This window comes from Dreissena polymorpha, chromosome 6 (assembly GCF_020536995.1).
Source record: "Dreissena polymorpha isolate Duluth1 chromosome 6, UMN_Dpol_1.0, whole genome shotgun sequence".
In the NCBI taxonomy this organism is placed as follows: domain Eukaryota; kingdom Metazoa; phylum Mollusca; class Bivalvia; order Myida; family Dreissenidae; genus Dreissena; species Dreissena polymorpha.
The window spans coordinates 80,570,491-80,714,669 of NC_068360.1; the positions used below are offsets into that span (position 1 = coordinate 80,570,491).

Consider the following 144,179-nt stretch of genomic DNA (forward strand, 5'->3'; position numbering starts at 1 on the left):
CGTTCAACGAATGCATAAGGAATGGTTTTAATTGTCGAAACAAGTCAATTCACTGCTCACTAAAAGCATTTATTTTCTCTTCGTAGGTAGGTTATTCCATTGATTGCTAAAAGAAGGTGGTAACTTTTGAGTTGAGAGTTGCATTAAATATTCACAGTTGTGTTTTAGTTGCGTCGACATTCAAAACAATGTTTACCAGTAATTATGGACCAAATCGGCAGAGTGACATTGACACATGTTAATCCCTTTGTCAAAACAACACCCCAGCAAACAATCTATATGGGACCCATATGGGTCCCATGTGGGCACCTATATGGGCCCCATGTGGGCTGCCAACATGGGACCCAGATGGGAAGTGCAACCGGGCTCCACATGGGTCCCATCTGGGCTGCCCCATGAAAGTATATGGGGCAGCCCAGATAGGACCCATGTGGAGCCCGGTTGCACTACCCATCTGGGTCCCATGTTGGCAGCCCACATGGGGCCCATATAGGTGCCCACATGGGACCCATATAGGTCCAACATGGGCATCCCTTTTACTCAATATGGGCTACATACAGGCAGCCCTTTTACTCAATATGGGCTACATTAGAGTAGCCCTTTTTCTCAATATGGGCTACATACGGGCAGTATTGTTCTAAATATGGGCTACAAACTGGTAGCATTGTATTCAATATGGGTACACAGAGCCTGTAAAATTTTGGACAACACATTAATGGAAATTCAGGTTATGTTAGAAATAATATGTAGGCTGCAAACATGAAATACTGTGTTCAAATTGAACATCAGACAAAAGATTCTTGTACATGTACTTCCAATTTCATTTTTTTAAATGTTTTATCTATTTCTTCTTGCTGGAACAGAGCGATATCAAAATGTTCAAGAGCTAAATATCATTATCCTGCAAGCAATACAAGGTTTTTGTTAAAAGACTTAAAAATTTATTAAAGTACTCTCAACTTTTATTCACATAAAGTATTACACACATATACATGGATACATACATAGCAGGAGGATCCCACGTTAACTATTCTACCAGAGAATTCTAAAATAATATGGTGATTCCTAACTTTTTGAATGTAACATCAGCAAAAATATTTTACATGAAGTTGCTAACGAAAACATGTTTCTATCTAATGTTCTATCCGCATGGAGTAATGTTACTCATAATCTATAAACCCAAACCAACAGTAAAACTATTTCATGGACACAATAAAGACATAACTTCAAGCAATAAGACGTTTTTCTATAACATTATAATGTTGACCAGTTATACAACTATAGAATTAAGGACTTCTATTATTTTGATATTTAATATATAATACATATACAGAATACCTTCAAGTATTTTCCTGATGTACTACACATTACTCAAAAGCATACCCATGCATATTAAATCTTTAACCAATACAAATAACACACCATGTACTCAAAGAACATTGTAGAAACATCAGAGCTCCAGATAAGGGCCGTACAGACGTAAATACGGCTTTTTCATGAAGGCTTACGCATTTATTTTATGAACTGGACCGTACAATTACGACTTTAATATCCTTTTACGCATTTACGAAAAAAATCTGGCCGTACTGATACGTCGGTGTCAGCGCGGCATATTTGTTGGTCTCTAACCTAACGGCCTCTTTCATTAATTTAAATTACCGAAAAGTTGTAGACTGGGTTCCAGTATTATTATCTATTCTGTGGCGTGATTTCCGGTAACTTGTAAGCCGTCAAAAACAATATGTCTGCGAGCATGGAAGGCCGGCTTAACCGAAAGCGGTTCAAATAAACACTTTGTTGTCATATAATGGCTACATACGGTCGTCTAACCATTCTGACATTCAATGTGTAAGCCCAGTTGAAGTGTTTGCTTGAGCGTTTAACTGTAATAGTTGGCAAAGTCTATGCCAACTTTGACAGTTGACTGCTAAAGCAATGATTCTTTTGAGATGAGACAGTGACATTGGTGTTCATTTACTTAGCTTACAAGTTGGCTTGTGTTTTCTTGTCAAGCAAAATAAAGTTATAGTATTTAGTCATGAGTTTTAATGTGTAGTTGTATTTGCATCATAATTCAGAATGGAAAACCTAATAAAGTAACTGTTTAAGAAGCAAAATATATTTATTATAATTGCTGCAAATGTTTCTGTAAAGTAAGGTATACACCCATCAATATCCAAGAACACGGGTAGTACAGTACTACCTGTATTTTTGGATATGGTAGTACAGGTACTAATTGATTTTCAGCGTTACTCCTTTTCTTTCTGTCAGTGGCAATACCGTTACTAATTTCACAAATCCTTATCTAGAGCTTTGAAACATACTTGCAAGACTAAACAAAATATTTTATAAACTAGAAATTAAAAACCCTGCAAAAAAATCCAAAACTCAAATAAATGGCAAATCCTTTTTCGAGAACAAGTCCATATTATTATCTTTGATATCTTCATACATTCTAGTGTTTTTCGTAATTGCACATGATATATATATATATATGTCTTTTAAAACCTTCAAAACTGGAATGCTGTTTCTTCTTTTGCAAAGGAATATATACCATTTCATTTCCAGATAAAAAAAAATTGTATGCTTCTTAGAAGATGAGCCTTAAAGGAATGGTTTAGGATCAATGAAGAAAGAACTGTCAATTACATTGACAACATTGCTTAATATATTTGATAAAAAAGCTTGAACTATGCAGCAGTCCTAGAAAAGATGGATCGTAGCTTCATCACCAAGATGCTCTTCAAACTCATCCATTTGCTCAAATGTTCCAATTGGAAGACTGATGTTCTCTGGCAGTTGCATTGGCTCGTCATCAGTAGCTGACCTAGCCAAGAGCCGCTGCAGCATCCGCTTCATTTCCCTGTTCTCGTCTCTGATTGTTTCCAACCCGTTAAAATCTGTGTAACTGCATCTGAAGACAGAGTAAAAAAGAACTGTACCTAAAATTATGTTGACAATATATAAATCACAGCTGGGTCTTATATAATTATATCGGATGTGTGCCGATATAACGGCGGTGGGCCCGATTTGTCCCAACAGCTGTTGTACGGCTAGGGCTGATTATAGCAACTTGCACCTATATGCCCGTCAACGTCAATTTGTTTCTTTTATTAGTAGAAGTATGTATTATTATAGATCACTAAATGACTGTGTATTTTATTTATTTTTTCAGTTGGATTATCTGTTTACATCATTTATTTATGTAATTAACTATCATTTAATAAGCAGTAATTCCAAAAATGAAATTATTTTAAGTTAAAGTTTCAAGCACAAAAATTAGTTACTTTGTCCTATAAACTGGAAGGCTCTTCAGCTGGACTTAATGGGAGTGACCGGCCTCTGTCATGCACTGCTGGACATTCCTTGTAAAGACGATGTTGGCAAACCAGGTGGTGGTGAATATTTTATTTTCTGAAATAAATTTGTACAATAAACATTACGAAATTAATTATTTCCTAATACACAGACTTCTTAAATATTCTGCAAATATGTGTTTAAATAATCATTAAAATTTGTCCACAGGCAGACAACCTTGGCTTGCGTGCAAGTAATCAAAGACCTATAAAAGACATTATATTATAATATACGTTTCAATTAATATTATCAATGTATGAGATATGCAAGATTCTCATGCATTAGCATGATTACTAATTTAGTGTTTCATTTTGTCAGACATGCGCCTGTCTGCTATAAATAGTTTGTATTGAATTTTAGGCAGAATCAAGTTGAATTAAGCAGTTTAACTAAGAGATTGATCTATGGCGATAAACGAACGTTACGACTTACGTCGCGAAAATACATGACAAAGGCAAAGCGATGAAGAAATCTAATAATATGCAATTTAAATTATTAAACACACAGGCATTCATTGAAGTAACAGATAAATAAATAATGCGTGATCAGCAATATATATCTGATTTCAAAAGAAATATATAATTACGTGTATAATATCACAATTTAACAACTTACCGTTTCGAGTGTTTTTGTTTTGAATGTTTTCGCGAGGCGGAATTAACATCTGCGCATGCGCATATTATTTAAATACTTTATTTTTCTGCGCGATTATTCAAATTGAAATTATCTCTTGAAAATAACTTCATATTAATCATAGTATATACATTATTTAAAACAAAGCCATATCAAAAACAGAATTTTCAAAAAAATGTGCGCCCGATAGCTGATTTTGTCCTTTGTTGGGCGGCCCAAATGGGACCCGTATGGGACCCATATGGGCTGCATATTATTTGCTTATGCATTCATTTTATATTTTTGGGTAAAATATTAGCAGTTGAGATCAAGTTTGTCATACATATGTTTTAAGAAATTAGTTTTTAATCAAATAAAAGTTTATATCTTTTTCCTGATAGCGCAATAATATGGGACCTATATGGGACCCTTAAGGGCATTCCCATATGGGCTAACCCATATAGGTCCCAAATGACTCCCATTTGGGCTTACCCATATGGGTTTGCCCAGAAACAGCCCGGTAGCTGATTTTGTCCTTTGTTGGGCGGCCCAAATGGGACCCATATGGGACCTATATGGACTGCATATTATTTGCTTATCCATTGATTTTCTATTTTTGGGTAAAATATTAGCAGCTTAGATCAAGTTAGTCCAGCATAAGTTTTAAGAAATGAGTTTTTAATCAAATAAATTCAAGTTTACATCTTTTTCATGATAGCGCAATAATATGGGACCTATATGGGACCCTTATCGCCATTCCCACATGGGCAGGCCTATATAGCTCCCAAATGACTCCCATATGGGACCCGTATGGGACCCATATGGGCCGCATATTATTTGCTTATGCATTGATTTTCTATTTTTGGGTAGAATATTAGCAGTTAGATCAAGTTAGTCCTACATACGTTTTAAGAAATGAGTTTTTAATCAAAGAAATACAAGTTTACATATTTTTCCCGATAGCGCAATAATATGGGACCTATATGGGACCCTTGTGGGCATTCCCATATGGGCTAGCCCATATTGGACCCAAATGACTCCCATATGGGCTTACCCATATGGGTTTGCCCAGAAACAGCCCATATGGGACCCATATGTGCATGTTTGCTGGGACATAACGCCAAACACTTTATCCAGTTCGGTCCAGATGTTCTCTTTAATCAGTATACAGTACAATAACTGTTTTAATAATTACTATACTAAAATACCGTAACGATAAAGATATTTGAAGTGAAATTAATTTGGAGGAAATAAAAAATTATTCGCGATATAATTGTGTTAAAAAATACCAAAGAAACTTTTAAGGTTCATGTAGAAGCTTCATTTTGAAAAATGTGGGACCCCTAGCATTGAACTCAAATTTGACTAAAGGAAGAGTGCCACATTGATAATGTATACATATATGCTTTAATGGATGTTTTTCCTTCAAACTGCTACCAATTTTGTACATCAACGTATCATAACATCCACAAAATCAATCAAAATACAAAGCGATTTTAACACTAAAATATACCTTATTTTCAAAAATCTGAATCATGTTTATTCCACGTATTTCGGCGGCGAAAATTATATAATTAGTGAATAATATCGACATTGACGAGGGCAAGTTACGCTTAAATAGTAAAAAAGTTTGCATATCTAGAACTATCAAAACTCGAACACATGTCATTTCATCACCATGGGGGCAGCCATTTTTAAATTAATAAAATAGAAAGAAACATGCTAAAAACTCACTCATCGCCTAGTTGACATTCCAAACGGTTGACGATGACAAATGCATTGGATTGTAATCTTTCCGTTGATGTTTGCATACTGCACGATCAGACCTCATAAACACTCAAAAGAATAACTATGTAAGAAGCATTTCACCGATGTTTACAATCGTTGTCGAATCACATGTACTTTATTATTGCGCATAAAATAGTACGCTTACAGACTGACAGAAAGATCGATACGTTTCTCCGGTCAATTCATCACGGTATACTATTCTATTGATAATATATAATAATACATCGCTTTAACAATTTAAAGTAGAAATAATTCTTTTAAACGGAGTTTTTAATAACGAAAGTGAAAACAACGGAAGTTGGACGGATATTCTGTGAGATGCACTTCGGCTCCAGAAAAACAATACAAATTAACTAAAAAAGGCGTGTGGGGGACAATTTTCAGCTGGAAAATATTTGAAATAGGGTAAGTGATGATATCTCTACGTGGTCATTTCTGTTATTTAGTGCGATCTCTTGCTGATTAATGTTTATAGTTGTTTTACTAGTTGCCACCCAACTGTCCAAATAAGTATGTGTTATCTCAGGTATGTGTATACACATACCCGGTTTTCTCACCACTGCACGTGGTTTCGACCGATTTGTTTTGCACGTTTTTCTACGGATCACAGCGATTGCCACGCTTTCAAATGGGTAGAAGGAATCGAAATATAAAATCAACCGTTTTGCCAATTTCTTTATATTCCTTAACAATTTTATATGTCGTCTGCAATCTATTTCAATTTGAGATGGTTTAAAATTTGCAATTTGGTTGAGAGGTAAATAACAAAATTGTAAAGCCTTTGAAATAGAATTGTGACTTATTATCCACCATACCTGGATTTTTAAAAAGTAGTTACGTTTTAGTTATTTTTAGAACTATGTTTAGGATATTTATCAAAAAAGGCAGTTGAATAAAAACTCATTTGTTGCTTTATGACAATAATTTTCTGTGAAATGTTGCTAAATTGACCTTGTATATGTATATAGCTTTGTATTTATTCAACTTAAGGAAGTGCATATCCTTCCTAACTTAAGATTGAGATTTTGTAAATTAGTGTAAAAAAGTATTGGTTTTAAACAAACATATGAATAAAGCACACAAATATTGAATGTCAAAAATGTGTTTATGTTATTCTATTCGTCTTTAGCTTTAAAATGATATATAGTTTGACCATATTGTACCACATTCAATGAAGAAAAACCAAAGCGAAGTTTTAATGAATTTTATCCCCTCCCCCTATGAACCTTAACCGAAATCAACAGAATGCAGTGTTCTCTGCACTAGAAAGTTTGTATCAAAAAATTAATACACGCACACTTTCCACGCTTTTCACGGATATAATAAACCTTAAACTTGTTCCTTGTAGCATATTTTTCGCGCGCTTTTGTCGGGAAATATAAATGATGACTGTATATTGGAAGCATTTGTAAACGTCATGTTAACATTAAAATCGGAAGCGTGTTTCGGATAACAAAACATTTGGAAATTAAACGGAACATTTATTCTGGTATTATGAATTAATTATTAATTGGTCAAAATGCTTTACGTGTCGTATATTCATTCATATTGTCGACGTACCTGTGAATTAAAACATATATGAATTGTTTATACAATTATCTATTTTTATATGCCACAGTATTTAAACAATTTTTAATGACAATATTTTATTTTTTGGCATGTCCAGTAGCACACTGCTAACGCGGTGTTGCGCGGCGGTCGCTGATAAGAACGGAAATTGTCTGCATTTACCGACTAGGCTAAAGTAATACACGCCGCGGGAATAGCGAACTCGGCGGAACGCCGCGTTTTACCTCACTTTCAATTCCGCGTAAACACTCGCTAGCAGGAATAAAAACGCGGAGTGAGCGCGTTTTTGGGGGAAAATGCGTGGAGTGTACTGTAGTGGAGCTATCGTACAGTAGGATTCCTACTCATCCCGGCGTGCACATGAGCGTTGGAATGTTAAAGTTTGCGTACCACCTCAAATATTGTCTATGTCCCTTGACATATTGCTTTCATATTTTGCATACTTCTTTACCAACATGATACCTATCTTTTAACAAGAGCAGACAACTGTATCAAGCATTTTGTAAGAATTATGACCCTTTTTCCACTTAGAATATGCATATTATTGATAAATCATGTTAAAGTTTGCGTACCAGCTCAAATATTTTAAATAATATGTCCCTTGCCATATCGCTTTCATATGTTGCATACTTCTTTACCAATATGACCCCAATCTATTAACAAGAGCAGACAACTGTAACAGGCATTTTGTAAGAATTATGGCCCTTTTTACACTTAGAATATGCATTTTATTGATAAATCTATGTTAAAATGTGCGTACCAGCTCAAATATTGTCTATGTCCGTTGACATATTGCTTTCAGATGTTGCATACTTCTTTACCAACATGACCCCAATATCTAAACAAGAGCAGGTAACTGTATCAAGCATTTTGTAAGAATTAACGCCCTTTTTCCACTTAGAATATGCATATTATTGATAAATCAATTTTAAAGTTTGAGTACCACCTCAAATAATTTCTATATCCCTGGACATATTGCTTTCATATTTTGCATACTTTAGTTTCAACTTGACCCCAATCTATAAACAAGAGCAGACATGTATCAAGCATTTTGTGAGAATTATGTTCCCTTTTTTATACTTAGAAAATTAAAAATTTGGTTACATTTTGTGTTTAGGTTCACTTAAGTATCAAAGCTATTGCTTTATTACAAACATGTACTTGCAACACTCACTAACTATCATAAGGGGACTCTTCCTTCCGGCCAAGTTATGTAACTCTGACTGGCATTTTGACAGAAATATGTCCCCATTTATGCTTAGATTATTGAACATTTGGTTAAGTTTTGTGTCCATTTTACTCCTAAAGTATCATAGCTATTGCTTTTAGACTTGGAAAACTCACTAACTATCATTAGGGCACTGTACATGGCAAGTTGCATAACAATTAATAAGTTCCCACTTAGAATATGTGTGTATGTGGAAAATCTTAAATCACTTAGTCAATGTGTCTGTCCGTTGGTCTGCATTACTTAACATTTCCTGAAAACATTTCTTTAGACTCATACTATTTCAAATACATGGGTGTCTGTTATATATCATACAACAGTCACAACACTTAATAACAAAGGGTCATTTAGTGTTGACCCCATGCACATGTCTATGCAAGCTTGATAGCAAACATAGTGGGTTTGTACACTTCTTTCAACACGACGTTACTAAAATTTATTAGAATTGTTCCTATTGGCATAGCTTTTGACAACTTTTTTTCTGATCCAAGCATCTTGAATCTGACAAAGTTAATACTCATGTTGTTAAATGTATCACTCCTGGCTATGGACTTGGTGTTTCTGAGGTAGACTTTGTGGAGGTGGTGTTTCTCTTCCAATAACTGCTCGCGATGCTATTTATGACCTTGAACTAATCTAAAACACTTTGACATATGCTAAATCACATGTAAATACATTATCGCGATCGTGTGGGATAATAAAGGTACAAAGCGTTGTGTGTTCAGGTTCGTCCTTTTACTTCAGATTCAAATATAAACAATGACGTATATAAACAACAACAAATATGGCGTGACGTCAGGGACGTAATACACTTAAGCGCGGCGCGGCAAATAACGTTACGTTACATTCACAACATTCTGGGGGCCGCGAAAAGTGACAATTATTAACAATCAGAGGAGAATATGTATAATTACTTATGATATCCTGAATCATTCGTTAAAATCTTAAGATTGCAGTAACACTAATTTGACCACAAGTATACACGTTGATTTGAAATGAATATCAAATGTTTATCACTTAATTTCTGAATAACAATTTCTTAACAATAATTTAATAAGTGTCTCTCGTATTTCAATTACATGTACACTCAACTGTCTATTTCGGTATTTCAAACACAATTGCGCGTTAACCTTTAATACTTAATTGTTCTCTATTCAACATCACTGACTGTTTCTAATGGATAGAGTTTCACTATTGGTCTATTTGTTATTCCACGTTTCGTCTTTATCTTCGCGGCACGGACTGAACCATCATTTCCGGTCATCAGCTCTAGGACTACAGCAAGTTTCCAACGGATACGTGGTCCCTCATCGTATATCTGCACGACATCTCCGACCCGAATGCGTTTCTCGTTAGAGCCCGTTGTTGTGTGGAACTCTCTTAAGGCAGTTAAGTACTCCGACTTCCAACGTCTCCAGAACTGTTCGATGATTTCTGACTGCTGCTTCGCCCGATTGGTTAGTGTCGTCTGGTCACTTTGAATTTGCGTCATTTCATCGTCGGGTAAATGTGTGTGATGCGGAAGTGACGTCATCTTGCGGCCATAAAGAAGATGTGACGGCGTTAACGGCTCCAAGTCGTCGATGCTTGATGATACGTGCGTTAGCGGTCTATCGTTGATAACAGCTTCAATCTCTGTCACTATCGTCTGCAACGTTTCCATGCAAACGTCTCGTCTTCCGAGGATCTTCTTTAGAGACGTCTTAGTGAGTCCAATGAGACGTTCCCAAAAACCACCGTACCATGGTGCACGTTTGGGAATAAATCGCCACTCTGTTCCCTTTCTGCTGAGCTCCTCTTGTACGACTTGGGAGTTGAATAGCTTCTTAAGGTGATTAGCAGCAGCAATATAAGTCGTAGCATTGTCTGATATCATCACCATGGGCAACGACTTCCGGCTGGCAAATCTTGAAACGCTTGAAGGAACGAGTCGGTTGATAGGTCTTGTACAACTTCCAAATGGACGGCTCTTGTTGATGCGCATGTAAAAAGGCAGATGTAGCATTTCGTTTCACTTCCGGTAGCGTTCTTTACAAATAATGCGCCAGTGAAATCTACACCTGTGACGCTGAAGGGTGGGGCTTCGCTTACTCTGACTTTGGGGAGGGGAGGTGGGTCTGGTGCTGCATAGGGTCTTCCGGTTACTCTGGTACACTGTATACATGTCCTTAGTAACGATCTTACACACTGGCGGATGGATGGTATCCAGTACTTCTGTCTGATCTGTGTAATGGTGCTGTTAACTCCGGAATGAAGTTGGTTCTTGTGGACATCGAACACAATCAATTTGGTCAGGACATGTTTCTTTGGTAAGAGGTAGGGAAATTTTACATCATACTGCAAGGGGGCGTTATGAATTCTACCACCACAACGAAGTAATCCTTGCTGGTCCAGGTACAATCTAAGTTGCTTAACAAGCGGTAAACGGGTACTGTTTGATTGAAGATTTTCTACTTCATCTTGAAAGTTGGTTGTTTGACACGATCTCAGCCATTTAACTTCTGCCTCTTTTAGTTCTGTTGCTGACAAGCTGTTGGTTAGTCTTTCATCTCTTGGTCTTCTGCAGTTGCGGATGAATCTGTGTACATAAGCGGTGACGCGAAGTAATTTCAGGTAATACTGTACTTCTCTATGTTGATGGCTCTATGAACGCCCGTGATCTCCGTGCAATTTAATGTTACCAAATTTGTCGCCTCCTGAGAACTCGTGTCTTCACTTTCGGATGTCTTCTGCAGAATTGACTGGTCGTATTTCCAAGTAGGCCATTCTTCTGAGTGAGGTAACCATGTCGGACCGGCGTTCCATAACTGGTTGTCAAGGTAGGTATCTGCTGATACACCACGTTTCAGTAAATCTGCTGGGTTTTCATGGGTGTGGCAATACCTCCATGGTGATTGATCTGTTAGCTGGTGGATTTCGTCTACTCGGTTTTGGACAAAGCGTTTCAATGATTTGGATGTAGTTAGCCAGTGGAGTACAATCTGGCTGTCTGACCAAAATGTCACTTTCTGTGGGGGTATGGACTTATGTAGGTGGGATGAAAGTCTTGCTCCAATCAATGCTGCCATCAGTTCAAGTTGGGGTAGGGTTAATGTCTTTAGTGGCGCTACTCTGTTCTTTGCCATTTCGAGTCTAGATTGTGATTGGTCGCAAATGTAGGCTGCTGCTCCGTAGGATTTGACGCTTGCATCTACAAATATATGAAGGCTGGTTTCACTGTTCACTGAGGGTAAGAATTGTCGGGAAAAGTTCACACCTGTAGCTCTGTTGAGGGATTTAGCTAGCTGGTTCCAGGTCTCGCATATATGATCGGGTAAAGCGGTATCCCAGTCATATTTGGCTTTCCATAGTTCTTGAAGTAAGATCTTTGCACTGACGGACACGGGGCTAAGTAGACCAAGGGGGTCATAGATCTGGGATGAGTATTTTAGAATGGTTCTCTTCGTAACGACATCTAGGATTGGGATGTTTCTTTCAGCAAATGACATTTCATCCTTGACCGGGTTCCATCTCATTCCAAGTATCTTAACAACTTCGTCCGTATCTAGCACATTCTCTTTTTTTGCACGGGATCTAAGTGTTTCACTGTTGGAGGTCCATGAACGGAGGTTCATACATGCGCTGGACATCAAACGTCGGGACTCTGTGAAGTAGGTTAGTAGATCTGACTCTTTCTCGAAGCTTGAAAGTATATTGTCCACGTATATATCTTTCTCGATGATCTTGGCTGCGGGCACGTGCTTGTTTATTTCAAGATGTTTCAAAATGGTCGCACTAAGCATGAATGGCGAGCAGGTGGCACCAAATAACACGGACTTGAAACGGTAAGTTTGTAATGGGCTGTTGGGATTAGAAGTATCGCTTGTCCATAGAAATCTGGTAGCGTCTCGGTCTCCTTCATTTAATCCGACATGAAGGAAGGCTTTCTCAATGTCTGTTGTGATGGCGTAACCATGGAGACGGAATTTCACTAGTATGGTGGTAAGGTCATTCAACATGGGTGGGGTCGACTCTTAACAATCATTCAAGCATGGGAACTGGGTAGATGTGCGGCAGCTGCAATCATATACTATCCGAATGGGCGTGGTCGCTGAATCCTTTTTCACTGGGTGGTGGGGAATGTAGTGGAGTTGTCCTGTGGGTGGGGTATCGTTATCAATTCTCTCAATAAAACCACGTCGTTCCTGTTCAGCAATTATTTCGTCATATTTCTGGAGTAGATGGGGCTCTCTACGTAGTCTTCTCAGAGTACTCTCGGTTCTTGCTTTCACTATGTCGTAGTTACTAGGGAGGGGCGAGTGGTCTAGTTTCCAAGGTAATTTGGCAGTGTACCGTCCGTTCTCGTATTCTATGGATGAAGTCTGGTAATCCTTGAAATAGCGTGTCTTGTCTATATTCTCGTCGCTCTGAGTAACTCCCATACTCTCCAGATTCCAAAAACGTTCTAATACGTCCGTTGTCATAGGCGACGCCATTACATTGAACACGTGATCTGTAGCTCGGTTGTTTTGTGCTTGGAAAGGTCCCGATAACAGGTAGCCGATCTTTGATCTCACAGCGGTGGGTCCATTTCCACGTACTATGTGATCTTCAACGATATCCCAGTAAAAGTCTGCACCTATCAGCATCGAAATTGTAAATATGGAGTTTCCTGTAACTGGATGGGCGAGTTTAAGACCTTGTAGATACGGTAAATCGGACACTGATTGCTGGTATCTCTGGTTGAGGGGCGTTGAAATGGTAGGTACTATTAATACTCGTATCGGGATCTTCTGGCCTCTATCTGTAACAACGTTCACTATAGCCACATCTGTTTGCTGTGCTTTGTTGCTAGTGCTCCCGAACGACGATAAGTATATAGTTTCTGTGCCTTGTATAGGGAGTTCAAGTTCCTGTGCCAATTGTTCCGTAATGAACGACTTCTGGGCACCCTCATCGAATAAGATGTTTGCTTCAGTCTGTACTTTCACAGACGATACGGTTGCTATGGCAGTTTTTAACAATACATCCTTGTCTGGAAGGCTCGTGCATGAATGAAGTACGGCTGTCTCCGGCGATGCAGTCTCGGCGTTTTTCGTCTGGTTGTCCTATTCTCCTGATTTGCAAATTGCCGTATGGTGTTTTCGCTGGCAGAATTGGCATCGTCTCCTTGAACCGCATTTAGCTACTTGGTGAGTGCCTAAACAGTTAAAACACAAGTGTTTCTCTTTTACTATTTTCAGACGGGATTCTGCATCTGGGTGGGTTTTACATTCATGGGATTTGTGGTCACTATCACAAAAGGCGCACTTTATCTCGGGTCTGTGTGATGAACTTCCGGTTGAAGGTCTTGGGTAATTGGGGGTGGCGGGATTTGTGGGCGTGGGGGGTTTCCTATATTTCGCTCCTGTATGAAATGACGCTGTTACGCTGAACTCCTCTACTTCCGGTTCGCTACGGATGTTACCTGTTTCTAGGATTCCAATCTCCCTATTGATTGCACGACGCAGATCTTCTAGTAACCAACTGTTATCTCCCTTTTCACGAGCTAACTGCTTCTTAATTTCAACTGGCATCTTATCTATAACAACTGGGACTAGCAAACAACCGTAAGTGTCTTGACTCTGACCCATAGCTTCTAAACTCCGAATGTAGGTCTCCATTTTATCATGAAAAGTTCTCAAACTGGACACTTTACTGGACGGGGCGGGTAGTTGTAATAGAGCCTGCATGGAAGCGTGTATGATTTTATGTTGCTGGCCATACCTTTCCTTCAGTAGATCTATAGCACGTGCATAATTTGCGTTAGTCATGGCAAAACCTTCAATAACTCGTGCGGCATTTCCTTCAAGTTGGGATTTGAGATACGTGAATTTCTGGACATCGGTCAGATTAGCGTTCATGTGAATGGTAGACTCATATGAATCCCAAAAGGATTGCCATCGCAATATATCTCCACTAAAACTTGGTAATGCAATTTTAGGTAGCCTGTAAAATTGCGTCGAATTGCTACTGACTGAATGATTAGAATTGTAACTTACAGTTCTGTTGGGAAAGAAAGAAGAAGCGTCCGGGTTCAAACCATTGTTGTTGCTCTGCTGATTACATGAATTTCTCTGGTCATCTCGTGGTAGGTCGGTAGTATGCGGGGCTGCTCTCTTTTCCTGTTGATCTCGGAAAGCTCGTAAGCGACACAGCTGGATATCCAGTTCCGCTGAATACGTGTCTGTTTGAAAAATTTCTTCCTCCAATCTATCTATCTCCGTCTGTGATAGTATTTTCTCATTCAGTGTCTCTAGAATCGTGACTTTCGCTTCGATAGCTTTGAGAATAGCGTGAAAATCGGTCAATGAATCGTTCTCCTTAGATTGTTCGATTTTCTCCAAATATTTCTCAATGAAACGGCGGTGACCCTCTCTCTGTATCTGTATTTTCTGTAGATTCATTTTTTGTAGCGGCACCAATATCGCGATCGTGTGGGATAATAAAGGTACAAAGCGTTGTGTGTTCAGGTTCTTCCTTTTACTTCAGATTCAAATATAAACAATGACGTATATAAACAACAACAAATATGGCGTGACGTCAGTGACGTAATACACTTAAGCGCGGCGCGGCAAATAACGTTACGTTACATTCACAACATACATACATCAGGAAAAAGTATATCAATGACATCATAATTGTGTAGCGAATCGCACTAAATATTCTCGCATTATTTGTTTTTGTTCGCAACCGTTCAAGAATTAAGTCAATACTCAATTATCTCCCCTGAATACTCTTCAGTGGGTATATAGAGAATACTAGGTTAGCGTTAAATACAGAGAAGTTTATGTTGCGAGGCTTAGAACGCCGGGAGTGCGAGCCTTGGCGAGCGCTTTCGGTGTGCGAGCCGAGCAACATAAACTTCTCTGTATTCAACGCTAAACTAGTATTCTATTTATCCCATTTTTTTCAACGTGACATTTAAAATAATAAAATCTAATAACCTTAACAATAATTTTAATTTATTCTTAAAAGTGCTTTAAAAAATCTAACGAATGAAACCATGCGTAATGATATACAATGCATTTGTTCTGGTACGCAAAATAGTCTTTAAAAAATCACACAAAAACCGTACAACGAGAAAAAACATCATCATATGCCTCGATTCAATTTTACGCAGCATGCACATTTTAATACATAACGACCGCGAAAGGAGGATTTTATTAATTTTATTTTCGAAAGAAAATGATCAAAATCAAATATGGCGGCGATTGCTCCTGACAAAATGATGTCGATGCCAACTTACACACAGAGTCGTTCTTAACATATATTATAAAAAAAACTCGCCTTATTTGTTCATGGACGCTGCAGATTTTGATGGCGTCTTGATCTAGCCTTCACATCCTTTAGTTTGCGATCCAAACACAAGATACTCCGTAAAAATTATATATTTAAGCTTGGAAACACTTGTTGCATACGGATTATTCTTACTGAATAGACTTTCTTTGATAAAATCACAAAGACAAAGTTTATTCATCAAAGAAAATACCCTTACGTTTACTTACTTCCAAAAGCAAAACGAATAGACTACTGAACCAAAATACACACCATCATTATGCGCTACACACACGAATTCACATCAAAATAGGCACGCTAATTCTGAAAATCAATAACACGAATAAGCTAGATCTACATGTAGATCTAAATCCTTCGTCTCACCGGTTCCATCCGAGGTAAGTAGTCCATAGAATATGCACTTTTTCGTTATTACATCCATGAATCGATACATAAACACGAAAAAATGCGAGTCTTCAATGTTTTATTCCCAGACATCACATACTTGTTTTGTGTACACCTAAAGATGACATCACACAAATGACGCAATAAGTATGTCATTTTATGACGCAATCAATCAGCTGATTCATTTTACGGATGGCGAAAAATTATGTCCCGCGACTAGATCTAAAGGTTGTTGGTTGTATTTATATTTTTAAAGCCAAAGTTTTCTCGACTCTAGAGATTTCTTTCGAAAAATCATTCAGTGGTTGAATAATTTAAAAAGAAGTCCGTGCACGCGACAGGTATATCCCACAGTGTTGGAGACAGGCTAGTATATTCCATTAGTTCTTATACCGTCAATGTCGCGGTGAAAATGGGATAAAAGCCGGAGACTGGTTCACTGCATATAGTGACGGTCTTTACCAAACACAATTTACGCGAACATAACCCGTCTTAATTATATTGCCGAATCTCAGATTTTTGTCCAATTTATTTGCTTTGATCTTTTCGATATCTTATTGTTATTATTATCCTGACAAATCACAAATGCTTGTTAAAAATTATTTTGTTTAAACATTATAGTTGGCATCTTTATTCTTCCAGTATTCTCGCGGTATTCCATGTACGAAATTGCCCCAGGGGGGGTGGGGACCTGTACATTACTGGAAGAAGAAGAAGAAGATTCCAATAACGACACCCTACTGTTAATTTGTCAGAATTCGTAACGCATTTTCCATACGCTCTCAGAAAGAAGTTTTACGTGTGATCATGACCATATTCTGGTAAGTTGTCGTAGTTATCCATCAGAAACACATTTATTCACAAAATTTAAAGATATTCCGATCTAACTTTTTAGTCTTTTAGCTTTAATTTTTAACGTATTTACACCTCGTCTGCTCGCACTTTACCGATATTCCGAAAGGTTACATATCACTATAATAAGTTTAGGCCTAAAACCACAAAATCCGATACCGTTGGATTTTCGTACCACAATCTTATGTAAAAATCTTCCAGATTCGAAATCAACAAAAAACAAGACATTTATAAATTGTCTGCATTACAGATCAACTTCTAAGATATTTGTTGGTTTTCCGTTTTTAGAAGCTGTTTTGCCAAGGCAAGAGGCCATTCTATCCAGCAAAACTGACAGTTTTTGTTTACAGAAATCAACAAAGGAGGGATTCCTGAACTATCAAAATTTCCAAGCTATATACACAGTTATTATCTTTGGTGGTCTTTATTGGTTCTGTTGGTTTACTTGGATGGAACATGTGTGAACGTTTATAGAACTTCGAAAAGTCTATATCTGTCTATCTATAAACAAAAATCAGCTATGGTATAATACGATCAGATGTGCAAACAATTTAAAGGCAATAATGCTGAAAAATATGGAAGTTCCCATGCAAATTTAGTCTAGTCTGTATATCGACAAGTATCTGCCAATAAATGTCAAACTAGTAATACAAAACTTACCACAAGTATGTAAAAGCACTAAGTACCTGTTGTGATCATTTTTAGTAAGATAGTGTAATTCTAAACAGTAGCAAATAACTTGTTTAGTAAATGCATAATGCAATTAATATGATTTTCTTTCTATTGTGTAATTAAAAAATTGGTTGTAACGTGTTAATCCATGATAAATGTTTTATGGCTAGTAGAAAACCAGCATTGTTAATTTTGTAAAAGGTAATAAAATAACACCACTTTGTAATTTCATATACGTAAATATTCTTGTACTGTAGGTTGATGACAGTGTTTTAGTATGACTCATTTTGTCACTATTATTTTTTTGTGCAAATAAATGTTGTGAAGTGTTTTGTATCTCCACACAATACCACATACCTTTTTACATGTGTACTGTGTTATGTGTTATTTGAATGTTTAAATAAAAATATATGGATGATATATCATGATGCATTCTAATATTTGCATTCAAATTGTAACTATAGAGCTAAGTGTATGCAGTTTAGACTGTGATTTAAGTATTGCTACAAAATGGCTAGTTTTTTAGTCGCGACCAAATTTAAACTATTCAACAATAGTTTGCGAAAGAAAATTAGAAACCTGCAAGATACCTGTATTTATTAAATATTTTAATTGCGAAACAAGTATGTTGTTTTGCTGTTACACATAATTATACATTGATAATAAATAAGAAGACATTTAGCGGTGTTAACGTTTCCCAACAGTAGAAATCATTCTTCTGATGAAGTCAGTGGTATACAGACGAAAGCTCCAGGTATGGCTTTCAATACGTAGAATGTGTTATTTGACAGTCTAAGACTTATTGGATTAAAAAAAAAATCCTGTCAAATTTGTCAATCAAAATTGATTTGACTTATCACATGATTTTGATTATGTTAAATCAGTAACTGTATGCTAAATGCAACTGCTTTAGCACGCTGTCAAGTTGAAATGAGACATTTGATGAAACAAACTGTTTCCTGGATAGGACCAGTACTTAGTGTCTATACGACGTACCATGACGTCGAAAGTCTACAAGACCTACTAGATAGAACGAGAAATGTACTTCGACATACAATATTCACCGACCCTTGAGTGTTAGCCAATCAGAAGACACCTTACAACTGTTGCTTTTAGAGATATTTGACATTGAACATTATTATTATTTATACCAAATTATGCGACTATCGATCGTTTACTCATACATATTGTGTGTATTTATAAAACATTATTATTATTATAATTTATACCAAATTATGCGACTATCAACCGCTAACTCATAAATATTGTGCGTATTTATTGACCTAGCGTGGCGGAATTAACCTCTGACTTATGCAAGTTATGGTTATCACAAAATACGACCAACGGGGAGGTAATTATACATTATTTATCCCGTTAATGTTTGGTAACTGTTTGATTACCGTTGGGAATTTCCTACACAGTAATGCGCTTGACAGTCGTGATACTCCGCCCCGCATGATCAATAAATACTCACAAAATGCTGAATAATTTTTATTTTAAAAAGGTAACGGTTTAATCTTTTTAAAATGTGTATATAATCTATTTCAAGGCATTAAATACTTGAAACTTCTATGTTGTTTTTTTGCCATTCTGATATTTTTTTATTCATTTTGTCCTCAATTCAAAGAGATTTTAAACATTTATTATGAATAAATCTGTAGGAAAAGCGGCTCAAGAGACAAATGTTTTGATTGGCTGTTCAGAAAATGTGTACGTCGAAGTACAAACATGTATGTGGAAGTACAAATTGTACTTTGACGTACAAATATATACGTCAAAGTGTATTTTATATTTGTATGTCGACGTACAATTATTGCACTTAGACGTACATTTCCCTTTTAACCTTGTAGGTCTTTTTGACTGTCAACCCAAATGGTACGCCATAGTATGTTTTTAGGGTTATCTTAAGAATGCTCCCACTTAAGGGATCAATACAGAGACCTCCCAGTCCCAGTGACTAAGCCAGTTAGCAGACATCCCATCCACTATACCACAGCCACCGAACCAGCTTTAAATTCCTGTGGCTAGAAAACAAAAAAAAAATAAGATGCTAGATCTTTAAGCTAAGAACATGTAACTCGTTTTAAGATTGATTTTTTTATGCGTTACTTAATTATTGCAACAATTATAATATTTTGAACACAATCATGCCCATATATTTATTAAAATACATGGTTATCAAAAAAAACATAAAAAGCTTTTGCCCTTAAATTAGGTAGCACAAATAATCATATTATTTAACAAAATCAACAAACCAAAAAGAGTGTGCGCCCAAAGAGGTCGTTTGCTTTTCGTTGATAGGTCCTTCGGACTGTCAATTTTTTAAGAGTTTTTTTTTGCTTTTCGTTGGTAGGTCCTTTGGTTGATCCGTAGACTGTCTAGAAGCGAGCATTACATGTACGTTAACACATATATATTTGACTGTAGATCTACAGGTTGTTCTATTGAAAAGTGTGTTATCTGCGCGTGCAATATCCGAACCGGAAACCGGAACTGGAAATTTTCAAAGTAATAACCAGCGTCTCCTGATTGATAATAATGATACAATATATAAAAATGATCAAATTTACGGCTTTTCAATATTCTAAAATTCTTCTCTGTATCTATTGTGACTATATTTCGAACAACGCATCAGCATTCTTCGTTTTAAACAGTTGTCTTCATCCCGGAGTTCCCCGTTCGATGACGTCAATTTAGAACTGTAGTTCCGATGTTTATAATTTTCGGGCAAAGGGAAATAGGAGCTAAAGAAATGGCTACAAACGACTATACTTTATTATAAACAACAACATCGTGAAATGTTAAAATTTAATTAAAATATAATCTTTATTTAAGCTTTTTGTTAGTTTCTTTTCAGACTGTGACAATAAACGAGGACAAATTTATTATGTTTAAATACCATCGATACAAATACCTGCATTTTATGCAGTGTGTGGTTTTTCAAAGAGATATGACAGAATACTATGTAAGTATCATCGAGTTCTGGAATTAGTCCGATGCGTTAAATAATGGATTACACGGCGAGGCTTGCCATGTGCAACACATCATTAGCATCATAAAGTGACTAAGAAATAAACAAAATGATCAAACACAAATATAATTTAACGAAGCACACAATTGGGATATTACAATATCTATTGCAACTGGAACTGTTTTGTAGGATAAGTTGACGACACAATTGCAGCTTTAACAAGAGTTTATAAAAAAAACTTAATTTAGTATAAACGTCACGCTTACCATTGTTTATCCACTCCTAGATTGGGACTGTAACTAATTTGAAGATTGCTACTCAACATTTTGCCAATGTAAGTTGACATTCACATCAACCAAATGTATATAGATTTAAGAGAATTGGCTTCATCCCAGCTACAATAATGAATGTTTGTAGTAAGTAATTGACTGTTTCAAGATTTTCATTAAATGGTAGTTATTGTGTGTACCACATTTTAAATGACTTAATCAGTGGAACCATATAATACAAGTAAAAAACACACAACATTTGGACATATTTATGAAAAGCTTTCAAGTATGTTGATTGTTTAACAAAATATTAAGTTCACAACTTTCTCAGTAGCTGGTGCAACGACCCATCCGAAACTAATAATGAATACATCCACCACATTTGTTGTCAATGTTATTCATTCATGTGTTTAAAACAGAAGGTGTATCACTCAGGCTTTTGCTATGTCAGTATGCAATATTCACACTAGTCAATTAGCGCAATTGCATTTAAATGGTCAAGTATTACTTGTCAGTTTTAAATGCTGTTTGAGGAAAAGTATCTTATATATTGTAATCAAATTTGTTTATGTAACAAGCTATTGTATTATCATTATAATTATATTATCATAACATGGCATGTATTAGAGCATTTAAAAATGTGGTGTGTTAAACAATCTGTTTTAAAGTGTTTATCTACAAAGCTTGTTTTTTGCAGTTTAAAGTAATCAATACACTCAGTACCCAATTCATAATATCGCAACATCCGGTTACTTGCGTCCGTTAGAGATACGTGCCCCTTGACGACGGTGAAAACAATATTGAATGCTGCGCTATTTTTTTTTTGCATTGAAAAATAGAGCGTGATCGTTAATTATATATTTAAACGATTAAATTAAGTTTTTTTCAACATGCAAACAAGTTGCTCTACTAAACTGAAACAAATTAGATTAAAAACAAACAATAAATATATCAATTTCAAATATACAACATATATATACATTAACCATATAGGTATTTAACTGGGAAAACAAACACGTCGATACCTTAAATTTAATCAAATTAAATGCAATATTTTTTATTTGAGTGTTTGCATCAATCTTAAAATCATGTAGGCATTGTATTCCGGTGTTTAATTGCCCCTTTGTTCTGCATAAACCGATTATCTCAGCTTGATCAAATATTATCCAGACTTAACTCACAGCACGGTGTCATAAACCACACTGGGTGGTAGATGACAGCGCCATTTAACACGATTGATGATGCCACCATGTCTTCTTCTCTTTCTGTGTGTATTAAGCAGTCATAGTTGAATAATTAACGCCGACATACTTATATTAACAGTTGCTTAAATTAGATATGTTACATATTGTACAAATTAAAAGTCATATCCAATTAAGATTATCAGAAATTGTACACCGTAAAGATACTAGCCCGATTTATTTATATATTTTTTTTAAAGCATTTCATATTTATAAAATTTACGTAAAACACAAGTTACGTATCTAGCGTGAATCGGTTTATTCAAACGACGTCATTTCGAATCCCGGACAATCGCTCCTACGGACCGTATTAATTAAGATTAAATGGTTCGGCAACAAACGAACGACACCATAAAAACAAGAAATTACGTTTGACAGCAACGGGGGTAAATAATAAAAAAAATGTACATAGATGTGTGTGTTAAAAATCTTATATATTTGTCACTCATACTCATAACAATCAACTGGTTTATACAACACATGTCAGGGACGAGAAGTGAGATATAACAGGGCTGAGTATTGCAGTTTTAGTATTGACTTCCTATGTACTTACAGCTCTAATGCATTTGACATTTGAGAAAGTGCTTACTTACAGGTTGACGTTTTTTTTTAATTTTTTTGAAATATAAATTAGATCTATTTATTTGTTTTAATTTGATTTAATCAAAAACGTAAAAGCGATTGACAATTAGTAAGTAAGTCACGTTTATTAAACCAATCTTGGGTCATAAGGTATGGCATGTAAATCACAATGTAAACGGATAATGCGCCAAAATAAAAGAAAAACTATTAATCAGATCAGTATAAAGTAAATAAAGCTTGATTTTGATAACACAACTAAGGCTTTAAGTAGGTGTACCAGAATTTCCTTCTTATTTTCCAGCTTCACGTTATTATTATGAATTGACATAGAAGAAATATACGATGTACGAAAATGAATGAACTCTACAAGAACGACAATATTAATAACATCAACACCTACAATGATACTCCCATTATTAGAGAATAAACTTATTTACCTAGTGTCTCAATGAGAAAGATATGAATGTCGCCGTACTCGAACATTGGCCTTTGGTCGGGTCATTTTTCCAACATCCCGTATGTAATTTATACGGATATTTCATTTAGTCAAAGTATTTTCATTTTCTGGTCATATTGGGCTTTCAAACTAACCATTTATAACAGTCAAAAGACATTTCGAACACCAATTACAGCACATTTATTTACTTATCAACTTCCAAAAAGTAATGCAATTGGCGAAATGCCAGCAGAGATAGCTCAATCAGCGTTGTAAATCGACCGTATCTAGGGCATTGTTTTCACCGTCGCCCCTGCCCCGTGGGTGACGTCAGCGCGATAACAAGAATAGGCAGGTGACAGTATGATACATAGTTACACTGTTTACTCCTATAATACAATCGCCATTTGACGGTTAACTTGGTTGCTCTTCAGTTCGATATTTCTAAAAACTTGTCTGTGTTTAATAACATTGTGTGTGTGTGTTTTCTGGGATTTTTAGTGTACACACGTTTGGACATAGATATTTCAATTCATTTTAGTTTGTAAAATCTTGTTTGTTGAAAGAGAATTATCAAAATGGCGACATCTGGAATTTCAAGAAATTATGATTTGGTTAAATATTATTGTTGTACAACCTGCGAGAAAAAACGGTCTGTAGAAATAGATGCAGATTTTTACTGTAAAAAATGTCTTAATTACTTCTGCAGAAAATGTATAAACTCCCACAGACAGCATGGTCGGTGGTTTTATAAAAAATCGCCTTATGGAAAGGATAAAATAAAGAAGTGGCCACTTTCTAAGAAGATGGAGACTTCTCTTTTAACATGTGTCATACACAAGGTTGAACAGTTAACAATATACTGTCCGGACCACAGTCAGCTGTGCTGCTCGAGATGCGTTGAGCTTGATCACAGGTAGCTTATTATTACTTATTTTATATCAGTATAAATTATTGCATTGTATTACCTGTATGCAACAGGGGCATCGGAAGCACATTAACATTGGAGTGGCGGATGGGGTGGGTATGAGAGAGGGTATCCCTCTCCCGTTGGTGGGGTCCGGCGTACCCCGGATTTTTTTTCAAATTTTAGCATCAAATGGCGCATTTTGGTGCGTTCCTATGCCTGATACCTGACCTTATACACGTCTATTGCAGACATTTTCTGAATGACAAAAGTTGTGACAGACAGACACACGATGGAGAAGTGATCACTATATGTCGCAGTATGTACTTTATAGCAGGCGACACAGCAATAGGGATCATGTGGGTTGAAAGAACGTTCTTCAGGATTTTTTGTGCCGAAATTCCATTTTGGAAATTTGAAATTCGTTGGTTGGTTTGGAGTACACATATTGCAATGACACAAAAAGTGGTAAAAAAATTAAATAAGTTTTAAGAATTATAGAATTACTTCGGGTTATTACAATTAATTCAGGTATCTTGAGGTATCTTTAATTTTTTGATAATTAAGGACTATTGGATATCGGCACATTTGTTTCATGTCATACTTTCCTTTATATTAATAGAAAGAAGCGAAGGCTTAGATCATACTGACAATTAAATATTCCCAGGTTTAATTACTCAATAATTAAGGTAGTATCGTTATAAAAGAGACCGATTAATTACCCACGGTAACAACATAATTGACACGTACATTTCCGCGGGCGGTTGATGACAATCAACAATACACGTGTCATAACCGCGAAAGCGTGATTAGCTTGCTTCCTGATAAAGATATTCTCAAATATACATGTATTGAAATGATTTTTTTTAAAGGTCTTTGCCGAAATTTCATTTTGCCGACAATATTGGGGCGGCAGCTGCCGCCCCTGCCGCCCCAGCTCCGACGCCTCTGTGCACTTACCATCATCCATGTTAATTTGTTTGGATTATTCTATTAAGTTATATAAGGTTTTCAAAATCATTTCTTGTGTGCAATTTTTTCTTGAGCTTTAATTTGTTAATTTGTGTTTGTTTGAAATAACATTTCAAAGTTCAAGCATATGGATTACAAGACGTTGGCAACATTTCAGCAACAAATGTAGTATATAGTATAGCAATACCTTAAGGCTTTAATCAACCTGCTTGTATAATGTCTCATGCATATGTTACTTTACTCTATTTATGGAGGATAGTTCACACTTGTATTTGCTTTTTTGAGCCTCTATTGTTAACCTTCTCATCGTGACCTTTTCTCAGTTTTGTTTCTTTATATTGATTGTTTGTTGTCTGTCATCAACAATTTGCATATAAACACTAAAGGGGCGCCACATGTCTTGCCCTATATTCATGGAACTTTGTATTAACAGTTCGTGTAGATTAAATATAAGCTCAATAGTGCCTTTTCATCGATTTTTAGTTGGTCGCGTTAGATTGGTCGAGTCAATTTACAGACCTTGTTTTGCAAATCAGTATGTGCTTAGAAGCCTTAGCTATGCTAAGAGCCGTAACTCACCATGCTAGGAATGATAACCGCTGCCTGTCTGCACTGCAGACGACGAATACTTAGGAGCGTCTGCTCTACTACTCAGTGAGTGTATTTACCAGCTTGTAAGACAAAATTGGCCTGTCTAGTGTTTATAATTTAAATCTGTACATATTGGCTGCTTTCAGGGAAAACAGGGTTTAATGCATGTCAAATAAGATTAGCCTGTGCACACTGATTAGCCTATGCAATGCGCTAAAGCTAATCAAGGACGACAACAGCGGACAATTTCAGTGCCTTCAGCAATTTGATTATAATTTTGTGGCCGGTTTGTTGACATTTGTAGTTTAAATCTGAGTTTTCATGTAATTTCCAGACCGGGAAAAATATGTCTTTTACCCAATATCCAGAGATCTTAAAATACTTTTGGGAATGTCTGGTTTGTCTGATCTTTATTAAACTTTTTCAGAGTTTTTTTCTATTCATATAGCCACTAAGTTAAAAACTAGTTCCAGCTTTTTAAATACATGCCGGACAGAGGGACATGTTTCTTACATGCCGATGGTGATACCTTGCAAATACTCTACACGTCACATTTAAAGCTCACCTGAGCACAATATTCCCATGGTGAACTATTTGATGAAATTGTGTCGTCCTTTGTTCATCATCAACATTTGCCTTTTGAACACCCAAGGACGGAATTTAGTGGAAAATCTTCTTAAAATTCATTCAGAACATTTTGTCCTAATGATATGTCAGCCACGTTTCAAGTATGGTCATGTGAGGTAAAAACTAGGTTACATGAAAGAACAATCTTGTGAACACTCTAGAGGACAAAAAAATTGCCCAGTTTTTTTATGAAACTTTTTGTCAGAATGATATACCCGATGCATTTTAAACTGGGTTGTGTATGGTTTAAACAAATAGTTTGTTAGATAAAATAAAAAAAGCATATGAATACTAAAAGACCACATTTATTGTCTAATGAAACTTAGTACTATTACAGTTTTGGCATTAACCCGCTCGACCGTCGACCGAGTCGAGTGATTTTTGCGTCGGTCGAGTGAATATTCCCAGCCGGTAGCCCGATCGGTCGAGTACTTTTTTTCGTTTCCGAACTAAGCAAATTTTCCGAAATAGCAACAACTAGACGCTTATTCATTACTGTATCGATTGATCTCCCTTGAGCGCTCGTTGACTTAACGCTTATAGAACAGTATTGTAGACCAATCTCGCCTGACGCTTTAACACAGTTGTCTGGCAACCGTAATAAGTGGGTGGAGAACTTGTAAATGACTCGGTTAAATGTCTCTTTTGCGTTACTTTACGGGCGCAATGCCAAACCCAAACCTACAAAGGAAGATGATAAAAAAGTACGGGACGATTGAACTTTACCGGTACGCAACACTTTACATCAAACAGCGTACCCTAACCCTTAACACCTTACACATAACAACTAACGCAACACCTTATAATTCTTTTTATCCTATATATTTCCTTAGTATCGGGGGCTTCCGCCCCCAAACCCCCGCTTTGTCGATAGTGGTTAACAACTGCGTACCGGTAAAGTTCAATCTAGCCAAAAGTACGAGCAGTCTCGGAAAAGTTTCGGCCATCGTGGCAAACCAATCGCCCCTGACTTTTGGTTTCGATGATGTCAACGGGGTGATGACCTGCTCCGTATGTCAGCAGTTTTCGCGCGATAAAGACAAAAACGCGTTTGTGAAAGGTACTACGTTCTTAAGAGTTGATGGTATCAAGGCTCATGAAGTTAGTGAGAGCCATTCAGGCAATCAGTCGTAATTCTGCCATTAAAACACCTGTACATCAAAGTGAAGCATGCAAAGCTCTCACTGCCTTAAGAAAGGCCGACCATGAAAAACTCATAATTAAAATGAGAAACTCACGTGCTTGTGCTAAGCACAACTTAAGTTTTATAGCCTACAATGTTTTGTGCAGACTAGATAAGATGAAGCAAGTGCCGGTTGGTTCACAATACTGTTCTCATAAGGCCGAGGCCAAATTCTGTGAATAAATTGCGAAAACAACCAGGGGTGAAGTTGTCAAAAAAATCCTGAATTGCTCATGGTGTAGTCTTTCATGTGATGGATCAACTGACTTTACTGGTGAGGACATGGAGGATGTATTCGTGTGCACCTGTACTAATGGCCGAATAGAAGACTCTCTTCTACACTTTGGGTCGGCAGAATCTGCCTGTAGTGAAGACATATTCAAGTTCTTAATGCAGACCCCGAACACTTCGAACGTAGAGGAGTCTGTGAGAAACAAACTTGTTGGATTTTGTGCTGATGGTGCATCCAATATGCAAGGTAATACTACATTTCAATCAAGTATCAAAAGTAAATTTCAAATAGTACATATATTATTATATGAATACAGCTTGAAATTGCATTTCAGTTCAAAAGCAAAATGGTCTAAATCCACGATTCCAATTGTAAGAACAAAATAGAAAGCAAAAATTGATTGTTTATACAATCTTGTTTGGTTGTGGGTAAATTGGGTTTGTGCAGTTTTGTGAAATGTAACAGCTTTAAAAATAAATTATAAAAGTAACATTATCTGAATTTAAGGGTTGAACAAAAGTTGTTCCAGCACTTCTAGAGCAACGATGGCCATCCATTGCTAATGACCCATTGCCTTGTACATCGCCTTGAAATTATCCTTCAAAGATGCAGTGAAAAAGGCGTGCCCCGGTCTTTATGAAAAGGCTACAACACTTCTTCTTGGGTTGTATTATCCTTTTAGAAAGAGCTCAAAAGAGCAAAAAGGTAAATAAAAATATATACTTGATGTGGTTTTAAGTAATTGCACTTTTGTATTTATATCATGTTCATAAACAAAATTCTTTAGTTGAATGTACACTTGTGTTTATTTAAAATAAATGTATTTATGTCTACAGTCAAATTATACATATGCACTTTCAGGTCTGCTTCGCACGTTCGAAGCCCTTGGTGAGAGGCAGTTGTTGCCTACTCGCATTGGTGGCACCAGGTGGTTACCGCACTACATGAAGGCAATCATTATTTTCTTAATGACGTACAAAGTTGTGCGGTACCATCTTGAAAAGATGTAAGCCAATATCATGAATTAACATGTAATGCAGCCACTTAAGAATGAAATCTGACTTTTTCATTTAAAGTGCAGGCAGTTTAGTAGATAAATTAACTGCATACTGCATAAAATTTCATATGCTTTAAACGAATCGAAAATAAAAAACTTTAACATTTTATGGTTTGGTTGTTTTCAGATGCAGTGTACGATGAGAAAGAGATTGCAGTGCTGTTCAATCATTTCGGGCCAGTGGCGTTTCCTGATGTTCTCGTTACTCTGGAAGATGTAACTGATGAGTGGTCAACATTACGCACGTTGGTCTACAAAAGGTAAATATTGTTATATAAATAACATAACTGTTAAGCAAAACCACAAATATATACATGACTGAAGAAATATTCACATCTACTTTGAAATAAATTGTGTCATGGTATCTCAAAAGTCATCTGGTTAAAATGTTATACTAAATTGAATGTTTTACGAAGTATTTGCTTTTGCAGGTATCCTGACTTGACCATCGTTAACTGGGAACAGGTGATGATTGACATGGCAGCGCAAAACCTTCAGAACATTTTTCAACTGATACAAATTGTTCTGGCTCTACCACCAACATCGGTCAATTGCGAGACAGCTTTCAGTGCCATGAAACTTCTAAAAAATAAACAGAGGGGACGGCTTGGTAACGCATGCCTCAATGATTTGATGACGATTAAGATAATGTCCCCAAGAATTGAAGATTTTGACATGGTACCTGCCATTGCTGATTGGCTGGTTTGTGTTAATCATTAATTAGTAAAAACAAAACTGTTGTAGTAATCATGCAATTATATATGATGTATTAACTTACAAATTTAGTATAGTTTAACTTATACCATCATGGAAAAAATCCTTACAAAAAATTATAATGTTTTGCATACTGCATTTTAGATGTCCACACCATCTGGGCAAAAGCGTAGAATCCACTAAGAACCAGATTTGACATCTGGAAGCAGTAGCAGAACATCTGCAATAGTTGTTGAAGATTCTGACGACACAGGAGCCGACACAGAAGCTGACACAGAAGCAAGGGCTTGTCCTTCTACTAGTGCACAGGTATTATTGCCATTTTTTTTACATTGACATTACATTTTCTTAACACAGATGTACGTCTTAAAGTTTTAAATCATGAGTGCTTTTACAATATTGTTTTCCTTTAAGAGCATAGCTGAGATGACGGACACAGATGACAGTGGTTCCGACTCTGAAGATGATGACCTTGAGATGTCAGAGGACCTTGTGTCAAATATGTTGTGTGATATTAACCATGAATAAAAACAAAACCAAGTTTTCTTTTGAAAATATGTATTGTTCACTGTCTCTTTTTTACAAAAATAGTTTCAAATGCTACAGAATATTAACTTTTATTCGGGCTAGTTAAACTTGATTCGGGCTAGTGACATTTCCAAGCTGGTAGCCCGGCTGGGCTAGTGCCTAAAAAAATTAATGCCAAGACTGCCATTATCCAATTAAAATCTTAGCCAGATTGCAATCTTCCTGAAAGCTCAAGAAGGGCATCAGACATTCAGCCCAGCAACCATATTTTACAGACCAATACAATATAAATATGTAATCGCTTAGACATATTCATGGTCTATCACAGCAAACATACTTTTTAGCTTTACTGCGAAAGGTAGAAGAGCTTATGGAATGGCATGGTGTCTGTCTGTCTCTCTCTGTGTGTGTGTGTGTGTGTGTGTGTGCGTGCGTGCGTTAGACTTTTATTGTTTATCCGATAAAGTCCACAGTTTTCATCTGATTCTTTTCAAACTTGTCCAGTGTCTTTATATTAATGAGGACTCGATCCTTATTGATTTTCAGGTCACTGGGTCAAAGGTCAAGGTCACAGTGACTCAAAATAGTAAAATGGTTTCCGGATGATTACTCAAGAATGCTTAGGCCTAGGATCATGAAACTTCATAGGTAATTGATCATAACTGGCTGATGACACCTTTTCATTTTCAGGTCGCTAGGTCAAAAGTCAATGTCATAGTGACTCGAAATAGTAAAATGGTTACTTTTTCTTGTTTATCCGATAAAGCCCACAGTTTTCATTCGATTCTTTTCAAACTTGCTCAGTGTCTTTATATTAATCAGGACTCGAACCCTATTGATTTTCAGGTCATTGGGTCAAAGGTCAAGGCCACAGTGACTCGAAATAGTAAAATGGTTTCTAGATGTTAACTTAAGAATGCTTAGGCCTAGGATCATGAAACTTCATAAGTGCATTGATCATTACTGGCTGATGATCCCTATTGATTTTCGGGTCACTAGGTCAAAGGTCAAGGTCACAGTGACTCGAAATAGTAAAATGGTTACTTTTTTTTGTTTGTCCGATAAAGTCCACAGTTTTCATCTGATTCTTTTCAAACTTGTTTAGTGTCTTCATATTAATGATGACTCGAACCCTATTGATTTTCTGGTCACTGGGTCAAAGGTCAAGGCCTCAGTGACTCGAAATAGTAAAATGGTTTCTGGATGATAACTCAAGAATTAGGGCTGCAACGGGTACCTGAAATATCCGATGATATCGCCTCCAACATTAGATTTGTGGGTACGGAAAATTTCAGTTACGGATATTTATTTTCATAGTTGTATGTAACCTAGCCCTGTTTTCACAAGTATTGTTTTTTATACAGACTGGTTCTGTTCAAAAGATAAATCATACGTGTAATAGTCGATATTTATTGAAGAGTGACATTTTATATCAGATCATTTGAGATCCTTATGCTTTTATTGTCATTGGACATTCCGTAATGAGCCCCCAAAGCAAAAATAATTCGAAATCATGGAGGATCTACAAATTACAAATGCAATTCCTAATGGCAATAAGTAAGTTTCCAATCCTTATTGTCTTTCTGAGTTGTATTAAAAACAACGGTAGTGGATCCAGTGCGGCTAGAAGGTGATTCAGGTAAATTTTGCATAATTTCGCGACCTGTCAAATTGTGTTCCTGCATTATGTATTGTCTTGAAAGCATATTTCGTCATATACTAAGTTAAAATGCTATCTTGTGATGCAAGGAACCTCAGTGCCCAGTGAGAGAATCTTCTCCACAGCAGGAGACCCTGTCAGTGCTCATAGGGCTTGCCTGGACCTAGTCCGAAATAATTAGACGTAAGCTACCCCGCTTACGTCTAAACGGCTACCGTCGTTTTCCTATAGCAAATTGAGTTCAACTTAAACATCAGTTTTTCTCGTTAAATCTTTGCTAATGCATAAAATTATCATTAATTAGACATAAATGTGAGCGATTACCTCTTAAATGTGTAAAAATTGTGCTTTTAAACCAGTTATGTACATTTTTAAAAATAAACATACACAACACACCAAGTGTGTTTGTCGTTTATAGAATTACATTGAATTATCTTGAACGAAATTAGTTTTTGAATAGGTTACACATAACCAATTGTTGTTGTACAACAAACCACATCACTTTTTAGCTTTCTGTACTCTTTAATTAAATGAAACCTATATGTGTGTGTTAAAACTACCAGTTGTATCACGGAGTGTATATTGATAGGAGATGAATCGAGTATTTGACCCTTACTGTAGTAAATTCAATCTTATGCAAAAACTATTCATCCGATTTTATTGGTTTATACGTTATATTGTTGCTTATTAATTCCTCTTTAAAAAAATATACGTTTTAGTATATTCCCGCTGTTATTAATGGATATATAGCGAGATAAACACAAGAAATACACATTTTATGTTTTACCACCGCGCGTTTTACCGTGTTGTGGCTATCGATCTTGTACAATTAGCGTACAGCGAAGCGCCGAGGTTATACATTTTGATGTACCCACTCACGTCTTTTGTTGAATTATAGTTTCATTTCTCGGCCGATTTTGACAAATTATATATCATTAGAAAGCTAACGTTACGTAGTAAACAGATATATAAATATATATTAAGTTTTTCTTCTGATGTCGACAGCCCGGCGAGTTATAACTTTAACTTTTGTAAATATCATACCGTTTTGGAGTTTTAGAATCTAGATTTATGGTTGACATGTTCGTACTTAATACCAATGTGTAGCGTTCTTTTGATTTCGACAGCCCGGCGAGTTATAACTTTAACTTTTGCAAATATCATACCGTTTTGGAGTTTTAGAATCTAGATTTACGATTGACATGTTCGTACTTAATAACAATTTGTAGCGTTTATATTTGGAGTTGAGTTTTAATAATTAGATCTTGCTTAGGAGAATAGAATTCTGTATACGATAGAAAAAAATGTTTAAAAACGAAAGTAATTAAGGAATGAAGGCGGAAGAAAGTAGCGCGCGTTCCTAACGCACTGAACTGATGCTACGGTCTTGGCGATTATGCTTTTGTTTAGAAACCGGCCATTGAATTTCCTTTGCCATGATTATTATATTTTTTATGGAATATATTGTAGTATTTTGTTCAAGAAACATATCAATAAAGCTTATTATAAATAAATCTTAATAAATTAACGAGTTCAGCTCTTGTTTATAACACAGAAAGGGTGTTATATTTATTATGAAACAGCGTATATAGCGTACCCTCTCGATTTTATTCGGCTTTACATGCATACTTGAAATAAAATGGGTGTCAAAAACATTCATCGTTTGCTGTTAATTATCAACGAGGGAATTATGTATAATTATATGAAATGTTATTTACCTTACATTATCAATTTATTAAAGATTCTTGAAAATCACGGTCGGTGTTACGCGGGTCATTTCGTATTTTGACATCATGTCCACTATTCAAAATCAGATTTTTTTCACTGGGACGATGGCGGCTTAGATTTAGACAGGCAGACAGATAGTTTATTCAGACTTATACAACAGTACATCGTCTTCAACTCAAATATATAAATTATTTTTACTTTTAGACGAATTGTTAGGTGATTACACATATAGCAGTGATGATTCTGAGAATGTTGCCATGTTTCTTATCCGTGTAATCTAGAGTCCGTGGTTTGAGCATTTTTATCGCGGTGTTCAATAAAAGATATCTCAATAATCTTGTTTATTGATAGATCTGTGGTTTTATTGCCCCTGTGTTCAGCACAAACCAATTATCTCGTTATGATCAGATACTGTGCCGACCAATACTAAATAACACTATGGTGTCATACGCCACAGCAGGGACCTATACTTGTGATCATGGAGTCTAAGTGCAAGACTTAAAAAAGTATGTTGTTTCGCTTGCGGTTGTTTAATCCAAAACGGGCCTTCCCAGCTGGCACAGCTGCTGATATTCGAATCTGAATACTTAAACTTATTCAGACCTTATTCTTAACCGTTGCGCGTATTACGATATCGGATTTTAGGCGTGAATACAACTCAGTGAAACTATTCAATTTCTTATACAACATTAAGCATATTAACAGTTATTGAAATTAACAATATCAGCGACATCTTTTTAAAGACTAAACACCTTTTCAAGTATCGAATTTAACATGTCAATAAAATATATTAATACCAAAAAAGGTTTCATTTAATATTGTTCACATTAAACCTTTAAACGAAAGTGTCGCTTTAGCTATTTTCCGTGTCTTATTAAGCCGCGAATCGTTTGCTAAAAACAGTTAACAAAAAGGGCTACACGTTCTAATTCTTAATGAAATACAAAAATAAGTATAACATAATTAATAACGTCCATAAACACACACGGCAAGATCAAAGTTTTAATGGAAAACTAATATGACATTCCACGTAAACTATTATTTTCGTCTAAATCGAATACTATATATAGAGAAACAATGTATTTATAACCGACCAATGAGGTAACATTATGCAACTTTCAATTTACACAGTGCTATATGGCAACAATATGGAATTTGAACAGTGGTAGTGTTTTAAGGTCTGGACTATCATTACTTGTATGTTTGTATAAACATTTTTCTAATGCAATTAGTAAAATAATGTTTATATTGTATGTTTAATAATTTATTGCATGATTATTCTGTGCTGTTATATGAATTTGATGCCGTTAAAGCTTCCGACATGAATTCATGTCGGAACGATGCTATTGCAAAATAGCGTTAAACGATGTTAATTTTTGTGAAAACAAACATCAAACTTATGAACAGTGAAAAGTGTATTTTCACGAGCAAACTATTAAGTGAATAAGTGTTAAGGTTTCCTTTTATATGGACATTGCTACAATGTTAAAAGAGAAATGTGTTATGTTTTTTGTTAATAAATGTTAAATGTTTTTAAGTCAAATTATACTTCTAAAACATTGATTACTTTAGTTTAGACAGAAAATTCTAATTTTCTCTTATCTGAGGGATCCGGATCCGAAAAACTGCAAGAAACCATATTTGGATTCGGATTTGGATCCGAACAAATTTTTTGGATTTGTTGCAGCCCTATCAAGAATGCTAAGGCGTAGGATCATGAAACTTCATAGGTACATTGATCATGACATGCAGATGATCACTATTAACTTTCAGGTCAAAAGTCATGGTCACAGTGACTCAAAACAGTAAAATGGTTTCCGTATGATAACTCAAGAATAATAAGGCCTAGGATCATGAAAGTTTATAGGTACATTGATCATGACTAGCATATGACCCCTTTAGATTTTCAGGTCACTAGGTCGAAGGTCAAGGTCACAGTGACCAAAAACGTATTCACACAATGCTGCCACTACAACTGACAGCCCATATGGGGCATGTTTTACAAACAGCCCTTGTTTAAAAAGAGCAATATCGAAGCAATAAGTCCAGAATGACTTCCCCTTGAATATGAGAAAATTTTGAAATCCCGCTTGTTTACGCAATTAATTCCACAGTTTTCATCCAATTATTTCCAAATTTGCACAGTATCTTTATATCAATGAGGACTTGAACCCTATTGAATATGAGCAGTATCGGAGAAATAAGTACACAATAATCTCCCCTTGACTTTGAGAAATTCTCCTTGTTTGCACGATTAAGTACACAGTTTCCATCTTATTCTTTCCAAACTTGCAGTGTTTTAGCAGTAGAGCCATTCAGGCCCTCATTGGCATTGTTTATTTAAGTCCATATCCAGCGACATAAAATTATACAAATATGTAAACAAATAATTACAAACTGACAATAATTATGCATGTTATTGGTAAAAAAACAAATCATTCATTTGTACGAAGCACATTACTCACATGTATGGTCCATCTTCAAGAAACTTGGTAATAACATTAAATGTTGTTCAAATGATATCAGTGGAGTTCAAAACTGGTCATGTTGGATGTAAAACTAGATCACTAGGTAAAATTGAAAAAAAGGTTTGTTGACATACTTGTAGATAACATTTATTGTATATTTTTTTCATGACATTTGGTAAGAATATTTGTCCCAATCATATCTCAGACTAGATCATGAATGATAACTGGGTGCTGTAGGGTGAAAAACTAAGAACACTGTATTATGTGAATTGGAAATATTAGACATCAAACTGGGAATGGGCATCATTTTGATGATTTTCTCAAACAAAACTATTCATTTCATGATCTGAATTTATTTTTGTACTATTTTATCTATACTTCAAGCTTAATAAGCAATTTTCTATGACTTTTTCATTAACAGTGAATTAAAAGAAATAATTTTAACTGTATTTTTAAACTGTGTTCATGCGCCACATGGGCACAGTCTCATTTTATAAGGATTTTAAAAAAATCTATAAAAAATCCAGTTTTGTAGTAAAATAAATTTAAATGATGATATTATATATGCACATTTATATTTTAATTATATTATGTAAATCTCAATAAATACAACTTTTAAAGCTGGGTATTATGCACTGTTGAAAAAACACAATTTATTCCCAAGTTGATGTCTTATTCCAACTTTACATATAAAAATATAATAATACTGTGTTAAGTCACTATGTAAAACTGCATGATAACAAATCTTATAAAAATTATAGAGGCCAAATTGATTTTATAATGCTCGTCAAAGCATTTATTTCAATGATATCTCGGCCGATTTGAAAACTTTTGAAGTAATAACATTTGTCCTAAATGATTTCAAGGTTGAGTTCAAATCTACATCACTATGTCATATTTAAAGAAAATATTATGAACACACAGTAGAAGTATTATATGTTTCCTCAATATCATAGAAACTTGCTGAACATTTATTTGAGTTATTTCTCCACAAAATAAGATATGATTAAAGTCAATACATAAACATGTCTTCAATGCGGCTGGTAGCTTTGCTTATAATGTTACAGAAAATACATGTATCTTTTTTTTCACTCAAGAGTCACATGTGTGACCCGCTCCTAATGAAACTTGCTCAAAACATTGATAAAGTGTGCTGTCATAATATCTGTTCTGCATAAACATTAAACAATTTTTTTTTAATGACCACCAGATGATGGGGCTGTTTTACCAGACCAGGAAGTGCTATAATTGTAATCACCCTTTTTGGTGTAGTTCGGTGTGTGGCTGTAGTGTTAGGTGTCAGTTTTGTACCGTCTTTGTTACCACTTTAGATTCACATTTTAATATATTATCAATGAAACTTTAAACTTTGTTAGAATGTTTATCTGGACAGTATTAAGGCCACATATGAATCTGATCCATGTGCGCGGCCGGTGCATACAAAACTTCATTATTGAATACGCCTGGCATTGGTGCCAATATTTCACGATGCATGCAACACAACCGTGTATATGAATTCATTACAAATCATATGTTATGCCAATAACAATGGCTTATTGAATAAAGTTTTTCTAATGTTTTTCACACTGTTATAAACCGTATAAAAAACTGTTGTGTATGCACTGTTTGAAATTCTTAAAAAAAATGATTTAAAAGTTATTGGAAAAAAGCATCACTTACCGGTGTGTGTACATCCATTGACATGCATTAGTGAACCCTTTACAGTGATCCTGCTTCCTGAATATATGTCAAGGCCTGAGTTCAAAATTTGTGTCATTTGTGTGTTGAAAGTAGGTTACCAGATGAACAATAAGAAAATCCTTTGTGCAACTACAGAGACCATATTTTATGACTCATTCTGGAAACAACTCAGAATGTGTACCGGTATCTTGACAATATCTAGGCCAAGTCTGAAAGTGGATAACATGCTTCTAGCAACAATGTCACCAAGTCAAATCTTAAACTTAATTCTTAACACTCTAGTGGGATCAAAAAATAGACCACCAGTTGAAGCCTTCCACAATTCATTTTCAGGAACTCAGATAAGCCCTTAAAGAGACTGTCAACCACGACGACGAAGAAAAGAAAAGTTGTAAAATACCGTATGTTTTTACCATTATAAGTTTATATTGATTAAAATAGCACGACTGGTATATTACATTGAAAAAAAGTTGTTAAGTTTTCATATTTTTAGTATATTCGATAATAAATTTTATTGGGTATGTCTACCCAGTATGTAGTATGTAACTACATGTACTAGGCAAAAATATAAATAACGCCAGTAGATTGAACATCATCGTCACGAGGTAAACCCAGGAATACAAATTGTGCATGCGTAGTGAATTGTATATATTTTATATAAAAAATTACCAATATACTTGCGTCATTTATAGTGTTTATATCGTTATGTCACATATTTTTGCGATGTACTTTCGATTTCACATCGCGAAATTGTAATACCTAATATACTGAAAATATGATTTTTTTTCAAGTTATGTTATATGCCAGTCGTGATTTTTTTAATCAATATAAACGTATATGATAATAGGTGCTATCCAATTTACGGGCAAACGCCTATTTGATAACCACGTGAAAAAAAGCGTCTGCCAAGCTTTAACATTTAATATCTCATAATTGTGTGCTTTTTTAGCCTCTGGAATTTAAAGCTGGTTAGGTGGCTGCGGCGTAGTAGATATGGTGTCGGCTTAGTGACTTGGGGGTCTCGGTATTGATCTCTTTAGTGGAAGTGTTCTTTAGATAACCCTTAAGATGCCAAGTACAGATCCTACCCAGGAACATGTTATTCCATCTCATGTCTCAAGTCAAAGCAAAGACCTATAGATAACACAGATTGGAAACTCTCGTCTTCGCGATAGCGATATGCGATAATATCTAACGGCGGACGCGGGTCACGTGACATTGTATTTGGAGATGCCGGTGTACCTGTAGATTCTTCCCTGTTCCAGCTACTGTCGGCCATTTTGTTATAAAGCAATCAATTATTCTTCGAAATTAGTGGTTAATATTTGTTGTCGTAGGGTATTCTGAGCATGATCTGGTAGTTTATATTATTTTGATATTGTTATTAACAATCTTAATGTGTTAATTAGTGTTTTTAGCGCTCGGTTGTCAGTTTGCAGAGCAATGAATGTCTGAAAGCGCAACGTTACGAACTTCACGTAGTGAGCAAAGTCGGTCGCCGAAAAAAGACATATTGAATATTTTTTGTGTGAATAAAAATAAGTATTTATTTTCTGTGTTGATAATTCTTTAGGTTTTGGTAGTTATTATTCTAATTAATTATTAATTTATCGGAATTTGAAAGAGAACACTGGATTCGTTCATTTTCGATAATTTTTGAAAAATTGAAAGGATCGAAGCATTTTTTTTAAAAACATCTTCATTAAGCATCACATATTGATAACGTAAGATATTTATGCTAGGTGAGATGTTAATCTACGTGTATGTATGATTGATAAAAAGTAGACGAAAATAAGGTATTTTAAAGGATTTTGCCTTTGTACAATTTGTACTATTTTATACTGTTATTCCATTCAATCATTTTTCACACCTGTCGCCAAAGTGGTTTGTTTCTTTTTGAAAAACTTTTCTATTTCTCATCCCATATCGTTGAAGTAAGATTTTTATGCTAGGCAAGATGTTAATCTAAGTATAGATTTAAACAAACTAGAAGAAAAGAATCAATTTAAAGTATTTGGCCTTAAACAATGTTGGTACAATTTTTAGCTCTTTTCTTCTGTTGTACAAGATTGCTGTCAAACTTGTTTTTGTTCTTTTTGATAAACTTTTTCATTTTTCATCCCAAATAGATTAAGTCAGATTTGTATGCTTGGTGATATGTTAATCTAGGTATGAATTAACTAAACTGGAGGAAAATTTTCATTTTAAAGGATTTTGGCCTTGTAAAAAGATGGTACAATTTTAAGCTCTTTTACCCTATTATACACACAAGTCGTCAAACGTGCTTTGGTTCATTGTGAAAAACTTCGTCATTATTCACCTCAAATTGAAGAAATAAGATTTTTATTCTCGGTAATATGTTAATCTTGGTATGAATAAAAAAAAACTCGATGAAAGTACAATGTATGGGTTTAAATTCTCATTTAATATCTTCTTTTATTAGTATTACCAGTTTTCCTGTCAATGTTTCACATGCAAGTTAATATACAACTATATTTTAACAGATAGCTGTGAGATTACTATTAAAACACAAACAAAAGCTGTGAGATGACTATAATTCGCCGGCCACGGCCACTGATCACACAATTAAAATCAATCAACAACGCAAACTGATAATTGAAGTTAGAATCCCGTCTTTTAAATTAATTCTCAAGAATAAAAAAAACACACAAAGCATCTTCTTCAGTTCGCTAATTGATCCGACGATTAACACGCTCGTGAAATGTTTGGGTTTTTTTTCTTTTCGCGAAATCCTTGCCCACGATACTGAAAGCTTAATTTAATTACCAAAAGAAAAAAAAATTGATTACAAACAAAACTTTAATAACCTATAACTCATGAATAAGATCTTAATAAAAAGAGAATTAAACAATTGAAAAAATCTACACAATCAATATTGAAATAAGTCTAACTGAAACCGTTTTTGGATCGAACGATCATAGCATTTATTATACTGTAATGTTGTTTTAATCAGAGACCTAGATCTATGTGTCCACATACATCTATCCGTTTTGAAATAATAATATTTTATAAGGTTTTAACTGTTTGAAATACCAAATTTTACAATAATATTTTATCAGCAAAAGCCTTTCAAATAAACTATTCAACAGCATTCTCGCCGCGATTAGGAAGTTCTTAGCGCTATTTCTTGAACGATCGCGGCATTATAAATTCTTATTGTAGGTAAATAAAATCGATTTTCATAAAAACATAATTACTCATGTTTCTATGAAACTTTATTTTATAAAAATCGGATCATTATTGACCAAGTAACAGCCGCCTTTCTATAGCGCCGTAACATTTTCGCATAACTTTGCTCGATAATCGTAGCCGTTGCTACTGACGCGTCGCTATCTTATCGCAATCGTGATACACCGGCTATCTACGGACTACTCCGATTGATTCATGGAATAAATCGTCTGCTGATTCTAAGTGTACTTATCGGTTTCTCGACCACGTGACCCCGCCGCGAGATAGCCCGATAAGGCGCGAAGTTTCCAATCTGTGTTATCTTTAGGTCTTTGGTCAAAGTAAGCTGTTGATTCAATCATAAACTGATTTAACATAATCAAAATAATATAATGTGTCAGATCAATTTTGATTGACTGGATTATCCATGTATAATTATGTGAACTGTAGGATATCTTACTTATTTTGTTTTTTTTTGCAATTGAAACATTTCATTAATACCGGTATCTCCATAGGTTACAGGTTTTTTTGTGCAAACTATTGTCGCATAGTTTAAATAAGGTTTCCACTAAAAACGAGCCATTTTGTAGTAATTCAAAAATCACAGTCTAAACTGCATACACTAAGTTTGTAGCTGTATGGTAAATATTTGAATGCAAACAAACATAAGGTTATATCATCCATTTTTTTTATTTAATTTATACATTCTTTTAACACAAACAACACACACATATATTTCAGTAATCATATGAGCTTATTGCCCCCCTCCAAAGGTGAAGGGATATTGTTTTGGCATTGTCCGTCCTTCCGGCACTTTTGTGTCCGGAGCCATATCTTGGATGTGCTTTGGTGGATTTCATTGAAACTTGGTATGAGTATATATATATATATATATATATATATATATATATATAGTTATATACAGTCAAACCTGAATTCAGCGGTCAGTCAAGGGAAATGGCCAAAGTGACCGTTGTCCACAGGTGACCGTTGAATTCGGATCACAATTTTAAGATGGTTTGTCAGTTGGTAGTAGTGCTACCTCGTTACCCCACCCAGTCGTTTGCATACAGTGTTAACTAAGCATGATAACATAATTTACTTACATTGAATAATACATAATAACATCTTATAGATTGATTTAATTTCATATTGTTATTAAACTAAAGCAATGAATTTATCAACGCTAGTGTAATTGTTTACTCATGCATCTCGATCATTCAGTTAAATAAAACTTGTGACGTGCCGTTGACGTCACGTCCGTACAAGTCTAAAAAGCGGATTCGCTTTCATAAACCGATAGTACGGTGATATTGTACCGTTCTAATTAAAAGAAAAGGACGCAAAACGTTTGTTAAAATTTATTCGTACGCAAACATCACACAAAAAGCATTTTAATTCAACAACCTCATTCAAAATACAACGCTTCAAACTCACATTTGCATTCGATTCATACTTCTCCATAATTTCTCGCTTACGCTTAAGCACACTCTATACTTGCGTACGTCCAACACAGAGCACACTTGCTATTACACGCGAACTTTTTCCAGATGCAAATAGTTTCAAACACTTAACTCGCTCCTCTAATGTGAGGAACTTAAGTTTACCACTTATTGTTATTCCGTGATTTATTATTCCGATTGCTTTTTAAAGTGTTGTGAATGCTAGAAAGCTCTTTTAAAGAATGATCCGAAAATGTTATTTTAAAACCGATACTCAATGTTGTCAGTACAATGTACTAATTAGCGGTCATATAATTAGCGATTATTACTTTAAACATGTCAAAAACTCTGACATATTTTTTGTTGAAGAAACCCCCACAATTATCCCCGGAAAACAAACCTTCTCAACACCTTATTATTTGTTTACTCGCAGCGGGCCGCTTTTATAATATCAAAGGAAATTACCGCTATCAAACGCTTTAACCGCAAAAAAGACGGACAAAAGATGTGCAGTGTTTTTAATTTTCGCGACTCGAGACGACTGACGCGTGACCGTTGATTTCAGTTCAAACATGAATTTCGGAGTTGAATATGGTGGCCGTTGGCCGTTATGGACAGGTGGCCGTTCAATTCAGGTGTAATATAGAGTGTTTTTCGTCGGGGGGATTCCAGACTGACCGTTGTCTGCAGGTGACCGGTAAATTCAGGTGGCCGTTAGGTCAGTTTCGACTGTATATATATATATATATATATATATATATATATATATATATATATATATATATATATAGTTATAGTTATATAAGTAAAATGTAATAATCCAGATTGTGAATATTATATAATAAAAGTAAAAACACGTGTCTGGGATTTTAAATATATATTGATTTAGCCAACGCGTTTCGCATAGGTCATCAGGGCATAATGAGCTATGCGAAACGCGTTGGCTAAATCAATATATATTTAAAATCCCAGACACGTGTTTTTACTTTTATATATATATATATATATATATATATATATATATATATATATATATATATATATATATATACGGATAAGAGGATGATGCACACCAAATGACATTGTACACCATCTGTTTATAACGGAGTTATGGCCCTTTGTATACATTCTGTGTAAATGAAGCATGTGGGGGTATATGTCACGTCTGTGACAAAGCTCTAGTTTGGCGGGGGATATCAATTCAACGAATTTGCTTGTTTATATGTCAGTCTGTCTAGGCTTAGAAGAAGCATGTTAATTATGTTAGTATATTCAGTCCATATATAAAACTTATATGGTAATGCATTGCGATACAATATAAATAGTGAACACTTCACATCATTTATTTGCAAATAAAAGACTAGTAACACAATCAGTAATGCTTAAACACTGTCATCAACTTACAAGAATATTTATGTATTATGTAGTAACAAAGCGATGTTATCTTTTGAAAAACTGTTGAATGAATTCCTTATGTATCATAATCCATTCAATGCATTATGAAAAACAAGAATAATACAGAATAGTATGCAGTTTATTCAAAACAATAAATTATACATATAATTTTATAAATAAACAATGCTGGTTTTTTACTAGTGTATAAAATATTTATCATGGGACAACAACAATAAACAGCCAATTTATTAATTTATGATGCTAGTTGCTACTGTTTATTATTACACTGTCTTACTAGATGATCACAACGTCTACGTATGGAGTTCTTTTACCAACTTGTGGTAAGTTGTTTTATTGCAATGTTGAACATTAAGTTGCAGAAAAGTGGTCGACATATAGGCTAAATTTGCATCCGAACAATCGCTTTTCTTCAACATGTTAATTGCCTTCAAATCGTTAATTTAACAACCCATTGACAATGTTTGCACATACGTCTTTATAATGTGACAGCTGATTTTTGTTTACAGAGAGACAGATATAGTCTCTACAAAGTTCTATAAAAGTTCACATATGTTCCTTTGAAATTGAAGTAAACCTACAGAACCAATTCACAAGATCACCATGGCTAAAAACTTCATTCCATGGAAACTTCAGATAGTTCAGGAATCCCTCCTTTGTTGATTTCTGGAAACCAACACTGTCAGTTTTGCTCAATAGAAAGGCTTGTGTGATGTCCAGTGCTTGGCAGAACAGCTTCTAAAAATGGAGAACCAACAGTGAGCACAAATCATAAAATTTGATAAATGATGCAGGCGATGTGTAAAGTTTTCTGTTTAATTTTGAACAATCTGGAATATTGTGGTATTAAAATCCGACAGTGTTAGATTTAGGGGTTTTAGGCCTAATCTGTATATAGTGATATGTAACATCGGCAAAGTGAGACGCAGCAAGGTTAAAACAAGTTAAAACTAAGCTAAAATACAAAACAGTTAAATCGCAATATTGATACATTTTGTAAATAAACTTGTTTCTGAAGGATTACAACCGCAACTTACAAGATTATTGCTAATGATCACATGTAAAACTCCTTTCTGAGAGCGAATGCAAATTGTGTCATAAAATCTGACATGTGAACAGCACGTACTGCAGGGTGGCGCATTTGAAATACCGCGAGAATAACGATGCCGACTATAATATTTTATATGACATTATTTTTAAACAAGCGTTTATTGATTTATGAGGATAATAATAACAATCAGAAATCAAATATATCGAAGCAAATAGATTTGAAAGAAATCTGGATTTATGCAATACATTTAAGACGGGTTATATTACGGGAAAATATGTTGCCCAAAGTTATCGCGTTTTGTAGTAACCAGTCTGTGGAATATGACTTGTTGCCCGTTACGGCTTAAGGCCGGGAAACAGGCAAACGGGAAGAAAAACAAAAATTTGCATTTTGGCGGTCAAAAACATATAATACAATAACTTAGAGTACGATTCGCTACTTAATAATTACTGCCATGACGTATTATTTCATGAGGAATGCATCTACGTGTCATATAGTGTTTGTCGAAGTGTCTATGTGCTCCAGCGCTCTATGATTTTCCATCGCGAAAATAGGTGACGGCAGGAATTATTTGACTTCATAAAGGTAATGTCTCTTTGTATTTCAGAAAAATGATACACATTAACGGTCAACGCCCGCTTCGCGGGCTTTTGCCCGTAAAAATTGTAAAAAATGCGATATTTTACAACTTTTCTTTTCTTTGTCGTCGTGGTTGACAGTCCCTTTAAATGCCATGATGGCCTTCTTTATTCATACTATGTTTTTTGTTTAATAATAATATGACATGATGCCTACATTCTTTATACTCAGGAGAAAGTCAAGTGTGGGCTATTATGCAACCAATTATGATGGGAGCTGAACATTTTGAAACTATTATATTCAAAGAAATGGTTTCATAAATGATAACATGTTTAAATGCAAGATCAATTTGACATGTTGGTGCGAAAAAATTGCTATGTGCCTTCTCATTTCAATGTCATATGATACCTTTTCGCACCAAGGGGGAAAATTATACTTTTGAAAAATCACTTGAAATGCATCCATTGCTTTACATTAGACGGTAACAAGAATTTATCTCTTGATTAAAAATTATGGAGTTTCAATATTTGTCAATATACTTGTGATTTGTGTCGAAATGGTTGAGTGTATGTGTGTATGTGCTAGTCCATTGTTAATTTGTACAGTATTTAACAATAAGTATGAATTATCACATCATTTTCCACTTATTTATTAATGAAGCTAATGCCAATTTATGCAAGAAAGCAATTAGTAAAGAGGAATTAAGTTCTCATAATTTATAACCTTAAAAAAAATATTATAGTCAAAGAGACATATTAACGGCTTATGCAAAAACATATTTTATTTTATACTTAGATTGCCATTTTATAAGAATTATTTCAATTTGATACACTGAAAACACTGAATGTCTTAATTAAAACACACTTTCTCCTGTGGCACTTTAATCAGTATAATAATGATGAGTTAAATATACATAACTTTATGTTATACACATGCATTCTAGTAATGACATTACTAAAGAGTGGTAATATCATTATAATGAAATAATGCACAATTTGTTGTTCAATGCGGTTTGCATTATTTCCCAAACACACAGTAGATAGATACATATTTATCTATATATTTTTACTTTAATAATAATCAATATAGTATTGCTTCTAGAAAAGTAACATGTGAATTGATGTAACATGCATTGTTATTGTATGTGCCTAAAATTTTTTTTTTGTTAAAATGCCCCTTCAAATTTGTATTATAATTAAAATCGTTTCGGGGTAAACAGTTGGTTATTGGTCAGTTGATTACTATTCACTCACTTACTGTCTCCTGTGTGGTTGTTTTTTAGACTATGCTTACAAGTAACTCCATAACCTCAGGCTGCCAGAGGGAAGTCAACCAACTTCAAGAACCTGTCTGTCAGCACGGAAAATACTCTTTCGCAATTGAAACAATGTCAGACATTTCAGGAGGACAGAATGAAGTCGTTTAAGGTTTCATACAAAGAACATGAGAGGCTTATTGTGGATGGTTTGCGTGTGAATATAGTATCGTATTTACGCGAATGTGAAACCAGCACAGTTAATACAACACATGAACATATGCAATACCCAATCAGTGAAATGCGTGAGGCAATCAAATATTTATTAGCAGATTTTGAGAAAAGCACTATTAAGGAGAATAAAGAAGAGCTAAACCTGAAACAAGCTCCTCTCAAGGTTGTGAGATACAGCTGCATTAGACTTCACTATGAATTGTTCCATCTCCATGTAGCCATACCGAAAGTACTGGGTAAACCTGAACTCTCTTTTATTGCCAGTAAAAAATGTCTGGAAAATATACAACAATCTGATATATTTATACAAGAGAACTTTTCAAACAAGGTTTTCACTGTGAATGGGAAGTCTGTGCACTATGTGGAAATGCTAAGTGATTCATACGAATGCATCAAATCTATATGTGCTCTCCCAAATGGACAGGTCCTGATTGCAGAAAATGTGAATAAAAATAATAGAGTCATGCTTCTGGATCAGCAGTACCAGGTGGTGAGCCACTTGGATGTGAGTGCTGCGCTGAACGACATGCAGGACATGTGTCAGATCACACCCACTGAAGTTGCAGTGGCTGTACATATTTATGCTAGTAAGACAGATGAGGTCCAGTTTATCACAGTCATCCATAGAGAGCTTGTGTCAGGAAGAAAACTTCAGTTTCAACATGGCTGTTATGGCATTGCCCACCATCAGGGAGACCTGTTTATTGCATCTGGTACTGCTCTGTTCAAGTACACAATGAATGGCAAACTAGACAGGAGACTCTATGTAGATGCCTTTACTGATGGTACAGGTAGGAAACATTGTGGATCATCCTGATAACATTTGTATAATGTACAGCAATTTTCTAGCCATCTTTTTTATGCCCCCCTTCGAAGAAGAGGGGGTATATTGCTTTGCTCATGTCGGTCGGTCGGTCGGTAGGTCGGTCCGTCCACCAGGTGGTTTCCGGATGATAATTCAAGAACGCTTAGGGCTAGAATCATGAAACTTCATAGGTACATTGATCATGACTGGTAGATGACCCCTATTGGTTTTGAGGTCACTAGGTCAAAGGTCAAGGTCACAGGTGAAGGTCACAGTTACTGGAAATAGGCATTATAAGGATTTAGCATGGTTCAAACAAGGGAGACAACTACGGTTTATGCATGTTCTTTTTATTACAGATTTGCCTCCCTTAAATTCATTCAAAATCTAATTTTACAGCAGAGATTCCAAATCTGACCTGTAACTGAGCCCCATATTTACTGCCAGTGCTAGGTTACCTTTTCCCGTTTGATCATTCTTAAGTATTGGTATTATAATGCTGCTACTGCTGCTGCTACTGCTACTACTACTACTACTACTACTACTACTACTACTACTACTACTACAACAACTACTACTACTACTACTACTACTTCTACTTCTACTACTACTACTACTACTACTACTACTACTACTACTACTACTTCTACTACTACTACTACTACTACTACTACTACTACTACTACTACTACTACTACTACTACTACTTCTCCTCCTCCTCCTCCTCCACCACTTCCACCACCACCACCACCACCACCACCACCACCACCACCACCACCACCACCACCACCACCACCACCACCACCACCACCACCACCACCACCACCACCACCACCACCACCACCACCACCACCTATTCTACCATGTCTACTATTACTACTTCTACTACTGCTGCCACTACTACTATTTTTACTACTACTACTACTACTACTACTACTACCACTACTACTACTACACCACCACCACCACCACCACCACCACCACCACCACCACCCACCACCACCTATTCTACCATGTCTACTATTACTACTTCTACTACTACTGCCACTACTACTATTTTTACTACTACTACTACTACTACTACTACTACTACTACTACTACTACTACTACTACTACTACACCACCACCACCACCACCACCACCACCACCACCACCACCACCACCACCACCACCACCACCACCACCACCACCACCACCACCACCTATTCTACCATGTCTACTATTACTACTTCAACTACTACTGCCACTATTACTATTTTTACTACTACTTCTACTACTACTACTACTACTACTACTACTACTACTACTACTACTACTACTACTTCTACTACTACTACTACTACTACTACTACTACTACTACTACTACTACTACTACTACTACTTCTACTACTACTACTACTACTACTACTACTACTACTACTACTACTACTACTACTACTACTACTCCTATTACTTCTACTACTACTACTACTACTACTACTACTACTACTACTACTACACCACCACCACCACCACCACCACCGTTCACAGTGACAAAAAACGTATTCACACAATGGCTGCTACTACAACTTATAGCCCATATAGGGGGGCATGCATGTTTTACAAACAGCCCTTGTTTTAAAAGGAGTCTGGTCAAATTGGGATTTTTTATATCGATAAAATGGCAAATTTGGGAATTTTTACCGACTAAATTGGGATTAATTTTTTTTAAACGAATATGAACACATCAGGCCTTTATCTTGCCATTTTTGAAAAAAAATCATATCAATTATTGTTATATACTTTGTTAGATGAATATAAAATTCAGAATGTAATAATCATTAGACACATCATTCTTTAAAAAAATGAAATGAGGATTTTTTTACCTATTAGTTTGGGATCAGGTCTGTTTGCTTTGGGATCGGGTCCATTAAAAGGCCATTTTTACATAGCAGAAAAACCCCTGATGTATTATAAAGTATTTGTTCTATAATGCATATGTGCTCTTTGATTGATACAGTAGCCAAAATAAGATTTAGAATTATTGATTTATAAACATGAGTAATGAAGTATTTTGACTGTCACTACATGACATGTCTATAAATAGAAACTGAGTTCATAGAAAAGAGACAATTTCTGACCGTCTTCATTTTTGTGGTCGTCAGATTACTGTGCAGTGCAATATGTTTTTTTTTAAATATAAAAAATCATATAAAATGGATACTTTTTAAATAGCTATAGTTGGATTTTAAGAAGATTCCAAACGTATGTATGTAATTAATTGAGTAATTTCATAACATTGTATAACTTAGGTACACTTTAAGTTGATGTTGTTGGATTGTAAGAAGTGTTCAAAGCTATGTATTAATTATAATAATTAATTTTAGCATGTTGTAATTGGTTCGGTGAGAAAATAGATAGCAACGCTTCAATATTTGTTGTTTGAAGTATTATTTTTCTTAATATAAAAAATAAAACACTTTAAACATACACATTAAATTGTAACACTGCACATGTATGAAGTATGTCTGCTTGTGTCAATATCACTTATGTCAGTACTTTGTTATCACATGGGTACCTGTGTAGGAAATCAATTATAGCTGTGTATAGTAACATTCATAATGTACCCATGTTGATTGAACTGACTGTAATTGTTTTCTATTGTGTAATTGTTTCCATCTGTGTAATTTTGCAACACTTCATTTCTAAATCACCAGCCTCATTTCAACATGTCAAACTTCTACATAATAACACTGCTACTGAAGTTTAATGTCACACTTAACTTTTCAATTATTGTAATATATGCATATATTTTAGATGTGTAAAAGTATATTTATAACTACATATGCGTAATACAATATCACTGCAGTAGGTTTAATAAGATTATTTAACATTTACAGTAATTCAATATCTTGATGTTACTCTGTTTTGCAGTAGACCAGTGTGCTGTGAGTCCCACAGGAGACAGGCTTTACATTATCAGCCGCCACCAGAAAAAGCTTCTCACCCTGGCAAGGGATGGCACACTCCTGGCTACATTGACAGACCCAGCAATATTGTTCCCACGTGGTCTACATGTGACCCCTGCAGGCCAGGTGCTGGTCTGTGGAGGCTTGCTCCCAACTGTAATACAGGTGGACTGGGAGGGGAAGATTAAGCTGGCCACTCTGGTTACATGGTGGGGTGGAATGTCCCCAGTGTCAGTCTGCTACAGCAGCTCCACATCATCCATCATTGTGGGACAGTGGGAGGACACCATCCTGGTGTTCAGAGTGGAATAGTGTGTACATGTATGTATTAGTTGTTGTAATTAGTGATAAATATTTAAATTACAATGTGTTGTTGAGCATACGAACGTTGAAGTGTGTTATATTTCAATACAACATTGTGTGTGTAGTTCTTGATGCAACGTTTTTGTGTACACATATAGTAATTTACTAATACAATGTGAAGTTTTTTTAAATATTAGATCTTATACATATTATGTTATCATAACATTTTTTCTTTATGGTCCTTTAATTTAAAAGTTTTTAAAGCTGTGCATGAACAAACAAAGCATTTCAACTGCACATGTAATGTTTGTACATAGATGCACATGTACATAGCACTTTATGCTGTTTTTAGACTTTCATTTCGAGATACACAATGGTATGTACAAAATCTATATTGATGCAATTTGTTTTTATAAAATATGATATAGTTGTAGTAATCTTATGCGGAATATATTTTGATATATAATGTTAACATAATATTCACATATGATATGATATTTAATTATTTACTTTGTTTTATGCTGTTGAACATTTAGTATTTATTTGTAATTACCTTTATATAAATGTGTGTGAGTCCTAAATATACATACAAGAAATACATCAAGCTATTCTTCTGCTCCAGTGGCTGCTGAGTCAGGACAACGATGCTGAGGATGTGGTGGACAAGAATGACCTGAATACGCAGAAGGTAACATATTCACGCTTAAATTTTCAGGTATTTTCTGGGGAAAAAGGCAATTTTGGGACTAGGATTTTTTTCCCACGAAAAAAGTCCATTGATTTAGGAAAAACAAATTTAATAAAAATTCTTTGTAATACTTCAAATTTAATACCAATAAAATCATAGTATGATAGTTATATACTTTGTTAGATCTAATTTAAATATGAATGAGATATATAATTATCATAAGGCAAAAAAGATGAGGATGTAAAGAACAGTATGAATTTACATAAGGAAAAATATCCTCTTTAATTGTTTGCGTATTACAAAATCATTGATCGTCCATATGAAATGTCGTCGTAAAAAAACGTTTATGAACACAGCAGTTAATGCGTGGATTTTTCAAATGGGAAAAATAAATGAGGTATTTATGTCAGTTATTTTCCGGTGTGTTGTGATACATTTGTGGATCAGTCAACTCTTAAAATCAACAAAAAATAATGTCAAGAATGAAGAGGACAAGAATGATATGATTTCACAGAAGGTAAAATAGGGTCTTTTCTTGTGTATATCCTTTTTAAAACACGACATCTTTTACTTGAGGATCAATAACTAAAAACCTTTTTCAGCTCGATGCTTCCCAACTTATTCATAAGAAACCTCATTAACACATCAGCTCGAGAATTTATGTCATTCCCATGCAGACCTTAAGTTTTTAAAAAGATGTGAGATATTTAATAAAGCTTGGAATGCCTTGGTTGTATAGAGCCTGTTTGATATCAAGTTTTTAGTATGTTTATAGTGTTGCTGGTATTTGTCAAATTTGGGGTCTGAAATCGACCCCATTTACAATCCTAAAACAATTTATTTTTCCCAAACGACTGCCTTAAATTTCAAGTTGAAGATAATGAAATATAAATGTATCACAATATCAAGTTAATCTCCCTACCCAGCTCTATTACTTGAACCTTATTTCATGTAAATACAATATTGAAAACGCTTAATCTCGATTATATAGTATTTGTAAGCAAAACACCAACAACATCAATGTCCCAATTTGTAGTCAAAACACCAAGAATTTTCCCTCTTAGAAGGACTCCGGCCTCATTACCAAAACTTAAGTTAAGTCTGCTTACAGTCTGTTGTTGAGTGTTTTTTCAAGAAACATATGTGCCTCCCTCTGGGATAATGAGACTAAATGCATGTGCGTAAAGTGTGGTCCCAGATTAGCCTGTGTAGTTTGCACAGGGACTAAATACATTTGTGTAAAGTGTGGTCCCAGATTAGCCTGTGTAGTATGTACAGGGACTAAATACATGTGTGTAAAGTGTGGTCCCAGATTAGCATGTTATTCTGTACAGGGACTAATTGCATGTGCGTAAAGTGTGGTCCCAGATTAGCCTGTGTAGTCTGCACAGGGACTAAATACATGTGCGTAAAGTGTGGTCCCAGATTAGCCTGTGTAGTCTGTACAGGGACTAAATGCATGTGCGTAAAGTGTGTTCCCAGATTAGCCTGTGTAGTCTGTACAGGGACTAAATGCATGTGCGTAAAGTGTGGTCCCAGATTAGCCTGTGTAGTCTGCACAGGGACTAAATACATGTGCGTAAAGTGTGGTCCCAGATTAGCCTGTGTAGTCTGTACAGGGACTAAATGCATGTGCGTAAAGTGTGGTCCCAGATTAGCCTGTGTAGTCTGTACAGGGACTAAATGCATGTGCGTAAAGTGTGGTCCCAGATTAGCCTGTGTAGTCTGCACAGGGACTAAATGCATGTGCGTAAAGTGTGGTCCCAGATTAGCTTGTGTAGTCTGTACAGGGACTAATCGCATGTGTGTAAAGTGTGGTCCCAGATTAGCCTGTGTAGTCTGTACAGATAAGTAAAGCATTAGCCAACACTTTTCTTGTTTTAATACAAAATGACTTAATTGTATTTATGTTCATGCTATTAAGGACAAGGATCCAATAACTTGCCAGATTAGAAATTCATGTTGTTAAAAACCTTCACAGCCAGTCAACAGGCATAGTTTGTTATAAATTGTAATATAATTTGTTACAAGTTCCTATCAGCCACTGTGATGTTGTTGTTTTCAGCAGAGCACCAGCATTGATATCGAGTTGTCCCAGCAGCCGCACCAGTCCCGCCTGCAGTAGCCCCAGTCCAGAACGATCCTTCCCCTCCCTTGACTTCTAACTCCTCCCCCTTGACCACCTGCCTCAAAAAGTCAGCATCCGTTCTGCAGGAAATTCTGAGCATGATTCTGTTCTGAACAAACGCAATGCCCACGTCACGTTTTTCAAACATAAGCCTGAGTAATTTTGTTAAGCTCCGCGTGGACCTGAAAGGGACGAGTGTTACAGACACGAAAAGTTATTGCAGTTGTTATGGTAACGCTAACAGTCAGTTGTTGCTGTTGGACATCTTAACAAATATCATGAAGAATAAAAAGTTCAATAACTTGTTCCAATCTTAATGGGGCAAACAGAAATTGAACGGGAGAAAATCATGGAACAATAAAAGCGTACGCTTTCCTAGTGGGATACTTCTGCTGTTGATAGTTTGGACAACAGTAGGGTTACGGACTGCCCCAGATTGTCCTCTCAGCGGCTAAAATATCATAAAAGAACGGACTTTTGGCAATGTTACTGACAAAGAAAGGCAATAATGACTTGGTTGTGAATACCCAGAGCACGATACATCCATTCTGACAAACAAAGGCGGTAATGACTCGGTTGTGAACACCCAGAGCGCGATACATCTATGCTGACACAGAAAGGCAGTAATGACTTGGTTGTAAACACCCAGAACACGATACATCCGTGCTGACACAGAAAGGCAGTAATGACTTGGTTGTTAACACCCAGAGCACAATATATCCATGCTGACACAGAAAGGCAGTAATGACTTGGTCGTGAACACCCAGAAAACAATGCATCCATGCTTACACAGAAAGGCAATAATGACTTGGCTGTGAACACAGAACACGATACACCCATGCTGACACCGAAAGGCAGTAATGACATGGCTGTGAAAACAGAGCACAATGCATCCATGCTGAAACGAAAAGGCAGTCATGAATATGCTGTGAACACCCAGAGCACGATATATCCTTGCTGACACAGGAAGGCAGTAATGACTATGCTGTGAACACCCAAAGCAAGATATATCCATGCTGACACAGAAAGGCAGTAATGACTATGCAGTGAACACCCAGAGCAAAATACATCCATGCTGACACAGAAAGGCAATAATGACTTGGTTGTGAACACCCAGAGCAAGATATATCCATGCTGACACAGAAAGGCAGTTATGACTTGGCTGTGAACACAGAACACGATACACCCATGCTGACACAGAAAGGCAGTAATGACTTGACTGTGAACACAGAACACGATACACCCATGCTGACACAGAAAGGCAGTAATGACTTTCCTGTAAACACAGAGAACAATACATCCATGCTGACACAGAAAGGCAGAATTGACTTGGCAGTGAACAAAGAGCGACATACATCCATGCTGACACAGAAAGGCAGTAAGAATACATCCATTCTGACACAGAAAGTCAGTAATGACTTGGCTGTGAACACAGAGCACAATACATCCATGCTGACACAGAAAGGCAGTTATGACGTGGTTATGAACACAGAGCACAATACATCCTTGTTGACACAGAAAACAGTAATGGCTTTGCTGTGAACTCAGAGCACGATACATCCATGCTGACACAGAAAGGTAGTATTGACTTTGCTGTGAACTCAGAGCACGATACATCCATGCTGACACAGAAAGGCAGTAATGACTTGGATGTAAACACCCAGAGCACAATACATCCATGCTGACACAGAAAGGCAGTAAAGACTTGGTTGTAAACACCCAGAGCACAATACATCCATGCTGACACAGAAAGGCAGTAAAGACTTTGTTGTAAACACTAAGAGATCCATACATCCATAAGGTGTGCCACAAACGCAAATTACGCCCACTATTGTGAACAAGGTGCTTAAAGTGAAAACGTCTGGTTTTGTTATGAGCACTTAGCACTCCGAGCCCTAAAGGCTTCGCATTGAATTGATGGAAGAGAAGGCTTTGAAAAATAACAGCAGTTTTGTTGTGTGGTCCAGTACGCCCTTCAACTCTCAACCTGAAGAAAGCAGAACTCAAACTCGGCTCTTATCAATATCAGCAAGGCCAGCATGTCATCTCAGCTTCTTGAGCTTCAGGTGAGACCTTACAGTGTTAATTATTTTCTTGAAATTGGGTCCGAAATTCAGTCCCATTCTTATCTCAAAAAGTGTCTATATCCATGATTACTGGCTTAAGTTCTCAATTCATGGTGTCCCTGAAGAAAAATAATGTTTTGATAGGTTGCAACATTGAGTTAATCAGAACTCAAATTCAGCCTTTGGCAATATCAGCGAGGCCAGCATTTCAGCTCAGCTTCTTGAGCTTCAGGTGAGTGTTATTCATTTTGTCGAAATTGGGGCCAAAATTGAGTCCCATTCCTAATCTCAAACAGTTTATTTTTTCCATAATTACTGGCTTAAGTTCTCAATTCAAGGTTTGACCCCAAACAATGTTTAATAGGTTACAAATTGAGTTTGTTTCCTTATGCAGCTCTATAAGTTGAACCTTAGTGCAATTTATCTTGATAGCACTTATTCTCAATTTGTAAATTATGTTTAGCAAAAACTACAACCATTTTCCCAATTTAATTCAAAACACTATGATTTTTAGCTCATCTATTTTTTGAAAAAAATTATGAGCTATTGTCATCACCTTGGCGTCGGTGTCGGCGTCTGGTTAAGTTTTGCGTTTAGGTCCACTTTTCTTGTAAAGTATCAATGCTATTTCATTTAAACTTGGTACACTTACTTACTATCATTAGGGGACTGGGCAGGCAAAGTTAGATAATTCTGGCTTGCATTTTGACAGAATTATGTGCCCTTTTTATACTTAGAAAATTGAAAATTTTGGTTAAATTTTGTGTTTAGGTCTATTTTATTCCTTAAGTATCAAAGCCATTGCTTTCTTACTTGCAGCACTTACTAACTATCATAAGGGACTGTGCAGGCAAAGTTATAAAAATCTGACTGGCATTTTGACCGAATTATGTGCCCTTTTTATACTTAGAAAATTGAAAATTTGGTTAAGTTTTGTGTTTAGGTTCACTTTTTTCCTAAAGTATCAAAGCCATTGCTTTCATACTTGCAATAGTTACTAACTATCGTAAGGGGACTGTGCAGGTAGAGTTATGCAACTCTGACTGGCATTTTGACAGAATTATGTGCCCTTTTTATACTTAGAGAATTGAAAATTTGGTTAAGTTTTGTGTTTAGGTCCACTTTTTTCCTAAAGTTTCAAAGCCATTGCTTTCATACTTGCAACACTTACAAACTATCGTAAGGGGACTGTGCAGGCAAAGTTTTGTAACTCTGACTGGCATTTTGACAGAATTATGTGCCCTTTTTATACTTAGAAAATTGAAAATTTGGTTTAGTTTTGTGTTTAGGTCCACTTTTTTCCTAAAGTATCAAAGCCATTGCTTTCATACTTGCAACACTTACAAACTATCGTAAGGGGACTGTGCAGGCAAAGTTTTGTAACTCTGACTGGCATTTTACTGATGTATGTGCCCTTTTTATACTTTGAAAATTTGGTTAAGTTTTGTGTTTAGGTCCACTTTTTTCCTAAAGTATCAAAGCCATTGCTTTCATACTTGCAACACTTACTAACTATCGTAGAGGGACTGTGCAAGCAAAGTTCTGTAACTCTGACTGGCATTTCGACGGAATTATGTGCGCTTTATACTTGAAAATTTGGTTAAGTTTTGTGTTTTGGTCCACTTTACCCCTAAAGTATCATAGATATTGCTTTCATACTTGGAACACTCGCAAACTATCATAAGGGGACAGTAAAGGATAAGTTGCATAACTCTTGTTGTCAGTTTTTTACGGAATTATGGCCCTTTTATGACTTAGTTACTGTAAATATATGGTTACATTTTGTGTTTAGATCCACTTTACTTCTAAAGTATCAAGGCTATTGCTTTTAAACTGTAAATACTTTCATGCTATCATGAGGGTACTGTACCTGGAAAGTTGATTTTTACCTTGACCTTTGAATGACCTTGACTGTCAAGGTCAAATTATTAAATTTTGCTAAAATTGCCATAACTTCTTAATTTATGAGAATCCCCGAATCCCCCTCCCCCCGAATCCCCCCTATATCCCCCATTATTATTTTTTTCAAATTAAAGATCTTCTAATAAATGACCACCACACCCTCTCACTATACCTCCAACCCACAAAAAAATAATGTTTATGCCCCAGGTAGGGTGGCATATAGCAGTTGAACTGTCCGTCAGTATGTCAGTCAGTCTGTCTGTCAGTCCGAAAAAAACTTTAACATTGGCCATAATTTTTTCACTTTTAAGATAGCAACTTGATATTTTGCATGCATGTGCATCTCATGGAGCTGCACATTTTGAGTGGTGAAAGGTCAAGGTCATCCTTCAAGGTCAAATGTCAAATTTATGGTGTCTGTCCGTCCGAAAACTTTAACATTGGCCATAACTTTTTCAATATTGAAGATAGCAACTTGATATTTGGCATGCATGTGTATCTCATGGAGCTGAACATTTTGAGTGGTGAAAGGTGAAGGTGAAGGTCATCCTTCAAGGTCAAGGTCATTCTTTAAGGTCAAAGGTAAAAAAACAAATACAAAATTCAAAGCGGCATTGTCAGGAAGCTGAACATTTTGAGTGGTGGAAGTTCAAGGTCAAGGTCATTCTTCAAGATCAAGGTCATCCTTCAAGGTCAAAGGTCAAACAAAATAATTTAAAGCGGCGTTATCATGAAGCTGCATATTTTGGGTGGCTGTAGGTTCAAGGTCAAGGACATCCTTTAAGGTCAAGGTCATCCTTCAAGGTCAAAGGCTAAAAAAATAATCAAAGCGGCGTTATCATGAAGCTGCATATTTTGAGTGGTGGAAGTTCAAGGTCAAGGTAATCCTCCAAGGTAATTTTTTTTTTTCGAAGCGGTGTTCTCATGAAGCTGCACATTTTGAGTGGTGGAAGTTCAATGTCAAAATTATCCTTCAAAGTCAAGGTCATCCTTCAAGGTCAAAGGTCAAATAAAAAATCAAAGCGGCGTTCTCATGAAGCTGCACATTTTGAATGGTGGAAGTTCAAGGTTAAGGTCATTCTTCAAGGTCAAGGTCATCCTTCAAGGTCAAAGGTCACAAAATAATAATTTCAAAGCGGCGTTATCATGAAGCTGCACATATTGAGTGGTGGAAGTTCAAGGTCAAGGTCATCCTTCAAGGTCAAGGTCATCCTTCAAGGTCAAAGGTCAAAAATAATATTTCAAAGCGTCCTTCTCATAAAGCTGCACATTTTGAGTGGTGGAAGTTCAAGGTCAATGTCATCCTTCAAAGTCAAAGGTAAAAAAAATAATTTCAAAGCGGTGCAATAGGGGGCATTGTATTTCTGACAATCACATCACTTGTTTTTTTCAAACATGGTTAAAAAACACAAATATTTGTTTTTATTATTTTAATTTTGAAAAACCGTCCAACCATCCAACCCAAGAATCCTCCCCCACTTAAAAAAATATTGTTGTCTTTTTTTTTTCATTTTTGGAAGATAATGTAATAAATGACCACACCCCCACACTATACACCCCTCTCCACTCCACCCCTCCCTCCTTTGTGATTGAAATTGAGATAGGTCCCTACACCTTTAAAAAAAATATACATGAGCTGTCTGCATCCGCAAGGCGGTGCTCTTGTTTACGAATTGTCCCAATCCAAAAATGGTTAAAATAAATTCTGCACCGAGCTAGCCCCTAGTTATAGCACATTTTAAAGTTTTCTATCAGAATAACTGGCTTAATTATATCCCCACAAACGAAGTTTAGGGGGGTATATAGGAGTGAACTTGTCTGTCTGTCTGTCGGTCTGTATTACGTGTCCGCTCTCTTATTAAAGTAGTTTTCATCCGATCTTCACCAAACTTGGTCAGAAGTTGTGTCTACATGATGTCTAGGCCAAGTTCGAACATGGCCTTGCCGGGTCAAAAACTAGGTCACGGGGTCACTTAGTGCGTTTTAAACATTCAGCATGTTGTCCGCTATCTAATTCAAGTAGTTTCCATCCGAACTTCACCAAACTTGGTCAGAAGTTGTATCTAGATGATCTTAATGCCAAGTTCGAACATGGGCCTTGCCGGGTGAAAAACTAGGTCTCGGGGTCACTTAGTGCGTTTTTTAAACATTCAGCATAGTGTCCTCTCTCTTATTCAACTAGTTTTCATCCCATCTTCACCAAACTTGGTCAGAAGTTTTATCTAGATGATCTGAAGGCCAAGTTTGAACATGGGCCATGCCAGATAAAAACAAGGTCACAGGGTCACTTAGTACGTTTTACACATTGAGCATGGTGTCCGCTCTCTCTTTCAAGTAGTTTAAATCCGATCTTCACCACACTTGGTCAGAAGTTGTAACTAGATGATGTGTAGGTCAAGTTCGAACATGGGCCATGACGGCTCAAAAACTAGGTCACGGGGTCACTTAGTCTGTTTTAAACCTCACCATGTTGTCCGCTCTCTAATTCAAGTAGTTTTTATTCAATCTTCACCAAAATTGGTCAGAAGTTGTATCTTGATAATGTCTAGTTCAAGTTTGAATATGGGTCATGCCGGGTCAAAAACAAAGTCACGGGGTCACTTAGTGCGTTTTAAACATCACAATGTTGTCTGCTCTCTAATTCAAGTAGTTTTCATCTAATCTTCACCAAACTTGGTCAGAAGTTGTATATAGACGATGTCTATGTCAAGTTTGAATATGGGTCTTGTCGGGTCAAAAACTAAGTCGTGGGGTATCTTAGTGCGTTTTAAACCTTACCATGTTGTCTGCTCTCTAATTCAAGTAGTTTTCATCCAATCCTCACCAAACTTGGTCACAAGTTGTATCTGAATGATCTCTAGGACAAATTTGAACATGGGCCATTCCGGGCCTAAAACTAGGTCACCGGGTCACTTTATGCATTTTTTAACATTCAGCATGGTGTCCGCTCTCTAATTCAAGTAGATTTACATCCGATCTTCACCAAACTTGGTAAGAAGTTTTATGGAGATGATCTTAAGGCCAAGTTAGAACATGGGACTTTCTGGGTAAAAAAAACTAGGTCAAGGGGTCACTTAGTGCGTTTTAAAAATTGAGCATGGTGTCCGCTGTTTTTTGTAAAGACGAAATGCAAAATATTATGTTTCATTGAGTCGTGTGGGGGTATTCGTCTCGTCGGTGACAAAGCTCTAGTTTCTTATTTCACTAAGTTTAATTACTATTTTGAACTCACATCTCTTGTTTCTAATTAAATGCCATACAATTGTATTGTCTCACATTTACAGTTGTTATGTCTCAGGTATAAGTACATAAACTGTCACATTTAAAGGTGTGGAGACTCACACTTAAATATGTAGACTGTAACATTTAAAGTTGTGTTGTCTCACATTTTAAGTTGCTGAGTATCACATTAAAAAAATGTAGTCTCACATTTAAAGTTCTATAGTCACACAATTAAAGCTCTACAGTCTCACATTTTGAACTGCTCAAGTAATGCCTGTTTTTGATTTACAAAAAATAAATATAACACTTTGCTACAAACCCAAACATTCCAATTTCAAGTTGGTGCGCGTAAAACATCGATGCTAAGTTATTCTGAATTCTAATTGGTGAAAAATTAATTGCAATATTCTAAATATCAATTATAGGCGCAATGTTTGGCATTTAAAAAACAGGTCTGTGAAGTAAGGTGTTGAAAGGCTTATTCATGTGTCACTAAACAAGCCGGTTTTAGTTAACTTTCCATTTCCTTTTCAGTGAACTTTACAAGCAAACATGACAAACGTCATTTAAGTGAAAGTCGATGACAACCCCCTTGCACAAATACTACAACTCGCTTAAGAAATTTAGCACGAAGACGTCTTGCGTCAGACTACCAAGCCTCCTATCATTATCTCTTCCCATGTTGGCTACATCAACACTTCCAACAGCAGAGCCTTGGTGAGTTCGACTTCCGTCTCAGCATCGATGTCGCTTAGCAAAAATTAGATGACGGGCGTCGAAAAATTGGGCCGGACAAGTCGCTCGAACTGCAACGATCTGATCAAACAGGTAGATCAGGCGTTGCGTGACACGTCCGTTAATGTGACTGACCTCGATATGTTGTTCTCGAACAATGTGAACCTTAGGCCTAGAGAGCAGTATGCGATTGACGCCATTCAACAACAGTTGTTGTCTGCAATTCTCGTGTATTTGGCCCAGTCGCAGCAGCAGCAGCAACAAGAACAATAAGTAGTATCTTAGTGGTGTTCTGGGATATGGGGCTTCATGTATGTGTTTAAATTGTCATCCCAGATTAGGCTTTGCTGACTGCACATACATTAAGTCCTATTAAATTGTCATCCCAGATTAGCCTGTGCAGACCGCACATACATTAAGTCCTATTAAATTGTCATCCCAGATTAGCCTGTGCAGACTGCACATACATTAAGTCCTATTAAATTGTCATCCCAGATTAGCCTGTGCAGACTGCACATACATTAAGTTCTATTAAAGTGTCATCCCAGATTAGCCTGTGCAGACTGCACATACATAAAGTCCTATTAAATTATCATCCCTGATTAGCCTGTGCAGACGGCACATACATTTAGTCCTATTTAAGTGTCATCCCAGATTAGCCTGTGCAGACTGCACATACATTAAATCCTATTAAAGTGTCATCCCAGATTAGTCTGTGCAGACTGCACATACATTAAGTCCTATTAAAGTGTCATCCCTGATTAGCCTGTGCAGACTGCACATACATTAAGTCCTTTTAAAGTGTCATCCCAGATTAGCCTGTGCAGACTGCACATACATTAAGTCCTATTAAAGTGTCATCCCAGATAAGCCTGTGCAGACTGCACATACATTAAGTCCTATGAAAGTGTCATCCCTGATTAGCCTGTGCAGACTGCACATACATTTAGTCCTTTTAAAGTGTCATCCCAGATTAGCCTGTGCAGACTGCACATACATTAAGTCCTATTAAAGTGTCATCCAAGATTAGCCTGTGCAGACTGTACATATATTAAGACCTATTTTCCCAGAATGAGACTCATATACTACACTTAACATCAGTATTTTTTCTGCCTGATTAAGGTCCAAGCATCAAATGGTATGTGTTTTTAAAATTAATCAACTTGGTAAATAAATAGCAAATATCAATTGATCTAATATCAGGTTTAATCATAGAAGGTTAAGGCATAGTTTTGTCTACGCTTCGGCCGAAATTCAGCCCTTGAACCAAACGTTTATCCTTGCATATAAAATCCGCTGTAATAGATTTTTTAAATTTTATTTAATTTTAGCAAAACAATTATTTAAATGACTTCAGCACATTATACAATTATTCCCTTCAATATTTTTTTTTAAGTTCCTGAATTTTGTTTTAAGAGCAGGTTCCTACAGGATCCCATGCAGTCATAGATCGGTACCCAGCTGAACAACAGGCTGTCTGGAAAGCTGGGCCCGGACAGGTGCAGCCAGTCTAGAGCTCGGGCTCCAAACTTTCCTGAAATAGTGGGCTGATATTACCTCTTCTACAAGGTATATTGGTCCTGTAATTGACCGTGTATAATGTGCAGTGTGTTACTACTCAAAATTTTATTTCAATAGTGTGTGCATGTTATACATTGGTAATACTCTATTCTTGCTGCTAACTTTAACAAAATTCATTACGTACTTGTAAATATTCATAATAGTTGCCATTTTGTATTGCCTTGAAAGATAGGGGAGGTCGTATAGAATTGTAGAATTCTCTCCGTCCGTCCTTCCATTCTTCCTTATGTCCATCCAACCCTTTTGGAGTTACAGGTAACTTAAAGCAGATTGGTTAGATAGGGATGAAAAATGATTGTATCAAGTGTACAGTATATAGTAGGCTGTGTGTTTGTGAAGTGTTTAGTGTATATCTCATTTGTATCAAGAGCCTTCAAACATAATGTATTCCTTATATTATTCAATCAAACAACATTGATTGACCTCCAATATAACTGAGGCTATTTCAGAATGCATTAATTATTTGCTTTACAGGGACATATGTCAGTGATGCGCAAAGAGCTGGTTTTCTGTTCACAGAGGAATATCCTAACAACTCCAACTCAGCCACTACATCTCAAAAGGTAAGTCCCCTAACCATTGCAAAACGTACACTGTGGCACCAGATCACTGGGATATAAGTCGTCCATTCTGCACAGTATGCAACCACAGCAGATTTGCTTATTTCCCTGACAGGTACCCAATAGAACAAGAATGGGATTACTTGTTTGATATGCACAGTTCTGTGGTCTGAGCTGAATTCTACCTTGGGACCTTTCGATTCCTAGACCAGCATCCCACCACTTGACTAAGGTCCCACATTCATACAGTATAACGCAAAGACAAAGACATGATACCTGAGCTATTTTCAAGTATTTTTAAGTATTGCCAATGTAAAGTGATGAAAGATTAGGATATTTGTTGCACTCCGGGATAAATAGAAAGTCCCTTTTCCCCATTGCTATGCACCTGGTGAACATATTTGTTTCTCTATAACCACCTGTGAAAGTTTAATAATACACTGAAATTTACTGAACACAAATTCTCTTTTGATTTAAAATGATTGCATGACATGTCTATATTAATTTTAGAAGCTTTCCATCTCTGAAACGTTGTTGCCACAAAATTGGTTCTGTTCAAATCTGTTTAAGTTGGCTTAGCAATATGGAAGCTTATGGTTGACAAAGACAATTTTAATAATGCAAAAAATGCTTGACATATTTGCACAATTATCTGTCAAGTTGTTTGACACACAATCTACTTTTTCCAGACAACTCGAATATCAAGGCGTTAAGTTTGTTCTGGATGCAGTTACAGTCTCAGCTTTCAAGCCAGCAGCTGTCGATGTATTGAGATTCTCTCCTCTCCATGTTATCTGACCTGCTGCATGTAAACATCCTGCACATAGAACCTTTGTGAGTTTGTGAGACATGTGTACGCTTTCTGTAAATACCTACTTTCAGAGACGGTTTAAGGGAATGCTGGTCTGTCTAAACGTTTGTCCGTCTGTCAGGTTTTGTGGCATACATAACTTCGAAAAAAATTCTTATTTTGTTATGCAACTATCCAAACAACTAAATCAGCATGTGGACGTGTACTGTTGTGTATTTTATATCAGCTTCCTTTTTCATTAGTGGAATGGGAGATAAAAAACTTTTTTTCATAAGATGTTCATATTATTTTGCCGTAAATATTTAATAATTAAGGAATATATCTCGGACCACCTATCTATAAATTCAAATCAAAGAAGTTTTAGCACCATACGGCAGTTTTGTTCTTTATCTTTGCTTTCCTAAGTTACACAATCAGAATAATGAACTGAAATTAACATACCTTCCTTTATTTCAGATCCCAATCGATGTAATTAAACCGGCCAATGAAAAAGACAGCCTGTTACAGCACTTGTCATTAGATTGATGCCTTGCATGCCTTTAAAGATCATTTATACATACAATTTAAGCATGATAGTCAATAAGTGCCTGCGTTGGCTTCTTAAAAGACTCACAGTCCTTTGTGAGCATTACGATGGAATTCTTCATCTTTAAATATCGGGAAGGCAGGAAAACACCAGTCACTGTTAAGACAAAAATGAGGGCATGACAAAGCACAATAAGACAAGCCAAGTCATGTGATCAGCCAAGTCCAGTGGCCTGACACATCTTGTGACCAGCGTAGTCCTGTGATAAGACAAGTCCTGTGGCCAGACACGTCTTGTGGTTAGCGTAGTCCTGTGATCAGACAAGTCCTGTGGCCAGACACGTCTTGTGGCCAGCCAAGTCCTGTGATCAGACAAGTCCTGTGGCCAGACACGTCTTGTGGCCAGCCAAGTCATGTGATCATACAAGTCATGTGATTAGTCAAGTCCTGTTACCAGCCAAGTCCTGTGACCAGCCAACTCCTGTGATTAGTCAAGTCCTGTTACCAGCCAAGTCCTGTGACCAGCCAAGTCTTGTGACCAGTCAAGTCTTTAGATCAGCCAAGCCCTGTGATCAGCCAAGTCTTGTGGTCAGCCAAGTCTTTTGATAAGCCAAGTGCTGTGACCAGCGTAGTCTTGTGGTCAGCTAAGTCATGTGATCAGCCAAGTCTCATGATCAGTCAAGTCTTGTGGCCAACCAAGTCATGCAATCAGCCAAGTCATATGACCAGCCAAGTCATGCAGCCAGCCAAGTCATTTGATCAACCAAGTCTTGTGATCAGCCAAGTCCTGTGACCAGCCAAGTAATGTGATCAGCAGAATTGTATGATCAGCCAGGTCCTGTGACCAGCCAAGTCCTGTTACCAGCCAAGTCATGTGGCCAGCGAAGTCAAATGACAGGTCATGACCTGTGATCAGCCAAGTCTTAGCACCAGCTTAGTTCTGTGGCCATCCAAGTCATGCGCCAAGCGAAGTGTTTTGGCCAGCCATTTTTTATGACCAGCAACTTTGTCTCGTGTGTACAATCCGATTGTATGGAAAGAAAAATCTACATTTCATATTGTATGGTTATAATGATACTGACAGTACCTTGATGATTACGTATTTTGTTATATATTGGTAAAAACCAATATGATAAGGGGTAACTTAGTAATAGCAGTAATGTAAAGTATTATTTCAAGAGCAAAATAATGCAAGTATTACTATTTTGTCTTTACTCAGAAACTGACTCTATATAGCTTTATCCTGATTATCGTAAACAGACTGACAAAATGATTTTACAATTGTTTTTTTAAACATTGATTTTAAGCATTCACAAAGTTGTTTAAATAATGCTGATACCTTGGACAATATTTAACGTATTTATTGTCTAAACAAGACATGCTTATTTTTAGTTTTTACCTATAAAATAGCACAATTTGATAGGTAAAATAATTGATCAGAACGGTTCATAATTGTGATGCTTCGATTTTGATATGTCTGTCATTCTGTCTGTGTACATTTATCATCAGTTTGCTGTTTTGAGACAGTATTTTATCAAGAATTTCATGTAGTGATGTTATAGTAAAATATCAAATAAAAATTTGATTTATTCAAACTATATTAACCTTCTGTTAATTATCAATTTGTTTATTGACAACAGATACTTTGTTTAATATTAACAATAGTTAAACGCGTTATCAAAATTGTGTGAATGTACATGCATAATATTGCGATAATTGATGCACACATTAATGGAAAAACTATTTAAAGAAAGTGAAATTTAGAAGTGAATCTTAATTCGAATGGAGTTTGTTTAATTATCAAAAAAGGATGCTTTCATTGTTGAAAATATGATAGTAATTCCTCCACAAGTAATTTTGTTTCAAAGTGAGTATTTTCATGAATAATGATCCTAGATATGGTTGTAGATTGTTCTTGTTGTATCATATACAGACATGCTCATCATTTGTGTTGACATTTGCATTCTAGCATTAAAAGTTCATTATGCTTTAAATATTTGTATGTACACATTTGCGTCCAGCTTTTCTAATGTAATAAGTAAATAACGTAACACAGATTTATGTGTCACTGTATATAAGTTTATTTTGTCATTTGTAAATAGATTAACTGCAAAGCTAATGTTTTTGTTTGTACATTATTCATAAAATGTTGCCATTTCAAACAAATACATTCACTGTTTGAATTCATTTGTACAAAATTGTTTCATATTAAACATCAATTACATATCAGGCAATAGAGAAAAAGAAATTGCTTTTGATGAATGAGCACATTAACCTGTATAGTCAATTAAGACATGCAGAATATCAGATTATTAACATAATAATATACTTAAAGCATTAGAAATACCTTGTTTTATGTCAAGCTTTTCAGTTAATATAATTAAGCAACAACTATATGGAAATTTGAAAAACAGTGAATAACGATTCAAGGGAGAGCACTGTGATATACTAAATAAAAGTCGTCTCCCTTGTTAGAGTATAATTTTACCTCTCAACGTAACAAGAACATTGAATCTTTTTATGTCCCCCTACCCACTATAGTGGGGGAAATATTGTTTTTGCCCTGTCTGTCTTTTGGTCTGTTTGCTCCAACTTTAACATTTGCAATAACTTTTTCAATATTCAAGATAGCAACTTGATATTTGGTATGCATGTGTATCTCATAAAGCTGCCCATTTTGAATGGTGAAAGGTCAAGGTCAAGATCATCCTTCAAGGTCAGAGGTCAAATATATGTTGCAAAAATCGCTTATTTTATGAATACTTGTGCAATATTGAAAATAGCAACTTGATATTTGGCATGCATGTGCATCTCATGGAGCCGCATATTTTGAGTGGTGAAAGGTCAAGGTATCCTTCAAGATCAAAGGTAAAAAAAATCAAAGCGGCACAGAAGGGAACATAATTTTTCTGACAAACACATTTCTTGTTCAGTTGAATTATCCGAAGGGATATTAAATAATTATAACTCTCTGATTATACTCCTTTAATGACGTTTCGGCATAATGCCTTTATCAAAACATTTAAAAACAACTTTATGGAAATATAAAAACATTTCTTGTTGTTTTAATAATTCCGCACTATAAATTATATACTATATTCATTCATCACTAAAGAAATATGGTTTGCATAATTGTTTATTTCTATGCGTTATACCAAATTCACAAGTATGGCATCAATTTAAGTTCATCATAATTTTATTGCCAAAATTGGCCATACAGTGCTAAAAGTTTGGTATTCTGACTATTATAAGTGCATATTCTCATACAATTTCACATTGTATATTTTAACACCGAGGCAATATGTGGTGATATATTAATTTTTAGCTCATCTATTTTTTTAAATAAAATTATGAGCTATTATCATCACCTTGGCGTGGGCGTCGGCGTCCGGTTAAGTTTTGCATTTAGGTCCACTTTTCTCATAAAGTATCAATGCTATTGCATTCAAACTTGGTACACTTACTTACTATCATGAGGGGACTGGGCAGGCAAAGTAAGTTAACTCTGGCGTGCATTTTGACATAATAATGTGCCCTTTTTATACTTAGAAAATTAAAAATTTTGGTTAAGTTTTGTGTTGTTTTTTTATTCCTTAAGTATCAAAGCTATTGCTTTCATACTTGCAACACTTACTAGCTATCGTAAGGGGACTGTGCAGGCAAAGTTATGTAACTCTGACTGGCATTTTGACAGAATTATGGGCCCTTTATACTTGAAAATTTGGTTAAGTTTTGTGTTTTGGTCCACTTTACCCCTAAAGTATCATAGATATTGCTTTCATACTATCATAAGGGGACAGTAAAGGACAAGTTGCATAACTCTGGTTGTCATTTTTACGGAATTGTGGCCTTTTTTGGACTAAGTGACTTTGAATATATGGTTACAGTTTGTGTTCAGATCCTCTTTACTTCTAAAGTATCAAGGCTATTGCTTTCAAACTTCAAATACTTTCATGCTATCATGAGGGTATTGCACCTGGCAAGTTGAATTTTACCTTGAACTTTGAATGACCTGACTCTAAAGGTCAAATTATTAAATTTTGCTAAAATTGCCATAACTTCTTTATTTATAATTAGATTTGATTAATACTTTGACAAAACAGCTCTTACCTGACATACCACAATAGACTCCACCCAATCCATCCCCTACGCCCCCCGAATCCCCCTCAATCACCCCCCCCCCATTTTTTTTAAAGATCATCATTTAATGACCACCACACCCTCACACTATACCTCCACCCCACCCCCACACCGAAAAAATAATTTGTTATGCCCTCGGTAGGGTGGCATATAGCAGTTGAACTGTCCGTCAGTATGTCAGTCAGTATGTCCGTCCGTCCGAAAAAAACTTTAACATTGGCCATAACTTTTTCAGTATTTAAGATAGCAACTTAATATTTGGCATGCATATGTATCTCATGGAGCTGCACATTTTGAGTGGTGCAAGTTCAAGGCCATCCTTCAAGGTAAAATGTCAAATTTATAGCGTCTGTCCGTCCGAAAACTTTAACATTGGCCATAACTCTTTCAATATTGACGAAAGCAACTTGATATTTGGCATGCATGTGTATCTCATGAAGCTGAACATTTTGAGTGGTGAAAGTTGAAGGTGAAGGTCATCCTTCAAGGTCAAATGTCAAATATATGGCGTCTGTCCGTCCGAAAACTTTAACATTGGCCATAACTTTTTTAATATTGAAGATAGCAACTTGATTTTGGCATGCATGTGTATCTCATGAAGCTGCACATTTTGAGTGGTGGAAGTTCAAGGTCAAGGTCATCCTTCAAGGTAAAAAAAAATTCAAAGCTCATAAAGCTGCACATTTTGAGTGGTGGAAGTTCAAGGTCAATGTCATCCTTCAAGGTCAAAGTCATCCTTTAAGGTCAAAGGTCAAAAAAAAATTCAAAGCGGCGTTCTCATGAAGCCGCACATTTTGAGTGGTGGAATTTCAAGGCCAAATTTATTCTTCAAGGTCAAGGTCATCCTTCAAGGTCAAAGGTAAAAGAAATTCAAGCGTCGTTATCAAGAAGCTGCAAATTTTGAGTGGTGGAAGTTCAAGGTCAAGGTCATCCTTCAATATAAAAATAAATAAATAATCAAAGCTGCTTTCTCATGAAGCTGCACATTTTGAGTGGTGGAAGTTCAAGGTCAAGGTCATCCTTCAAGCTCAAGGTTATCCTTCAAGGTCAAAGTTTAAAAAAAATCAAAGCGGCGTTCTCATGAAGCTGCACTTTTTGAGTGGTGGAAGTTCAAGGTCAAGGTCATTCTTCAAGGTCAAGGTCATCCTTCAAGGTCAAAGGTAAAAAAAATCAACGCGGAGTTATCATGAAGCTGCACATTTTGATTGGTGGAAGTTCAAGGTCAAGGTTATCCTTCAATGTCAAGGTCATCCTCCAAGGTCAAAGGTAAAAAAAAATCAAAGCGGCGTTCTCATAAAGCTGCACATTTTGAGTGGTGCAAATTCAAGGTCAAGGTCATCCTTCAAGGTCAAAGGTTAAAAAAACAAAAACAACAATTTTCAAAGCGGCGCAATAGGGGGCATTGTGTTTCTGACGAACACATCTCTTGTTTTTTTTAAACATGGTTAAAAAACACAAATATTTATTTTTATTTTTCAAATACCTTCCAACCATCCCTACCCAAGAATCTAAGAATCTTCCCCCCCCCCATTTTTTTTTCTTGCATTTTTTTTCATTTTTGGAAGATAATGTTATAAATAACCACACCCTCACACTATATACCCCTCTCCACTCCACCCCTCCCTCCTTTGTGATTGAAATTGAGATAGGTCCCTACACATTTAAAAATAAAAATAAATGAGCGGTCTGCACCCGCAAGGCGTTGCTCTTGTTATTTATTGACTTTTTGTTGCTTGTTTAGGTGTCTAATTTTGAATTACAGCTGTTAATTGATTGTGACTATTTTCCAGTTTTGAATGATTGCTTTTAGTTGATTGTTTACAAGTTTAGTAAAGCTGTTTTCATGTTGACCGCTCCATATAAAATGTCGTTGATGCGCAATCACTGCGGCCAGGTTCCGTAAAATCCCAACAAATCTGATGTCTTATGATTGGATTCCATACACACGTGGTTGTTTATACTCCGCTTGCTTTGCATTAAACATGTCTGCTTTGTTGTTGAACAGTTATACACAGCTTTTTATTGGACAAAATTGTGAAATATTTTAAATTTTTGCTATCGATTTTTTATTTTTAACTAAAATATATTTTGTTTATTTGTATGTATATATAGCTATAATAAAATTGTTACTATTACATATAAACAACCTATTTATAAGCAATAAACTGTATTGGTAAAAGTAGATTTAAGGTTCAAAATCATGTCTTAATTTGATTGATTATCCCAAATTAATATTTTGCAAAAGCAAAACTTGTTGAATAAAGAAAACTTTATGCAACGTACCACCAGGTCTTTTAACCATTGATTGTGTATCACTAATGATCAGGATTTAATCAGGGATTAATAATTGCCTTTGCACGGTTATAGTGTTTGAGTTATTGAATTGAATAATTTCTGTAGTTTGGTGCACAGGGCACAGAGCAAATGCTACCACTTCTATAACAGTCACGACGCGCATTAACAGGACTTGTTACGTTAAATCGGACTTCCTTTTTTTTAAATAATAAGCGAAAAAAACCCGAAAGAAACCTGTACAATTACCGGTTCGTTTATTGAAAATCATGAATACAAATCGGTTAAATAAGTCTTTGTAACGTTATTAATTTAGAATTATATAAATACAAATGTTGCTGGAAAAACAAATCTTTTTATTTTGATTGTCTTAATGAGGTAAGATCCAGCGGTCCCGGAGTAGGCAGATCGTTGTATTCAATTTAATCTATCTATTATAAGTATGTATGACCATGATATCATCGTTAGAAAATATATTTGAAAATCATTTTTTGAAAATGCGAAAATCGGTAAACAAGTCCATACACATTTGATTATAACATTAGTTTATTATTAGTAATTGTGTATATTCATCAACTATTTCATTAAAATTATTCTTTATCAAAATTGTTTGGAATCGACCGAACGCCAGCCTTCGTTGAGTCTACCTTGTTTATTGAACGTATTGAATCATTTAACAAAGGAGATATCCGTTGTCTTACACAATGGATATTACTTGTCATAATCAGCAGATCTGAATTTTCTGTCATGGTACAGTATTTTTCGAGCTTTGGGGTTATTTAAAAAGTATTGTATTTTTCTAGGATTCAATATGACATTATAGTATATTATTTCTGCGTAGCAGTTTAATTTATTTTAGAAAGAACAGGGAAGGCTAATCGTTCGAGCTTATTTAATGGTTCAACACTAGTAGTCCGCTCACCATCTTGAGTGTGCGGCACTGATCATACTAATCCGCATTGTATAGGTATGTATGTTATTATTTGAAATTACTTTCCTTAGAAATAATTATTTATTTCCTGTCAACATTTATTTTAATAGTAAACTGTTTCATAGCGAACGCTTCTTTCTTACTTGATATTTTATTTTAATTATATTACAATTTACAGCATTTATTTCATTTAAATAATAAGTTTACAGTTGTGAGCATATAGAGATCAGCGTTTATGCGATGAGTTAAAAGCACGTGTAGACAGTTGTCAAACAATACACATCACATGTTAACATTCGTAATAGGAAATGGTTAGAAAGTGTTACTGGCTAGAAATCCTCGCAATTCTCGCGACATGACTTGCCATAAATATATTTGCTCAGGTTAATAGCGAATCAGATACATGTATTTTATACAGCTTTGTTGCTTCATCAGTCGACAAGTGACGGTGTTAGTCACCAAAATCATACATAGGGTTCCTAATAAAGGGACTGTCAACCACGACGACGAAGAAAAAAAAAGTTGTTAAATACAGTATTTTTTCACATTTATTAGTTTATATTAATTAAAATATTACGGCTGGTATATTACATAACTTTAAAAAATGTTGTTAACTTTTCAATATTTCAGTATATTTGGTAAGAAATTTTACTGGGTATGTCTACCAGGTAACTACAAGTTCACTATCAATAACGCCAGTAAGATTATTCATCATCGTCACGTGGTAAACCCAGGAATGCAATTTGTGCATGCGTAGTGAATTGTTTATATTTTATATATAAAATGATCAATCTACTTGCGTATATTATAGTGTGAATATCGTTATGTCACCTATTTTCGCGATGTACTTTCGATTTCACATCGCAAATTTGTATTACTGAATATACTGAAAATATGAAATTTTGTCAAGTAATGTAATATACTAGTCGTGATATTTAAATCAATATAAACCTTCAATTGTAAGAAATACGGTATTTTAGAACTTTTCTTTTTTCGTCATTCGTGTTTGACAGTCCCTTTAATATTCAGCGCATAGTGAAAAAATAAATATTTAAACGAATGTAATAATCAATATTAAAACGTGTGTTTGACACAATGCTTAAACGACGACAAATCGCATTTACCCACAGTGCAACCCCTATAGGTGTAAATAATGTTGTAAATAAATATGATAAGTAAATAATTTTCCCGATATGCACACTATTAAAACATTTTGGAAGGAGCGTGTCGGCAAGGCTAGTAGGGCGCGCCTGGCGAAATACCATCTCGACCGTGCACTCTGGCTCTGTTGAAATGACCAACCCATCATGACCAAAAAAGAATGGTGACGGATTTTGTTGTTTTCCCTACTGTAGTGAAGATGATGGTTTTCCGTAGTGTAGTGTAAACAGTGCATGGTGCCCGTTAAATGACAGGAGTGTTAAATGAATAAGTGAGGAAATTCTTATTTACCCATGAATGTAAACCAAACCAAACGCAAACATAAAACCAACGGTGGCGGTTTTTTTCTTTTGTCTATCACATGCTCTCTTATATTCTTTATATTTTGTGGTTTATAGTGTATGATATTTGATATATATGCGACGAGTAAACAGTCTAATTTAGGAACGAAGCCGTATACCTACTCTGCAATTTGCTAGATTCTCACTCACTGCTCATATATATGGCTATTAGTGTGTGTGTTTAATTGATTTAACTAATACTGTTAATACTTACCTAACTGACTAACATGTCTTCCGCGAGGGACGTTAAACGGGGGTGAATAAATCGATGCTGTACACCAGGCACTTAAAAGAACCTCTAGAAGCGGGACATTTCCTGTATCACCCTCGAACCCCCACTAACACCTCTCCTGGGGCGGAGAGCTCAATAAAATCTCACTTAATTCAGTAAACAAACCATCAACACAAATACATAAATGGTAATAATTATAATAATAATAATAATGATGGTGGTGATAATAACGTTTATGATGAGAATGATGGTTATGTTAATGTAAGTGATGATTATGATGCTGGAGTGAATCATGCTAATGATAACAATACTAATTATTGTTATAATAGGTCACACATTTTACACTTAACGAAAGATATACCTAATCATTTATCTATTTTATATTATAACGGATCTTATATGATTAACATTTTTTATTATTGTAATATGATTCTCCTCTTTTTTATTCTTTTTTATTTTATTTATTTCTACCAGTTAACGATAAGGTCTCATTGGCCACCGTGCACTTGTGTATTTGTATTAAACAAATAATAATAATAATAAACCTTCGGTAAAAACCTGAGCAGTTGGGGTAAATTTGACCTACTTTGGTTCAAAATTAAAATATTTTCCCCTGAAAAGTCACAGGGGCAGATCAGCACATTAGGTAGTCGTGAAGACGCCGCGATGACCTGTAAATAAACTCTGACATTTACACACACAAGTTAGTCAGTTCTCCTATGGGTGCGAGCAGAACAAGATCTGAAGAAGAAGATATAGTATATCTATCTATATATACTGCTACTCGCCAACAATTAGCATTACGAGCAAGCGCGTGTCACTGCTAGGAAATTAAGGAAGAAATGTTGTGAGACATAGAAACAAAGGTGAAAATGTTAGTTAAAAGAAGAAATATACAGAAAAAATGTTGAAAACAGCCAACCTGCTTAGAAACTGTGGTCTAGTTTGGTCAACCCCCGCCTAAACTGGTCAAGGGTAGGTGCCTTACAATATTGGCTGGTAGGGAGTTCCATAGGATGGTAGTAGCTGGATGGATGGAAAATTTATCATAGCTGCTGGGAGTGGGAATTTGTCTGAATGAAAGAGGGTGCAGATGTCTAGTGAGCCGGGTCGGAGGAATGACGTAGAGAGGCATGGGTACAGCAACCAGTTCGTGGACACTTTTTGTAGAACATCAGTAGCCGTGAGTCATACATTCTGTTATCAAGGAAACGACACCCTTCAGAGGGTAAGAGACGTCAAAAGCACGGTGGTGGAAGATTACCGAGGGCTTGCAGGACGTGGAGGTACAGCTTCATCGAAGCCGGAAAATATTGAAGACAGAAGCTCCGTTAGAACAAGAGGTCCCTGTACGTCGCATTGTTAATATTTGAGGCGACTCAATTACTGTTCAGTTTCTAATCATTAGGCAGGCAGCCTAAGAAAAAATAGTGAATCTTCATTATTATTTGTCTATTGGCCTTCCGAGGGTTTCGGAAGGCACATCGCCATTGCGAGGTCGCGCATATAGCGCTCGGTGGCGGCCTCAGGAAGTCGGCCGGCTAGCGCTACACTTTATATTTGGTGTTGTAATTTACAGACAACCGGAACAAAGAAAACTTTATTATAACAAGTTACCTAGTATTTCAAAAATGTTAGAACAGAAAATAAATGTTAAAATATTGCAGTGTAATCAGGTTAATTACATTTTAGTGGAAGTGGATGACAATAATCGCTTCAAATTATATAACTGAAGTGTATTGTTTAAAAATGTTTAAAGTATATAGGTTTTTTTTCATCATTTTATGAATGCGGTCTTGCCTATTAGATCGATAAAAATCATGTTGTTTTTACTGAAATAGCGATTGCTGTCCTTGTTTAGCTAACAAATGCATTAAAATTTAGGAATAAACATGTTTTCGATGTTATATTTAGTATGGTTCAACACATAGATTTGGATAGGAACATGGACTAAATGTTGAAATTAATTGACACAAAAATAAAATGTAAATATTTGAAAATTAAAACATGTCTTCAGCATATCTAATAACGTTCATGTTTGCAATTTACTTGGACAAAATATCGTGTTTTTGTATTGGTACTGTTAAAATGATAACCTTTGACGTCATCAAAGTGCGGGCAAACTAGTGTTTCACGATTTGGTAAATTGACAAAATTAAGGAAAATTGTTTCAGATTTGCAATATTCGTTGCAGTTATTATTTTTGTGAGTAAACAGTAATACTGAACATTAACCAGACTCTAAAAAGTCCATCATATGCCTCTTTAGACGATATAAAAACCTGAAAATCATACATCGTTGCATCGCAAAAAGAAGGAATAATGTTGTTGTCGTTTTAGTTTGTAACACTACAAGGATTGATTATAAAAAGTATAAAATAAATCACTCGTATAAGCACGAATGGCCGATTGGTCTAAGCGTTAGACTTTTACTCCAGGGGTAAGTGGTTCGAGCCCAGTTGAAGGTTACTTTTTGTCTTTCTTTAATGGTATTCTTGTTTTGTAATGGAGCTGTTTAGATGCAATGTTTACAGTTATCAATATATAAATATAAACAATATAACTGTAGTGTGTGGCTAAAGACAGACATAGATGGACATACACAACCGCTTTGTAGAATCGCCTTCAGTTTAGTTTGAACCTATTTATTTTAGCTTGATTGCAGAGAAAGCTTAAGGCGTATTTGAAACGCTCTCGAGTCCGTTTCCTGGGACTAAAACCATTACTTGGTGTCTTTGGGGGATATCTAAAGAACGCCCGCACAATGGGGATTGAACCCGTGACCTCCCGATCGCTAGGCGGACACCATATCCACTACGCCACGGCGACTGTATATGACCTTTTACAGCTTTATTAAGGTTTCTTCCTGAATTGTATGTCGATGACGATCATCTGAGTGTTAGTTATATGATGCTTTGTGTTAACAGCTATAGAATAAAGCCGAGAGGTTGTTGTCTAGTTTGTTGTGTTTTCATTTCATTTCTCAGAAAGTCACGATTCTGCTGCTCTCATCTATGTTTAACCATTAAATAATTAAATAGTCATAACATTGAAGTCTCTTACCGTTTTATTGCTATTGAATCTGAATCGTGTTGCCGTGAGGTTAACTTTAAATTGCCTTTAAATGTTTCGCTAAATATTATGGGCCAAGTGTGAGGTTTGGGTCTCCTGAAAATCGGAAAACATAATCTCTCTCCTGATAATATTTCTGGAGTTTCATAATTTGATTATATCTGTATTGAACTCGTTGGTAACCAAATATCAATAATCCATGTTCATTTCTAATATTTTTGTGATTGCCGCCCACAGATTTCCTTGCCTGTTGCTATTCTACATAATTGGCGGTGTTTCATTCATGAAATTCGTGCACCGCGCCGAGGGAAAGGAACTCTTGCCGAACTACGGATTTTGGTCCAACCTGCCTGGATACATAAAGGTGAGGTACCTGGAACAATATCATTCGCGATTTGGGAAAACGGGACTTAATGCATATGCGTAAAGTGTCGGCCCATATTAGCTTGTGAAGTCCGAAGTTAAAGTATTAAACCGCGCTTTGCGAAAGCAGGGAATAATGAAGTCCACAAAGGCTAATCACGGACAACACGTTCCGCCTATTGCTAACATTTTCGCTAAGAAGACACTAAATTTGAACGAAAAATATCATAAAAGCGTATACACCACAGGAAACCCGATACCTTGCGGGTCGTGTAATACCATAAGAATTTTTTTAAAGAACATTTTCAGGTTTTTTTCTTCATGTAGGCCAATACCTTTGTTATCAATGTTAATACACAGTTGTTTCAAATCGGACGTTGAAAAATTTAATTGTTCCAATTTACTTACCCTATGTAAGTTCATGCCAAAATGCACAGCACTGTCCCCTATGGTATTACACAACCCGCAAGGTATCGGGTTTCCTGGGGTGGTATAGTGTCGTCTCTAATAAGCACGTGCGGGCTGCATTCAGCCCCATTTTCATAGGCGCGGCTAAATTATTTGAGCCGATTCGTTGCCTCGTGGTTACACACTGGCACCAGGAGGTCAAATGATTTGCGTCCACCCTCAAGCATAATCGTCTATTCGTCGTTTGCATTAGACGTTCGACCAACGTGCAGTCTAATAGGGCTTCACAGTGGGAACTTAAACTAAAACAGGTTCGCCTCTGGCACCGGAGGTCACATGTATCTACCATTATACATCATGATTCAGATGTCACGTCTTTTATAAGGGCGATGACCGTATTGAGTCTCCCGGTGCATTAGTAAAAATGTTACACACCAGTACGAAAACAGTAAAATTAGATAATCGTACCTGTGAAGTTTAAGTTTATATGCCACTACAAATTCATCGTAAGTTAGACATGTCGTACAATGTTTCATAAGACGGGCTCCAGTTGTTTAATACTAGTATGACGATTCAACAGCTGGACCTGACTGTAACTTCCAGAAATATCTGGAGATGTAAAATGAATAACTTTAAAAAAAAAAAACAGAAATATTTACTCCCCATATTGTAAAGGCATTAATTCAATAGTGTAAAACAGTTACAGTTTTGATCAGAAACATATACTGTGGTGTAGCATTCGGCTGGGCTGTAAAGGAAATACATGTATTAATATAGAAAAGCGTCTGGAATGAATCTGGAATGGAATAATGGTAATTTCGAACGAACGTGTATTTCTTACAAGGCGTTTTAAATAGACTGAACAGTATTAAAGCTGGACAGACACAGAGGAAGCGCGCTATATTTGAGTGACAGAGGTCCCGTGCTTGAATCCTATTGTAAAGATATTGAACTACTTTACTTAACAATATAATTATTGAAGAGAACTCCACCTATGGCAGTATTTCGGTATAAATTTATTTAACGACATGTGTAACATCAAAAAATAACACTTCTGCGCAGAGATCTGACTTGAACAAGGATAGCTGAATCATGTTCCTGTCTCCATAATAAAGCACGTTATGACAGCCGAGCCACGTGGTAAAATATTTTACCCGTTGTTATTTATACGTTTTTTATTTAGGTATTTTTATGAACCTAAATTTATAATTTATTTTTAAAATATAAAAGAAAATGATACTACTTTTCATATAAAATAATAAAAATAATCCTACCAAATATATAAGGATGTTTTTGTGATGGCAGAGATTGTATGTGAGAGCAAGGAACGACCATTTTTCATGAAGATTGTAAAAATATGTGTCTCTTCGTCTCTTTCGCCAATAGCGATGTAACCACTGTGAGAAGTTTGGTAGTTTGTGGATCATTTTAACGGACAGTTTTCGTATGTATCCATATTTGCTTTAATTTCGCGTTGTGCCCATCAAACTTAGTTTGCACTTCTTGACATATCAGCAAAAGCGTGATAACACAGTTTTGATTTCAAGATAAGAAAACAAGACTACTGAAATAGTAGTATCTGGATAAGAGGGAAATCGTTTAATTACAGGGGAATATAACCACACATGTTTGCTGTACTTGGTCAGCATCTTTTGAAATTGTTTCTGCTAATTTATCAGTTTTCTATATTTGCTATTTTGAAATCAATTTTATATCGAGTTGTGCTAAAATAATGAATTTACAGTACGCAATGACATTTTTAAAGACCCGCATCATGCAAATTGGGTCGTATGTCATATGCTCCCGTCATAGCTATAGCCCAGCCAGCCAACACTTCTTGCAGTCTGGTCAGGAGATACATAATGAGACCATAACAACTCTGAGTGATTGTATCGGAGGTAGCTGAATTCACCTCTGACCAGACTGCGCAAATGCACATGATTGGCTTGAGCTAAGGCGGCCACAACGCCATAAGACCCATTTTGCATGAAGCGGCCATAGAATGGTCCCTTGAAGAAATTCCCCCAAAAATTGCAAAGCGAAGCAGAAAACTACACTAGTGTAAACACAGCATTTGTATTGCCAATGGCAATGGAATCATCTCTCTTTGTTGTGATAACCCTAACCCTAGGTTGCTCATGCACATTGTTTACGCTACTACTGTTTACATGCACTAGAAGCCCTTGCATGGCAAAATATTGTGTAATTTAAGAAATTTGAGTTTTTACGGCAATTAAATAATTCCTTAAAGGTTAATCATTTAATGTTGCATTGTGTGAATTAGTTCAGAAATTATGTTAACTGTTTTGTATGTGTCACTGTAAATTGTTTACTGGCGGATATCTTTTTCTGCCAATCTAACTATGCTTTGTTAAAGAGCGAAACAGCTATTGTCATTAGCTTTTTTTTAACAATTGAGAATTTTTATCAAATTTTGGGAAAAAGTATACTTTTTGCGATTGGGAATATAGCAGAATTTCGGCTATAAAATCGGCAAAAAAAAGCCCTGATGGCTGAAAAGGTATTAAGGCATTAATAATATGTATTCAGAGAGTTGTGTTAACCTATTTTGGGAAATGATTAATGAGCGAATTATTTTTTCTGTTTTGAATACACAGTTGATGTACAGAGGACACTTTGGCAAGCAAGGGGCTTTACATTTTTACGCAAGAAAAATAGAACTTGAGCAAGACGCTGGACATTCACAGACCTCCCTCCTGTCAAGGTGGAAGTGACAGATGTTGGAACAGTTACATGTACATGTATATTGTGAGCAGCAGAAATGTTACTCAAGCTAAACACTTGACACTATACTGGCCCCCTCCTGTGGAAGTGACAGTGGTTTGGATAGTTATTTAGTGAGCAGCAGAAACGGAATTCAAGCCAAACACTGTGCCTGTACTGACCTCTCTCCTGTTAAGTTGGAAGTGAAAGAGGTTGTCTAGTGAGCAGCAAAAATAAAATTCAAGCCATACACTGGACCTGAACTGACCTCCCTCCTGTTTAAGTGGAAGTGACTGTGCCTCGGATAGTTCATAGTTGTCAAGTCAAAAATCACATGCCAAGTCGTGTCAAGTAAGATTACATTGATATCAATAACATCCGCATTGGCATGCAGCCCAATCAGAGATTGCGTGTTCAAGTGAGGTTCAAATGCTATTTTGGTCACTTATTGTCTGGTGTCAAATGTGTGTTGCCTGTCATTTCAAATAAAATTGTTTGACATCTTCATTGAAGCGCCAGGAAAGAAGTTAAAAAAACTGGAAAAGTGTCAGTCCTAACCCAATAAAGACAAAATCCAGATGTGATACTGTGTGTAAGTTGTTGTCAATTTGTGTTTAAGATTGTAATTTTAGACAATTATTCATTGCAGTCAATCTTAAGTTGTTCTAAGCAATTGTCAAGTTATTATCAAGTTATTATCATTATGTATAACTTGTATCAATTAAGTAAAATTATTTTAAATCATGTCTTTTTCATAAATTTCATTAATTAACTTCTAACATTAAAGCATGTTTATGGCATGTTCATGTCTTTAGTTCATGTCTAAAAGTATATGCAGTATGTACTTCAGTTTTATAAAGACACTAAGAACTTCTAAAATTCATTGAAGTGAATTTACTCATAATTCCTGGACAAACAAAGAAGTTTGGTATAATTTTTAGTGTTGAGTTGTCTCCCTTGGACTTGCGTTATTGGTATATCTCACTTCTATTTCCAATGGTAAAAGTTTGGTACAATTCTAAATTGTGAGTTGTCTCCCTTGGAATGTCATTACTCGTATAACTCACTTTCATTTCAAATGGTAAAAGGCTGTAGCCAATCCCTGAACAATGGGAAAAAACATGATATTTGATTAATCTATTCCGATCAGACTAGAATACCACTATACCATTTCATTTACACCCTGGTGTGGGTGCTGTTAATTGAGATTCAAGGTAGACAATAATATTACTCTTAAGATGGATCTGACGGAATATTAAATACCGAGAACCATGCTGATGATCATGCATTGTTTAACACCTCAAACGTGATCTATGTAAGTTGAAGTGGGGTGTTATAAAAATATGAATGATCATAAGCATAAATAATGTGTGTGTATTTTGAAGTTTATGAGGCCCTTCTGCCAGGGATGGCATTATGTGAAAACCCAGAGTGTGTTCCAGCTCTCCTTCCTAATTTGATTACAAGACTCACGAAAGTTGAAACAAATTTGAATGAAAGCTGCAGTTTCCAGCTATTTAGTTTTTACTGAAAGTTATTCAATTATGGTGTGGTCTTATGCAGTGGGGGGACTAAATTGCCCTGATGAAACTTACCTGTCCGGTGATAATCTACCAAACTCACATCCCCGGGTCGCAGATGTGAGAATTTCATTGTACAACCCACTGCGCTTACTTAACAGCCTTGAAGATAATGAATTAATATAAACCTATTTAAATTGTGATTTTAAAAATCAGGTCAATGCCTTTGCTGCATAATACAACTTAATCTGGTTAATGTGTTTGCTGCATCAAACAATTTTACCAGGTCAATGTGTTCGCTGCACGTTAAAACTAAGTCAGGTCAATTTGTTGGCTGCATAAAACAAATAAATCAGGTCAATGTGTTTGCTGTATAATACAACAATCAAGTAAATGTGTTCACTGCATAATGCAACTAAATCAGGTAAATGTGTTCACCGCATAATAGAAATAAATCCGGTCAAATAGTGTGTGCTGCATAATGCAACAATAAGGTCAATGTGTTTGCTGCATAATGCAGCAATCAGATGAATGTGTTTGGTGCATAATACAACAATCAGGTAAATGTGTTTGGTGCATAATAAAACTGAGTCATGGCCATTCATATCATGACAAAGAACTTAGTTTTTACAGTGATGTATGCCAGGGCCCTCGTTTGGCCGTTGTTGGGGCCGAAATTCGGCTCCATTCCCCCCTTAAAATAGTATACTTTTTCCCCCTATTTCAGCTAAAAATTCGCCCCTCCAAAAAAAAATAATTAACTTTTATTTCTTTGTTGCCAGCTGGTATTGTGTTATTAACCTTTGATTAAATATATACTTATGTTAATAACATTAAAATAAAGCAATTTAAAGTGTTGAATGGTTGGTGAAAAGATCTTCTAAAATCCCCCTTTTCGCCCAAAATAACGCGAAATTCCCTCCTCTTAGGGCCCTGGCCCCAATCCCCCAAAGTGTAGCAAGGGCGCTGTATGCATTTGATTTTGCTTTCATTTTTTTGTTCTCATTGATATCCTAGTTTTTCACACACAAAAAATTGTGATTGCATACATTTTATTTTTGCCAAATAGTAATACATTCATTCATATACGATTCATTTAAAAATCGTGCAACATACATAGCAACTCATAAGCATGTATATGTAGAGTGTGTATAGTAATCCAAAATATACATACAACACATGTTACAAATTCACATTCGGGAAAAGAGAAAGAAAAAGAGAATACTGTATATACTTCATAGATTAAGGATTCACATTAATGGATCTTAACATAGATTCGATCATATCCCATTCCTGTTTGACAATTAACATATATTTTTCTTTCATTTTTTGAAACAACAAAACAAACAAAAAACAAAGAAAAAACAACAATATAGGTTTACTTATAAAAGTAAAAGTAACACATTGGTTTACTTATTAAAGTAGAGTAACACATGTATGTGTGCATATCTTTTATCTATTTATAAAATTATATGCACATAAGGAAGATGAAGTATTTATTTGCTGAGTTGCATTATGTGTATTAAATTTAAAGTGCAGATTTGACAAAATACAGATGTGATGAACCATACATATATTAGGTGTTATGATTAAGAAAAAAGTTGTAGGGGATGTCTGAAAAAGTTTTGACTAATGACCAGTCCTTCGATTCTTCTTCTGTTTTAATTGAAGTTTGTATATTTCAAATGTTTGCTTCATGCTAATTACAAGTCCAAATTTTGAGGGATTTCTATTTTTCTTTTGACAATCAAAAATGTACCGTTTCATTTCAAGGCATACAATGTTAATATCAGTCATTTTGGAATTCCTGACATGTCAGCTGAGTAAGTAAGCTAGGTCTTCTTCTCTTGATGATTTCGACAGCAAATTTAACAATTTCTTGGGTATAGGGGCAGTACCAGAACAAGTGTGTTATGTTTTCTATTTCATTATTACAGAATGTACACAAATTATTGGCAACAATTTTCATCTTGAACATAATAGATTTCGTTCCCAAGATTCTGTGGATTATTCTACACTGCAACCATATAATATATGTATCCCTAGTTAAATTGAACACCAGTGTATATACATTTTTCCAATCTATATTTACAAATTCTGAATTCCATTGTGTTTGACTAGTTGGAATATCATTATTTTTAATTGATATTTTATAAATATGCTTGTCTTCTTTAGGCCTTGTTACTATTTTTTTTTATATAAGTCGGCAATATAGGCCCTTGGGTTTTATTGTTTAAATTTGATATGTTATGATAATTTCCACTGTATCTTCTTATAATGCTGGTTTATCGTTGGTATAATAGGAACATAACATGTGTTCCTAGATGACTAGATGAAATTCCAGAGAATCTTTGGAAATAAAACAATCACTTTCTATCATTATGTCTCTAACAAAACGGATACCTCTTTCATATAAACTTTTCATGTACATATGACTGTTGTTCAGTTTGAAATTATGGTTATATAACAGTGGCATGTCCAGGATATCATCACTTTTTATTATTGGCAGCTTTTCAATATACTATATATATGTTTTCAACACATCAAGCCAAAATTTATTTTTAGCTGTAAACATACTTTCTCATCGTACAATTTACCAGTGTTAAAAATTGTTTTAAATTCTAAGACTATTATCGATTTAACAAGTGTGTAACAATTTCCTTCGCTTGACACTAATCTCTTTAGATATGTTAGTTTCATGAATTTCTCAAATGAACATATATCAATCATATTTAAACCGCCTTCATTATACTCTTTAACAACAACAGTGGCTTTTATTTTGCTTGTTCCTGCCCAAATAAAGTCGTAAAAGATTTGATTTTACTGTTTCATGGTTCCTATTTTTGGTATTAGAGATATAAAAAAATGCGTAAGGTAAAAGTAATGATTTAACAATTGTTATTTTTCCAAGTGGGGTAATATTTTCGAGATTCCAATGACTTATTGCTCTTCTAATACTTTCAATTTTATTTTCAAAGTTTGTTTTTACTATGTTTTCTAAGTCAATATCAAAGGTTATTCCAAGAACTTTAAAAGTAGAAGCTCCCCATGTCAGTTTATATTTAGTTTCAATTGATCTAGTACTATACTTCATTGAGCCTATCCGAATTAAATTAGTTTTGTCATAGTTAATGGTTAGTCCAGAGTACTTGGAAAATTCATGAAGCATGTCTAAGGTACAATTTAGTGATGATTCTGATCCATAAAGTAGTAGAGATGTATCATCAGCAAATTGAGATATTTTATATACTATGTCCTTTATTCTTATTCCTTTTATTTGTTTGCTTTCCCTTATTTTAATAGCAAGAATTTCTGCACATATAATAAAAATGTAAGCACTTATTGGGTCTCCTTGACGACAGCCCCTCTATATACAGAAGGTGTTCGACAAGAATCCATTTATTTGTATTGAGGCCATAGTGTCATGCAAGAACATGGATATCCATTTCTGAAACATCGGTCCGAAATTTAAAAAAACTAAAGGTGGTTTCTTTAAATTGGAAAGACAAGGTATCGAACGCGTTTTCAAAATCGATAGTCATTTCTAAACCATGTTAATTTTTTTTGTCAGCGTATTTCAGGATGTCATAAAATAACATTGTGTTTTCACTAATAAATCGTCCTTTAATAAAACCAGTTTGATCTTTGGAGATTAAACTATCAAGTACAGTTTTTAGTCTATTTGCTATGGATCCTGATGCTAGTTTGTAAACAACATTTAATAAAGTTAATGGTCTTACATTTTTTCTTTTGGAATGCAAGTTATAATTCCACGTTTTTGTGTTATCAATAAGGTGTTTGTAATAAAAGCATAATTAAGACTTCTTACAACAAAATGACCTAACTTTTTCCAAAAAACTTTAAAGATTTCAGCAGTGAATCCATCAGAGCCTGGACTTTTGTCAGATTTCATGTTTTTAAGCGTTATGGATACTTCCTCAATATTAAGCATTCCTTCTAATGAGTCAGATTGAACTTTATTCAACTTTGGTACCTCAACATTAGATAAATCAGCGCTTATGTCATAATTAATTTCGTTGCTTTTCTTTTTGTACAATGTTTTAAAGAATGAGACAGCTTCATTTAAAATTTCATTTTGATCCTGCAATTTAACACCATTTTCTAGTTCAATAAAAGGTATCAACTTGTTTACATAATGGCTTGATTCAAGCGAGCAAAAGTATTTTGAGGGTTTTTCCCCATCTTCTATCCATTTAGCTCTAGAAAGAATAAGATACCCTTTAAGTTTATTTTCCCGTATATTTTCCAATTCGTGTTGTAGTTATATTAGTTGGTCTTTATTTGTTCTATTTAATAATTTTTGAAGTCTGTCAATTTCCTGTATTAAGGTAGATTCGCGGTTTTTGTTTAGTTTATTTTTATATGACGGGAATGAAATAGTTTTTCCTCTGATTTCCATCAGTAATGTTTCGAAGAATAGCTGGTCATTAATAACAAATTGTATATTATTATTGTCAATATGTTCACTGTTTTCAAAGTTGTAGATCAGGGAAATTCAAATACAATATTGTTGTTTAAAGTTTTCTATCAAAGTATTAATGCAGTTTAAATAGTCTATATACTTTAACAATGTATTGTTCAATTTCCATAGCCCTTTTTCAATCCGCAACCTCTTCAAAACTTAATTCTAGGTCAATAATGGAGTGATCTGATTTATAACACGAATCAATCGTAGATTTTCTTATTTTAGATGATAGACAATTTGAAGTAAGGAACAAATCAAGTCTAGCCTGTTGTAACGGTGTTAATCTTCTCCATGTATATTGTTGGGTAGTGCCGTTTATACAACATGTTTATCTAAAAGTATCAATAATATTGTTATCTCTAATAATATCTTGTTTTTCTTGCATTTTTAGCTCACCTGATTGCTCAGGTGAGCTTTTGTGACCGGCCTTTGTCCGTCTGTCCGTCGTCCACATTTGGTTTGTAAACACTCTAGAGGCCACATTTATTGTCCGATCTTCATGAAACTTTGTCAGAAGCTTTGTCCCAATAAAATCTAGGTCGAGTTCGAAATGGGTCGTGCCGGGTCAAAAACTAGGTCACTACGTAAACAAGGGACAAAATTGTCACAAAACCAGGTTTTCATTGTGAAAAAAAAATCTGATAAAGGGAGAAAACTCAAACTGAACTTTTGAAATGAACAAACAAAATTAACCCCTTTGTAAGTTTGTTTAAAAAAAAAATATATTTTTAGTCGTGGCGACTTTGACATTGGAGATATTGACGTGATTCTTTCGTGCGACACACCGTCCCATGATGGTGAACAAATGTGCCAAATGATTTTAAAATCTCACAATGAATAACATAGTTATGGCCAGGACAAGCTCATTTATGGCCATTTTTGACCTTTGAACTCAAAGTGTGACCTTGACCTTGGAGATATCGACGTAATTATTTCGCGTGACACACCGTCAAATGATGGTGAACAAATGTGCCAAATGATGTTAAAATCTGACAATGCACGACATAGTTATGGCCCGGACAAGCTTGTTCCGCCCGCCCGCCAGCCCGCCCGCATTCGCCAATCAAATAACCAGTTTTTTCCTTCGGAAAACCTGGTTAAAAATGAGAACTTTGTAAGTAGAGGTTTGTTGTAGCCTTTGGCAGACTGGTAATTTGATGGTGAAAAAAAAAAAAAAAAAAAAATGACCTTTGACCTTGAAGGATGACCTTGACCTTTCACCACTCAAAATGTGCAGCTCCATGAGATGCACATGAATTTATTTTTTTTGACCTTTGACCATGAAGGATGACCTTGACCTTTCACCACTAAAAATGTGCAGCTTCATAAGATACACATGCATGGCAAATATCAAGTTGCTATCTTCAATATTGCAAAAGTTATGAGCAACGTTAAAGTTTTCGGACGGACACACGGACGGACGGACGGTCAAAATTTGTGTGCGTATGGAAAGGCGTTGTCCATATACACATGCATACCAAATATGAAGGTTATATCTCAAGGGACATAGAAGTTATGAGCATTTTTCGAAACCTAAACGCAGATTTTGAAACCTAAACGCAGACCCCTACTTCAAGGTCAAGGTCACAGGGGTCAAAATTGTTGTGCGTATGGAAAGGCCTTGTCCATATACACATGCATACCAAATATGAAGGTTATATCTCAAGGGACATTTATGGCCATTTTTGACCTTTGAACTCAAAGTGTGACCTTGACCTTGGAGATATCGACGTAATTATTTCGCGCGACACACCGTCCAATGATGGTGAACAAATGTGCCAAATGATTTTAAAATCTGACAATGAACGACATAGTTATGGCTCGGACAAGCTCATTTATGGCCATTTTTGACTTTTGAACTCAAAGTGTGACCTTGACCTTGGAGATATTGACGTAATTATTTCGTGCGACACACCGTCCCATGATGGTGAACAAATGTGCCAAATGATTTTAAAATCTGACAATGAACGACATAGTTATGGATCGGACAAGCTCATTTATGGCCATTTTTGACCTTTGAACTCAAAGTGTGACCTTGACCTTGGAGATATCGACGTAATTATTTCGCGCGACACACCGTCCAATGATGGTGAACAAATGTGCCAAATGATTTTAAAATCTGACAATGAACGACATAGTTATGGCCCGGACAAGCTTGTTCCGCCAGCCCGCCAGCCAGCCCGCCAGCCAGCCAGCCCGCCCGCATTCGCCAATCTAATAACCAGTTTTTTCCTTCGGAAAACCTGGTTAAAAAAGGAAAAAACTTGTAAACACTGTAGAAGTCACATTTCATGCCCAATCTTCATGTAACTTTGTCAAAATGTTTGTCTTAATGATATGTTGGTTGAGTTCAAAAGTGGTTCTGGTCCGTTGAAAAACATGGCCGCCAGTGGGCGGGGCAGTTTTCCTTATTTGGCAAAATAAACGGCAGAAAATCCATTTTGCATATCTTCTGTGTATTGCTCTGCTTGTAAAAAGAGCAAGTCAAGATTGATTACATTAAATCTGCTGCAAAAATCATTTTTCTAAGATTTATGAACAAAATGCAACCATGCATGACAGTACAAAACAATTAACCTCAAATACCGAGAGTGCTTTTGATAATAATGTAGTTTGAACCTTTAAAAGTTCAGCACAATGATATTGAAAGCTTCCAACTTAGCTCAGCTCAAGTATATTGAAAGCTTCCAAGTTAGCTCAGCACAATTCTATTGAAAGATTCCCACTTAATGAGACGCTCCAGTTTGTGTCCTGTATAGAACAAGTACTTGTTAACTTAAGAGAAGATCCTTAGAATGGTCCAAAGTGGGCATCGGACCCAGGACATCTAATTACCAAACAGTCATCAGATCTTCTTTGCCACCGAGACCAAAATGAGGAAAATATAAATATTGCAGCAGTCAGTATTTTTAACAACCCTCAACAACATTTTTATTGTAAATGGTTAGAATCACAGTTTAACGAAGGCAAGCTTGTAACATTGTATTGCTCTCAAGTAATCTTAACTGATTATATCAAATTGAAACACAAAAGTTAAACAAAAATGTATTAACGACTATGTAATCAAATATAATTTACTTAACACATATCCCAGTGTGATACATCCTTTCATAACTTACTGTGCTGTAACACACAATATCAGTGTTACTAGTGCAGGATAAACTATGTAACAACAATGTGATGTAACAACAGGATGATTTCTTTATTAACAATGTGCTGTTACAACAGGATACATTCTTTGATAACAATGTGCTGTAAAAAGAGGATAGATTCTTAAACAATAATGTAGGCCTACTGTAAAAACAATGTAGGTGTAAAAAGAATTCAAACACAGAGAAAGTTATTGTTTGATTTCAGTGTGATAATTATAATGTTACTAAATTTGAGACAATTTACCTATTGCTCTTGCTTTCAGTATTTTAATTCAGCATCCTCAATTAAACATCAAGCACACTTAACAGCTAGCACTCTAAATATCTACCACGCTAAATGAAACATTCAGCACCTTAAATTAACAAGAGGGCCAAGATGGCCCTAGTTCGCTCACCTGAGAGGAGTCCGTTCATTCAATCTTTACCAAACGTCAAACTTGACCTAGATATTGTCCAGACAAACATCCTGGTCAAGTTTCATCATTATTGAACCAAAACTCTGGCATATGTAGTGATTTTGGATTTGTAAGATTTGACCGGGTGACCTATGTTTTGAGTTGACCCCCTTACCAAACATCAAACTTTGCTCACAAAAATAATTTTTTTGACCAAGATTCATAAAATCTGAAACAAAATTGTGACCTCTAGAGTGTTTACAAGGATTTTGTATAATATAATGAAAATTAGGACAATCTAAGGGCAATGATTATGGCATTAATTATGTGATATATATAAAACCAATCTGTTCAACAAGTTTCATGATGATTGAGCAAAAAATGTGACTTCTAGAGTGTTCACAAGCTTTTTTACTATATAAATATGAGAAAACTGCCCCCCCCCCCCCATTTCGTCCGAGATATCAATAAAACCAATGTTTTGACCACTTTTCATGATGATTGGGCAAAAATTGACTTCTAGAGTGTTTGCAAGGTTTCTCTATAATAATCAAATAAGGAAAACTGCCCCCCCCCCCCCCCCTGGCAGCCATGTTATTCAACTGACCGGAACCATTTTCGAACTCAACTCTCATATCAAGGAAACATATCTTGACCAAATTTCATGAAAATTGGGCCAAAAATGTGACTTCTAGATTGTTAACATGTTTTCACAATATACATATAGAGAGTGAGAAAAATGCCCCGCCCACTGGCGGCCATGTTTTTTCACCGATCTGGACCATTTTAGAACTCGTCAGAGATATCAATATAACCAATGTTTTGACCATTTTTCATGATGATTGGGCAAAAATTGTGACTTTTAGAGTGTTTACAAGGTTTCTGTATAGCCAAATAAGGGAAACTGCCCTCCCCCGGCAGCCATGTTATTCAACTGACCGAAACCATTTTCGAACTCAACTCTTATATCAAGGAAACAAATGTTCTGACCAAATTTCATGAAAATTGGGCTAAAAATGTGACTTCTAGCGTCTTCACATGTTTTCACTATTATATACATATAGAAAAAAATGCCCCAACCACTGGTGGCCATGTTTTTTCACCGATCTCGACCATTTTTGAACTCGTCCGAGATATCAATAAAACCAATGTTTTGACCAACTTTCATGATGATTGGGCAAAAATTGTGACTTCTAGAGTGCTAGCAAGGTTTCTCTATAATAGCCAAATAAGGAAAACTGCCCCGCCCTGGCAGCCATGTTATCCAATTGACCGGAACCATTTTCGAACTCAACTCTCATATCAAGGAAACAAATGTTCTGACAAAATTTCATGAAAATTGGGCCAAAATGTGAATTCTAGAGTGTTAACATGTTGTCACTATATGCACATAGAGAAAAAAAAACACGCCCACTGGCGGCCATGTTTTTCACCGATCTGGACCATTTTCGAACTCGTCCGAGATATCAATAAAACCAATGTTTTGACCAACTTTCATGACGATTGGGTCAAAATTGTGACTTCTAGAGTGTTAACAAGGTTTCTCTATGGCCAAATAAGGAAAACTGCCCCGCACACTGGCGGCCATGTTTTTCAACGGACCGAAACCACTTTTGAACTCAACCAACATATCATTAAGACAAACATTTTGACAAAGTTACATGAAGATTGGGCATGAAATGTGACTTCTACAGTGTTTACAAGTTTTTTCATTTGTTTTTACCTAGTGGCCTAGTTTTTGACCCGGCACGACCACGCACGAACTCGACCGAGATTTATTGGGACAAAGCTTCTGACCAAGTGTCATGAAGATCGGACAATAAATGTGGCCTCTAGAGTGTTTACAAACAAATGTGGACGGACGGACGACGAACGGACGACGGACAAAGACAGGTAACATAAGCTCACCTGATAGCGTGAGCTAAAAGTTAAGCACCCTAAATTATGACGCATTTTAAAAGCTAATGCTTGCAAGACAGAAAGCTTCACTTATCATTCACGATCAGATAATTGATGACTGATATCATGACAATTAAAAAATTGCCCCTTCCCGAAAATACGGCTGGGTATAACGGTAGGGAAATAATGTGCGTTTGTTTTCCACAAAATTCTTAAATAGATTCACCGAAAATGATTAACTTATGGTTGAACAATAACGGTGGAGTCATTTTTTCATGCTTAAAGGTACTGTGCATGTATAACAGACCAGAGTCAAAATGTAAAATATTACAAACATTAAAAACAGAACTCACAATAATACATATTAATAGTTATCATGAAGAATGAACAAATAGTCTAGTTCTCATATTTCCACACATACACAAACATGGCACTTTATATATAATGCAGTCACTAGGTAGAACAATAAACCGTCGGAGACGGGTGATGCTCCCCAAAGTTTTTTTGTCACAATATTGCACTATATATTCAGATAAAAGGAAACGTCTTGAGGGGCATAACTTTGGACAAAATAATACGATGGATGGTTTAGCAACTTAAAAACTTCAAAGGGATATAACTCTCTAAATAAATCATCTAACCAGAACCCACTAATAACATGCGCATCTCCTCAAGGTAGTTAAGCTTTCCATAAAGCTTCATTGAAGTCCAGTCAGTAGTTTGGGAATAATAGCCCGGACAAGAATTGCACTATATGTACAGTTTATAGAAAATTTCAAAGGGCCATAACTCTGTGAAAAATCATCTGACCATAACCGGCTGATAATATGCACATATCCTGTTGGTAGTAAAGCTTCCCATAAAGTTTCATTGAATTCCCGTGATAAGTTGCTGAGAAATAGCTCGGACAAGAATTGCACTATATGTACAATGGACAATTTCAAAGGGCCATAACTCTGTGAAAAATCATCCGACCACAACCGGCTATAAATATGCACATCTCCTGTAGGTAGTGAAGCTTTACATAAAGTTTCATTGAATTCCCGTAATAAGTTGCTGAGAAATAGCTCGGACAAGAATCGCACTATATGTAAAATGGACAATTTCAAGGGGCCATTACTCTGTGAAAGATCATCCGACCAGAACTGGCTGATAATATGCACATCTCCTCTTGGTAGTGAAGCTTCCAATAAAGTTTCATTGAATTCCGGTCATTAGTTGCTGAGAAATAGCCTGGACAAGAATTGCACTATATGTACAGTTAATGGAAAATTTCAAAGCGCCATAACTCTGTGAAAAATTATCCGACCACAACTGGCTGATACTATGCACATCTCCTCTTGGTTGTGAAGCTTCCCATAAAGTTTCATTGAATTCCGGCCATTAGTTGCTGAGAAAAGGCCCGGACAAGAATTGCACTATATGTACAGTTAATAGACAATTTCAAAGGGCCATAACTCTGTGAAAAATCATCCAACCAGAACCCGCTGACAATATGCACATCTCCTCTTGGTAGTGAAGCTTCCCATAAAGTTTCCATGAATTCCGGTTATTAGTTGCTGAGAAATAGCCCGGACAAAAAGTTGTGCACGGACGGACGGAAGGACGAACGGACAGACGAAGCGCTACTATATGCTCCCCCCAAAAAAATAATTTGGGGGAGCATAATAAAAACTAACTGTCAAATAACATTACTTGGTCATAAAAGAACTGTTTACATGTAATGCTGTCACAAGTTAAAATAAAATATTGTCTCAAGGTAGAACACAAACTAACTGTTTAATAATGTCAATACGTAGATAGAAATGTTTAATAATGTCACTTGTTCAAATAAGAACTGCCTTATATGGCCATGGTACAATGAATACTATTTAATAACCTCAGAAGGTAGAATGAAATCTATAATTACCAGTATGGTAGGTTAAGAACGGTTACAATTTGTTAAATAGTGTCAATAGATTGAAAAGAACTGTTTAATAGTGTCACTAGATTGAAAAAAAAAACTGCTAAATAGTGTCACTAGATTGAAAAAGAACTGTTTAATAATGTCACTAGATAGAAAAAGAACTGCTTAATAGTGTCACTAGATTGAAAAAGAGCTGTTTAATAGTGTCACTAGATTAAAAAAGACCGGCTAAATATTGTCACTAAATTGCAAAAGAACTGTTTAATAGTGTCACTAGATAGAAAAAGAACTGCTTAATATTGTCACTAGATTGAAAAAGAACTGCTAAATCGTGTCACTAGATTGAAAAAGAACTGTTTAATAGTGTCACTAGATAGAAAAAGAACTGCTAAATAGTGTCACTAGATTAAAAAAGAAATTTTCAATAGTGTCACTAGATTGAAAAAGAACTGTTTATTTACATCACTCATTTGAATAAGGACTCGTAAATAAAGTCACCAGGTAGAATGAACACTTAGTTTTTAATAAAGCTACAAAGTATAATGACGACTGTTTGATAATATAACTAGAAAGATCTGTTTTATAATGTCACTAATTACTAAGAAAAACAAGATTATTGCCAAGCAATATATGTCCCCTACCGCCTCCACCATTGTCAGATTTTTTTGTATTTGTTGCCATAGCAACCAGAATTCTTGATGTAGGAACAAAATGAAAAGACGTGCATAATCTCCATATTGCCATCTGACCATGTTTCAAGTTTCACGAAAAAATATTCAGAACTTTTCAAATTATCGCAGGAACCAGAAGTGTGACAGACAGACAGACTCACAGAGCGCAAACCATAAGTCCGTTCTGGTGAAACCGGTATGGGACAATAACTGGTAAATAATTTCACCAGGTAAAATGAAAACTAAATGTTTCATAACATGACTAACTAGAATTAATTTGTATATTTATGTCATACGGTAGAATAAGATGTGTTAAATATTATCACGGGTTTGCATGGAAACAAACAAAATCAAAATGATTTAATAATTGTCGTCATGACAAAAAAGGAATGACCCAAAATTTTAGTCATGGAAAAAAGAGAAGTAACAATATACTAGACATACTACCTGTTCATCATGGATGGCACATACACTTGAAGGTTAATAAGAAAGTTCTGCCAATCAAAACATTTTATCATACCACCGCATTGATATCTCCCTGATATAACGTTACCTGATATATCTTTTTATATCATGGTCAACAGGAAGTTCTTATATCAGTCAATGTTTGGAGTAACGTGGGATTTGCAATTAAGTTTCTATCAACATGAATCAGGTTCATTAAAACAAACAATTTGATACCAAGAACATACATATTCTATTATAGTTTAAAGACAAAAATCACAAAAACGTTATTTTTTTTTAATAACAACAGCCCGCACTGCAGAAGTTAAATGACGTCATCAATCGGGCAATAAATCTTAAATATCGATATAGTCATTGCACTCGCAAGTGTTGCACAGAAGGTCAAGACAAATGATAACTGTATGCTAATCCTCATCTTTTTAAACAAACGATTTAACACGCTTATGTCATTTTTGCCACCATCATCAAAATGTCAATTTCAATACACATCTCAAACAAGAGCACCGCCTTGCGGGTGCCCACCGCTCATCTATTTTCTTTTTAAAGGTGAAGGGACTCTCATTTTCAATCACAAAGGAGGGAGAAGTGGAGTGAAGAGGGGTGTATAGTGTGGGGTTGTGGACATTTATTACATTATCTTCCAAAAAAGCGAAAAAAAAAAAAAAAAAAAAAAAAAATCGGGGAGGGGGGGGGGGGTTTGGGTGCGATGGTTGGACGGTATTTCAAACATAACAGTTTAAAAAAAAAATGGGAGGGGGGGGGGGGTATAGTGTGAGGGTGTGGTGGTAATTTGTGAGATGATCTTAAAAAAAAAAAAAAAAAAAAAAAAAAAAAAAAAAAAAAAATGGGGGTGGGGGGTGGGGGGGGGGTGGGGGGGGGTATAGTGTGAGGGTGTGGTGGTCATTTGTGAGATGATCTTAAAAAAAAAAAAAAAAAAAATAGGGGGGGGGAGGGGGGAGGGGGGGGGGAGGGCACGGGGGATGGTTTGGGTGGAGTCTATTGTGGTATGTCAGGTAAGAGTAGTTTCATCAAAGTATCAATCAAATCTAATCATAAATAAAGAAGTTATGGCAATTTTAGCAAAATTTAATAATTTGACCTTGAGAGTCAAGGTCATTCAAAGGTCAAAGTAAAATTCAAGTTGCCAGGTACAGTAACCTCATGATAGCATGTAAGTATTTGAAGTTTGAAAGCAATAGCCTTGATACTTAAGAAGTAAAGTGGATCGAAACACAAAATTTAACCATATATTAAAAGTTACTAAGTCAAAAGAGGGCCATAATTCCGTAACAATGACAACCAGAGTTATGCAACTTGTCCTTTTACTGTACCCTTATGATAGTTTGTGAGTGTTCCAAGTATGAAAGCAATATCTATGATACTTTAGGGGTAAAGTGGACCAAAACATAAATCTTAACCAAATTTTCAATTTTCTAAGTATAAAGGGCCCATAATTCCGTCCAAATGCCAGTCAGAGTTACATAACTTTGCCTGCACGGTCCCCTTATGATAGTTCATAAATCTTGCAAGTATGAAAGCAATAGCTTTGATACTGTAGGAATAAAGTGGACCTAAACACAAAACTTAATCAAATTTTCAATTTTCTAAGTATAAAAAGGGCACATAATTCTGTCAAAATGCCAGTCAGAGTTACATTACTTTGCCTGCACAGTCCCCTTATGATAGTTAGTAAGTGTTGCAAGTATGAAAGCAATAGCTTTGATGCTTAAGGAATAAAATGGACCTAAACACAAAACTTAACCAAAATTGTCAATTTTCTAAGTATAAAAAGGGCACATAATTCTGTCAAAATGAATGCCAGAGTTATCTAACTTTGCCTGCCCAGTCCCCTCATGATAGTAAGTAAGTGTACCAAGTTTGAATGCAATAGCATTGATACTTACTGAGAAAAGTGGAACTAAACGCAAAACTTAACCAAAATTTTCAATTTTTTAAGTATAAAAAGGGCACATAATTCTGTCAAAATGCACGCCAGAGTTATCTAACTTTGCCTGCCCAGTCCCCTCATGATAGTTAGTAAGTGTACCAAGTTTGAATGCAATAGCATTGATACTTTCTGAGAAAAGTGGACCTAAACGCAAAACTTAACCGGACGCCGACGCCAACGCCAACGCCAACGCCGACGCCGACGCCGACGCCGACGCCAAGGTGATGACAATAGCTCATAATTTTTTTTCAAAAAATAGATGAGCTAAAAATGGCGTCTCCAAACTATTCGTTGAAATGTGTTGTTCGATTAAATTTGTCGCTGCAGTCCATTTCTGATGTCCAATTCAAGACGTTTATAATTAAAGCGGTTGTACTCTCCCCATTCGTAGAGCAAACAACTTTTTTCTCTCTTTACAATGTTTAAAATAAGCGATTATTCGTGTTGTCTTTTCGAACGCCGTTTCTACATGTATGTCAACTTGTAAAAGCCGGATCAGCAAAGTCAGCAGGGATCCGTACATTTTAAATATAAAGAAATGGATTGTTTTGCAGATTTTTAGGAAAGTGTGGTATGATAAACAGAAAAACAGGTTACTGTCCCATCATTTTGTAATATATCAGGCTTGGCACATATAAAGTAACTGCTCGGCAAGCCTCGCCATTATATTATTCTAAGCCTCGCCTGATATATAACAAAACGATGGGACAGTTACCCGTTATTCTTTATATATAAATTAATTATACTTGACATGAAATAAAATATCAACAAGAGCAACGCATAACGGGCGCCACGCTTGGCTACAGGTGCAGTTTTTAATAAATGAAAGCTTGTCAGATTATTTTTTAGAGATCACAGTGACATTGACATTTGACCCAGTGACCCCAAAATGGGTGTGTCGTGTAGAACTCATCAAGGTGCATCTACATATGAAGATTCAAAGTTGTAGGTGGAAGCACTATGATTTAAGAGCCAATGTTAAGATTTTAGCACGACGCGGACGTCGAATGTCGGAAGACCAGCTGGGTATGACAATACCTCGGGTTTTCTCCGAAAACGCCGAGCTAAAAATGACTCAAGGATTCATTTAACTACAAATTGTTTACAAAGCAAAACTTGCTTTAATGATGGCCAGAAAAGGCTATCATTTTTACAGGTTAAGTATGACTAATGTTTTGAAGTTATTTAAGTATGATTAAACATTCAAACTTAATTGTTTACCATTTTTTTAAAGTATGAAGTAAATTTATGTTATAGGCAAAACATACCTCCATGGGTATTACAATATCCCCTCTCTACTTGATTCAGTGTAATTGATTACTACGCGATATATCACTTTTCTGCATGAGTTTAGTTAACAAAAAAAATTCTTTTTGCAATCTTGTATCAAATATTCAAAAAACTACACCTTTAAAACAATACTGCTATTTCAGTAATGTGATGCCAAACTAATAAAAATCTTGTGTCAATCTGACACAAAAAGCGGCGAGTCAAGACAAGAAAGTCCACTAAATAATCCACCCTCGTTTGCCTCTAGTGGTTTGGTACGTAGCAAGAATCCACACTCATAATTTTCCAGCTCCTTCACGCCACAACTGGAAGAAAAGAGAACAGTTTTGGTTTTAAAAGATTATTGATTTAACTAGTGATCATACACATTAACATCTCCATCAGTGAAATATTTATCTCATGCTTTTCCACTAATTGAAAATCGTTCTGGGAAAACTAGGCTAAATGCATAAGGGTAAAGTGATGTCCCAGATTAGCCTGTGCAATATGCACATGCTTATCAGGGATGACCTTTTTGTTTGTATGGTATTTTCGTTTTAAGAAAGTCTCTTCTTAGCCAAGTAGGGTTTAGACAAAAAGTGTCACCCCTAATTAGTCTGTGCAATCCGCACAGGCTAACCTGGGTCAACACTTAACGCACATGCATTTAGCCTTCTTTTCCCAGAATATTGCTCATTTAATTTTTAACATAAATATTTCCACCAGTGGCATACTTACCATGCTTTTCAATAATTTGTTTAAACAGTAAAACCAAAAGTATACAGGGAAATTATAATTCTCTTTATTTCGAGTCTTATTGCATCTGAAGTAACCAATTTCATTCTATGCATTAATTTGGTACAAAAAAAAAACAACAGTAGAAACAATTGGTTGTTTAGAAATATAAATGAAATTAAACAAGACTATTGCCAAGCAATATATGTCCCCTACCCGCTCCACCAATGTCAGAAATTCCACCATTGTCAGATTTTTAAAAATATTTGTTGCAATAGCAACCAGAATTGTTTGAATAGGAACAAAATGAAATGACGTGCATAATGTTCATATTGCCATCTATCCACGTTTCAAGTTTCATGAATAAATATTTAGAACTTTTTAAGTTATTGCAGGATCCAGAAAAGTTTGACGGACTGACGGACAGAGCGCAATTCATAAGTCCCCTCCGATGAAACCAGTAGAGGACAATTATCAATAATTTTATGTTTTATTTTCATGGTTTAAAACATTTAATTGTCCATTTAAATGTGCTCATACTTCCCAATAAACCACAGGAAATCATACAAAAATCAACATTAAGCATGATTCAAATGACCAAAAACTGATGCTTTTTATAATACAAAGGTTTACCTCAAACTTTGAGGGATTTAGGAAAAATCCACAAATTTGTGAGTACAGACAAAGCTTACTCATTCAAAATGGTTTGAAAATCATCTCAATATCAACTACAATGATTTCAATGAAACTGCCATAGGGTCTTTAAATGTTTCAGCACTGTTTGTAATTACAGATAAGGTCGGTTTTTCATAAGTTAAAGAGATGATAACTTTGTTTAGATGGATTTTTCGGCCTTAGGAACAGTATTTCATTCATATCTTGACAGTCAGTTAACCAGCTCAAACTTTCCATGGGTAAGGTGATTCAATGCACAAAATTACGCCAGTAACTGACATCTGCCCTACTTGCATTAGAGGCCGGGGTAGAATGACCGTAGATAAAATGTCAATACCAATTGCAACACAAGTGGGATGGTGTTAAAACAAGTAATCCTTGGATCAGAAGTCCTGAACTGTTGAAACCTTTACCTACTCAGAAGCAAAGTGAAAACAGCTATATGCACCCAGCATAAAAACAGAGCTAGGTTATATGCTGTTTTCTGCTCATCAGTATCTTACAGTTGGAAATAAAGCCTTTAAAACTTGAATCTATTAAGGTCTTTAATTTAATTTGATTTTCTAAGGGACTACAAATGGGTAAAAAGCATACCTGAGTAGTAAAGGTTAAACTGATCTAGCCAAATCTGGTCCTGAACCATTACCTCAAATGGACCCCAAATATCCCCTGCTGAGCTAGCCATATCCAATCTAGAACCATTATTTTAAATGGACCCCAAATATCCCCAGCTGGTAGCCAGATCCGGTATTCAACCATTACCTTTAATGTACCCCAAATGTCTCCAACTGGGCTAGCCATATCCAACCAATAATTTTAAATTGACCTAAAATATCCAGAGCTGAGCTAGCCAGATCCGGTTATTAACCATTACCTTAAATGGACCCCAAATATCCCCAGCTCACTGCACACGTCCCTCAACTCAGGCCCCATATCCCTTCGAACGAGTCTATTTGGGTGTGCGACGGTCTTGATACGGTCCATCAGGATCCACGAGGTGACTTCTGACGTGTTCTGAATTTTCTCTAGATAGGTCTTTAACTCTGCCCCAAACAGGTTGTTCCCTAGCAATGATTAACATACATACATGAGTTTTTTTTGGCCCAGCCACTGTTGGTTATATCCCTAATCACTTGGAGTCTGGCTTTTATGAAAATATAAATATGCATTGATGTGATAAAAGTGAAGTAAAGAAGAAACATAATTACTCCCAATCCTTCCTAGTAGAACAGAACATATTGCTTCCTAGCAACCATTAATGACTTCTCAACACTTAATCAATTCACAATACATATTTTGAAACGTTCATACAATCCCTACAAATATTAATCTCTAGTAACAATGAATTGTTACATTTTTAATTTTAAACTTTTCATTTAAGTGAAAAAAATATTTTTTGCCTGCATAACATACTTTGGAATTTTACAGTTTTTAACAGAAAGAAATGGATACATTAGAAAACTACAGCGAGTAGTGTCCCCTTATATTTTTCGATACCAAAATAAATTTTTAACAATCTCAGTAACTTCATTTTAGTAGGTAATACATTGTAAATAAAAAGTCAGACATGATCAGTAAAGCAAAGAAAACTTGTGTTTAATTAAGAGGAACGTTAATATACCTCCGCCTTCCCTCTGTGGCTTGAGTACAAAAAGGTCGGGATTTGCTAGCGCTCTGTGAACAGTCTCATTTGTGGAACCCTAGAAAAAACAGAGGTGCAACTCTAGAGAAAACTATCAAAGATGTTTGAAATCATTTGAAAAAGGAAAAGAAATGCTTCAGCAATTGTGAGTATCCATTACAGCAAGACAAAGTCTCCAAAGTATATGAACATTGCTTTGGGAAAATGAGGCTTAATACATGTGCATAAAGTGTCATCTAAGATAAGCCTGTGCAGTCTGCACATGCTAATCAAGGCCAACACTTTCTGCTATCATAGATTTTTTTGTTTGCAGGAAGTCTCTTATTGAATTAAATCCGGACTGGGTGAAAAGTGTTGTCCCTAAGAAGTCCTAAATGACTGTACAGGCTGATCTTGGACAACAGTTAACACACATGCATTAGGCCCGGTGTTCCCAGATAGAGGCTCAATACAAACATCATTTGAAAAGGAAAGACATAGCAAAACAAATGCATTAACAAGAGCACCGCCTTGCGGGTGCAGATCGCTCTTCTATTTTTCTTTTTAAAGGTGTAGGGACCTATCTCAATTTCAATCACAAAGGAGGGAGGGGTGGAGTGGAGAGGTGTGTATAGTGTGGGGGTGTGGTCATTTATCACATTATCTTCCAAAAATGCAAAAAAAAATATATTTTGGGGGGGGGGGATTCTTGGGTGGGATGGTTGGACGGTATTTCAAAAATATAAATAAATATTTGTGTTTTTTAACCATGTTTGAAAAAAACAAGAAATGTGTTTGTGAGTAATACAATTCCCCCTAGTGCGCCGCTTTGGAACATTTTTTTTTTTACCTCTGACCTTGAAGGATGAACTTGACCTTGAACTTCCACTACTCAAAATGGGCAGCTTTATGAGAACGCCGCTTTGAAATATTCTTTTTTTGACCTTTGACCATGAAGGATGACCTTGACCTTGAAGAATGACCTTGACCCTGAACTTCCACCACTCAAAATGTACAGCTTCATGAGAACGCCGCTTTGAATTTTTAAAATTTATTATTTGACCTTGAAGGATGACCTTGAAGGATGACGTTGACCTTGAACTTCCACCACTCAAAATGTGCAGCTTCATGATAACGCCGCTTTGAATTTTAAAAAATTATGTTTGACCTTTGACCTTGAAGGATGACCTTGACCTTGAGGATGACCTTGACCCTACATGACTAAAAATGTGCAGCTTAATGATAATGCTTTGATTATTTTTTTTACCTTAGACCTTGAAGGATGAACTTGACTTTGAAGAATGACCTTGACCTTGAACTTCCACCACACAAAATGTGCAGCTTCATGATAACGCCGCTTTGAATTTTTTTTTTAACCTTTGACCTTGAAGGATGACCTTGACCTTGAAGGATGACCTTGAACTTCCACCACTCAAAATGTGCAGCTTCATGAGAACGCCGCTTTGAATTTTTTATATTTTTTTTTTACCTTAAAGGATGACCTTGAAGGATGACCTTGACCTTGAACTTTAACCACTCAAAAAGTGCAGCTTCATGAGATACACATGCATGCCAAATATCAAGTTGCTATCTTCAATATTAAAAAAGTTATGGCCAATGTTAGTTTTCGGCTGGACAGACGCCATATATTTGACATTTGACCTTGAAGGATGACCTTCAACTTTCACTACTCAAAATGTTCAGCTCCATTAGATACACATGCATGCCAAATATCAAGTTGCTATCTTAAAAAGTGAAAAAGTTATGCCCAATGTTGTTGTTTTTTTTCAGACGGACAGACAGACTGACTGACATACTGACGGTCAGGTCAACTGCTATATGCCACCCTACCGGGGGCATGAAAAAATTTTTTTGGGGTGGGGGTGCGGTCGTCATTTATAGATGATCTTTAATATAAAAAAAACAAGAGGGCCAAGATGGCTCTAGTTCGCTCACCTGAGAGGAGTCGGTTCATTCAATCTTTACCAAATGTCAAACTTGACCTAGATATTGTCCAGACAAACATCCTGGTCAAGTTTCATCATTATTTCATCTGCGAGTCATGATCAATGTACCTATGAAGTTTCATGATCCTAGGCGTAAACATTCTTGAGTTATCATCCGAAAACCATTTTTCTAAGTTGAATCACCGTGATCTTGACAGCCATTGTGTGAATACGTTTTTGGGCACTGTGACCTTGACCTTTGACCTAGTGACCTGATAATCAATAGGGGTCCTCTGCGAGTCATGATCAATATACCTATGAAGTTTCATGAACCTAGGCATAAGCGTTCTTGAGTTATCATCCAGAAACCATTTTACCATTTCAGGTCACCGTAACCTTGACCTTTGACCTTGTGACCTGAAAATTCATAGGGGTCATCTTCAAGTCATGATAAATGTACCTATGAAGTTTCATGATCCTAGGCATAAGCGTTCTTGAGTAATCATCCGGAAACCATTTTACTATTTCGGGTCACCGTGACCTTGGCCTTTGACCTAGTGACCTGAAAATCAATAGGGGTCATCTACGAGTCATGATCAATGTACCTATGAAGTTTCATGATCCTAGTCCTAAGCGTTCTTGAGTTATCATCCGGAAACCATTTTACTATTTCGGGTCATCATGACCTTGACCATTGACCTAGTGACCTGAAAATCAAAAGGGGTCATCTACGAGTTATGATCAATGTACCTACGAAGTTTCATGATCCTAGGCCTAAGCGTTCTTGAGTTATCATCCGGAAACCATTATACTATTTCAGGTCATCGTGACCTTTACCTTTGACCTAGTGACCTGAAAATCAATAGGGGTTATCTGCGAGTCATGATCAATGTATCTATGAAGTTTCATGATCCTAGGCATAAGCGCTCTTGAGTAATCATCCGGAAACCATTTTACTATTTCAGGTCATCGTGACCTTGACCTTTGACCTTGTGACCTGAAAATCAATAGGGGTCATCTGCGAGTCATGATCAATGTACCTATGAAATTTCATGATCCTTGGCCTAAGCGCTCTTGAGTTATCATCTGGAAACCATCTGGTGGACGGACGGACCAACATGAGCAAAACAATATACCCCCTCTTTTTCGAAAGGGGGGGGAGGGCATAATTTGAAAACTGCCCCCCCCTTCCAGCAGCCATGTTATTCAACTGACCAAAACCATTTTTTAACTCAATTCCCGTATCAAGGAAACAAATGTTCGAGCAAATTTCATGAAAATTTTGCCAAAAATGTGACTTCTACTGTGTTCACATGTTTTCACTATATACATATAGAGAAAAATGCCACACCCACTGGCGGCCATGTTTTTTCACTGATCCCGACCATTTTCGAACTATTCAGAGATATCAATAAAACCAATGTTTTGACCAACTATTATGAAGATTTGGCAAAAATTGTGACTTCAAGAGTGTTTCTCTATAGCCAAATAAGGAAAACTGCCCGCCCACTGGCGGCCATGATTTTCAACGGATCGGAACCACTTTTGAACTCAACCAAGATATCAAAAAGACAAACATTTTGACAATGTTACATGAAGATTGGGCATGAAATGTGACTTTTACAGTGTTTACAAGGTTTTTCTTTTTTTGACCTAGTGACCTAGTTTTTGACCCGGCACAACCCAGTTTCAAACTCTGCCAAGATTTCATTGGGACAAAGGTTCTGACCAAGTTTCATGCAGATGGGACAAGAAATGTGGCCTCTAGAGTGTTTACGAGAAATGTTAACGGACGGAAGGACGGACATACGACGGACAAAGACCGGTCACAAAAGCTCATCTGAGCAACCATATATTCAAAGTTACTAAGTCAAAAAAGGGCCATAATACCGTAAAAATGACAACCAGAGTTATGCAACTTGTCCTTTACTGTCTCCTTATGATAGTTTGCGAGTGTTTCAAGTATGAAAGAAATATCTATGATACTTTAGGGGTAAAATGGACCAAAACACAAAACTTAATCAAATTTTCAAGTATAAAGGGCCCATAATTCCTTCAAAATGCCAGTCAGAGTTACATAACTTTGCCTGCACAGTCTTCTTACGATAGTTTGTAAGTGTTGCAAGTATGAAAGCAATAGCTTTGATACTTTAGGAAAAAAATGGACCTAAACACAAAACTTAACCAAATTTTTAATTTTCTAAGGATAAAAAGGGCACATAATTCTGTCAAAATGCCAGTCAGAGTTACATAACTTTGCCTGCACAGTCCCCCTATGATAGTTAGTAAGTGTTGCAAGTATGAAAGCAATAGCTTTGATACTTAAGGAATAAAATGGACCTTAAAACAAAACTTAACCAAAATTTTCAATTTTCTAAGTATAAAAAGGGCACATAATTCTGTCAAAATGCAAGTCAGAGTTATCTTACTTTGTCTTCCTAGTCCCCTCTACATAGTTAGTAAGTGTACCAAGTTTGAATGCAACAGCATTGATACTTTATGAGAAAAGTGGACATAAACGCAAAACTTAACCGGACGCCGACTCCGACGACAAGGTGATGACAATACCTCATAATTTTTTTTCAAAAAATAGATGAGCTAAAAATTGTGAATATCCGAGATAACAAGAGGAAGTTTTCAAAATATTTTACATAATATTAAAAAGCAATTTTTAAACTTGTCTATGTTAACAAGACTTTTGGTCACAAATGTAACGCTTTTTTAATTATCCATGCTGAACAGTTTGTAGTTTGTGTTCAAGGGTAAATAATTTGGAAATGTGTGGATCACGAAAAATGATATAGTGTGTCCCTCTTCTGCAGGTAATGATGTTGATGTATTTGAAGTTTCAATTTAAAAATACGGAAAACAAGAAATGTGTTTGTCAGAAACACTATGTCCCCTTCTGCGCTGCTTTGAAGCTATATATTTGACCTTTGACCTAGAAGAATGACCTTGACCTTTCACCACTAAAAATGTGCAGCTCCGTGAGATACAAATGCATGCCAAATATGAAGTTGCTATCTTCAATATTGCAAAAGTTATGTCAAAATGTTAAAGTTGGAGCAAACAAACCAACCAACCAACAGACAGGACAAAAACAGTATGTCCCCCACTATAGTGGTGGGTGACATAAAAATTTCACATCATGATAGATAAGAACTTGTAATCCTTGGACATCCATTTCTTGTATTTCATTTAGGATATACTTCTTAGGTTTTTTATTTCGTTGGTCAACAACATTTTAAAAGCATGTTACTGCACACGTCACTGCCCTTGATTATCGGACACAATTTTATTTAAAGCAGAGATTTCTTAGGGCTTATTAGGAGCCGATTCCAATGCTAAAAACAAGCACTGTCAGAGGACAGCGCGCTTGTTGACTATTCGAGTGCTTGACAGTAAAACGTAAGCCATCATGGAGAGGGGGGGGTATAATGTGGGTGGTTGATCATTTAATAGATGATCTTTCAAAAATAAGAAGAAAAAAAATTGGGGGGGTGGGGGGGGGGAGAGGGGGGTATAATGTGGGTGTGTGATCATTTAATAGAAGATATTTCAAAAATAAGAAAAACTACATGTACTAATTCTTGATATACAAAATGTTTCTTCAATTACAGAATGAAATACTGAAGTATTACAATGACACGGTATTTCAAAGAATAAACCCCAAACTGGAAACTTTGTTTAAAAACAAACCGGATGTGCCCCTTGTGTAAGTATGTTTAACTTATTCTTAGTGTATTGCATTTAAGATGAATGCATGCAAATTATTTAAAACTTCAATTCAAACATTACGTGTATATACACTCTCAATAGTTATATTTTATAATGTTAAGAATGCTTTGTCAGTGAAATATTCATATATTTTTTATAGATTAACGTGCAAGACATACCCACAAATTACACCTGAGGGGGGGGGGGGGGGGGGGGGGGGGGGGGGGCGTGGGGGATGGCTTGAGTGGAGTGCATTGTGGTATGTCAGGTAAGTGTTGTTTTGTCAAACTTTAACTTAGATTTATCAATAATATGCATATTCTAAGTATAAAATTGGCAATAATTATGTCAAAATGCTTGATAGAGTTGTCTGCTCTTGCTTTTAGGTTGGGATCATGTTGGTAAACAAGTGTGCAAAATATGAAAGCAATATGTCAAGGGACAATGAAAATAATTGGGGTAGTACGAAAACTTTAACATTTGCACGCTAACGCTTACGGAAATGCCGACGCCGAGGTGAGTAGGATAACTCCACTATATATATATTTCAAATATAATAGTTGAGCTAACAATACATTTTTCCACTAAACTAACCATAAAAATTACCCTCATGTGGTTGTTCAAATCACTAAATTTGGACGAAATTGACCACGTGAAAGGCATTTATGTAAATAATCCTAGAAATTTTGCAACAAACCAAGTTTGAAAATAATCTAATTAAGTATTTTGGTAAAGTTTTTAATTACATTTTTATATTAGAAAAGAATAAAACAAACATTTGTTCATGCCTGTGTAAACAAATAATTACCCTTCTGACACGAAATACCCCATCTGATGTTTTCGACAAAGGAGAAAACAAACACTGAAAAATGTACTTTAACCCTTTGCATGCTGGGAAATTTGTCGTCTGCTAAAATGTCGTCTGCTGAATTACTAAAATTAGCATTTTCTTCGATTTTTTTTTCAAAGAATATTATCAGAATAGCAAACCGTTTGGATCCTGATGAGACGCCACGTTCATCTGGATCCAAACTGTTTGCAAAGGCCTTCAAAATTAGGTTCCCACACTGAAAGGGTTAAAACAAATGTACAGTAAGTTTTATTGCCATATGAACATAGTGAGTTCAAGCTATTCCTCTTATAACAAACATGAGGATTATTGAGACATCAAGGTCAGTTCGTGAATTATAAACTAACCGCACTCACATTATAGCTAAGATGGTAGAGTCCTACAAACGTCTCCCGGATGCTACGGGCTATATCAGGGTCCGCTATAAAGTGTTCCAGTTGTCCCGGAGCAGCAAGCACCTGTTGGACTTTCTTGCAACCCGCCAAGTGTGCTGCCATAGATGGGCACTTGATGGCAAGAGATCGCTCTATTGTCAACCGCAGATCATATTCCTACAGCACACAAGGCATGAAAAGATCATTGCTTTAAAAAAAAGAGATGTGTTTGTCAGAAACACAATGCCCCTATTGCCCGCTTTGAAGCCATATATTTGACCTTTGACCTTGAAGGCTGACCTTGATCTTGACCTAGTTTCACCACTCAAAATGTGCAGCTCCATGAGATCCAGGTGCATGCCAAATATAAAGTTGCTATCTTCAGTAATGCAAAAGTAATTGAATAACTTTAACGAAGGTTAAAGTTTTGGGACACACACATACAAGGAATGACAGACAGACAGGCCAAACAATATGCTCCCGATCTTTCGATCCGGGGGATAAAAAAAACTAAATAAACAAGAGGGCCTGAAAGGCCCAAAGTCGCTCACCTAAGATAACAAGATATTATTGGGACAAATCTTCTGACCAAATTTCATGAAGATTGGACAATAAATGAGGCCTCTAGAGTGTTAACAAGGGTTTACTATAGCCGTATAAGGAAAAATGCCCCGCCCCCTGGCAGCCATGTTTTTCAACCAACCGGCTTTCATTTTCGAACTCGTCTAAGATATTATTGGGATTTTTTTTTTACCAAGTTTCATGAAGATTGGACAATAAATGTGGCCTTTAGTGTGTTAATAAGATTTTACTATAGCCTTATATAGTCATATAAGGAAAAATGCCCCGCCCCTTGGCAGCCAATGTTTTTCAAGCAAAGGTTACCATTTTGAAACTTATCCAAGATATCATTGGGACCAATCTTCTGAGCAAGTTTCATGAAGATCGGAAAATAAATGTGGCCTCTAGAGTGTTAATAAGATTTTACAATAGCCATATTAGGAAAAAGGCCCCACCCCCTGGCGGCCATGTTTTTCAAGCAAAAGTAACCATTTTCGAACTCAACCAACCAGCATCGTTTTCGAACTCATCCAAGATATTATTGGGATTAATCTTCTGACCAAGTTTCATGAAGATCACACAATAAATGTGGCCTATAGAGTGTCAACAAGATTTTACTATAGCCATATAAGGAAAAATGCCCCGCCCTTTGGCAGCCATGTTTTTCAAGCAAAGGTTACCATTTTCAAACTCATCTAAGATATCATTGAGACCAATCTTCTGACCAAATTTTATGAAGATTGGACAATAAATGTGCCCTCTAGAGAGTAAACAAGGCAAATGTTGACGCCGCACAATTCACAATGCACAACGGACAAAAGGCGATCACAAAAGCTCACCATGAGCATGTTGTGCTCAGGTGAGCTAAAAATGGATTCTTAAAATAACTAACTAATCCACAACATAAAATTTTATCAATTATTCGCAAATACATCCGGAAAAATAATTAACCAATCCATTCTAACATCTGAAAAAAATATGAACACTATTTTTTTGTAAGTATACAAAAAACTGTGTTTTTGATATAAAAAAACCCTCAATATTAATGTATTATTATTAAATTCGACATTATGTTATATTGTTTATTACTATTTATTGTTTATTACTTTTTTCTGACAATTATTGATTGTCACTCTAATTTATTGTAAAATCGAAGTGTAACGTAAAGTGTCAAAACAATTCACCACAAATACATGGCATGATGTACTACCACGCTAGTATTACTGATAGCTACTGCACTCAGCTCAACAGCTTAATATCTTATATATTTGAAGAATACAGCCGCTTTAAAATTACCAATTGTAGGTTTCTTACAAATGAATAAATAGTAACAAATATAACAAGACTAGTGCCAAGCAATATGTCCCCTACAGGCTCCACCATTGTCAGATTTTTTTATTTATTTTATTTGTTGCCATAGCAACCAGAATTCTTGATGTAGGAACAAAACGAAAAGATGTGCATAATCTCCATATTGCCATCTGACCATGTTTCAAGTTTCATGAACAAATATGAAGAACTTTTAAAGTTAGCGCAGGATCCAGAAAAGTGTGACAGACAAACAGACAGACGCGCAGAGCGCAAATCATAAGTCCCCTCAGGTGTCAGGTGAAACCGGTAGGGGACAATAAAAATAAATCTCAACATTCGGTTTATCTCCAATCCAGCCCAATTAAAAAAAATGTATTCCAAATTTGTGTTCACAAAGAAACAACACCAATTTCATTATTTTTGTCAAAAAAATATGATTTCTCCCAATCCAAATGCCCCATTCCCAAAATGATGAAAACACACTGGAATAACAAAGGTAATCCCATACTTTCTTGGTCGGGTAGTGCGTTGGTGCATACCCATATCTGTAGTAGACAACTGCCACCTCCACACCGTCCCTGTCGGAGAAATACAAGTTATTACAAGACTTCATACTTGGAACAAGATTTATGAAGTTAAGTAATTTTATCACGTACACGTGTACAAACAATAACTTCCTTTCACAGTGAAACAAAAAAATAATCTATAATTTTTACGGTAATTCTTTCATAGTTTTAACATGGTAAATTACTGCTTACCAGTTTTAAATCATTTATATTTAGCTATAAACCACATGAAAGCATTAAAATCAATACCACAACGCCTTAATATGAGCACTGTGGGAAAACAGGGCTTAGAGTATGTGCAATAAGTGCTGTCCAACTTAGCCTGTGCAGTCTGTACAAGCTAATTAGGGATGACACATTCCGCAAAAACATGATTTTTCTTTAGAAGAGACCTTCTTTTAAATATAAAGTGCAAAGTGTTGACTCTGATTAGCCTGTACATACTGCACAGGCTAATCTGGGACAACACTTCACGCACATGCAATTAGCCAAATTTTCCCAGAACAAAGCTCATATCATCAACAAAACTAGAGCTATGTTTGTGAAACACAATGCCCCCTACTGCGCCACTTTGAAGCATATATTTGACCTTTAACCTTGAAGGATGACCTTGACCTTTCACCACTCAAAATGTGCAGCTCCATGAGATACACATGCATGCCAAATATCAAGTTGCTACCGGTATCTTCAATATTGCAAAAGCTATGACCAAGGTTAAAGTTTTGGGACAGAATGACAGACAGACAGGCCAAAAACAATATACCCCCGATCATTCGATCCAAGGGCATAAAAAAAATGTATACTAACACAAGAAGCTGTTTCCTATCACCAAGAGTGGTGTCTCCTGCTGTGAGTTGCTGGAATGTTCTGAATATGACACGCACTGCAGGATTATATTCAAAGATATGCCTCTCCAACCAGCGCTGATCTGGTGTGTTCGGCTCTGGGACACCCACCACAAATAAGATGACCGCTCTGAGAACGATATAACAATAACAGTGCAAGTAAGTCTAATAACAATAACACTATAAATTGGTATAACAATAACAGTGCAAGTAAGTCTAATAACAATGACACTATAAATTGGTATAACAATAACAAAGCAAGTAAGTCTAATAACAATGACACTATAAATTGGTATAACAATAACAGTGCAAGTAAGTCTAATAACAATGACACTATAAATTGGTATAACAATAACAAAGCAAGTAAGTCGAACAATAATAACACAATAAATTGGTATAACAATAACAGTGCAAGTACTGGTAAGTCAAATATCAACAAGAGTTCCGCAGTCGGAGACATATGCCCCCCAAACAGGGCTTTAAACTTGTGACCCCAATTTCAAAAGGGGTCATCTACTGTCCAAGGCCAATGCAAATGTGAAGTATCAAGCCAATCGGTGAATCAGTTGACAAGTTATTGATCGGAAACAATTTTCACATTTATTGTGACAGTGACCTTGACCTTTAACCTAGTGACGCCAATTTCAATAGGGGTCATCTAATGTCAAAGGCCAATGCAAATGGGAAATATCAAGCCAATTGGTGGATTCGTTGAAGAGTTATTGATTGGAAACGAACTGGTCTACCGACAGACTGACTGACAGACCAACCGACATTCAGCAAAACAATATAACCCCTCTTCTTCAAAGGGGGGGGCATAAGTTAAAATGGGGCATACTTTAAATTGGCATAACAATAACAGTGCAAGTAAGTCTAATAACAATGACACTATAAATAATAACAATTACAGTGCAAGTAATTTGCATAACAATGACACTATAAATTGGTATAACAATAACAAAGCAAGTAAGTCGAATAAAAATGACACTATAACTTGATATAACCAGAACAGTGCAAGTAGGTGCAATAACAATGACACTTTTTGGTATAACAATAAAAGTGCACGTAGGTGCAATAACAATAACACTATAATTGATATAACTATCACAGTGCAAGGAAGTCGAATAACAATGACACTATCAATTTGTATAACAATAACAGTGCAAGTAGGTGCAATAACAATGAAACTATCCATTTGTATAACAATAACAGTGCAAGTAGGTGCAATAACAATGACACTATAAATTTGTATAACAATAAAAGTGCACATAGGTTCAATAACAATGACACTATCCATTTGTATAACAATAAAAGTGCATGTAGGTGCAATAACAATGAAACAATAAATTTGTATAACAATAAAAGTGCACGTAGGTGCAATAACAATGAAACTATAATTGAGCCTTGTTCTGAGAAAACTGAGGATTAATTTATTTGAGAACGTGTCACCCCATAAAAACCTTTTCATTCTGCACAGGCTAATCAAGGACCACACTTTCCACTTTTATTATATTTTCTTTTTAAAGAAATCTCTTCTTAATTAAAATCCAGTTAAGGCAGAAAGTATCGTCCCCAATTAGCACTTAACGCACATGCAATAAGACAGTTACCACAGGAGGCTAACATTCTTCGCAGTCTTTGGTTCAGGAACTTATGCAAAAACCAAATTCTTTGTTTCAATGTAAATAACATAATTATGATGCTCACTAAAAAAAATTATGACATATTTATATTTTAAATAAAAATGCATTTTTAAGACAACAATTAAAGTAAATATACACAAAACGTAATGTAATGTGCAGAAAGAATGTTGCAAATTAACGCTAAACTTACGATGGATTTCCATACTGTTCCCAGGCAAGCACGAGACCCTTGGCGAATCCTTTAGTAGGTCTGTTTTCAGGTAACTTAAAAACAACAACAAATATCTGATTAAAACAAGAATTATGCAATAACAATATTTCACTAACACAATGAACAATGACTGAGCTTCATTCAGTTAAAACTGGGCTAAATGCATGAATGTAAGCGTTGTTTCAGATTAGCCTGTGAGTAAGCAACTGGATTTTCTTTCAAAAAAGACTTCTTTAAAAAAATGCCTTACAAGTAGAAAGTGTTGTCCCTGATTAGCCTGTGGAGACTGCACATGCTAATCTGTATTTGACACTTCAAACATGAAAAAAGGCCCATTTTCCCTGAAAGCGGCTAAAATTAAAAGTAGAATGGCTCTGTCAGACCTTTTAACAAGAGGGCCTGAAAGGTCCAAAGTCGCTCACCTGAAATAACAAGATATTATTAGGACTAATCTTCTGACCAAGTTTCATGAAGTTCGGAAAATAAATGTGGCCTCTAGAGTGTTAAGGAAAAATGCCCCGCCCCCTGTCAGCCATGTTTTTCAACCAACCGGCATCATTTTTGAACTCGCCCAAGATAATATCTGGATGAATTTTCTGACCAAGTTTCATGAAGATCAGACAGTAAATGTGGCCTCTAGAGTGTTAACAAGATTTTACTATAGCCATATAAGGAAAAATGCCCTGCCCATTGGAAGCCATGTTTTTCAAGCAAACACAATTATTTTCAAACTCATCCAAGATATCATTGAGACCAATCTTCTGACCAAATTTCATGAAGATTGGACAATAAATGTGGCCTCTACAGTGTAAACAAGGTTTAACTATAGCCATATAAGGAAAAATGCCACGCCCCCTGGTGGCCATGTTTTTAAAGCAATCAAAACCATTTTGGAACTCATCCAAAAAATCATTGGGACAAATCTTCTGACCAAGTTTCATGATGATCGGGAAATAAATGTGACCTCTAGAGTGTAAACAAGGTTTTACTATAGCTTATTAGGTAAAATGCCCCGCCCGTGGTGGCCATGTTTTTCAACCAACCGGCATCATTTTAAACTTGTCCAAGATATTATTGGGATGAATCTTCTGATCGAGTTTCATGAAGATCGGACTATAAATGTGGCCTCTACAGTGTTATCAAGATTTTACTATAGCCATATATAGCCATATAAGGAAAAATGCCCCGCCCCTTGGCAGCCATGTTTTTCAAGCAGACGTTACCATTTTCGAAATCATCCAAGATATGAATAAGAAAAATCTTCTGACCAAATTTCATGAAGATTGGACAATAAATGTGGCCTCTAGAGTGTTAACAAGATAGTACTATAGCGATATAAGGAAAAATGCCCTGCCCCCTGGCGGCCATGTTTTTCAACCAACTGGAATCATTTTCGAACTCGTCCAAGATATGATTAGGATGAATCTTCTGACCAAGTTTAATGAAGATCAAACAATAAATGTGGCCTCTAAAGTGTTAACAAGATTTTACTACAGCCATATGAGGAAAAATGCCCCGCCCCTTGGCAGCCATGTTTTTCAAGCAAACGTAACCATTTTCTAACTCATCCAAGACATCATTGAGACCAATCTTCTGACCAAATTTCATGAAGATTGGACAATAAATGTGCCCTCTAGAGAGTTAACAAGGCAAATGTTGACGCGGCACAATGCACAACGGACAACGGACGACAGACAAAAGGCGATCACAAAAGCTCACCATGAGCATGTTGTGCTCAGGTGAGCTAATATAAAACTAATGTTTTTCCACTATAAATTGCAAGATACAGGTTAGAAATTCTGTATTTCAAATTGTGAAATCCGTTTCTGTACTAAACAGCTGTGAAAGAGGACTTCTTTTATGTGTCATGTTTGATTGTAAATATCCATAACATTGAGAGCACATTAGGGAAAAACCTGTTCTATTTTGAGACAAGCACAATGCAAGTGCGGCATATAAGGCATGGAAATCAGTTTATAACATGTGATTAGCTTTTTTATGCGTGTAAATGCACAGATTTCAGTGATCATTCTTAAAAGAAATTGTATAGATATATATACCTTACTATCCTCCATGTATCATCAAAAGACAAACACAAATTAATCAAATTAAAGAATCTACATTCACAAACAGTCATCCTCTCCGTTGTGTAATGGATATGGTGTCCACTTGGCAACCGGGAGGTCACAGACTCGATCCCCACAGTGGGAGTTTTTCTTTAGATTTCCCCCATAGACACCCAAGTACGGGATCTAACCCCAGAAAACAGACTCGAGAGCATTGCAAATAAGCCTTAGGCTGTATTGGGCTATAATAAATAAATCTAAGAATCTACATTCACTAATAGTCATCCTCTGGTGAGAAAAACAGAACAAAATACCTTGTCGAGGTCCAACGGAAAGCCTGATAGTTTTAGACTGTACCTGAAAACAGCACAAAGAGTCAACAACAGTTGCTTGTTTCATGACAGTAGCTCATTTTGTTTTCCTGTTACTAAGTGGAATCCATGCTGGTATTTTAAGAAATAGTGACCATTACCTCCTGTATGCCACATTCAACCATTGTGAGATTTGAAAAAAAGGTATCTACATGTTTTAGGATTAGTATTTATTAAGTTTAATTAATATAGCTCAATTTCTTCTTCAGTTATTTAACATAATTAAAATTTCTATAAATAATGTGACCTTAATACATCCCCCGCCCACCCCATGAAATCTCAAGATTTGTATAAATAAATGCATTTGGGTATGAAGTTTGCTTACAATAACTCAATGTGTTATTGAGAAATTCATCCACATTTACATTGCTGTGTTTTAGAAATTATCACATTGACCTTATCCTGCCGATCACATTAATACTTTACAACATAGATATGAGTTTAACCATTTACCATTTAGATATGTGTTTAGCCCTTTACCACTTACATACGTATTGAACCCTTAACCACTTAGATACGTATTTAACCCTTTACAACATAGACATGTATTTAACCCCTTACCACTCATATATGTATTTAACCCTTTACGGCTTAGATACGTATTTAACCCTCTACCACTTAGATATTTGTTTACCCTTTACCACTTAGATATGTATTTAACCCTTTACCACTTAGATACGTATTTAACCCTTTACCACTTAGATACGTATTTAACCCTTTACAACATACATGAAGACATGTGTTAAACCCTTTACCTCATAGATACGTATTTAACCCTTTACCACTTATGTACATATTTAACCCTTAACCACTTAGATATGTATTAAACCCTTAACCACTTAGATACGTATTTAACCCTTTACAACATAGACATGTATTTAACCCCTTACCTCTTAGATACGTATTTAAACCTTAACAACATAGATATGTATTAAACCTTTTACCACTTAGATACGTATTGAACCCTTTACCACTTAGATACGTATTTAACCTTTTACAACATAGACATGTATTTAAACCCTTGCCACTTAGATACGTATTTAAACCTTTACAACACAGATACATATTTAACCCTTTACCACTTAGATACGTATTTAACCCTTTACCACTTAGATACATATTTAACCCTTTACAACAAAGATACGTATTTAAACCGTTACCACTTAGATACCTTTTTAACCCTTTACCACTTAGATACGTATTTAACCCTTTACAACATACATACATATTTAACCCTTTACCACTTAGATACGTATTTAACCCTTTACCACTTGGATACGTATTTTACCCTTTTACCACTTAGATACATATTTATCCCTTACCACTTAAGATATGTATTTAACTCTTTATCACTAAGATATGTATTTAACCCTTTACCACTTAGATACATATTTAACCCTTTACCACTTAGATACATATTTAACCCTTTACCACTTAGATACGTATTTTTACGCATTTGTAGTCCCTTAGATATTTATATTTAATTTAAGACCTTTCTTACTAGATTCAAATTTTTAAGGCTTCATCTCCAAACCTACGATTCTAATGAGCAGCAACAGCATAAAACCTGAATCTGGTTTTATGCTGTTTGCACATAGCCATTTTCACTTTGCTTCTAAGTGGAAAAGGGTTAACAGAGGTGCTGTTATAAGGATTTTAAATATGAAGTTTCATTAAAATATCAAAGTTTGAACATCTTTGACTTATTTTTTTGTGTGCAAAATTTGAAAGAGTAAGTGGGCTCATAATAAGAACAAATTTAAAACTTTAGTTACCAAACTTGACCTTTGATGACATTTCTATATACAAAATGAAACCATTTCATGTACCTGTGAACATCTGTAACTGCTCCCCCCACCCCTCCAGCCCCCGAGGAAAACGTGTTGAACTCCACCTGGCGTATATCTTGACTGCCCTTCTTCCAATCTCGACTTGCCTCCATCATGAAATCGTTACGGCTTATAAATATCGTGATGGCCTGAGAAATAAAATTTGTTGAACTCGACCTCGTGACAATCTTGACCACCCTTCATTCTTTCTCCACTTGCCTCCATCATGAAATTGTTATGGCTCTGAGAAATAACTGAGTGACATATGCAACTTTAAGCTTGATCTTTTGTGTGAGGGGGAGGGGGAGAATGGTAAGAATTTTTTTTTAATTTAGAAGTATGACGGATAGTTGATGCTTACTATTCTCCTTTATCAGAAACACTCATTACACCACAAGTGTGCATACTCATTGCACAAACTTGTGTCAGTAACTGAAAAACGTCACACTTAATGAAAGGTAGGGGGGAGAGTCTGACCCCTAAACATTATTTTCATCATCAATCCCCACAGAAGTTCTGTAGCCCAACTGCAGGCAAGATATTTTTTACAGACAGGGCCCATTGCTATTCAAACTGGACAAGGTGTTCCAAATACTAGATAAAGGTGGAATGGAGCCAAAATGTTAAAACTATAAGAAACGACCAACATACCTGTGTGACTCCTTCATTTCTGACAGTCTCGTAAATGTTCCAAAATTCTCGAGTAAACTCGTCAACGGGAAGTACACTGGAAATTAGGAGATAGAATGTGTATCACAATCAATCAGTTCTAAAAATAAACATCATATCTTGTTAATATTATAATGGCTTTTCTATGATGTTCATTGTGCGCAATACATTGAAACGGACTTAGACCCTAGCCCTGCCGTTATCAACGTTTTTTTCCTTCTTTATAAAGTACCCGTAAAAGGTTCTTTTCCAATTTAGGAAAAACTACAAAATTCCCAGTTGCCATCTTAAAAATTCTCAAACGAGAGGAAAATATGTCAATTTTGTTCTAAAAAAGCATTATCTGCAAGTAAAAAAAATAACATGAGAACAGAAACTGAATATTTCAACACAGTATGCATATAAATGAATATTTGAATTGATTTATGCAATTTTAATAAGCAATTAATAAAGACCCATATTTCACAATCTGAAGATTTCACAATGCAAATTTTCCCGATTTCACGAATTTTCGCGACAATTATTCCCAATTGGTATGGTATAGGTTCTTTTCCAAATTGGGAAAAAAAAATCGCTTGTTATTATGTGGAGAGTTGACACAATAAAGTAAAACACTAATGAGAAGCCCTCTGGTAAAACTGGGCTTAATGCATAGTCTTGTCCCAGATTAGCCTGCGCAGTTTGCATAGGCTGATCAGGGATGACACTTCATCTAGACTAGATTTTTGTTTAAACGAAAACTCCATTAAATGAAAGTTTTGTCCCTCATTAGCCTGTGCGGACTTCACAGGCTAATCTCGGACTACACTTAACACATGTGCATTAAACCCCATTTTCCCAGAGCAAGGCTAAAAAATCATACTGCAGGAAAACTATCCTTACTCTTTGAGGCACATGTGAAGAAACTCGTGATCGTTTGCCACGTCGAACATCAGCCTCTGGAAGTGGGTGTGAAGAGAACGGGCCTTGGTGAGGACGGCCTTCGGCAGAAAACTGGGGAACAGTGTGAACGGCATCGGCTCACAGCTCTCTGGACCACCACTGGTTGTGATCTTCTTCTGAACGCCTGCATGGCACAGATAATACTTTTTTTAACATCTACCCTATGGGTAGACAGGGTATCTAATCGTAAATGTTCAAGGGCATCTTTTTTGGAATTTTCTATACATTTTTCCAAATGTCAAAAATATGGTTTTTTCAACATTATCAAGGAACCTCAAAGCCATGCTTTTATGTAGAACATAAAATCATGTTTTTAACTTTGGAATTTTTATGAAATGTAAAATCTTAAGGATTTTTTTTCCTTTTTGTTGAAAATCAATTATCTCGTAAAACATTTAACACCTATTGAAGCACATAGAGACAAGTACACTGAAAACATAATATTTAGTATAGAATACCATACCGTAAAGCAGAGCCATACCGGAGGACCTCTGTACCAGTTCCGGTATTCCCTCCTCCGGTATCCATTCACTGGGGTGACTCATGCTGTCCACTTTGGGGACACCACTTTCAGGTAATTTGTTTCCACTAACCACTTTGCGGTTATCTCTTTCGGGTACCCCACTTATTGGTTTCTGCTTTTTCGGCTTTCCGGTTCACCACTTTCCATTAATCTTTTCCCTCTACTGTTTTATAGTTACGGCTCTCCTGTAACAGATTTCACATTATCACGGTCCAGTTTTATGGAGTTGTTTCCGTTTTTAATCTGCCAATTATGATAAAGTCTTATTTCAATTGGTTGATTTAACTCTCAAGAATGAGAGTAAATTACTCATACATGTACCAGATTTTTTATCAATGCCATCAGGACATTATTAAACATGCTGGCAAAGCACCAAAGTCACCAAGAGTGTTTACAAGGCTTTTCTATAGCCAGACAGGGTTTACAAATAACTGGCTAAAAAAAGGTTTTTGCCACTTTTTCGCGACACAAAAACCTAAACAAGTCAGTTAATCCGGCATAAAGGAAAAACTACCCGGCCCCTAGCTTGCCTGCCTTGTTTTTTTTTTACTTACCACAACCATTTTACAATTCAGTTAACCAATCATAAGATGAAATATTTAGCAAGTTTTATGATGATTAGGCAAAAAATGGGACTCCTAGAGTGTTCAAAAGGTAAAGCTGTACAATGAAAACTGCCCCGCCACCCCTGGTGGCCATGTTTTTCAACAGACCAAAAGCATTTTTAAACTTGGCTGAGATGTCATAAAAACATTTCTGAGTAAGTTATGTAATGATTAAGTAAAAAACATGTGATCTTTAGAATGTTCACACGGTTTCAATGTGGCAATACATGTATAAGGAAAACGTCCTAGTCCGCTGGTGGCCATGTTTTTCAAGAACCTGGACCACTTTCAAACTGAATTGAGATATCATCAGAACAAATGTTTTGCACAAAGTTCATGATGATTGGGAAATATTGTGATTTCTGTTGCGTTAAGAAGCTCTTTTTTTAATTTGAACGAATGACCTAGTTTTTGACCCCACATGACACAGTTTTGATCTCAGTAGAGATATCACTGGGGCAAATGTTCTAACCAAGTACCTTCAAGATTGAGCAATTAGCCTGGCCCCTATAGAGCGGTAAATGATGACCACGGACGATGCACGACAAACTTTCAACAAAAATCGAAGCGATCACAAAAGCTCAAAATAAGTACCTTATGCTCAGGTGAGCTAACAAATATCAGCCTAGATGAGCTAACAAATATCAGCATAGGTTTTCTACTTAAGCCCCTTAAACAAGTACAATTAATATGTAAATGTTAATTTTATCTAAAATCTTTCTTAAGTGTGGCTGATTGATAAAAATGAAAACTACATGTAACTTGGCTATCTGAGTTTACATGTACTCATTTTAGTTGTTGTAACTGATAACTTGATAGATAAAGAACAGTTGTTTAACCCTTTGCATGCTGGGAAATTTCTCGTCTGCTAAAATGTTGTCTGCTGAATTTCTAAAATTAGCATTTTTTTCGATTTTTTTCTAAGAATACTATCAGAAGAGCAAACAGTTTGGATCCTGATGAGACACCACGTTCTGTGGCGTCTCATCTGGATCCAAACTGTTTGCAAAGGCCTTCAAACTTCGGTTCCAGCACTGAAAGGGTTAAGCAATTGTAATGAAAAATTGTCAAAAATAATACCTGTACTGTCTGAATTACTGTCTTTTAAAAAATTGAAATTGCTTATTGGTGTGTTAGGGATTTTTAGTATCATGCCTGACATCTTATTTCATATTCTTAGTTAGTGTATTATGCAGTTTAACTTTGAACCTAGGTAGTTCTGGGAAAACTTTGCCTTATGCATGACTGTGTGTAAAGTGATGTCCCAAATTAGCCTAAGCAGTCTGCACAGGCTTATCAGGAACGACACTTTTTGCTTTAATGGAATTTTTTGTTAATAAAAGTCTCTTTTAAACAAAAATCCAGTCAGGCAATTGTAATTCCTGATTGATCTGTGCGGACTGCATAGGCTAATCTAGGACGGCACTTTACGTACATGAATCAAGCTCAGTTTTCCCAGAAAGCACCTCATATTATTTTGATAATCATATAATAGGCTTAAAATGGACATTATTTTGTTGTTTTTCTCAAACATAATGGTTCAGATAATGTTAATGCATATATTTGTGATAGTCTATCAATATTCTGGTAGTATGCATTTTTATGACTTATCATACTGACTATGTTGGGATCACATTACAGCAGTTACTAACTGTTTTCATGCAAACATCACTTTCATTAATTGAGAAAATCATAATAATTCGTTAATCTAAAATGTATCAAAGTACAAAGTGTTAATGATTGTTATAAGTACATATAATAATATTATTGTGACTTTTGTGTTTTCATTTATAATATTTTTTTGCAAATTTTTAAGAATATTCAAACATAGAATTATCATGATTAAAAATGGCATTCTCTGTAGAAATGACAATCAAATTAAAAAAAAACACCCCATTTTCTTACCTTACCTTATTTTCTTACCTTATGTGATGTTGTTAGATCCGTAGCAAAAGTTTTGAAATTAATAAAATTGTACGAGATATAACTTTAAGAAAACACATTTAATGCTCCATTTTATGTATATTCATTGCATTTTCCAGATGCTTAAGGTAGATTGATAAAATGTCACATTAAGTGTTCAGTGTGGTGCAACGAGGTATAACAAACCTTAAGTAATTATATTTTAAATGTGTTTATGATATTTGATTACATCAGTGTGTGTGTATTGAAGAAAATGCTAATTTTAGAAATTCAGCAGACAACATTTTAGCAGACAACAAATTTCCCAGCGTGCAAAGGATTAAATGTTGGTGTGGTCTTGTATTGTTGTGGAACCCAGAGTACCAGGGGGAAACCCCACCCGTCCATCAACCATACTCACATGCTTTCAGGAATGGTCAATGAACCTGGGTCGCCAAGGTGAGAAGCGCATGTACCAACCAGTTTTAGCCGGACAACAGACAAATTGATATTTGATTGCACCAATTTGTGATTTTGTAGAAACAAAATAAGTTTTGTCCTCTGACTCCGCGTTCCATCTCTATTACAACGCATCAGCGATTTTTTTGCCCAATGTGGAATAGTATCGGTACCGGTATCAGCTCAATTGGGAAAAATATGCGCAAAAAAAACTGAAATTGGGAAAATTCATGTTGTGAAGTCTTCATATTGGTAAATTGGCGTATTTGATATTTTGCTCCCAAATACTTTAAAATCGATAACTAAAAGTTGTCAAGGTTTCAATTTTATTTTATCCTTTCCGGTGGTTTATAGAGAAATTTCAGTGAAATAAAACTGGTATTCCACTGTTTTAAACAGTGAAAAATAACAGTGAAAAATATTGATATTTGTCACTGTTTAACTGTGAAATGACGTCATTTTTTCAACAAAATGACGTCATAAATCCAGTAAAAGAATACAGTTTAACTCATTTACAATGTAAATAAACGGTGAAAAAAGCTTAAAAAAAATAAAATTGTTCGATTCGATGGAATATCGATTTTATTTCACTCAAGATCTAGGCGTAAGCATTCTTGAGTTATCATCCGGAAACCATTTTACTGTTTAGAGTCACTGTGACCTTGACCTTTGACCTAGTGACCTGAAAATCAATAGGGGTCATGTGCCAGTCATGATCAATCTATGTATGAAGTTTCATGATCCTAGGCTTAAGCCTTCTTGAGTTATCATCCGGAAACCATCTGGTGGACGGACCGACCGACATGAGCAAAACAATATACCCCCTCTTCTTCAAAGGCGGGCATAAAATCTCCAATAGCTGTTCTGCTTACTCACACCAGGTAGTGACTACGTAAATTTAACATGTTACACTGTAGTTTTCATCAAAGTTACATTTGAAGCTCAGCTTTTAGTCAATGATGGTTACATAACAAGAAACAAGAAATAATACAATAAATATCAAGCATTAGTATTGATTTTTCTTTGTATTATATTTTACAGCCTGTGCCTTAATTTTCTTATTGAGTTTATTGAAAAAGTTAGCTTTTTTTGGAAATATTTGCCAGATTTTTGGGGACAAAAATTACTTTTTGCCATTGGGAAACAAATTTTGCAATTTGGACACAGCCTGTAAGACTCTAGGCTGTAATTTGGGGGGAAAAAAACACTGATACAAAATATCTTGAATTTGTATTAGTTCTAAATATCATAGGTTATAGTATTATAGAATACTTGATGCATTACTTTTGTTAGTTTAACACCGTTAAAATTAGAAATGAGAAGTTTAAGTCGTGTAAAGTAAAAAAAAACATAACTTCCCAATGCAACAACAATAAGAAATGGGTAGTAAAAGTTTTGTATTTTAAAAAAGTCCTTCAAATCCAAGTAACGTTGTTGAGGTCCAGAAAGTTTCTTCACTTTTGCACTTATGTTAACTTCATGTTTTTGGGGCATAATATACACCTTGGACTTAGTCCTCAACAGTTTGAACAGGTAGATGGGAGGCGTGTACAATTTATATTATACATCACAATTTTTTTGCCCAGTTTCATGGCGACACTCAGTTGCAGGTTAATGTTTGATATTTTAACTTCAATCAATGCTTACAAGTTCATTGCAGATTTTTACCAAACGCATACCAGCGACATTTCACATCCTTTGTAGATGCAGCTGAGATATTTAAAATTACTAAAATCATCTGTGATGCAATGACTCATTGCGGCGATTGCCCCGGGGGAAAATTAACATTTCCATTAGTGTCTTTGGCAAACACAATTAGACAGACAAACGCCGCCAGTTCTTTTTACCATAAACGAATTTATTAACGCAAAGCGTTATAACAGTCTACGTTGTAAAGTACGTAGGCTAAATGTAACTAAATTATTAATGAATAGGTGCGTAGAAAAATTGTTGCTGCGGCGCAAACTAAAAATAAAAATATTTAAATTTCATTTCAAGATTTTTAGGTGTGGCAAATCCGACGGCCATTTAATAGGAGGTTTTGGGGATTCCGATAATGACGTCACGTTTGCGCATGCTCTAATTTTGGCCGTCAAAACTGCGGCCATTCTGCTATTGTTTGCATTTGATGAACCGCATTGTAATACGGTTACAATCATATTCGCGACCCTTTTAATGAACAAAAAATACTCAGAAATTGAAAATTCTTTCAGATTAAATTGAATCCAATGAACGAACACAAATTAGGACGAAAACAAACAACAAATTGATTGATTTTATGTAATCAACATATAGAAACTGATTTGAACCTATTTGTCTGTAAAAACTTACCTTGTTACAGAATAACTAAATCCTCTTGATAAATGTAAATGTTTTTATTTATTTAATTGTTCACACCAATTTTGACACTCTGTTTCAGCATTTTTAACCCAGTGTTTAATTGCCCCTTTGTTTATCACAAACCGATTATCTCGATATGATCGGATACTGTCCAGACAATGACTAAAAAAAACAGTGTGTCATAAACCCAGGGACCTATGCTTGTATGGCTCTGTATGGGGTCTCTGCATAAACCACATGTGTCTGGTCATTAAACACAATTTATGATACCTCCATGTCATCTCTTGGCATATTAAGTCTAACCTAACAGTTGCTTAAATAAAATATTTGAACATATTTTAAAAAAATAGACATTTGTTCGAAATGGATTAACAGCTAGGAACTATTAAGTATATATAAATTAACCAGTTTAAACATAACAATAAAGTGTTTAATAACTATACATTTAAAATATTGTACAAGTTTACTGCTACACAATTAACGTATTTAACGGGTACCTGCAAATGTAAAATTTGCTATAATGTGTAAAGATCGTGCGTTACTGCAGTGTTCGAAACATCATCATGAAAACAAGCAATCGCGTTTGGTTATCATAGGGATATAAAATACTTGGCGTAAAATAAATTAAATGTGTAGTTTTATGGTATCATAAAATGCTAGATTTGTATCGCTCAGTATCACTACAGAAGAGTTTTCAATATACATGTACATGCAAAGACATTTCAATTTGCAAAATATGCAGGTGTTTTTTTCGATTTGAATGCTTAAATTTATTAATATTTTCATTCAATGCAAACGAAACGAAAATTCATTCAATGTAAAATAAAATTAAAACTACAATTCAAGATTGAAATGTATTGAACTATTTCAGGGCTTTGTTTTATAACCGATTCAATGCACCCACCCTTAGCACTAAATTTGAATCGCTGATGAAAAATAACACTATCGCATCCACACCACTTAAAGTAATATTCAAATTATTATATGTTTTATTATTTTTGAAATATCATTTATTAAAGTCTTACTTAAAGAATACGGGTATTGATAGTTTTGTTTTGTGAAATTGTAATTATTAAGTCTTCCGACGACCTTTACTCTGATACAATGTAATTGGCCGCGATCGAGAAGTTGACGGCCAATCTATTTTTAGTAACGGAAAACCCCTTTTGTGACGTCACACAAAAACCTCCTATTGATTTGTTGTGGCCAAATAAATGTATTGATATCAACAAGCATTGTAGTATATTATCATGCAATCACATTTAGATAAAATATGTAATATTTTCACCTGAAAATACATGCTTTATTTTAATCATTTTTATTTTTACTTTCTTTTATGTATTGTCAATAAACTGGGTTACTCCTCTACACCCCTCCCCCCTCCACGTCAGTAATATTTTGTTCAAACATATTTGTAAAACAACATAGTCTGGTGCATTTTGGCTCTTAAAAAATACATTGACTGCCATGTATTGAATGTAAATTGTTGTTTTTTTTCTATGGTGTAAATGGGTCAATACTTTCCTGTGGGATCCAGACATAAGCCCCCCAGGACAAAACCCCCCCCCCCAATGAAAAAATGAACATTTGGACAATTGCCCCCCAGTAGAAATGACTGGTAGGATATAAGCCCCCCAGTGCTTATTTTGCATCTGGACATTTGCCCCCCCAGTGCTTATTTTAGAAGTGGACATTTGCCCCCCAGTGCCTAATTTTTAATGACATTACTCGATTGAGCAGATAATCATGTCCAATTATCACCACCTGATTACTCAAAACCTTTGAGATGATAATCCATTTATCCGATTACCACCACTGAAAGGCTTAAATAATGGAAGGGATAAATAAGGCGACACTGGATTTGATCTCTTCTCTGACTTTCATAACTTCTATGGCTAAGTGGTCAGCATCGTTACTGTGTGTTGTGGATGATGTGACCATAGTAACCTGAATATATAAAAACAATTATTTAATATTGTAACTAATGATAATAGCAATGAAACATTTAATTTATTATATATAAAATTATTTTGTGACGTTTTGTATAACTGTTTGGAATTAATTATGTAAATTAATTGATATTTTGAATGTTGGTTAAGCTTACAAATACTACATTTACCTTTACTTCAAATAATTAAATTTGTGAAGTTATGCAATACTGTCTGGAATTAATTTTGCAAATCGCTATTTTAAAAGTTATGATAGCAAAGATAACAAATAGCATTTTAATATTATACTTACATCAAGATTAGTTGTCAAGGTTCTTTTACATGAAGCGCTTCTGCGCTTGGAACATTCCCAATGTATTGATTCTTTACGAGACTTCTTTTTGGTGTAAGAGTACCCATCCTTCAGTAATTTCTCAGACCCTTTATTACTCTTAATAATTTCCATGATGAAATGTATCATTTGAAATGTGATAGTTTCGTTATATACTAAGTTTTAGTTAATTGTCACTCAAACAATGTAACTACAAAAATAATTGCCTTTAAATGTTGTTATATGTGTTCACTTTAATTATCATTATTTGTACTAAGTTATGATAATTATTATTGATAATCCTTTTGATTGATTAAATAAAGAAGCCATTCATTTTCATTAACAAGTATATGATCAAAGCCACATGTCACACCTTTAACAAGCTGATAATCCTTTTGATTGATTAATTAAAGAACAATTCTTTAAGATGTTTGTTTTACCTAAGATTAGGAAATTCAAGTGTGTTTCTGGACCTTTTTTATTTCAAATTATAATGATCCAAGTTTCTATGATTATATATTTGTGAGATATGAAATAATAATGAATCCAAAGACAGAGATATACTAGTTTAATGGAAACAACATATGATATTAGCACTGGGGGGCAAAATTAATGTTCACTTCTAAAATAAGCACTGGGGGGCAAATGTCCAGATGCAAAATAAGCACTGGGGGGCTTATATCCTACCTGTCATTTCTACTGGGGGGCAATTGTCCAAATGTTCATTTTTTCATTGGGGGGGTTTTGTCCTGGGGGGCTTATGTCCTACAATCCTTTCCTGTGTGCACAGTGCATTAAGTCCAATATCAATTTTTCATCATAAAATGCTACATGTTCTGAGTTGCAAGTTTTTATTTAGTTACAGTGCATGGTCTTTGCAACACGCACACTTTCCATGCCTGGACTTTGACTGACTAAAGCAACAATTTTGCGCTCTTATTAAAATTGCATTAACCTATTTAAGCATTCGTTCATATGCTTTTTTGGTGACATTTTCAGTTTCAGTGCTCATTTGGGACTGACACCTTTCATCAGAGAAATGTAATTGTTCAAATGAGCTCCTAATTCTAGGACATGTTCAACACTGACTCAGGTTGACAACCATCAACAGTTTTAGTTTGCTTTAAGCCATATTATTACAACCGCAGGCATCATTGAGGCTAATTTTAAATTTTGTGTAGGCCTTATTATTGTTACTTATTTTCAGAAAAACATTCCATTTCAGTTTAATTTTTTTTTTTTAAGCAAGACTAGTGTTTTTGAAACACAATGCCCCCTACTGCATTTTTGAAGCTGTATAGCACCTACCGTCTTTATCCTAATAAAGGCTCCCGCCCTAATAAACGCGCCCCTATCGTATAACAAGAGCACCGCCTTGCGGGTGCAGACCGCTCATCTATTTTCTTTTTAAACAAAGGAGGAAGGGGTGGAGTGAAGAGGGGTGTATAGTGTGGGGGTGTGGACATTTATTACATTATCTTCCAAAAATGCGAAAAAAAATGCAAATTTTTTTTTTTTAATTCGGGGGCGGGGGGAGTGGGGGGGTGGGGGGGAGGGGATTCTTGGGTGCAATGGATGGACGGTATTTCAAAAATAAAATTAAATAATTGTGTTTTTTAACCGTTTAAAAAAAAAATATTGGGGGGTGGGGTGGGGGGGTATAGTGTGAGGGTGTGGTGGTCATTTGTGAGATGATCTTAAAAAAAACAAAAAATAGGGGGAGGGATTCGGGGGGGGGGGGGGGGAGAGGGGGGGAGGGCACGGGGGATGGTTTGGGTGGAGTCTTTTGTGGTATGTCAGGTAAGAGTAGTTTTGTCAAAGTATCAATCAAATCTAATCAAAATAAAGAAGTTATGGCAATTTTAGCAAAATTTAATAATTTGACCTTGAGAGTAAAGGTCATTCAAAGGTCAAGGTAAAATTCAACTTGCAAGGTACAGTAACCTCATGATAGCATTTGAAGTTTGAAAGCAATAGCCTTGATACTTTAGAAATAAAGTGGATAGAAACACAAAATTTAACCATTTTTTCAAAGTTACTAAGTCAAAAAAAGGGCCATAATTCCGTAAAAATGACAACCAGAGTTATGCAACTTGTCCTTTTACTGTGACCTTATGATAGTTTGCATGTGTTCCAAGTATGAAAGCAATATCTATGATACTTTAGGGGTAAAGTGGACCAAAACACAAAACTTAACCAAATTTTCAATTTTCTAAGTATAAAGGGCCCATAATTCCGTCCAAATGCCAGTCAGAGATACATAACTTTGCCTGCAAAGTCCCCTTATGATAGTTAATAAGTGTTGCAAGTGTGAAGCAATAGCTTTGATACGGTAGGAATAAAGTGGACCTAAACACAAAACTTAACCAAATTTTCAGTTTTCTAAGTATAAAATGGGCACATAATTCTGTCAAAATGCCAGTCAGAGTTACATAACTTTGCCTGCACAGTCCCCTTATGATAGTTAGTAAGTGTTGCAAGTATAAAAGCAATAGCTTTGATACTTAAGGAATAAAATGGCCTAAACACAAAACTTAACAAACATTTTCAATTTTCTAAGTATAAAAAGGGCACATAATTCTGTCAAAATGCATTCCAGAGTTATCTAACTTTGCCTGCCCAGTTCCCTGATGATAGTAAGTAAGTGTACCAAGTTTGAATGCAAAAACATTGATACTTTCTGAGAAAAGTGGACCTAAACGCAAAACTCAACCGGACGCCGACGCCAACGCCAAGGTGATGACAATAGCTCATAATTTTTTTTCACAAAATAGACGAGCTAATAAAATGAAGAAGTGATCAAAATAATAGCGCCCCAATTTCTCGGCTGCAAAGGGGTAAAGTAATTGCATTTTATTGACGGAAAATTCTTTTTTTGTCAACAAGGTAATTGGCAAGAACCTTATAGAAATAAAACTTTAATAATAATAATAATAATAACATATATATTTGGAAAATATCGATGTTAGGATTAAACTCCAACATGCAAGCGATTTTATTATTGTATTGGTGTTTTCAGTTTTAATCACAAATTCATGTTACAATTTTATTTTGACATTGTGCGTTTAAAATACGGATCTACCCAGGTTGTTCACTATGCTGTACGCTGGACCGAAGCAAATGGCTTACATTTTATACATACCTGGTAGATTGCTGTGTCACTTCGAGTAGACACAATGCAGTGCTTAACATAGTAAAAATTAAATTTAGGATCTATTAATTTGCTATGATAGTTGTTGACATTGGGGACATTCCTCAACCGCTCCAAAATTCAAATAATAGCAACCTTATTATCTGCATATCTTCACCTGATTTATTATTTTATTGCTAGGCCCAATTCAACCAGAAAATATTTTGGTCTGGTTAATAAGGTATCTACCGTAACCCAGTGTTTTCATTATATTTTGGAACAACAGATTTTTTTAACAAAGCAACCGATTAGGCCGGGAGTCTAGGGGGCCGCCAAGGCCCCCTGTGGGTCCAGGGCAACACCCTGGTTGGGGGTTCAGGGTGGCGAAGCCCACGAGAAAACAATGAAAATATGCAACTAAGTTGGCTAATAGATATCTGTGCTCTGGCTGAAACTAATATTTACATTTTAGTAATTAATATGACAGGTCCAATTACAGACAATTTAGATTTTTCCCCAGGTATTAAATTTATGAAATGAAAATTGTCCTCTGCTCCATTACAATGGCAAAACGAAACAAGGGCTGTTTGTAAAACATGCATGCCCCCCATATGGGCTGTCCGTTGTAGTGGCAGCCATTGTGTGAATACGTTTTTTGTCACTGTGACCTTGACCTTTGACCTAGTGACCTGAAAATCAATAGGGGTCATCTGCGAGTCATGATCAATGTACCTATTAAGTGTCATGATCCTAGGCAAAATCGTTCTTGAGTTATCATCCGGAAACAATTTTACTGTTTTGGGTCGTCGTGACCTTGACCTTTGACCTGAAAATCAATATGGGTCATCTGCGAGTCATGATCAATGTACCTAAGAAGTTTCATGATCCCAGGCATAAGCGTTCTTGATTCATCATCCGGAAACCATTTAACTATTTATGGTCACCGCGACCTTGACCTTAGACCTAGTGACCTCAAAATCAATAGGGTTCATCTGCGAGTCATGATCAATCTACCCATGAAGTTTCATGATCCTAGACATATGCATTCTTGAGTTATCATCCGAAAACCATTTTACTATTTCGGGTCACCATGACCTTGACCTTTGACCTAGTGACCTCAAATCAATAGGGGTCATCTGCGAGTCATGATCAATCTTCCTATGAAGTTTCATGATCCTAGGAGTATGCGTTCTTGAGTTATCATCCGAAAATCATTTTACTATTTTGGATCACCATGACCTTGACCTTTGACCTAGTGACCTCAAAATCAATAGGGGTCATCTGCGAGTCATGATCAATCTACCTATGAAGTTTCATGATCCTAGGCGTATGCGTTCTTGAGTTATCATCCGAAAACCATTTTACTATTTTGGGTCATCGTGACCTTGACCTTTGACCTAGTGACCTCAAAATCAATAGAGGTCATCTGCGAGTCATGATCAATCTACCTATGAAGTTTCATGATCCTGGGCCTATGCGTTCTTGAGTTATCATACGGAACCATTTTACTATTTCGGGTCACCGTGACCTTGACCTTTGACCTAGTGACCTCAAAATCAATAGGGGCCATCTGCAAGTCATGATCAATGTACCTATAAAGTTTCATGATCCTAGGCCCATGCGTTCTTGAGTTATCATCCGGAAACCACCTGGTGGACGGACTGACAGACCGACCGACTGACATGTGCAAAGCATTATACCCCCTCTTCTTCAAAGGGGGGCATAAAAAAAAACAAGAGCACCGCCTTGCGGGTGCAGACCGCTCATCTATTTTCTTTTTAAAGGTGAAGGGACTCTCATTTTCAATCACAAAGGAGGGAGGAGTGGAGTGAAGAGGGGTGTATAGTGTGGGGTTGTGGACATTTATTACATTATCTTCCAAAAAAGCGAAAAAAAAAAAAAAAAAAAAAAAAAAAAATTCGGGGGGGGGGGGGGGGGTGGGGAGGGGGGGGGGGGGTTTTGGGGTGGATTTGGGTGGATGTTTGGACGGTATTTCAAACATAACAGTTTTAAAAAAAAATGGAGGGGGGGGGGGGGGGGGTATAGTGGGGGGTAGTTGGTGTTTGGTAATTTTTGAGATGATCTTAAAAAAAAAAAAAAAAAAAAAAAAAAAAAAAAAAAAAAAAAAAAAAAAAAATGGGGGGGGGGGTGGGGGGGGGGGGGGGGGGGGTTGGTGGGTTGGGTGGGTGTGAGGGTTGTGGGGGGTGGTATGTGTGAGAGTGGTGGTAATTGAGAGATCTTAAAAAAAAAAAAAAAAAAAAAAAAAAAAAATAGGGGGGGGGGAGGGGGGGGGAGGGGGGGGGGAGGGCACGGGGGATGGTGGTGGGTGGAGTCTATTGTGGTATGTCAGGTAAGAGTAGTTTCATCAAAGTATCAATCAAATCTAATCATAAATAAAGAAGTTATGGCAATTTTAGCAAAATTTAATAATTTGACCTTGAGAGTCAAGGTCATTCAAAGGTCAAAGTAAAATTCAAGTTGCCAGGTACAGTAACCTCATGATAGCATGTAAGTATTTGAAGTTTGAAAGCAATAGCCTTGATACTTAAGAAGTAAAGTGGATCGAAACACAAAATTTAACCATTATATTAAAAGTTACTAAGTCAAAAAAGGGCCATAATTCCGTAACAATGACAACCAGAGTTATGCAACTTGTCCTTTTACTGTACCCTTATGATAGTTTGTGAGTGTTCCAAGTATGAAAGCAATATCTATGATACTTTAGGGGTAAAATGGACCAAAACATAAATCTTAACCAAATTTTCAATTTTCTAAGTATAAAGGGCCCATAATTCCGTCCAAATGCCAGTCAGAGTTACATAACTTTGCCTGCACGGTCCCCTTATGATAGTTCATAAATCTTGCAAGTATGAAAGCAATAGCTTTGATACTGTAGGAATAAAGTGGACCTAAACACAAAACTTAATCAAATTTTCAATTTTCTAAGTATAAAAAGGGCACATAATTCTGTCAAAATGCCAGTCAGAGTTACATTACTTTGCCTGCACAGTCCCCATATGATAGTTAGTAAGTGTTGCAAGTATGAAAGCAATAGCTTTGATGCTTAAGGAATAAAATGGACCTAAACACAAAACTTAACCAAAATTGTCAATTTTCTAAGTATAAAAAGGGCACATAATTCTGTCAAAATGCATGCCAGAGTTATCTAACTTTGCCTGCCCAGTCCCCTCATGATAGTAAGTAAGTGTACCAAGTTTGAATGCAATAGCATTGATACTTACTGAGAAAAGTGGAACTAAACGCAAAACTTAACCAAAATTTTCAATTTTTTAAGTATAAAAAGGGCACATAATTCTGTCAAAATGCACGCCAGAGTTATCTAACTTTGCCTGCCCAGTCCCCTTATGATAGTAAGTAAGTGTACCAAGTTTGAATGCAATAGCATTGATACTTTCTGAGAAAAGTGGACCTAAACGCAAAACTTAACCGGACGCCGACGCCAACGCCAACGCCAACGCCAACGCCGACGCCGACGCCGACGCCGACGCCAAGGTGATGACAATAGCTCATAATTTTTTTTCAAAAAATAGATGAGCTAAAAATGTAAGAAGTTTTCAATCCTTACTTAATTTAAAACTGGATCTATCATACGATTCCCTTATTTTGAGCATGACCTAATTTCGATCACTTTGTTTACATTAAGAACGAGGCTCTTGTGATGATGTCACACGCATGCGCTCCGAGTATGTTGTTTTACTAACATTACTACACTTGAAAATAATTTCAGAAACGACTAAACAGTTTAATTGCATATAAAATCTAACTTCAACTGAAATACTCCAAATTTATGCATATTCCGTGCATTTTTTCGGTACTCTTCATTAAACTTGCACAAAAATTGCAGACCACAGCGCTAGTGTTAATACATACTTTTGTGTATTTGATTTTTTTTAAAGAAAATTCTTTTACTTTGTCACGATTCCCAGAAATTGTTGCATGGAACAATCTGTGCGCGCACATCATGAAAATAGGTGACATGCCGATATCTACATGTTCAGCGGGTATACCCTGTCCCGATTGGATGATAAATCTTTTAATTATATATGCCGAAAAAAAAATGAACAAATTGCGAACTTTTTTTTTCAATTCTTGAGCACTTTTTTGTGTCAATGTTGCTCAAAAGAAGATCAACTGATAAAACAGAAAATTGTTAAATGGTACATAGAAATTATAAAGACAGTTAAATTAATCTTTCAGTTTCTATAAATTTGTTGAGTGAATCGAATTTTCAAAGTTTTGTTGACCTCATGCCTATTGCAATCGAGTACTCTAGCTTTTCGGATGTGACCTCTTGACTCAAGGTAAACAACACGTGTAGTGTATGTCATTTGCGGGTGTGTATAGAATTATCAGCTTTGCGTGGTTAAACATGCTGTAAATGAACAATTTTGACATGGATTTAATTGGAATGAAATAAATCTTTTTAGGTACATCATTTATTTCGGCATTGTTTAAATTAATTTAGAAATTATTTTAGTTGTTTCCTTTACCGCTTAACTCAAGGTAATTGGGGGATATATGAAAAAAAACAAAAACAAGATGTGTTTGTGAAACACAATGTCCCCCTATATGATGTTTGACATTGTAGGATGACCTTGACCTTGTGAAGGATGACCTTGACCTTTCACAACTAAAAATGTGCAGCTCCATGAGATACACATGCATGCCAAACATCAAGTTGCTATCTTCAGTATTGCATAAGTATTAATAAAATAAGCGATTTGGGCTACATATATTTGACCTCTGACCTTGAAGGATGACCTTGACCTTGACCTTTCACCACTCAAAATGAGCAGCTCCATGAGATGCACATGCATGCCAAATATCAAATTGCTATCTTCAATATTGCAAAAGTATTCATAAAATGAGCAATTTTGGCAACATATAATTGACCTCTGACCTTGAAGGATGACCTTGACCTTGACCTTTCACCACTCAAAATGTGCAGCTCCATGAGATACACATGCATGCCAAATATCAAGTTGCTATCTTCAATATTGCAAAAGTATTCATAAAATGAGCGATTTTGGCCACATATATTTGACCTCTGACCTTGAAGGATGACCTTGACCTTGACCTTTCACCACTCAAAATGTGCAGCTTCATGAGATACACATGCATGCCAAATATGAAGTTGCTATCTTCAATATAGCAAAAATTATTGCAAAATGTTAAAGTTGGATGACTTATGCCCCCTATAAACGCTTGGTAGAAGTTATGAGATTTTTTCGAAACCTAAAAGCGGACCTTAACTTCAAGGTCAAGGTCACAGGGGTAAAATTTTTTGTCCATATGGAAAGGTCTTGTCCATATACACAGGCATACCAAATATGAAGGTTATATCTCAAGGGACATAAAGTTATGAGCATTTTTCGAAACCTAAACGCAGATTTCAAAACCTAAACGCGGACCCTAAGTTCAAGGTCACTGGGGTAAAAAAATGTGTGCGTATGGAAAGGCCTTGTCCATATACACATGCATACCAAATATGAAGGTTATATCTCAAGGGACATAGAAGTTATGAGCATTTTTTGAAACCTAAACGCAGATTTCGAAATCTTAACGCGGACCCTAAGTTCAAGGTCAAGGTCACAGGGGTAAAAATGTGTGTGCGTATGGAAAGGCCTTGTCCATATACACATGCATACCAAATATGAAGGTATATCTCAAGGGACATAGAAGTTATGAGCATTTTTCGAAACCTAAACGCAGATTTCGAAACCTAAACGCGGACCTTAGGTTCAAGGTCAAGGACACAGGGGTAAAAATGTGTGTGCGAATGGAAAGGCCTTGTCCATATACACATGCATACCAAATATGAAGGTTATATCTCAAGGGACATAGAAGTTATGAGCATTTTTCGAAACCTAAACGCAGATTTCAAAACCTTAACGCAGACCCTTAGTTCAAGGTCAAGGTCACAGGGGTAAAGATTTTTGTGCGTATGTAAAGGCCTTATCCATATACACATGCATACCAAATATGAAGGTTATATCTCAAGGGACATAGAAGTTAGGAGCATTTTTTGAAACCTAAACGCAGATTTCGAAACCTAAACGCGGACCCTAAGTTCAAGGTCAAGGTCACAGGGGTAAACATTTTTGTGCGTATGGAAAGGCCTTGTCCATATACACATGCATACCAAATATGAAGGTTATATCTCAAGGGACAAAGAAGTTATGAGCATTTTTCGAAACCTAAACGCAGATTTCGAAACCTAAACGCGGACCCTAAGTTCAAGGTCAAGGTCACAGGGGTAAATATTTGTATGCGAATGGAAAGGCCTTGTCCATATACACATGCATACCAAATATGAAGGTTATATCTCAAGGGACAAAGAAGTTATGAGCATTTTTCGAAACCTAAACGCAGATTTCGAAACCTAAACGCGGACCCTAAGGTCGAGGCCACATGGGTAAAAAAAAATTTGCGTATGGAAAGGCCTTGTCCATATACACATGCATACCAAATATGAAGGTTATATCTCAAGGGAAATAGAAGTTATAAGCATTTTTCGAAACCTAAACGCAAAGTGTGACGGAAAGACGGACAGACAGACGGACAGACAGACAGTCTGATCACTACATGCCACCTTTTCTTCGAAAAGGGGGCATAAAAAAACTTCAAACAAGGGTGATTGTGGAAAACTATAAAAAGTTCCATTCTGATAATGCAGAAAACTTACTCTCTTTTCAACGATAAAACCATAACAACAAACGGCACTAAGAAAAGTAACAACAATCGTGAACAAAGCTGATCTAAAAAAGATAATGAGAACAAAAACAAATAAACAGATAGTAATTGAACAATAACTAACAATATAAACAGGAAAAAAAATCAACTGTGTCAATTTCTTTCTAACCAGATTTAGCTTTAAATCCGAAATTGAAAGATTCATTATTCTTTTTTTTCCACGATAAGACTTTATGATGAATTTACATCGGTTACTGTTACAACGCTTCTGATTTGCTCTTTTGTTTTAGACCAATGAATCGTCAATGATTTTTTAATAAAAACGGCGCTGTGAAATATTTCTGTTACAACGCTTCTGATTAGCTCTTTCGTTTTAGACCGAAGAATCGTCAACGATGTTTCATAAAAATGGTGCGGTGTGACACCACTAAATTTATTTTACGATCCAGGGGGGTTTTATCGTATTTTGGGGAAAAAGCCTGGCTTTTTTTTAGGGGAAAAATAATCGCGCAAAATGCTGTATTATGGGGAAAAAATTCATGCGAAACAATGGATTTTGGAGAAAATATGGAAAGTCTTAAATAATCAATTTAACATATTTTGCTGTTAGTAAAACAAATTCAAGGCAACAGATAATTTAATTATGCACTATGTTATATTTTCTACACAGGATCTGGTTAAATTATGCATTTGAAGATTAAAAAAAAAAATTGGGGGGAAATGAAGTCTGGGGGAAAATTTACCTGCTGAGGGGGAAAAACAATCCCAGGGGAAAGGGTTGTTTTTTGGCGGGTCCCAAAGAAGGAAAAAAAGCCCTGCGATCGGATAAAAAAAAACAAAGAAGGAAAAAAAGCTCTGCGATCAGATAAAAAACAACCGATACGAGATTTTCAACCAATGATATGGATCGCCAATCGGTTAATAATAAAAACACTTACTAACCATAAACCATCACTAATTAAAACTGATGCTATCTCGGCCATGCGTACTGTAAAATTCTCACTACGGTTATATCAAAAACGGCCCTTTCCTCTCGCATGATAATAGGGTGTTGTATTCTGGTAAAACTAATTCAATATTATTGTGAAATGTTTACGATTGCTCAATAAACTTGGAACTTTTCCAAAACACCTGTAAACACATTTTAGGTGTTGGCTCATATTATACCCAGGGCTCGACACTAACGGTGGTCCGTTGAACCCGGGGTCAGTAAAAAATACGGAGGACCAGTGAAACTAGAAATTTGGTTGATCCGTCGGACCAGTTATAAAAATCCTGGCCAGCTTATTGTGAAATACTGGTGGAAAGCCATTTTCATCAATAAAACAACTTTATATGTTCATAATAAACCGATAATTTCATCATTATTTTATGGGCCGACACGAGACCGGGATAAAAATTGCAACATATTGGAAATTCCAATTTTTCTAGATGCCCTGATGACAAAAACCTGTTGTCGGATCAAAAAATAGATTTGCGTTCCGCAAATGTCTCCGGACTTCGCCGTGATAGATACACAAATTGAAATAAAATTTGAAGCGTTCCGATCGAGAAATGAACACAATGGTATTTATTATTTTGAAAAAGCAGCAATAATCAGCATTTTATCGATCTTAGTACCATCAGAATATACTTCGTTTACCGTGCTTATTTACACTGGAGGGCACCAAATAATGTTTTGATACATGTATTGCCGAAGAGTAAACGTGCGTATTTTCAAGATTACAAGGTCTAAATATTATAAACCACACCGTCTGCATCACCGCATGTGCATTGGTCATTCTATTTCTTCTATAAAGAACTTCAAAAATAAATTATAATCGACGTCACAAAAGAAAATGCATCCGAAAACTACAGTCCGAAAAATTGTTCGCGTTTGACTGCAGAAAATGAAAGCCAGTAACCTAGCAAATACGTAATTAACATACAAGTTGTTTGGCATATTGCTTTATAATAGCATAGTTTGTGGGTAAAAAACAATTTAATTATCACCTTTAAATTTCAAACGATAATCTGTAGAAAGGTGTAACATCATCGACATAGAACTAATTATTTAATTATCATTCTTTAATTCAGATCGATAGTCTGTAGAAAGGTGTAAAGTGATCAGCTTAAAAATAATTTATTTATTGTTACGCTTCTTTTCATTTGTTATTCTTTAAATACGACGTTTGCCATCGACCGCTATATTGTTTGCAGACGACAGTTATTTAGGTAAAATAACATAGAAATTGTCGGACCAGTTGAAATCTTGGAGCACCAGTAATTTCTGAAAGCTGGTGGTCCTTTGGGTCAGTAGGTAAAAAAAGTTAGTGTCAAGCCCTGTATACCTAAGGTGAAATAAACGCGCCCCCCTTTGTGATTTGCAACAAGCCCAGGCATATTTATTAGGTTAAGGACGGTATTATAGAGAAAATAGTCAGGTCTAAGGCCGCCCATACGTCTGTAAGTCATGTACATGTAGGCTGTCTATACTATTAAAATCTGGAACATCAATTACCAGAACTTATTTAACATTAGCTAAAGAAACTTCAGCGTACAGTTTATATAGTATCGACAGACCTGTCGCGCCTGTCAAAAATCATAAAAAGCGACATTTAAAGTTATGATAGCCAGAACTAATTTAACAGTGATTTATTTTGCCGTGCGTCCCGCGTGCCAGACGCACGTTTTTTTCTGGGAACGCATCATTCTCAAACATGTGCGTTCTCGGGACGCATGGTTTAAAAACTCTGAATTTCAACGTCGCCAAAGTTGTACATGATACCGAGTACGATTCGTGGATATAAGCAAAACAAATGTCAACACCGTTTTGAAAAGTAGAACGAAAGTCACATTACTACATTGGGAATGTAATACACGTATTTTGATTGGTTCAAATATATCAATTAATCAATCAATTACGGCGTTTTATTAAAAGTTCGTTGGGCGATTAATTGGCTGTCCTGGATTGTAAACAAAGAAAACGCAACCGAAAAAGGTTTTCAAAATTGATCCTCAACAATTTAAACTCGCTGTGTAGATATTTATCGATAATACAGCCTCAATGTAAACCATGTGGTTTAAATATGAAGAAAAAACGGCAGAAAACACATTATGAGTTCGTCTGTTGTGAGCGCAGACAGTTATTATTTATATAGTAAAGCGATGTTATCTTTCTTTTCTTGATTCATAATTGAGCAGTGTTAATTTTTCTAAAGTGACAATTAAAATTTGCAATTTCTGAAATAAATAGCATCCTTTATTATTATACCGTACATACATAATAGTGATACAGATCATACAGTATTCCGTCCTATGTTACATAGAATATAAGTACATAAAACAACACAGACATCTGCTGTTTATACTACTTTTGACCAAAAAATTATAAACACTAGTCATCAAATTTGTTTATAGTCTAGACAGTCCTTATTGTTAAAGATGTTAAAAGTTCTCTGCTTAAGATGTACTATGTTTCACTGTTTGTAAATGTTATTAAAAGTAAAACAAATAAATATGTTACTTGCTATAAACCTATTTTAGCTGTAATATTGCATAAAAGAGCCCCTGGCTAAGGTGTATCATGTTAAGTAGATTATTTATAACGAATTTACAAAGACACAATCTGGGACCCATTCTGTTCAGTTTGACCCATTGTTGCAAAATATGCCAGTCCCAGGGACTCATTGATGTAGATTTCAAAATTAATCACTGATTTAACATCTCTTAAATATTTGGATGTTTTGTAAAAGTAAGTAAATTCATTTCTTGGTTAAGCTGACATCATACCATGATACTTACATGAGACAAAAATCACCAACAATGAGGTACAGAGTCCGAAGTGATCGTCCTACTTAGCCTTATAGCTACCAAAATTTCCAGTCTTATCCAGATTATTCTCCAACTAAATGTACACAAACAACTTTGACTGTGACTCAATGATACATTCACTGAAAATTCGATAAACCAATAGAGCTTTTTGTATTTCCATTACATCATTATTATTTTTGACAAGCCGATCACACGCGTTGTAATTAATAGCACTTACGAATCAGGGAAGTTCAGAAATAATCGTGACGAACCGGTGAATGAAAATGTACGGGAAAAACTAATGTCAAGGTCATAATAAAATGTAAAAACGACAACTTGATGCGAAAATAAATGACACATTTTGCACGTAGAGACCCCCATAACCATACATTTTCTTACAGGCCATTCTAAGCGGAATCGATTTATGCAATAAAAAAGACATGTCATGTTCAAACGTATCATGTTCAAACCAAGAAAGAACTCGACACAAATCAAAATCGACTGTTTTGCAACTTTCTTTCCGGCCATTTCTTAGTGGAATGTAACCTTTTGAGTGGTAGCTAGTCAAAACGGCCCCATGTCAAAACGTCCCCTAGTCAAATCATTTACAAAATTAACACCTACAATGAATATTGTGTTAAATGAAATAAATTTGAAAGGATCGTATATATAACAAGTTAAAAAAAAACATTTTTAAGCTATACGAGTTGCGGAAGAGTAAGTTTGTGAATTATTAATTTTAATAAAATAGTCCACTACGTGAGATTACAATACACTATAATCGTGCGTCTTTTGCTAACCTCGTTGATAGCGCTTGAATGATTTCTGGAAGTACATCGGGGAGAGGGATCTGATATCGCTCGGAAATCTGCAGCAGGACTTCTAAATGAACGTTGAAATGTACACATACATGTGCACAGATGAGGCTATTAGTTACCAACCTTAATAACAGCCGAATTTATTTTTAGCAGATCAACGAAAGAAAAACGGAAAAAATCAAGCAAAAAAATAAAATAACGATTTTTTTATATTTTACTATTCATATCATTTCCATTTCATTATGTTTTCATAATGATAAGAAAAACGCAGTTCATTTGGGAAAATTCGTGACAATCGGAAATGATTTATAAATTTTCGCTAAATCACAACAGAAAACAACAAACTGTATGGATTGATCATTTTCGATATTATTGTGTGTGTGCTTTATGTTTAAATAATACTTGACTCGGTACTAAATCGTCCTGGGAAAACACAATGGACTATCGATAAACGTTGATAAAAAAGTATTGCTTTCAAGATGAGGAAACATAAACTACCGAAAAAACTAATGTCATGAAATGATGGAAATCGTTTCATTATCTAACCGTAAATGTTTGCCGTACTCTTCAGTCGGTATGGAAATCGTTCTTGAAAGACTGAAATGCTACCGAAATTTGCCAGTTTGCTATAAATAACACAGTTTGACTTCAATTTTCTATCGAAACGTATTTTGCTTAAATGTGCCATTTATAAGAAACAAAGATATTTTTATAGACTCGCGTCATGCAGAAATGGGTCTAATGCCATATGCGGCTAGCGTAGCTATGGTCCAGCCTGCGCAGCTCGCAGAAGGTCAGGAGATACCTAATGAGACCACGAAACATTGCGTGATATACAGCGGACAGCGCAGCTCCTGACCAGACTGCGCAACTGCGCAGACAGGGCTTTAGCTGCGCTGGCCAACGCGCCTTAAGACTCATTTCCGCATGACGCGGCTAGAAAAGTATGATTTGAATGTGTCGAAAGAAAACTGAATGCTTATCAAATATTATTATACCGTATATATTTCGATGGTGAAAAAAAATGAACTCATAATTAGCAAAATGGGGACAAAAATGAAGTGATCTCCCGTAGTATAATTTTTATTTACAAGCATTTACGTGTGGTTTGAATACACGCGCAATTAATAACACATTTCAGTAGTAAATATGCGACAAACGAGTGACAAAAAGCAACAACAACAATTTAAATATTTTTTTGTTTAATTAAATTATTTAAAGCGTATTTTTCTAACTTTATTTCAAAAGCAGGATATTATATTTTAGCGTTTACGATCGACAAAATCGCCAATGCACTTGAATCTGTCAGCTCACGATTATAGTTGAAAATGTAAAAGAAAATTGCGATTGTCAAATCAAGGTAACTCTATAAATGATATACTGTAGTATTCATTAGATTAAAAGAGCTCGGTCAGCAGCTGGAGCGTGCACGTCGCGATGGTGGCGAGAGTCACTCGCAGAAGATTTTCTTGAAAACTCCGAAGAATCGCTAAGCGGAATTGTCCGTAGGTGGACAGTGGTTTCACTACATCGCTTGAGGAGGGTCGGATAGGGAAACTACCTCGCGCGGCTCTGTTAATCAAGCGAGTACCATCATCCCTCGACCCGGACGTCCTCTCTTGCTGACTTCGTTGACACCCAGAACTTGGAAGGATCGCTAAGCGGAATGGTAATTGTCCGAATGTAGATATTGTTTCACTACATCGCCGGAAGCGGGACGGGAGCAGCGGAGGTGGCAGAGTAGAGGACGGGCGTGGCGGCCCTTGCACAGAGATACAAGCCAGGATTTCGAGGGGGTGGCTCTATGAAGATAACGTGGCGTCTAGAGAAGCCATACAAGCAGCGCAGCGCGCGAGGAGCGTGAAGAAGATCTTCTTTAATTTTTAGCACTCCCTTTGTAGAGAAACCATGTCCTTGCGTCAAGAGAAATTTGCAGGTTACTTTCTAGTCGCCAAACTTTAATTTTCGCCGTCCAAGACGAGAATGCTAAATTGTTTAACACATAATTACAGTTTTACCATTTACGTAATATAAAACGTTAATTAATACAGTACAGTATAGAAAATGTCGGGCATCATCCTCACATCTTTTAACTGTAAACAATAAATACTTATGAAAATTTAAACGCAAATGGTGAGTAGTTGTATCATTATGGCGAGTTAGTTGTGAAAACAACAGCCTTTAAAGAATCTACGCGGTAGCAATTTAATTTCAGTACATGTATAATTCGCTTTTATAGCCATTTG

General features: G+C 35.8%; 3 protein-coding genes and 1 long non-coding RNA gene across 7 annotated transcripts; 2 read left to right on the forward strand and 2 right to left on the reverse strand.

Annotated features, from left to right (window-relative positions):
- Nucleotides 1–11,163: 11,163 nt before the first annotated feature.
- LOC127835846 (uncharacterized) lies at nucleotides 11,164–12,552 on the reverse strand. The gene has a single exon (XM_052362273.1). The coding sequence runs from the start codon at nucleotides 12,550–12,552 to the stop codon at nucleotides 11,164–11,166; it is 1,389 nt and encodes a 462-aa protein (XP_052218233.1).
- Nucleotides 12,553–23,697: 11,145 nt separating this feature from the next.
- On the forward strand, nucleotides 23,698–50,879 carry LOC127833982 (uncharacterized). 2 transcript variants are annotated; one of them, XM_052359511.1, is made up of 3 exons: nucleotides 23,698–24,194; nucleotides 46,603–47,600; nucleotides 50,530–50,879. In XM_052359511.1, the coding sequence occupies exons 2-3, from the start codon at nucleotides 46,733–46,735 to the stop codon at nucleotides 50,874–50,876; spliced, it is 1,215 nt and encodes a 404-aa protein (XP_052215471.1). In that variant the 5' UTR covers nucleotides 23,698–24,194; nucleotides 46,603–46,732; the 3' UTR covers nucleotides 50,877–50,879. The 2 variants fall into 2 exon arrangements, with proteins under 2 accessions (XP_052215471.1, XP_052215472.1); XM_052359512.1 differs by having other exon boundaries at nucleotides 50,533–50,879.
- Nucleotides 50,880–57,859: 6,980 nt separating this feature from the next.
- On the forward strand, nucleotides 57,860–70,364 carry LOC127833987 (uncharacterized). The gene is made up of 2 exons (XR_008027713.1): nucleotides 57,860–58,188; nucleotides 69,695–70,364. It is a non-coding gene; the product is annotated as an uncharacterized LOC127833987 (long non-coding RNA).
- Nucleotides 70,365–97,459: 27,095 nt separating this feature from the next.
- Nucleotides 97,460–142,028, reverse strand: LOC127833981 (glutathione synthetase-like). Of its 3 annotated transcripts, none has more exons than XM_052359508.1 (13): nucleotides 141,916–142,028; nucleotides 119,855–120,099; nucleotides 119,332–119,515; nucleotides 118,432–118,507; nucleotides 117,781–117,929; nucleotides 115,895–115,937; nucleotides 113,494–113,567; nucleotides 111,623–111,790; nucleotides 110,758–110,827; nucleotides 108,360–108,554; nucleotides 101,491–101,569; nucleotides 100,744–100,933; nucleotides 97,460–98,785 (listed from the first exon to the last, which is right to left on the reverse strand). In XM_052359508.1, exons 2-13 carry the CDS (start codon nucleotides 119,934–119,936, stop codon nucleotides 98,656–98,658), a joined length of 1,440 nt encoding a protein of 479 aa, XP_052215468.1. In that variant the 5' UTR covers nucleotides 119,937–120,099; nucleotides 141,916–142,028; the 3' UTR covers nucleotides 97,460–98,655. The 3 variants fall into 3 exon arrangements, with proteins under 3 accessions (XP_052215468.1, XP_052215469.1, XP_052215467.1); XM_052359509.1 differs by lacking the exon at nucleotides 141,916–142,028 and adding an exon at nucleotides 141,354–141,406; XM_052359507.1 differs by lacking the exon at nucleotides 141,916–142,028 and adding an exon at nucleotides 141,107–141,329.
- Between the last annotated feature and the right edge of the window lie 2,151 nt (nucleotides 142,029–144,179).

Bases quoted from the DNA above. Each gene is read 5' to 3' on its own strand.
- LOC127835846 (XM_052362273.1), bottom strand. From the start codon at position 12,552: ATGTTGAATGACCTTACCACCATACTAGTGAAATTCCGTCTCCATGGT.
- LOC127833981 (XM_052359508.1), bottom strand. From the start codon at position 119,936: ATGAGTCACCCCAGTGAATGGATACCGGAGGAGGGAATACCGGAACTG. The intron at 110,828-111,622 runs GTTAGTATACAT...TTTCTCCGACAG, and splicing joins GATAGGAAACAGCTTCTTGT to GGACGGTGTGGAGGTGGCAG. The intron at 101,570-108,359 runs GTGAGTGCGGTT...TGTTTTTTCTAG, and splicing joins TCTACCATCTTAGCTATAAT to GGTTCCACAAATGAGACTGT.
- LOC127833982 (XM_052359511.1), top strand. From the start codon at position 46,733: ATGAAGTCGTTTAAGGTTTCATACAAAGAACATGAGAGGCTTATTGTG. The intron at 47,601-50,529 runs GTAGGAAACATT...TCTGTTTTGCAG, and splicing joins TGCCTTTACTGATGGTACAG to TAGACCAGTGTGCTGTGAGT.